Source organism: Callorhinus ursinus, unplaced genomic scaffold (assembly GCF_003265705.2).
Source record: "Callorhinus ursinus isolate GAN/ISIS: 27379988/994484 unplaced genomic scaffold, GSC_fseal_2.0 scaffold8, whole genome shotgun sequence".
In the NCBI taxonomy this organism is placed as follows: Eukaryota; Metazoa; Chordata; class Mammalia; order Carnivora; family Otariidae; genus Callorhinus; species Callorhinus ursinus.
Window position 1 is genome coordinate 42,253,330 of NW_027397070.1, and position 142,548 is coordinate 42,395,877.

The 142,548-nt window shown below is 46.2% G+C and overlaps 1 protein-coding gene, 2 long non-coding RNA genes and 1 other non-coding gene across 9 annotated transcripts in view; 1 reads left to right on the forward strand and 3 right to left on the reverse strand.

Annotated features, from left to right (window-relative positions):
* Positions 1-9,326: 9,326 nt before the first annotated feature.
* On the reverse strand, positions 9,327-15,121 carry LOC141373270 (uncharacterized). Its single transcript, XR_012379055.1, has 3 exons — positions 15,042-15,121; positions 14,332-14,404; positions 9,327-9,447 (listed from the first exon to the last, which is right to left on the reverse strand). It is a non-coding gene; the product is annotated as an uncharacterized lncRNA (long non-coding RNA).
* Positions 15,122-15,224: 103 nt separating this feature from the next.
* Positions 15,225-109,084, forward strand: SUSD6 (sushi domain containing 6). Of its 6 annotated transcripts, none has more exons than XM_073895422.1 (7): positions 46,448-46,554; positions 58,152-58,356; positions 89,028-89,145; positions 97,620-97,817; positions 98,817-98,955; positions 102,419-102,843; positions 104,999-109,084. In XM_073895422.1, the coding sequence occupies exons 3-7, from the start codon at positions 89,115-89,117 to the stop codon at positions 105,022-105,024; spliced, it is 819 nt and encodes a 272-aa protein (XP_073751523.1). In that variant the 5' UTR covers positions 46,448-46,554; positions 58,152-58,356; positions 89,028-89,114; the 3' UTR covers positions 105,025-109,084. The 6 variants fall into 6 exon arrangements, with proteins under 6 accessions (XP_025725578.1, XP_025725579.1, XP_073751523.1 ...); XM_025869796.2 differs by lacking the exon at positions 46,448-46,554 and adding an exon at positions 88,193-88,379 and having other exon boundaries at positions 58,224-58,356; XM_025869793.2 differs by lacking the exons at positions 46,448-46,554; positions 89,028-89,145 and adding an exon at positions 15,225-15,473.
* Positions 47,448-47,554, reverse strand: LOC112822793 (U6 spliceosomal RNA). The gene has a single exon (XR_003207785.1). It is a non-coding gene; the product is annotated as a U6 spliceosomal RNA (small nuclear RNA).
* A 31,149-nt stretch (positions 109,085-140,233) lies between the features above and the next one.
* Positions 140,234-142,548, reverse strand: part of LOC112822245 (uncharacterized) — an 11,904-nt gene continuing 9,589 nt past the window's right edge. Inside the window, exons 2-3 of the long non-coding RNA XR_003207652.2 lie at positions 141,139-141,242; positions 140,234-140,508 (exon numbers count right to left, since the gene is read on the reverse strand). This is a non-coding gene — a long non-coding RNA (uncharacterized lncRNA). The remainder of the gene's footprint in view (positions 140,509-141,138; positions 141,243-142,548) is intronic.

Here is a 142,548-nt window from a genome sequence, read left to right on the forward strand (position 1 = left end):
CTTGTGGGAACTCAGCTTCCTATGACAATGCCCAGAGCCATGTTGAAAGAACACAAGAGTTCCTGCTTAGGGGTCTGCTTCAGGGAAGTTCTATTTAAAGCAAAGTTGTATAAATACATTAAATTCAATTAAATAGTAAATTCACTATGGGTAAGCTTAATTTTAAAGAAAGCATAAGTTATATACTCCTGACCTGGACTAACGTGAGGTCATATATAGTTTTAAACATTTCACCACAGAAAAGTGAATGTGGGCTGCCTAGTGCTGTGACCAAACACCAGTAGGGATATTATATAATTTGCAGATAGGCTCCATATCAGCTTTATAAAATCCAAGGAATTCAGATTTCCAAAACACATCTAGCTCAAGAGTGACAAGAAAGATAAGGTATTTAAAAAGCAGTAGGGCAGAGATTGCTAATTCTTATCCAATATTCGTTCTTACCATCTTGCTTAATATAGAACTCTGATTGACTTTATTGGGACTAGAAGTGTGCCCAGCTAAAATATTCCACTTCCTAGCCTTCCTTGCAAATAGGAGTGGCCAGTAAGATGTAAGCAGTTGAGTGGGGCTTCTAAGAAGGCACCCCCTTTTCTCCTGGCTCTTCTTTTTGCTACCAGAAGGTGAATGTGATGGCTGGAGCTATGGCAGCTCTGGTGAGTGTGTTTAAGCCACAGTAGTTAGATCTCTGTTAAATGTAATACTAACTGAAGCAATGGCCCAGTAAAATGCCTGAAGACCTATAAGTGTCATAAAAGGCCGTAAGTGCTCACAAAAATTGATGTGGTGCTCATGATGAAGATGTTCTGATAATGTTAAGGACATCTGCAACAGGAAGGAGTGAGCTGGCCATCCCTCAGTTTCCTTTAGAGCTGAGTCCCTGCCATCAGAAAGAAGCACTCAGGAGTCTCATTGGTGCTCAGTTCTTCAACCAATGATGTCAGTTTCAGGGAGAAAGGGATAAGGCCTCTAGGGTGTGGGTATAAAAGCCCAGGAGGGGCTTTGGCTCCCCTGAGGGTGTGTAGAAAATGATCAGTCAGTGGTGATGGGCTTTCACCTAATCCTGTTCCTGAACCCAGTATGTCCTGAGAGAGCCAGTCCTATGAGGGTTGGGATGGGATAGGGTGTGGAGTTGCTGAGAACCTTGGCTTTGAGGAGCTCTGGTGTGGACGGGACATGTGTAGAAGGGCTAGAGTCAGAGGGCGGAGCCTGAGGTAGACTAGAGGACAGTGCGTTTGGGATGGGCGGGGAGAGGAACCTAAGAGATCTTAGGATGGTTTCACAAAGTGAACACTCAGTGCTTCTAGAAAGACTACCGAGGGCCCCACTGAAAAAGGGCAGGGGGCTGGGCCTGGGGGGGCGGGGTGTGTGTGTGGCTAGAGGACCTGTAGCAGGGCTCAGAGGTCAGAGAGGCCATGGGGATCTTAGGTCCCTGAGTTCAGTTGTTTGTGGGGTCCTGGAATTCATTGGATCATTAATTATGTGGCTTTCTCTGCCAAATTGCTACGACCTCCATCAAAACACGAATTGTTTTTGAACATCTATGTCATCACTTGTCCTCTTCCAAGGCATATTATTGAGTAACACACTAGAATCATCTGTGGAGGTGGGGAACCCAGATGGCCGTACTGCAGAAAGAATGTCTTTGTGAATACGATCACAAAATATTTAAATGCCCTGCAACTAGATGAAAAAGTGCGTTCACAGACACCCCTCTTAACTCCAAATTCCACAGTATACTGCTAGAACTGACAAGTATTTCTGCCTGAGGATTGGTATCAAAGTTGAATTTGAGGGGCACTCGGGTGGCTCGGTTGGTTGAGCACCTGCCTTCGCCTCAGGTCATGATCTCAGGGTCCTGGGATCAAGCCCCAAGTCGGGGCGGGCTCCCTGCTCGGTGGGGAATCTGCTTCTCCCTCTCCCTCTGCTGCTCCCTCTACCACCTGCTCATGCTCTCTCCCTCTCTCTTTCATATAATTAAATAAAATCTTAAAAAAAATAACAACAACAAAGTTGAATTTGAAGTGTGTAAGTCACATCTGTGGGCTCCTTGAGCCTTCGGGTGCTGGGTGGAAGGTCTGGAGCCCCAGCGAGCGGGTACAGGCCTTCCTGTCTTCTCAGTGGTGTGTCTCCTCCCTCCATCCTCAGCCCTTCCCCGCTCCAGGGACATCAAAGCCGCTCCCCAGACCATACAAAGCCCTTGCTGGAAAAGCCACATAAATGCTGCAGCTCTTTGCTGACTGGGACTGGGAGTGGTGCCAGGCCAGAGATTTCGGGAGGGAGCCCTTCCAAATGCTGGATTAAGCCTCTGGAGCAGATGTTGCCTGTGGCTCGCCAGCATTCAGAGAGCTGGGCAGGCAGCAGGCTTGGCCTGGGATTTGGCTAGCTCACAGAACTGCCAAACAAAGACCCGTATACACTGCACTGATGGGGAGGCCCAGCGAGGGTCAGCTGTCAGGGGTCCCCAGGGAGCCCGCTCAGTGCCCAAGAGACTGAAATCGCAGTGAGTCACTTCAGACGGAAAGAAAGGGCATGGAACAAGTGTTCCCGTGAACATTTCCCTGACACCTCGCCCACGTGCTACTCAATGGATATTTCTCCCTCCCCCAGCTGTACGCTCAGCCTCCCCATATTAAAAATGGGAACAACTTACGGCCTGAAATTTGCAAGGGAGTCAGGCTTTGAAAAACGGTAGGAATAACATCGGCACCAAATCCATAAACCCCATTTTTGCACCCAAAGCCCAGCTGCTAGGACAGAGCTGATCTTACTGCCGCCCACCCCCCCCTTTGGAATATAGGTGATTTGAGGGACCAGAGAGGTATGCCAGCTGGAGGACAGGTCTCTCGGCACGGGCGTGTTCCCATGCCTGAAATGCCACCGCTGCCTGCACGAGGTACCGGGTTAGCTGAGTCAGGGCAAAGAAGAGAGCAAATCCCAGGGGTTTGAAAAGACATAATGAAAGCTACCCTTTGCTGATTGTGCTGATTTGCTCAAGGGCAGGGTTGGGGCAGAGACACATTCTCCCACAGCGTTGAGAAAAGAACAGGGGATTTGGAGTCAGGCAGGCTGGGGTTTGAACCTGGCTCTGACACCGGCTGGGTGGCTCAGAGCTAGCTTCCTTGACTCCTGCCTCCCTGTTACCCAGCGCTAAGCCGGCTACTGATTCCTGCCTCACAGGGTTGTCGTGAATGTGAACGTGCGCGCTCTTTTACCAGGACCTTGTGCACACATGTAATTTATTAGAAGCCACAGCCCCAGAGTCATCCCTGACAATGGGTGTCTGGGGCCAGGATGTTCCATCAGCAGAGCAAATTCTCTTGTTGCCGTTGCTCATCTCAGCCCGACCGGCTTATTCTTGGGTGGTGACTTCAGAAGCTGGGCTGACATTCCCTGCAAGCTGCTGAGAGGCTGGAGGCTTGGATTTCACCAAAGCCTTCAAAAGGTATCTGCATTTTGAGGCCGGCTTCCTTTTGTCATGTTTTTTCCATTTGTTCTTAGCCTTTGGGAGAAGCTTTCATCTTTCTAGCTGCTCTGAAATTAATCTTTCTCTGGAAGTATTTCTTACCACCAAGGAGGATCTGGGCCTGCCCCCAAACAAATTTGCAAAGGGGGCAGGACAGAGAAGGGAGAGAACGGTAAAGGTTGGAGGAGAGCAGCCAAGAGAGGAAGTGTGGGAAGTGCAGTTACCAGTGATAGGAGCGGGTATTGCTGGAAGTTAGCGGTAGGCGCTCCCTAAGAAGCTGTGGGCACCAGCGGGTCTCCTGGGACGTGCTCTGCCCAGGCACTCCTGTCCCTGCCAGGGTGCAGAGCAGCCTGCCCGCACGGAGCCCGAGCTGTGCCGGGAAGGCCTATGTTGATTCTAAAATCAGTGCCACCCCACAGTTGCCCTGAGTCTTTGGGCTCAGCTCCCCTTTCCATTTGCCCTCCCGCTGCCTCGGAGAGGCCCCTGGATTCTCCTGGGAATTGCTCTCACTAAGCCCCATCTCTTGCACTGCCTATCGCTACCCAGTGCAGGGCAGGCTTCCCGGGTATGCCGCCTGTATCATGGAGCAAGGCCCTGTGCCCAAAAGGACCCTGCCTGGGTGTTTAATGCTTTTGCTTCTGTCTCAGTCTTGAAATTCTTTTTTTTTTTTTTTTAAAGATTTTATTTATTTATTTGAGAGAGAGAATGAGAGACAGAGAGCACGAGAGGGAGGAGGGTGAGAAGGAGAAGCAGACTCCCTGCTGAGCAGGGAGCCCGATGCGGGACTCGATCCCGGGACTCCAGGATCGTGACCTGAGCCGAAGGCAGTCGCTTAACCAACTGAGCCACCCGGGCGCCCCTCAGTCTTGAAATTCTTAATAATTTTATCTGTGAAATAGGTAAGCAGGTGTTTTGTAAGCGAAATCCTGTGGGTCCATGGAGCCTGCATGAGATAAGGTACCTGGATGACAGCACAGGGCAGGGCAACGCAGCAAAAACACAGAGCAACGGGCCTCATGACCTTGCACACGCTCCCTGTCCTGGGACTGGCTGCAGCCCCACTGGGCCCCAAGGTGGCCAGGCCAGACCCGGGCCTGGACGGGGGGCGGGGGGGCAGTGACATCAGCAGCGGCAACTGCGGGGGTGGGGGGTGGGAGGGGAGGAGCTCTGCAAGAGGGCAAGGACCCTGGGCGGGTGGCCCATTTGCATCCCCGGAACCCAACCTTGGCAGTGTCTGTGCCAAGATGAACTCTCGGATCGGAGCTCCCAGACAGGGGTTGCTGGCACCCGGGCAGTCAACTTTGTCAGTAAGTCATTACCAAATTGAAGCATATGCATAGACATTGCAATCGAGCCTATCAGGGAGTCATTAGAGTTCGTCAAGGAGTTTAGAATCTAAAACTTTGAAAACTGCTGCAAAATGGCAGAGCAAATAGTCGCAGGCCTAGAAAGAGAAGTAAGATTTAAAGGTCATCATTGCATTAACTGGAGAAGAACACTCTATTCACAGGAAACTTCAGCTAAACCAGTTATTAACAAGCAAGACGAGTTCAAAATTAATCTGTTCTTGTAATTGAAGATACAATGAAAGAACTCACAAGTAGGTGTTTTAAATTATACACAATGGCCGAAGTCACTTTCAGTTTCTTGTATGACCTCCACAAGTTACAGGAAATGCTAGTGGAAACTTTAAAAGGCCATTGTGTAAACTTACATTTAAGATCAAATTCAGACTTGCATGAAACTGATTTGTATGAAGAATTAAATCTGCTTAGAAAAGTTGTTCCACAAGAGTCGTCAGCTCTAAATGCACTGAACTTTATATTTTGAAATAATTTATCAGAAATACTTTCCAACGTTGTCACAACCCATAAAATACTCTTAACAGCTTCAGTAACAGTTACAGCAGCAGAAGATTCCTCCTCAAGATTAAAAATTATTGAAAATTATTTGTGATCTTGCATTTGCTAAGAGCAACTAACATCACTCTCCATTACAGAGATTGAAAATAAAGTTGCTAAAATTATGCATTTTGATGACCTAATAAATGAATTTACAGAAAAGCAAGCCAGAAAATTCTTGGGATTATTCTAGATCTAACATTAATAAAGTATTATTGTTTATGGCATAATGACAACCCAAATAATTTTTTTATGATTTGTGAGTTTATGTTGTTACTAACATATCCCTATTGTGTTTAAAAGTGATGAAGTATTTCTATAGGCAAAAGCTTTATATTCTAGTGCCTTTGGCAGCACTTTTGTCCTGCTCTTTGATCAAGAGCACCCATATTTTTATTTTGCACCAAGCCCCACAAGTTACATGGTCTGCTCTGCCTCAGTGTCTTTTTTTTTTTTAAGGTTTTATTTATTTATTTGACAGAGACACAGCGAGAGAGGGAACACAAGCAGGGGGAGCGGGAGAGGGAACACAAGCAGGGGGAGCAGGAGAGGGAGAAGCAGGCTCCCCGCAGAGCAAAGAGCCCAATGCGGGGCTTGATCCCAGGACCCTGGGATCATGACCTGAGCCCAAGGCAGACGCTTAATGACTGAGCCACCCAGGCGTCCCATCTGCCTCAGTGTCTTGAAGGTTCTCTATATTCCAGCAAACCCCATAAACATATAAACTCTTAGATTGTAAAAGTTCATGTAGGGGGGGCGCCTGCGTGGCTCAACTGGTTAGACGACATGCTCAGGTCATGATCCTGGAGTCCCAGGATCGAGTCCCGCATTGGGCTCCCTGCTGAGTAGGGAGTCTGCTTCTCCCTCTGACCCTCTCATGCTCTCTCTCTCTATCTCATTCTCTCTCTCTCAAATAAATAAAATCTTTTTTTAAAAAAATAGTTCATGTAGACTCTAGAGCAGTGGATCTCAACTGAGGGCATGTTCTGTCCCCCCTCCCCCCCCCAGGAGACATGTGACAATATCTGGAGGCATTTTTGGTTGTCACAATTAGGGGGCTACTACAGTCATCTAGTGGGTAGAGATCAGATCTGCTCAATATCCTACAATGTACAGGACAGTCCCCCAGGAAAAGGAATTATCTGGTCCAAAATATCAACAGTGCCACAGTTGAGAAACCATAAACTAGAATCCTCCAGGTATGGTTGTAGACTAGTAGAGTAGCGTCCCTGGTGGGTTGTTTGAAATGCAGACTCTCAGGCTCCATCCCAGACCTGCGAAATTGGAATCTGCATTTTAACAAGATCCCCAGGTGATCTGTGTGCCCATCACATTCTGAGAAGCACTGAGTTAGGCAATGTGAATGGTGTATTTCAGGCCGCCTTGAGTCATACTATATTAGGCCAGCCCCAGGGACCACCCTGTCCCCGCCACTTTCTTCATAGTTCTTGCACGTCTCCCAAAGTCCTCCAACCCCCAGGCATGTAATAGGCAAGCCCAGGTGCAAAGACTCTGTGGGCAGTGTCTGACAGCACCTCACCCTTGGCACTCGTTCTTAGATTGAACTTGTACCTCTGTCAAGCAAGTATGCAGAGAAAGCAGTCTGGTCTCAGGCCTGGGAAGTTCAAAGCTCTGGCCTGGCTCCCAGCTGCTCCCAGCTGCTCCCAGGCCCCCCTCTGCTGTGATGTGCCTCCACGTCCTTGGGACTCGAGCTCACACACGCCACGGTTTTCAGAGCACGACCTCTGAACATGCTGTGTCCTCCACGTGCCCTTTCCCGCTTGAACTGCCTCCCACTGAGCCTTCAAGGCTCACTCCTCTGCCCCTCCTGGAAGCTTTTAGTTTTCCGCAGGGTCTCCATAGCTACCAGCAGATGGATCTGTGACAGTGGCCCGAAGCTCCAGGGTCTTCAAGGGAAGGAAGTCAATGTAGGTCAGGTGAGGGCTGTGGCAAATGTAGGGCTCCTGACCACACACACAAATGCAGTCCCAGTGTTTCTAGACCTTTGGATTTTTAAAGAGAAACAGAACATCTGGGTGTTTTATGTGAAATCTGATTTTCAAACACTGGCAACTAAATAAAAAAATTAAACAAACCACAAGGCAGACCCAACCCCTCGGCAGCAGGCTAGAGCCAAAGATGGACAATCTGTTGCGGCTGGGCTGGGCAAACATTTGTCACAGTGTGCTGTTGTCTTCTGTGGACATCTTTGTCTCCTCACTCAGCCTGGTGGCAACTGGAGGTGGAGCCTGGAACAAAGCAGTCCTCAGCACAGACTTGGTGAAGGTATGAGTAAGTGAATGAGTGAGTGAGTGAGTGAATGGCATTGCATAAGCTTTGGTCCAGTAGGGTCTCAAACCATGGTTCACGATGGGTGGGGTCACACCCTGTGTGTGGGGTAGGGGTTGTTTGGACACCTGTGAGAGTGTTTTGGGTTGTTACAATGATTGACAGAACCATAGGCATTTAGTGGGTGGGCGGTCAGGGTAATAATAATCTCAAGCACTTATTTTGTGCTTTACTGTATGCTAGACTCTGTTCTAAGAACTTTAGTGAAGTGAACCCATTTAATTTTCACGACAGTCTTACAAGGTAGATACGGCCATCACCCCCATTCCACAGACACGGGTGGGGGACACTAGTCAGTCTGCAATGGACAGGACAGCTCTGCAGAGCAAGGAACCATCCTGGGCTCCACAGGCTCTTGTACGCCCCACTGGATGTCTATGCAGGAAAAACAACCTGTTCATAATGATCCAAATTATGACTATCATGTAAATTGCAAAAAGAGTGTGTTTTACTTTTCAGCATTTTACCAAGCGCTCACCATTTCAGAAGACTTACACAAGGCACTTGAGTCTCTAAAACTGCATACTTAGAGCCATCTGCATTTAGAGTTGCCAAAGTCATGGTGATTCTAGGTGCAAGCATTGTATTAATTAACTGATTTTGCTTGGTAAACTTTTTTTAAAAATATTTATTTATTTATTTTAGAGAGAAAGCACGAGCAGGGGGAGGGGCACAGGGAGAGGGAGAGAGAATCCCAAGCAGACTCTGTGCTGAGCATGGAGCCCAATGCAGGGCTCGATCCCAGGATCCTGAGATCATGATCTGAGCTGAAACCAAGAGTCAGTCACTTAACCAGCTGAGCCACCCAGGTGCCCCGCTTGGTAAACCTTTTATTGAATAACTACATACTGCAAAAAAGTGAACTAATCATAAGTATACACTCTATGAACTTTTGCAAAACAAACACACCTGTGTAACCGGTACTCAGATCAAGAAACAGAACATTCTCAGCATCCTGGGAGTCCTCTCCTGCTGCCTTCCTGCATGATTTCTCCTAAAGGTAACACCATTCTGACTTCTAAAACCCTGCACATTAATTTTGCCTATCTTTGAACTTTATATAAATGGAATCATATGGTGTGTATTTTTTTGTGTGTCTAGCTGCTTTCGATCAAAATCATATTTGTGAGATTCGTCAATGTTGTGTGTGAGTTGGAAGTTTGTTCTTTCTTGTGGCTGCATAGTATTCCACTGTATGGCTATACCACAATGTATTTATCCATTCTACTGTAGGTGGGCTTTGGGGTTGCTTCCAGCTTTTTGCTGGTGTGAATAATGGTACTGCGAACATTCGTGTTGATGTCTTTTGGTGAACGTATGTGTGCATTTAGTTTTTGCCGTTATGTGTGTAGGCAAATTATGTTATCTGTGATTTTCATTTCATGGTAGTAAGGGAGCGCTATTATAATACTTGCTATCCAAAGGAGGCATAGGTTCTGAGGTAGTAACTGAAACCCTCTGGTTTGAAGCAGGTGCTTCTGTCCATGGTCCATTTGTCTGTTCCACAAGGACAGTCCCTGTGCCCTGTGCTGAGGAGCACCAGGGCTGTGCTTTGTGGACGGAGAGAACCTTGTCATGAGGTAACAAAGCAGAAGCCTTCATACTCACTCCCACCAGTAGATGTCAGCATTCACAAGGGACTCGGGTCGTCTGGCGCCTCTTCTTCCAGGCAGGCTTCTTCTCAGGTTCCTGCCCCTTCTTTTCCCTTGGTAACTGGAGATCCAGCTCTACCTGGGGAAATTAAAAAAAAAAAAAAAAAGAAAAGAAAAGAAAGAAAGAGAGAGAAAGCAAAAACGCAAGAAAGCAAGCAAGAAAGAAATCTTCATAGTGAATCTCAGTGGAGGCAGATGGAACTGACACACTGAGGTCTGGCTGTCTTCTAGAGGTACCTCACATGCTCCCTACCCTCACTCACCCTACTGGCTTTGTTGGTGAGTGTATCTAGCCCTGGGCCACCTATGCTGGATTCTGTATTCCCACACGGTGGCTTCTGCAGACACAGGGGCTGGTAAATGTTTAACAACTTGTTCTGGGAGTGGGGTCTGATTGGTAGCTTTGCTAATTTCTGTGATGTAAAAAATTCTACCATGTCTGATTTCAAGCTATCAAGGAGGTGTTATCGAACGTGGAGTTGGGAAGAGATGTTAAGTAGCATAGTACACAGCATTCCCGTGATACGTATATAATAGATGTAAATAAACTTGGGAACATTATTAGATAAGGATACAATATAGTAAAATAATTGGGAAGTGATACATTTTGGTATTTATTACTTCAAACACAATTTATTTAATTTTACATATATAATTTAATTTTTAATAAAGCCTGTGTTTAACAGCTGGCTCACAAAAATCTTGGCAAGTTTACAGTTGGTTCTCGAAAGATAATCCAGGCAGGTTCCAGCATTGTGGGTAACGGGCTGTGGTACCCCTTTAAAAATCACATTTGTCTTTTGCAGTACAAGTTATGGTTGTATTCCCTAAGAGGTAGGTAGGCCTTTGATACTTAGTAACTATGGCCTTGGCCTTATCTTTACCTCTCTGTACCTCAGTTTCCTAATCTGTAAAATGGAGATAATAGGATTCATACCTACTTCACAGGTTCCTGCAAGGATTGCATGAAATCATGTATGTAAAGCCATTAGCATAGTGCCTGGCAGACATTCTGATATAAGTTGGTCAGAATTCACAGCCCTGCCTCTGCCTCTTCAGACAGTCTGAAGGAGGGGGTCCTTCCATTCCTCCATCCACCTGCAGTTCAGAGCTAGCAAAGCCAATCCACCATGAAGTCACCTGAGAATGAACTGCCCTGGGCAGCCTTGAGGAAGAAAGTCATCAAGGGAATGCAGTGTCAAATGACCAGGAGCCATGTGGGTGGGGTTTCTGTCTGCAAGAGCCTCAGGCCACAGGCTGCCCCCAGTGCCTTCCTTCTTCCCAGCTGGTTGACTCCCAAAGTCACTGCCCAGCCCTGGGGCAAAGGGCAGAAAGTAGAAACAGGGAAACAGGGTGACTGGAACCTGGTGAGGGGGGATCTGGACAGTTATCTGAAGACAGAGCAGGTAGACACTCTCTTTGCTACCTTGGCTTTTCCTTGAGTGTAAAACGGGAACAACACTTTCATCCAGTTTACCTGATTTTTACCAGATAAAAGTGTCAAAGATTTGTCAGTGCTTCAGAAAAGCGGGGGGGGGGGGGGGGGGGTTGGGTCACTCTCTTATACTTACTGACTGGGCAGCATTAGGTGCACACTGCCTCAGGTGTCCTTTTTCCCAGAACAGGGACTCCTAATCTGAGCAGCCCTGCTCTGACCTCTGACCTCTGCAAAGCCCCCTGACTAGAGGCCAACAGTGCCCCGGTCACTGAGCCTGGCTCTCACAGGTTCCTGACATGTCTGGGGTCATAGGCTCCTGAATATCTGAGGAAGGGTGATGGCACAGGCCTGCATATTCAGACAACCAACCAACCACCTGAGCTCAGAATCTTTCTCCCCAGGGTGGGAACTGCCCCTCAACTCTGCTGGTTCAGCCCTGCCTGGCCCACCCATCTCGGACTCTTGACTTTCTGTGGTGAAGATAGCTTGAATACGTCCAGATCCTCTGGTGTCAGGTGGGTTTACTTATTTATTGTCACAGGGCTTTGAAGACTACTGGAGGAATCTTGAATTAAAACAAGAAACCCCATGCTAACTCCCATGTGCGGTCAGATAAGCTGGTAACCTGCTCGGTGTCTCAATAGGGGGTTAATTAATGTCTCATTTTATGGGGATGTTATGCAGATAACACAAGCTGGTATGCAAGAAAGCACTTTCAGAAAGATCAAGAAATATGTAAGGACAATTTGTGTCACTATTTGCTATTTTTATTGGGGGTAGGAGGGGCCATATGATGTATTTGGAAAAGTATAACTTTTGGAACAAACAAGAATGAATTCTCATTTTGCAACATACATGCTTTGTCTTTTTTTTTTTTAAGATTTGTTTATTTCAGAGAAAGAGAGAGAGTTGGGGGGGAGGAGAGTGAGGGGCAGAGGAAGAGAAAATCTCAAGCAGACTCTGCACTGAGTGCAGAGCCTGACATGGGGCTCAATCTCACAACCCCACGATCACAGCCTGAGCTGAAACCAAGAGTCGGGTGCTCAACCAACTGCACCACCCAGGTAGTTTTTGATGTTACAAAAATCTCTGTGAGACTGTTTCCTCATGTGTAAAATGGTGATAATGATACTTAATTTGGAGGATTGTTGTCAAAATTAGTGGCTACATGTATAAAGTTGTCCTTACCAAGTACCTAGCACATAGTAGGTCTTCAATAAATAGTAGCTGCCATTCCTGCTGTTAAACATAACAATGATAGCAATACAGATACCAAGTATTAATTCCCAACCTTTTCTCTCCTTTACTTCCTGCCCTTGCAGTGATGAGGGGGGAGCTCCTACTTGGATTCCTGGAACAGGGAGAAAGAAAACCATGCCCTCTGACTCATATGAGTGACCAACTCATCTCAGTTTGCCAGAACTCTCCTAGTTTTAGCATCAGGGATCCCAAGTCCCAGGGACCCCAGCAGCCCCAAACTGGGATGACTGACTACTCACCACCAACCTGGGTCCAACTCTAAGCCATCTTCCAGTACCTAGGCTTAGAGTACTAAGATTTGTACTAGAAATCTGGGAGGACCTAGGAATACTATCAACTCAAAGAGCCAGTTTAAATCCTTTTAGAACAGGTAGGGTCTAGATAAATAAATGAAAATAAAAAAATTAGTTCTGGCCTTAAAAGTCATTATGGTAGCTGTAAGATACAAAAAATTAATTCTGAAGACCACATATTATATGATACCATTCATATGAAATGTCTGGAATGGGTAAATCTATGGAGAAAGTAGCTTATTGGTTGTGGTGGGGTAAGAGGGGTGTAGGGAGTGCCTGCTAATGGGTAGAGTTTCTTTTTGGGATCATGAAAATGTTGATTGTGATAATGGTTGCACAGCTCTGTAAATATACTAAAACCCATTGAACTATACACTATAAATATGTAATTATACATTTAAATTGTGATTGTATGGTATGTGAACTGGATCTCAACAAAGCTGTCAAATTAAAAAAACCAAACATTTAAAACAATTTTTAATTTAAAAAAATGGTTCTTCCCACATTAGAATCTCTAAGTCTAAATTATTCTTAACCCTCATTTTAAGAATTATCTTTTCAATGGCATAAAAATATGTAATCTGGGCCAGGAAATATCACCCCAATGTTGCAGAAAAGATGAGCAAGACCCATAGCAGAATGTACAGAGCCTTTTGCTCAGTTCTGTAGGAACTGAAGCAGGAATTCTGTAGGAATTCAGGCAGGCAGGGAAATGGGAGGAGAGGAGAGGCTGGGGAGCCAGCATTTACAAAGGGAGAAAAGAGACTCACCCCTGATCCTGCAATATAAAGCAGAAGGAAATATAAGCTAAACTGAGGCTTGTCCAAAATGCCACAGAAAGGAAGGAGAGCTCTGGAAGGTTTGCAAAGGTTAAGTGGGGAGGACATTCCAGGCATAGGGAACAGTGTAGGCACAAGCTCTGAGATGTGAAAGTGGGTGGCCTGTGAGAGGTACGCAGGTGGTATTTGGGGTGTGTGGAAGGATGGAGGGGACTTGGGACAGATTATGTAGAGAGCATTGGACACAGCCCTTGCTTGGGAGTTGGATTTCATTCTGTGGACACTGGGGGCGCCCAGGAGAGGATTTTTAGGAAGTGAGTTCAGATCTGCAATGAGTCTCAGAAGCCATTTTACAGTGTGAGAGGTGGTGGGTCTTGCATGAGGTCACTGAACTGGTTAGTGGCCAAACTGACTGTAGTACAAAGCCAGGGGCTCGGATGCCCGGCCTAACCTCTATTCCATTACACCAAGCTTCCTTTGTAGGTAATCTGCCCACCTTTTCTTCTCTCCATTTGTCTTCTCTAATTTTTCCCCCACGCTTTCCCTCCTACGCTTCCTGGGCCTGGGGTGTGCCTGGGGGTGTTCCTGAAGCCCACACAGGGTTGCTGAGCTCTGATGCAGACCCAGGCCAGCCTAATACTTGCTTTTCAACCCCCTGGTGATCTGGGCAGTGCAGCCCCAGCAGAGAGGGGAAATGAGCAGGACAGGAAGGATGCCCAGCAGGAAGGCATGGTAGAAGGCAGGGCAAGGACAGACATATGGAAAAGGTAGCTATAGCCACAGGTTCTGTGGGGACCAGAAGGGGAGGATTCTCTTGGGGATGGGTGCCTGTGCATGGGCCGGGGAGGGGCACTCGGCTTGTCTGGTTTGAGCTACCTCAAGGACATGCCCTGTTAATTCACAGCAATTTTCCACAGAACCAAGTAGAACTAGGTTAGGTGAGAGGTCCTGAGGGGGGTATCCTGTCCAAAGGGCATCTGGGAGGAGGGGCCTGCCTGACCTAAGCTGCAGTAGGCGGAAGTCTGTGGGTCCAAGCACAAACTCTGGCACTGATTCTCAAGTGGGAGCTCCGGGAACATTTATCGAGCACCTCTGAATAGGCACTGTACAAGGTCCTGGGGCACAAAGATAAAGTCACTATCGTCACCATCAACGGGCCACAAGCCCTGTAAACACACAAACGGAGGACTTACCTCCCAGGGCTGCAGTGAGATCACCAACAAACGATGTAGCGATACAGTGCACAAACTGTTCGCATAGTATATGCTGGAAAACAGCCCAAAGAGGCAAGGCTTAGGATGGGAAATAAAGTTAGGAGTATGGTGTGGTCCTAGCACCAACTCTGCCGATCCTTGCTCTTAACTACAGTTTTCTCAACCTGGAGATCTGTCCAGTGCTTTCGATGTGCTGAGAAATCACTTCGGCTTGCTTCTTAAAAATAGATTCTTGAGTCCGATCCTAGCTTTCCTGAATCAGAATGGCTGGAGGCGGGATCCCAAATCTGCATTTTTACACGCACCTACCCCCTGGGGCAATTTCAAGCTTGGTAATCGACGCTACACTGTTTGAGAAGTACTCCCTAATAGGGAGATGATAACCTGCATCAGCCCTAGGTCTGGTAAGCGAGTCAAGAGCTAATAAGACAACATGCGTGAAAGCGCCCTGTGAACCGGGGAGCAAACCAATTACTTGCAAATAATAGTAATCCCATAATCCAAATAACATCCAAAAATTCCACAAAATAATAATAGTAAAAGAACTGGAGAGCGCACTGCAAACGCGGCGCAGGCCGAGTCCGTACCAAGGCCGGGGCCACTCAAGCGCAGTAGGCGTGACTGTCCCTTTAAGCGGTCCCCCACGCCCCGCCCCGCCCCGCCCCGCCCCATCCCGGCTCCGGGCTCACCTCCCCCGGGGCGTGCGGCCCCCTCCGGCAGCGCGTGCGTGCTGGCAGCCGTCGACCGGCAGGGCCTCCCAGCGGGGCGGTCCCGGCGGCGCGACGCCGGCGCTTGTTGCGTGCGCGCCTGACCCCGCCCCTTGCCCGCCCCTTCCCCTCCCCCCTCCGCGCTTCTACCCCGCCCGAGCGGTACAGCTGGGCCAGTGACGCGGGAGCCGCTGCCGCCGCCGCCGCGTTCCATTCTCCTAAGCCGGCGACAACCTCGCACCCCGCCTCCCGCCGCCTCCTCCTGCAGCGCCGGCCAGCGCTAGCCAGACAAGGGCAAGCAGGGCCTCGCCTAGACCCGAGAGGGTTGCGGGCGCGCGCAGGCGGCAGAGCCGATCCCGGCGCCGCGGAAGCTTCGAGCGCCCCCCTCGCGGAGGTCGCCGCGCGGTTCCCGGGGTGAGTTGTCACCGCGGCTGGAGGGCGGCAGGGCCAGGCATTGTGTCACTGGCGCGGCCGGCCGGCTGTCAGGGGCGCGGGGCTGGCGCGCACCTCCGGGGGGGGGGACGCCGGGAAGCCCCGGCCGGCCGCCCGCCATCGGCCGCTGTGTGCGCCGGCCCCGCTGTCACCCGGCCGGCCGCGCGCGGGGCCGGGAGGGCGGCCGGGGAGGCTGAGCGGGCAGCGGCGTGGGCTGTGCGGAGGCCGGGAAGAGGACCGGACGGCCGGTCTGCGGCCGGGAGCTGGTGGCCGGGACCCGGGCGCGCCGCCTGGCCTCGCCCGGCGTATGGGGTCGCGCTCCCTGGCCGGGAGTCGGGGCTGAAACCAGACTTTGTGGGTCGCGGGAGAGAAGGTAGGCGGAGGCCCCCTTTCTTATTACTGTTATTTCCCCCTTCGGCCGACCATAGCTGCGGGTCCTGCGCGGGGCAGGGTGGCTTGGCGACGGTGGGTTTCCTCAGGAAATAAATCTTGGGAGTCTGTGTGTGGGAGCATTGGAGCTTTCTGGAGCCCCCGCGCCTCATCTGCTCTTTAATCTCAGAAACTTTACTTATTATCCGGGCTGAGACTCACCGAAACCACTTCCTGTTTATATATGTAGACTTTCTTTTTTGCTCCTGGTTTTTAGGGACTCCAAATAATAGTGTAGGTGTGACCCTCCCTCACGGTTTGCCCGGGGGGCTGCAGAAGTGGAAAGTTACCTGTAATGAGATTAGCTTGCTGTGGGGGTGGCACCGTAAGACCCAAGACGAAAAGGGCGTCAAAATCAAGTCTGGCTCATTAGGGGGAAGTTCATGTCTTGGCCAAGAGGCCTAATACTGTTGTTCCCACAGAATGTACTGTTGGTGGCAGGGAGCTCGCTGGGCTTTGTTGCTCTTGCTAACTGGGCGTGTGTGTGCTCTGCACAGAGGTGCGGTAAAACTACCCAGTTCAATTAACTGTAGGCATTTACTACCCCTTTCTCCATCTGCAGAGCTAGAAGTGTGTCTTTCCAGCCTTTGCAGTGGTTAATTCATTTCTTGCTCTTTTCATTCCTCTGGTTTAAAATATACGTATGAATGATGCGCGCGCGCGCACACACACACACACACACACACACCTTTTCTGTTTTGGGAATTCCACACCCAAATTGTCACCATCTAGTGGAGGCTAGTATAGACATGTTCTTGGCGTTGAGTTCTGAATTTTCTGGGCTTTGCATTTTTAGCTAGATGCATATTCAACCAGAAATGAAAATTTTGAGTAGGTCTACTTCCCCCTCAGTAAAGGAGGTATTTAATAAAGCAACAATAATAGCAATAATAGGAACAGTTCTTGAGGACCGTGTACCAAGCTTTGTGCCAAGAACTTAACTTTATTGATCTCATTTAATAACAGACTTTTGTGGTAGATATTATTATGATTCCTTTTTTTTTTTTTCAGTTGAAACCAAAACCAAACAAATAACTTGCCCAAGGTCACAAAAATAGCTCATGGTGGAGCCCACACTTTATCTGATAGCTTATACTGTTAGCTTCTAATTTGCTTACCATTTAGTAAAATTGAAACTGGAGTCTTTCTAGAAGTTTTTGAAGGCACTACTTCTTCAAGCTCTTTTTCAAATCTTGAGCATCCATAACTCTCCAGGGTACACACTTACGGTATGTGCACAGTATTCATTTGTTTATTCATTGTTGCATTAGTTTTCCCCAGTATTTCTGTGATACAGACTGTATGCCAGGCACTGTGCTAGGTATTGGGGATACTGCAATGAATAAGACAGAACACAGCCATGCCGTCATGGAGTTCACAGTCTTTTAAGTCAGTGTATTTTGGTTTATGTTGTTAATTTTAAGTTATGACCATTTGCTCCTTAAGGAGCTGCTGTCCAGTGAGTTAAATTAGAGGACACTACTGGTATGAGGACTGATGGATAGGACTTGTCCGCAGAGTGACTTGGATACTATAGTAGAAATGGCATATGAAACAAATCCTTACCTGTAGTTAGATGGGGACAGGTCCCTATGTGCTCAGAGTAGGGCTGTCTCCCCCTGCCAAATATTTAAACCAGGAGACCAAACCCAGGGTCAAACGGCGTAGTTCAGCTTATTTGCTGAGGCCTGCCTTCTCAAGTCCCAGAATTTAGGCAGCAAAAAGGAAAAGAAAGGTAGAATGAGGTGTTGCAGATGCGGCTGGTAGAGAAGAGACCTCAGCACTTTGGTTTCCTGGCAGGTCTCCATCCTGTGGTGACTGAACTTGTACTCTTATGTAATGGTGCATCTACTGGCAGGGGATTTCCTCCTTTGCTGTTGCTGGGGCAGCAATTTCTACAGCTACCCTCCCACTCCATACACATAAATGCACCCTCCAAAGGTAATAATTCACCTGGTTTTTTAAAAGTAAGAACTGATTTCAGGTTTATTGCTACTAAGCATTATTTCACTCCCTCCATGCTTTTCTATAGCCCAGAGAAAGACTTGCTTTATGTTTTACATCATTCCTTATGCGCTTTGCCCATATCCTTAGCGGTTGTGACAACCAGGTAACTATAGTTGACTCTTAAAGAACACAAGGTTAGGGGTCCTGACCCTGATGCAGTCAAAAATCCATGTATAACTTTGACTCCCCCAAAACTTTGCTAATAGCCTGCTGTTGACAGGAAGCCTTAGTGATAACATAAACTGCTGATTAAAACTTATTTTGTATGTTACATGTATTATATATTGTATTCTTACAATAAAGTAAGCTAGAGAAAAGAAAATGTTATTAAGAAAATCACAAGAAAGAGAAACTACGTTTACAATACTGTACTGTAAAAAATCTGCATGGAAGTGGACCTGTGCAGTTCAAACCTGTGTTGTTCAAGGGTCAACTGTACTGGTGTCTGGCTGTGGGCTCAGAGAATTACAGTATTTTTAAAAAAATTATTCACATAAGCTTCCTCATTTCTGTACTGAAACAAGTGAACTGTGGAGAAGTCTTAGAGCTGCTTGTGGGCAGAGAAGGAAGACCAGAGAGTAGATGTGCTGTTTTCCCCCTCTACTTACCCATGTACCAAGAGACAGTTCACTGAGGCAGCAGGATTACAGTGCCCACTTACAGGCCTGCAGTGCCCACTTGAAGGCCCGAATATCAGCAGGTCCAATGGTAGTGGTTGTGTAATTGCCATGTGTGAAGCATTTTACTGAGCTCCTGAATTGACATGTGATCTCCTAGTTGAAGCTGACAAGTGGGATTCATTTTCCCTCTTCCATCTTTTTGAACAGTAAGGAAGTCTTGTTTAGGGATCTTCCCTTAAGCAGTGGGGGAAAGAACAAATAGAGGAAGAAGCCCAGTGCCTAATTTTTTTAATATTTGAAAACAGACCTGAGTGTTGAGTATTAGGACAGTGGGTTAAGGGTAAACATTGGAACAAATGCATATATGATAATGGAGACACTTAATCTCAGTTTCTCCTCAAGATGGCTTCAGTCTAGGGGCCACCCATATATCCCACCATAGTGAGACTTCATTTAGTGGAATGGTTTTTTAAAAAAATTAATATTCTTAAGTTATGTTGCCACATTGCAGGAGACTTGGAAACTAGAGCAGTGAGAAATGATGCCTATAATGTGGGAGAGCTATTTTCATATCGGTGGGAATGAAGGATGCAGCTTGAGGTTTGGGGCTGGGGGTTTTGTGATGAGTATTTGAAGCTGCAGCAGCTCTGAATCTGAGACCAGTGAAGCAATTCCAGGACAGTGTGGGGGTGACTGTCCTTGAGCATCAAGATCTGTTCACTCCCACTCTGGCTGGGATTCAAGGCAACAGCCATTGTTCCCTTGGATGCTTGTAAGTTCGTGAGTGTCTTTGTGTAAAACCTTTATTTGAAAAAGTAGAGGCACTGGGGAAAGAGGTACCTCTTAAAAGGCTTAGGTTTTAGCAGCAAAACCTGTCAGGCACCTGTAGATGTTTCCTTTTTTTGTGCTCATGTGTGTCTGTGATGGTGTCCTTTTTCTTTCCCTTTTAGTCCTTTGGCCTAGAAACCAGCAGGGCTCCTCTGTTTGCTCTCTCATCTTCTGATTCTTACCTGAGTGTGGAAGTCTCCACTCTGCTGGTAGACCTCCAGTGGTACTGAGCTGGGTCACTTCGGCTGTGAAAGGCCACCTGTGCTTCTGTCAGGGCTTGGGGACACTTGAGTCTCCGTGAAGGTGCTGGTATAGTAACAGCAGAAAATGCCCCAACTGCAGTGAGACTTGGACAGTTTTCACAGGCTCCCATGTGGCCTCTGATGTATTCTCCTTCCTGGGCCCTTCTGTCTCAGAAAAGGAAAATAGCACTCTTGAAACATCTGAAGGCTGCATGCCAGGAATTTATGCAGTATTCCAGAAACAGGATATTATTGAAGCGTTTTCTCAAGCAGAAACAGATATAGTTCCCTGTTACTGTTGCCAGTGTTAGTAGATCCCTAAAATTACCTGATAGCAATGTACTCTCCCCACCCTGTACTCCCCCCTCCCACACATATGTGCAAGTGTTAGACTTTTTTTTTTTTTTTTTGTAGAGCCCCATTGCTTGATTTTGGGAAAGTTAGCCTGGGTTCTGATGACAGTAATAGGTTCTCAGGGGTTTGCAGACAGCAGAGGTGGTGACTGACAGTTCTTTATTACTCAGAAGAGGATCTTTTGTGGTGAAAAATTCAGTGACTCAGGATTCTTTTCTCCTGTAGTTGGAGATTTATACCTCAGAGAAGAGGTATAAATAGGGGCTCTTTCCCAGCCTCCCCTTTCTTACCATCCTTTCTTAAGGAGGGGGAAAGTCTCATCTTTCCAAATCCAACCTCCTATCAGCAGTGACTTGCCTTCACCTGCAGAAGTTTAAGATCAGAGCATGGAGTTGGCCTGTGTGTAGACTCCCTCTGCTAGTCTTTTGGCTAGACTAGGCTTCGGCTTCCGACAAAGCCAGTAAAGTGAAACTGGCTTCTGGGAATGGGATAGGACTGTTTATCCGATTCTTCTTTCTTTGGGCTCTTCTCAGTTGATCTCAATAAACTAAGTGGGTGGAAGTTTTAAAAAAGGGAACTTGAAAAAGAGAATAAGGTGATTTTATTTATTTTGCATTTTAAGTGGTAACCTAGGCTAACTGTCTGAGGGAAGACTGGGGGGCTACTTTTTTTTTTTTAATTGTTAACACATTGGGGACAAGATTACAGAAAGCTTGGAGAATAGAGGGGGAGAAGAAACTCATCATGATTCTACCATGCTACCACAAACATCATTTGCATCTATTCTCTGCTTGCTTACAGTTGGGAATCCCTGTACATTCAATTTTGTATTGGTTTATTTTTTTCATTTAGCATTATACCATAAATATGTTTCTGTAATGACATATAGCCTTTGTAATTATTTTTAATGGCTTTGTAATATTCCATCAACTAGATCAGCTGTAGCTAACAGCTGTCACCATATTCTAATTTTTTTAAAGATTTATTTTATTTATTTATTTGAAAGAGAGAGAAAGAGAGAGAGCACATGAGAGGGGGGAGGGTCAGAGGGAGAGGCAGACTCCCCGCTGAGTAGGGAGCCCGACGCGGGACTCGATCCCAGGCTCCAGGATCATGACCTGAGCCGAAGGCAGTTGCTTAACCAACTGAGCCACCCAGGCACCCACCATATTCTAATTTTAGAACATTTTCATCACCCCAAAAAGAAACTCCATTAGTAGCCACTCCCTGTTCCTCACAACCTCTGTAACCCATGGCCACCCCGAATCTACTTTCTTTCTCTGTAGTTCACCTATGTGGACATCTCACATAAACAGAATCATACAACATGTGGTCTTTAGAAGTTGGTTTCTTTCACTTAGCATAATGTTGTTGAGATTTATCTATATTATAGCATGTATCAGTGCTTTATTCCACTTTATTGCTAAATAATCTGTTGTATAGATATATCATATTTTGTTTATCCATTCATCAGCTAATGGACATTTGGATTGTTTTTTGTTATTAAAAATAATGTTGCTGTCAACACCCATGTATAAAGTTTTGTGTAGCCATATGTGTTTATTTCTAAGGGAGGTATTTTAAAATCTGCATCCATATTTCTACTTTGGAGTTAACATTTTGGTTATGCAGTTTGGGGAAGAACAGTGTTATGGCAAAAACTTTTGATTATGTGTTGTTGAGGATATTGCCCTGATTTAAGAAAAGATGCTACCAAGAAAAAGAAAAAATGAAAGGAAGAATTATGTGTGTAAGAATACAATAGCATTGTTTCCAAATCTTCGGTGCTGAACTTTAAAGAGTAATGGGAGTTTACAGATGCAGTAGTGCCTACATTCAGTGCACATGTACTGCTGCTTTAAAAAAAAAGATTTTTCAGCATGAAACCTCAGTTCTAAATTGCAGCATTGTGTTTTATGGAGTGAACTTTACCATGAACCCCACAGAGCCTTTCTTATCAAATGTAGTTTATGGTTCTCAGAAGCTTTTCCTTTTCTTATGAAACATTCCATGCCAGGGTTCTGTGCACCTGCTTAGAGGCTTCTTTTAGGCTGGGATGGATAGCCAACCATCAAGGTATGAGGGAGGGAGAGGGGTCCTGAGTGTGGTTTAAATGTAGGTCTGAGAAAGACTGCTCTTCAGAACAGCTTTTATAGGGCTCTTACTGGTGGACCTCAGTTGCACCTGAGGTTAAAAATGTAGATCATGCCAGACACAAAGAGGAACAGATGGTACTGCTGGGAGTGTCATTTCCTCTACGGGATCTGCTCCTGGCTGGTTTCACACCATACCAGCTATATTACTGAAATAATGCAGAGCCTCCTCTTGCCCTTGTCCTAATTGGAACTACTAGCATTTGTGATCAGTAGCTGCTCTTGATTTTCTTACTCCTAGGTCACTACCAAAAGCTCTTGAAAGTGTGTGTGTGTGTGTGTGTGCAGGCCACCTCATTTTTTTATTAGAGGATCAAGATGGTTCCACCCCAGAGAAATGTGGGGCACAAGGCACATGGCCTTTTGTCCAATAAGCCAGACAAAATCTAGAAACTTGAATTATCTTATCCTGTACCTGTATTACCTTCTCTTGTACCTGGAGCCAAGCCCAAGGATCAGTCCTTCCAGAAAGTTCCTGCCTCTGTGTGTGTGTGTGTGTGTGTGTGTGTGTGTGTGTAAATGTGTATGAATGCTGCCATAATTTCCCTGATGAAGTTTTAGAGTTTTGGAGTGTGCTCTACCCCAAGTGCTAGGGGTCTCAAAAGGCTGAGTGAGGTAAAATAAAATTCTTATCTGAAGATTCAAATTCTTGAGTATAATATACAGGTATTATCAAAACTTCTTTGCACAGCAAACCAAGTATGTGGTGAGAGAGACTCTAGGCTCATTAGATGCTAGAGTTGGAAGGATGGGACTTTGGGGATGATCTCCTTCTACCTTCTCACTTTATAGAAAGGAAGAATGGGAAATGGATGCTCAGAGCCGACTTCCCTGAGTGGTGACAGGGCCAGGAGAGAAGTCAGGGCTTCTGATCACTAGTCTAGTGCTCTTTGTGCCCCTGTATGATCAACTGCTCTCTCCTCTGGGCTTGTCTCAGAGAAGGGGCATTGGAGCCCAGAACAGTGTGTGGTTCATGTTGTTAGGAACAAATTCATGTCCTTTCTGTGACTGTGGTTTCAAATCTAATAGTGAAATTACAGAGAGGAATGAGTCTTTAAGTTCAGTTCTTCTGAGGAAGAACTGTTGTTAAAATGAGTGCTGTTGTGCTTAGGCTGGGCCTGCTTAACTATTGTATCTCTGTATTGTGAATGAATTCCTTGCAATTCATAAAACACCACCTGCTCTCGGCCAATGGGATGTGTTCCCTGAGTCATTTTCCCCTTTGGGTCCCCCCTGCCCGGGTGGGACAGTGGCAGGTACTGTTGGCATCCTAGATGTAGTAGGACTTCCTGATAATTAGGAACGGGTGGTCTGGGAGGGCTGCTGCCCCCTCTCCCCACCCCATTAGCAGTGTAAAACCCTTCATGACTGCAGTGTGAACACACATCTCTAACTGTCTCTAATCAGTCCGGAAGGAACCAGGCTTCTTGGGCTGAGGTCATATGTGCTAGCTTTCTCCACCCTGGAAAGCCGGTGAGCAGTTTTGTGCCCAGTGGGTAGTGCTTTTTCAGTTGGCCTGCTGAAGACATTTTTAGAGAATTAACAAGTGGTATGTTAGCTGGTCCACACCTTTATCAGTCTTTGATTCTTATCCACCTGCCAGGTGGAGACTGTGCCGTGGGAAGGCCATCTGCCTCCTGGTTTCAGTCCTGTGGGATTTTGCATGTTACACGGCAGGATGGCAAGAAAAACAGGCTCTGGGTTTCATAAGAGTTCATTGGGCCATCTTTTTTTCCCTTTACCTTCGAGTCATAATAATTTGTGAGCTGATGGTCTGGTTGGGCTGTGACGTCAGGCTGGTGTGAGTTAGGTAGATGGTTGGTGCAGAAGCCAAAAGGAAGTAAATCTCGTCATTTTTTTGGCAAGTATTTAGTGAATGCCTGTGGTCAGTGTTAGGTATACAGTTGTAAACAAAGAACAAAATGGACATAGTTCTTGCCTTCATGGCTTTAACGGTCCAGGGGAATACCCATGGGTTATTTAATTTGAGAGTAGTATTGGAGGAATCTGTTGTGTAAAGTAGACTTTCAGTTTGATACTCTGAAGGAGTTGCTCTGACTTTTTCAATGACATCTGTGCTCCAGTCCAGCAAGCACCCAGGAAGAGAGGTGGGCTGGAAAAATATCCTTGGAGAATCCTCCTGGCCTTCCAGGCAAGAAAGCAAATTGCCTTTCCCCACAGAGTAAGGTAGGTCTAGGAATTTGGTCTGGTGTGAGGATTCCTGTTTACAGGCTTTCTTTAACCAATCAGTTTTTATTGTGGAAATGTTTTCTGACCCTGAAATATCTTTTCTTTCTTTTTCTTTTTTTTTTTTTAATAGAGAAAAGTGGGTATGGGTTCCACAGTGAGAAATTGGGAGAAGGGAAATAGGAGCAGCAGTGTGAATTCTTTAGGGAACGTTTTCCTGTCTTCCCTAGGCCTCAATTTTAGAGGTAAATGTTGACTTGTGATCTCTCTTTTCTTGATCGCTCTGTGGCTTAATAACCGGCTGAGGCGGCAAAGAACCTAATACAGTACTGGTACACATAAGGCTCCCAATAAGCACGCAGCCACATATATTTTACTTCTAAGGGGAGCCATCTCTGTGTTGGCCCAGATTCCAGGCTGAGGTTGGGAGTCACCTGAGGTCAGTCAGTGACAGCCTTGTCCACTTCGTACTCAGCTCCTGGATTATTTGGTTGATAAGTGATTGAGGAGGGATAGAGGATTAAAGTCAAAAGGGTGAGAGGGCAAGGTGACCTTGAGGTTATGAGCTGTGGATGACAAGGAATCAAAAAGTGGTATTAGTGATGAGATTCTAAAAACAGACACTTGAAGGGGAGGCCTGGGTTGAGTGAAAAACATATAAACAGGGTGATGAAAAGCGGTGAACATTCACCAACTTCACTCTGACTGATAGCAGGAAAAGAAGACTGCCCAGAAACCATGGAGGTGGGAGGAGGTGAAGCAAGGGGAGCGTACTAGAGGTTCTTCCAAATGATTTAGCAAGGCTAGTGAAAACCAAACTGCAGGGCCCCTTAAGAATTTGGATCCAATACCAGAGTTACCCCTGTTAATTTTCAGGACCAGGTTTTTGTTTCTGGAATTCTGTCCATCTTTTAAAAGCCTCAGGAGGCATCAGTCATGCCCTAAATCCAACCTACAAGTGTGTATCTACAGTTTCGCCTTATTTACTTAATATATTTTTAGCATCCACTGTGAATCTGGTTGCAAACAAGGAAGTAGTAGTAGGATGGCTTGTTTCTGTTTGTTCTCCAGAAATGAGCTCTTTTGGGGGTGGTTCTATTACTCTGGAATTATAAAATGTAATTGTGTAGGTCATCTCCTTTGAAGGTCTATGCATGCTTTTGAAAAATCACATCTTTGAAAGAAGGGCAGCTCTCTACAAATGCCACTGCTTTTCTTGGATGTATGTGAGCAACAGCAGAATGAACAGATTTCAGAGCCTATGGTGTTAGTAAAACTTTCTGTGAATAGCAACAAGGTAGGTATTTTTCAAACAGTGCATCTGAATTCATTTATTAATTGAACGAGTATTTATTGAATGCTCTTTCCCATTTAATCATCTCCCCGCAGGGATTCTTTGCAGCACACAGCCTAACAAATGTTCTCTATTTTGGTTTGTCTTTTTCATTCATAGATTTTTAAGCCCCTTGAGGATGGAAGGGCTGGTTTTTTGTTTTTTTTTTTTTTTTTGGAAGGGCTGGTTTAAGTCTCCGCTGTGTTGGGCGCCTGGGTGGCTCAGTTGGTTAGGTGACTACCTTCGGCTCAGGTCATGATCCAGGAGTCCCTGGATCGAGTCCCGCATCGGGCTCCCCTCTCGGCGGAGAGTCTGCTTCTCCCTCTGACCCTTCCCCCTCTCATGTGCTCTCTCTCTCATTCTCTCTGTCTCAAATACATAAATAGAAAAAAAAATCTTAAAAAAAATATAAGTCTCCGCTGTGTTTACTTTGCACACTGGGCAGCCATATTAATAGCAGTACAGATTTCTTCATTTTACAAAGTGCTTTCACGTAAGATGTCCTATCATACCGTGAGGAAGATTTTAGTCCCGTTTTACGAATGGGAAAGCCAAGGCCTTTGGTAACGGGTAGACATTTAGCAGCCACTGTGCTTGTAAATAGTGACACTGAGTCAGCTCGGGGGTCGGGCTGAATCAAACATTGGTACCACATGCTGGGAAATAGGAAACCTCCTGGAATTGCAGATTTGATAAATCTTAACTTTCTCATGAAAAACAATACAACAACCCTTTCCTTTTCCCCCACCCCATCTCAGCATAGGTACTCTCAAGGTCAGTATGTTTTTATGTACAGTTGGGACAAAAATGTGGAAGTGTACAAAATTTGAAAGGCCGCTTTCATTTCCTAACTAAAGAAAAGCAGTCCTGTATTGTCTGAGGGGCTTTTATTTTTATTTTTGGAGGAGGGGAGAGGCCATAGGTTCAAAACCTTGGTATCTAGGAATCCATGCAGTTTGGGGGTTATTAGAAGGTCCAGTTGGGGGTAAGCCAGGGGGTAAGCCAGAGAAGAAGTTCTGAGTTCTTTGGGTCTTAAGGACTCAGTAATGGGGATTTTGAGCAACTCTGTAAAAACTGTTTACAAAGGGGGACTGTCTTCGCCTGAGAACTTGTGAGGGCTCCTGTAGGAACATCCTTCCTTTTTCTGCAGACAAGGGGATCTCGGGTTTCCTGTAGGCAAGCCTTGACCGCCTCTTCCCTAGTGTCCTGCCCTTGTTTTCAGAGGCAAAGATGCGTCTGTGAGGGCAGGGAGGAAGCTGGAAGTGAAGGTCCCATCTCACCCAGGACGGCTTAGATTTGGAGAAACATAAAGCAGTGCTGATGTTATTGGGGCAGGGTGTGCTTAGACAGCCCTGTTTTTCCCTGTCGTTGGGAAAGTGGGGGAGTAAGACTGGCTGTGAGCCAGGCACAGTTTCCCCCTTTCCTTTGGTGAATGAAAATGGCGATTGTTTTAAGAAGTGGGTACTGAGTGGGAGGCAAGGGGAAGATAGCAGGCCTTGGGTTCAGACCAATCCTGCTTTCACTGTCAGCTCAGCCATTTGCCAGCTCTATGCCTTGAGCTAAGTTTAACCTCTATGGCCCTCATTTTTGTCCTTTGTAAAATGGAGATGGTACTTTTTAACAGTATTTGTCTCCAGAAAGGTAGCTACCAAAATATTAATGATTACTTGCTGTGGAGGATTTGGGGGTGTTGAAGGGTAACAGGAAAATTATAATTTCTAAAACTTTCTTTTTGTGTCATTTGAATTTTTGAGTCTTGGCATATATAGCTTAAAAGTACCCCCTCATGGGATAACTATGAAAATCAGATAAAACGGGATATTTATTTTTATTTCTTTTTAGGCCATGTCTTTTTTTTTTTTTAAGATTTTATTTATTTATTTGACAGAGAGATACACAGTGAGAGAGGGAACACAAGCAGGGGGAGTGGGAGAGGGAGAAGCAGGCTTCCCACTGAGCAGGGAGCCTGATGTGGGGCTCAATCCCAGGACTCTGGGACCATGACCTGAGCCGAAGGCAGACACTTAACCATCTGAGCTACCCAGGTGCCCCAAAACTGGATCTTTAAAACCAGGTACAGTGCCTGACAACTAAAAAGTACTCAAATGGCAGTTTATTTGGGGAAGAAGTGATATTAATTAATTCATGGTCGACCCTTGCTTTTGTAGTGTTAAATTTTCAGTCTGCCTTATGTGGCTTTGGGTAAGTCTCTTTGTTAAGCCCCAGTTTCTTCAACTGAAAATGGGGGTTTATAGTAGTATCTACTACATATAGGGTTTGGAGCAGACATATCAAGCGGGTAGCCTGGTATTTGGCACGTGGTTAGTGCTTAGTAAATACTAACTTCTATCAGCTGTTATCCTCACAGCTGTGCTGGAAGTGAGGCGGAGTTAATGCCCACTTCAGAGTTACAGAGAGTGAGGCACAGAGTGGTTTGGTGACTTGTCTTGAGGCCATGTTGAATTAGCAGCAGAAAATGGCCTTCTCTGTTAACTGCCCTCCCGCTGGAGTCCACACCGACAGCCTCACAGCCCAGAGTCTGTTCACCTCTCCTTCCTTCATCCTGTAAGGCCTGCACAGGGATGGGCTAAGCCTCCCTAGGGGAAGGCCTCTCTCCATACCACTTTGGTGCTGCCTGCGACTTCCTACCTGCTCCATAAATAAGTATCTTCTGCCTGTTTGTGAGACTGAATGGTTGCGCTGAAGTTGGACTTGGTGGGAAATAGGTTTTAAGCTTTGTGCTGTGGGCTCCTGTTCTGTATATTCACATTTTGATGTGGGGGGGGAGGAGAGGGCTCTGAGTGATTTCTACCCAGAATTGTTTCCAGAAAGTGAGATCCTCATCACCAAACTTAGGGGGTCAGAGCTGATGCCACCACTTTTTCACTTTGGGTTTGTACAGTACACTTCTCACCCTTACTTCTTTGGTTTTCTCTTCATCAGACTTTACAACATTGGCCTTTCTCCCTTCTTCATAGGGGTCATGAAGTACTTACCATCTGGTAAAAAATGCAATGCAATGTCAAAAGTTACAGCCACCTAAATTTGCCTAGTGGCCTGGAAGGAGTATATGTATGTATACAGATTCTTGCACTTCATAGTTTTGTTTGTTTTTTTGTTTTGTTTTAAATATTTATTTATTTGACAGAGCGAGTGCAAGAGAGGGGACACAAGCAGGGGGAGTGGGAGAGGGAGAAGCAGGCTTCCCGCGGAGCAGGGAGCCTGATGTGGGGCTGGATCCCAGGACCCTGGGATCATGACCTGAGCTGAAGGCAGACGCTTAACGACTGAGCCACCCAGGCGCCCCACACTTCATAGTTTTGACGTTGTTTTCGTGTGTTTCAAATACACCCTTTTCCAAATTTGCATTTAGTGGTGGCTGGCAAACCTTGTATTCCATCTTTTTTGGAATATATACTTGCTGTAGTATTGCATCCACATTGTATAATTCCACATCAGGATCTGAAGGGCCCTGCTATTGAGGCAATCACTTTTAAATACTTAATACCAGTCAAGTCTGTGCACCTCTAGACGAGTCTGCTCTAGATTTCCAGCCTGCTTTCTTTTCCTTATTTGTGGCTGCCTAAAGGCCTCTAGTGAAGTACATCAAAGTGCTTCCTGTTGGCTTGGCAAAAGGAAGATCCTTGGAGGAGCTTAAAGACCTTGTGGAAAGGACCCTCTTAATCTTAGCTAATTGCAAAATGAGACTCTACAGTGGAGAAGCCACCCTGGCACCCACTTTATGAAAGCCCCTCTGAAATACAAGTTGTTCAGGCTGTTTGCCATGTTTCTGTAGTATTTATCTGGTTTTTTTTTTTTTTTTTAAAGATTTTATTTATTATTTGAGAGAACGAGAATGAGAGAGAGAGAGAGAACACATGAGAGGCGGAAAGGTCAGAGGGAGAAGCAGACTCCCTGCTGAGCAGGGAGCCCGATGTGGGACTCGATCCCGGGACTCCAGGATCATGACCTGAGCCGAAGGCAGTCGCTTAACCAACTGAGCCACCCAGGCGCCCCTTTATCTGGTTTTTGAAAGCAGACCTGCTTAAGTTAGTTCTGGTTCGTGTCTGGAAGTGAGGTGGAGCATGTGCCCACTTCAGAGTTACAGGAAGTGAGGCACAGAGGAACTGGGTGACTTGTCTTAAGACCCTGTGTTGAGTTAGCCAGGGTGATGCCTGGAAGATTTGAAGGAGATACATTTAAAGAATGAAACTCTGGGTTTATTTCAGGCCTAATCGTGAACTTGGAGGAGCAGCTTCCGAGCACCAGGGAGAGAGGAATGGCACACTGCCTTGGAGCTGTCATCTAGGATGCCACCTTTTGGGAACCATATTGTAGGCAGTCTCTGGCCTATGTGAAGTTGTGCCTGGGCCTTATCAGAAATGAACCAGATGGTGTTTCTAGTGAAACTGGCAGCTGTTCTTGCTGACAGAATTAATTAAACATTTTTACATGTAAATGTGGAATGATGGGAAGCTTTCTTTTGGGGTTTTAGTTGCATGTGAGAGTGCTGCCCTTACCTTACAGAGGCCTTTTTAAAAATCTTTTTAAATTTAAATTCAATTAATTGATATATAGTGCATTATTAGTTGCAGAAGTAGAGGTCAGTGGTTCATCAGTTGCATATAACACCCAGTGCTCATTATATCACATGCCCTCCTTAATGTCCATCACCCAGTTACCCCCTCCAACAACCCTCAGTTTGTTTCCTTTGATTAAGAGTCTCTTATGGGGGACACCTCGGTGGCTCAGTCAGTTAAGTATCTGTCTTCGGCTCAGGTCATGATCCCAGGATCCTGGGATAGAGTCCCACATTGGGCTCCTTGCTCAGTGGGGAGCCTGCTTCTCCCTCTGCCTGCCGCTCCCCCTGCTTGTGCTCGCTCACTCTCTCTCTCTGACAAATAAGTAAATAAAATCTTTTTTTTTTTTTTAAGTCTCTTATGGTTTGTCTCCTTCTCTGTTTTTGTCGTTTTATTTTTCCCTCTCTTCCCCTATGGTCCTCTGTTTTGTTTCTTAAATTCCACATATGAGTGAAATCACTTGATAATTGTCTTTCTCTGATTGACTTACTTTGCTTAGCATAATACCCTCTAGGTTCCATCCACGTCATTACAAATGGCAAGATATCATTTTTTTGATGGCTAGGTGATATTCCATTGTATGCACATGTACCATATCTTGTTTATACATTCTTCTGTCGATGGACATCTGGGCTCTTTCCATAGTTTGGCTGTTGTGGGCATTGCTGCTATAAACATTGGGGTGTAGGTGCCCTTTTGGATCACTACATTTGTATCTCCAGGAGTAGTGCAATTGGTGGGTTGTAGGGTAGCTCTATTTTCAACGGAGGCCTTTATTTATCCTTTGCTGGCCATAAGTGACCCTCAGCTCTGTGTCTTTCTGTCCCCTCTGGTTACTTTCTTCACCAAATGGGCCATTTATGGTGGGGACGTATAAGGTAACCAGTCTTATCTCTAGTGTAATTTGAAGGTTGCTGATGGGACCTTGTCCCAGAATGTACCTGCTACATGGTTAACCTTGGTGACTAAAATTTTCATCATTTGAGTCCCTTCCTTTGGGTTAAGACATTTGGATGTATGTAGCACATATAATACGTATGAACAGTGACAGTCAGAGTCACGAAACCCAGGAAAGAAAGAAGAAAAATGTGGAGAGTGGGACAAGGCAGGACGTACTGAGTGCATGCTGGGTGCCAGGTACTGTGCTAGGTGCTGTACTCTCATGGGCTTGTCTTCACTTTCTAGATCAGAAAAGCCCTAAAAAGTTAAGTACTATAAATTACTCTGTTGGAGGTAGAACCAAGGCTGGAGTGATTCCAAAGCCTGTGTTTTTCAGGGCAGCTATAACATATGTGGGTTAGAAAGTTGGGGTGAAGGATGAGGTGGTGAGGGAGACAGAGAACAAATACCTGGAGAGAGGAGGTCAGGGTCAGGTGGGAGCTGCAGTGGAGGGATGCATGGGAGTGGATGGTCCTGGGTGAAGGTCTGGGAAGGAGGGGTCGGTGAGCAAAAATAAACCGAAGTAGGAAGAAAAAAAGTATCACTGGTGGGGAGGGGGGCGCGTATACTGTTGAATGATGGCAGCTTTTCCCTCAGGGATGCTCTGTGGGGTTTGTTTAGGGTCTGGGAGACCAGATAGTCTCTGTATTTAGGCAGGTGGCAGTTGGCCCCACAGGAAGCCTTTTAATCCCTGGTGTTTATTGACTGGTCTGTACTCTACTGAAAGGCAACTCCCGTTTCATTTAGGGAAGGCAGCATTGCCTGCCTTTGAGATGCCCCATTTATGGGTCCCCATTTGGCCCAGCAGGAGGGGCTGGGTAATGCCCCGTTATATTATCCTGGTTCTCTGCTGCCTCAGAGGTTGTGCATGGACACTTCGGCCGTTTACCTCTAAGTGACCTTTGGCTGCTCCCTCTCCTGCAGATGCTTCTCAAAGATGAGTTGGAATCAGGACTGGGAAAGGTGGCCCTTTTGTCTCTGTGTTCAGGGTAGCCAGGAATTCCCTAGAATAATGATTCTAATTTGTTCCCTAGCTCCTTGTCACAAGGCTAGGATTGCTCTGTTGATAGCACGGCCAAACCCTACATTCAGTCCAATTCAACATTAATTTATTAATTCATGCTAGTATGTATGGGGGTGGAATACAAAGATGACTGACAGGTCTCCAGCTCCAAATCTAGGGGGATAATGAGTTCTTCCTTATAGCAGAAAATGCTCATACACTTTCCGTCTTGTCTGACTGTTGTGAGGACTGATTGTAGCAATAATCAATTGAGACTGCTTTGAAAAGTATAAAGCTCTAGATTCATGTAAATCTTTCTTAACATTACAAGGTAGACTCATAATAAAAGATAACGTGTATGGAGTGCATTCTACATGTCAGGCACTGTTCTAAGTGCTTTATTTGTATTAGCTTATTTAATCTTCACAGCAACTTTGAAGTAGGTTGCTTATACCCTTTTTATGGTTGTGAGATTTAATGCCAAATTGGATTAAAAAAAACCTTTCTAGATTGGCATGGCTGGTAAGTAGCAGAACCAGCCTCTGTTAAGACCCTGTGGAAATCCAGGAGGAGAGGGCATCCTTCCACAAGGGGAGGCAGCAGCCAGGACTTACCCTCAGAGACTAGAAAGGAGCAGGGAAAGGTCAGCCTGGTGCCCAAGAAATCATTAGCATTTCTACACAACTTCATTAAATTACTGAAACCGGTTCTGAACTTGGAGCCATGTTTCTCGTATAGTAATGCAGTTGAGATAAATAATTTAAGCCAAGGAGGAAGGACAAAATTGGTGAGCTCACATATGTGGATGGGCACGTAACTGACAGACTAAAAGACAGAGAGGCCAGCCCTAAATCGAGTACATCTTTATTCAATTTACAAATGAGTGCAAAGACCCAGGCACCGTGCTTTGTGTTGCACAAAGTCCTGTGTGCTTTTAAAGAACAAACATTAGGGCGCCTGGGTGGCTCAGTCGTTAAGCGTCTGCCTTCGGCTCAGGTCATGATCCCAGGATCCTGGGATCGAGTCCCACATCGGGCTCCCTGCTCAGCCAGAAGCCTGCTTCTCCCTCTCTCACTCCCTCTGGTTGTGTCCCCTCTCTCGCTGTGTCTTTCTCTGTCAAATAAATAAAATCTTTAAAAAAAAACAAACAAACATTAAACAAACAAACATTCTTCCCCTCTCAGCTTTTTTTTTTTTTAAGATTTTATTTATTTATTAGAGAGAGAGCGAGAACAGGAACACAAGCAGGGGGTGTGGGAGAGGGAGAAGCAGGCTTCCCGCTGAGCAGGGAGCCCGATGTGGGGCTCGATCCCAGACCCTGGGATCATGACCTGAGCCAAAGGCAGACACTTAACCACTGAGCCACCCCTCTCAGCCTTTTTCTGTTGAAGTTTCTATTAGGGATATCTGAATTTGAACACTAATACGCAGTGTATCCATCTTTGACCGTTATTTTCCAGAGAAATCAAGCTCATTTTTGAGGCACCTTCTGGCCAAGTTATCTCAGCAAGATTGGGAACAAACATATATGCACATCGTGGAGAGGGCAGTCTCTCCACTAGATGCAAGTCTGTAAAGAGCTCTGGGAGTTAATGTCTCTGAATTCCTGTTTCAGTCCACTCCACTCTTTAAACAGCTTTTTTAACATGCGGTGCCTGTCTCATTAGCAGTTCAGGGGAATTAGCCTTCAACATCTGATGACCTAGTTCCCAAATTTGCAGCAGCTTCAGAAGTTTCTAGAATGCCCCAAAGCAGTGTTTCTCAAAGTGTGCTTAGTTAGAATCACCTGACCCACCTTACATGTAGGGAATCAGTTCCTTTGTGGGTGGGGTCCTGTCGAATGACGTGTAAAGAACTTCCTTCTGCTCAGGTTCTGGTCCAAGTCCACCTCGAGAGGGTATAGAGCTGCAAGCGGCAGCGTGAACAGTCTTCAAGGCTTCCTGTTTTCTTTTATAATGAATGGGAATTTTGCCTCCTCTTCCATAATACATCCAGGATCATTTTAATATTTAAAATGAATTACATTAATCTAATACGGAATAAATGTGAACCTCTACCGAGATTGTGTGCTTTGGGGTGAGACTGCTTAGTTTGTAAGCTTGGTGTCATGAATTGCTAACTGTAATGACCTTGGGCAAGTTATTTAACTTCTCTGTGCCTTGTCTAAAAATGGAGATAATCATAATACCTACCTTTTAAGGTTGTTGTGAGGATTAAATCAAATATTGGATGGAAAATGCTTAGATCCATGCACAATGATTATGCAGTCAAGTGCCAGTTAATAATAATGATGCTATTATTACTGTACGGAGCGTCCATGTCATTGGGAGTCTGACCCCCCCAGTTATAGAAACTATTCCTTCAGATTGACAAAACATCCCTCTCCTCCGTGACACAGCCAGGCCACAGGCTTATAAAAAGGCCTTTTGCCATCCATAAGAAGCCTAAACAGAGCACTGGGAAAATGCTTTGCCATAACAGATATTCTCAGGTCACACCCTAGTTTTATTTTAGTTGTTTGAGGGCCTTTTGTGAAGGATGACTGTGCTCAAGCTGTCAGAATCTGTCACAGGTGGGAGGGAAGTGCTTGTTTAGAAAATGTCAGAGAAGCCACCAAGTTGCTTTAACCAACAAGTGTTCTTCATTCAATCTGCACTTTTTCCCCCTTTGTTCTTGTTTAATAGCGAAGAGGGCTAGATTGCACTTTTCCTTTGTAAAGTACACATCTCAAATTCATTTTCCCTGTTAACTTCTTTTTAAAAAACTTGGGAAATCTCAAGTTCTACTTACTTCTTGAAGAAAGTTTAGGAAGCGCAGGTACTAGCAGTCATGGAGGGAGAAAATCACCTGCGATTTCCCTTTCCCCTGTTACCATGCTCCTTCTGTCTAGGATGGTCAGGGATGGCAGAATGGCCGGCAGGGTCTTGGAGAGAAGGGCCACATTTCTGGGAGCCAAGGTGGCCCTCCTGTGGCTCAGCCTTACAGTGGGCAGCCCCACTTTGGGACAAGCACTTGGCCACACCCTTGTCCCCAAGTGTCCTCTCCCTTTCAGAGCAGTTATGTGGAAGTCCAGCTCCTTGTTTCCACTGTGCTGTGTGTTCAGGCATTTGTGGCCTGGTTTATGTTGCTTCTGCTCTCCTGATTTTGTGCTCATTTTTCATATAGCCAGGTGCTGAGGGGTCTTGGGCCTCTTTTCTCTGTAGGAACTGGTACTGGCTCTCAGGGTGGATGCTTCTCTGTCTCGTCCCTGTCTCTCACTAAATAGAGCTAGGGAGGGTCTGCCTAGGAGGAGAACTCATTGTGTAAGGAGAGCACTGCCTCAGGGCTTTTTAAACATAATGCTTCCTCCCCCCTTTCTCTTCTTCCCAGAATAAGAGCTGCCAGTAAAATTTTAGTGCAGGACTATTGAGATATATTTATCACCATTGTGATGGACAAAGGAATTGTCAACTCTTCTTATCGATCCCCCTCACCTCCTTGCAAATAGGAATTACAGGAAATCACAACTAGCTTGAAAGACCGTGGGCAGATGGGAGGGATGGAATGTGTAACCCCCATTCCCAGAAATAGGAGAATGGCTGAGCTGATTGACCTTAGCATTCGGCGGGCAGGAGGAGGGTGAAAGCCTGGCTTGAAATAATGTCACCATCTGGGAATTGAAACCCAAGTCTTCCTGCTCTCTGACTTCTTTGTCATAATGATTCCCCTCACTGATCCCCTCCTTTCTAGTCGGTAACCAGCCCCTGCCAATTCTTACCTCTGTAGGTTTTTGTCACCACTCTCCTGACCACACCTCATCATCTGTCTAACCTCTTAGGCTGCTTTAGTCTTTCTTGCCAGGTTCATCTCCCGTGAACATTGTTCTTATCTCGTGAGATTAGGTAAGAGAATGAAGCCCTGCATGTGTGGGAGGTGGTATTAACCATCCCTTTCCATGGTGGCAGTGCCCTTTGAGGGCAAGGACTAAGTATTCTGGTGCCCCTTACATAGTAGGCTTTTAATAAATTCTTGTTCAGTTGGCTTAGGTCGTGTTTCTTGCTCCAGAACGTTCATTGGCTCCTACTGCCTACTCATCAAAGCAGAATTTCTCTGCCTGTTTTTCATGGCTGCACTAAGTGGCTTTCCTATAAGTATCCAGTTGAATACTTAATACTTTGTGGAATAACTGGAGTCTGCGAGGGATAGATATAGGGAAGCCCTAAGAATTGTCCCATGCCCTGGAGAATCTCAAATGGGATTTTTTTCTTTCTGTTTTTCTCTGATTCTTGGCCTCTTCCCCTCTCTTTTCCCCACCTCCTCCTCCTCCACCCCCCAATTTATATCTTGCTTACTTCAGCCTTCCGGCCTGAGAAATTCCTTCTTTCTCCATACTTATTCAGCTTTCAGGTCTCCCTCCCTTCAGGTCAGATCTCCCTCCCTCCCTCCCTCCCTTCCTCCCTTCCTTTCTCTCTCTTTTTTTTTTTTTTAAAGATTTATTTATTTTTAGAGAGCATGCACCTGTGCAGGAGAGGCAAAAGGAGAGAAACAGGGCGCCTGGGTGGCTCAGTTGGTTAAGCGACTGCCTTCGGCTCAGGTCATGATCCTGGAGTCCCGGGATCGAGTCCCACATCGGGCTCCCTGCCCAGCGGGGAGTCTGCTTCTCCCTCTGACCCTCCCCCTCTCACGTGCTCTCTCTCTCATTCTCTCTCTCAAATAAATAAATAAAATCTTTAAAAAAAAAAAAAGAGAAACAGACTCCCTGCTGAGTCTGGAGCCCCACACGGGGCTCGGGGCTCCATCTCATGATCCTGAGCTCTTGACCTGTGCCAAAGTCTAAGAGTTGGACGCTTAACTGACTGAGCCACCCAGGCACCCCTCCCTTCCTTCCTTCCTTCCTTCCTCTTAAGGTCCTCTTTGACCGTCTTGGTTCAGACCCTTCCTGGTTTTTGTTTTCATTATTTTGTCCTTTACTTACAAGTACCTACTGCTTGTTCTTCCTTATTTTCTAATTATTCATACCTCATGATTTAGCATTTTATTGCACCCACATGGAATACTGAAATAGATACTCCTGCCTTATTGTGTGTCTTGATTGTTTGCTGTCTGGGTTTGCAGCCTCCCCAGCTACCCTGAAGTTGGGTGGGACCTTTGCCTTCTTTGCATTTTGCAAGCTATAGATAAAGGACTGACAGGAAATGATGCTGCATGGGGTAGACAGAGGTGACCCACTAGAGGTGAAAGGTGATCTGACAGTGCTTTCAGAGTATAGTTCCTAGCAGAATTCTGCAGGGTCTGGAGCAGAATAGGGACTGGAGGCCCAAAGACCATCCAGGAGAAGTTCTGGGGCTCTGGAAACCAAGACCTGGAAGGGTCAGGCTTGTCACCCAAGAGTTTGTCTCATTCTGAGATTCTTGAAATCATGGTTAACATGGAAAATGTGCTCATACTAGAAGGTTACCAGGGTTCTTGGGGAATTGTGAGGCCAGATGCCTGTGTGGTGAATCTTCCCAAAAGCAGGATGAAAGGTGCCTGGCCAATAGGAAAGCTTATAGCTAAAAAAAAAAACCAGACAATTAGGGGCAACAGTGAGCAGACCTGTTGGACTCAGGATTTGATTTATTTGTGTTAATGGCATTTGTATTGATTTCTCTGGGAAATTTGGGGGTATGAATGTATTCTGCAAATACAAGCGTTTTCTTTTTTTGCTTTGTCACTGATGGGGCTTATAGCTTATGTTGCATTTTCCCTTCTAACAATAGAATCTTACGTGAAATTAAAAGCAGTGTCTTCCTTTTCTGACTTCGGCAGAATTTTAAGCATTGCGCCTACCCTCTCCTCAATCCCCTTTTATTTCTCAGACCCATCTAGGACTGTGAAACAGGTTAGTTACTAATATGGCTGTAGGCTGGGACCAGTTTTAGCCAGCTGAATTCCCTGCAATCCAGTTTAAGTCTATGGGGCACTTCTAAACTTACTGGAATTCGAGGTAGGAAGTGTGGTTGCAAAGGCAAAGCCATTTAATTGTAGCTTATATGAAAATAAAACCAGCTTGAATTTTCTTCTCACAAACTTTCTCTGAAACACCTCTTTAGATCTTTTATTTTTGGCAAATGGGTTTCGAGGTGGCAGCCTCATTACTGTTGGATGGAGGGGTATAATAAGCCAGTGGGTGATTTCTCAGAATTCTGAGCCTTTGAAAAATGGTATTCTTTTTGGAAAGTAACAAGTGCAGAAGCCAGGCTGCCTGTTTCCGATTTATTCCTTCTTCTTATCCTGTTCTCAGCTAGTAAATACTGTGGTCTCAGTCTGCCTAAAAACAATGGCTTATATTTGCTTAAATTTCTGTAACAGTTTGGGAATGAAATTTAGCCCTTTGATGATGATAATGGCGATGATGGTGATGATGATGATAGGCACTAAGTAGCAGATACATTTAATTGTGAGCTAGTTCTTTCCAAGTCTCCTGGGAAGAAAATCACTAACTCATTATATGAAGGTCATGGTGTTGAGTAGAGGAAGAAACAGCCTTGCCTATAGAGAGATCATCTGCCCAAAGGTTATACTTGAGAGAAGTACTTTGAATGAAGTGTGTTTTCTGTTTAGATTGGGTGTGTTGTTCTTTTGAGAATGCTTTTTACAATGGTATAATGGTTCCTCTGGAACTCATAGCAGGATTCTTTTTCTACCCTCTCCTGTATTTACAGCTGCTTTTTCCCTAGGGGAGCATTCATCTGTTTTAAAAAGCAGAGAGAGAGAAAACAAGAAGTTCTGTCAGTGATGTTTGGAAATGAAGTGCATTTGTCTTTCAGGAAGGCAAGTTCTTAAGAGTTGCTGTTTGGATGAAAGAAAAGGAAGTCTGGCTACAGTGTTATCCCCCAGTGCGCACAGGCGCGCGTGCGCGCACACCCGCCCCCCACACCCACACCCCCCCTCCACCCAGAGGTTCCTTGTGGCAGATATGAAGGAATTTAGGACGCAAGGTACCCATTATGGTCCCTTTGTTGTATTAGACCAAACATTGCTGTTCAGCCCCTGAGTAAGTCTGGCACTGGTACTCAAAGCCAGGATTGTACTTGGATATGAGGTCAGAGGTGGTATCCAAGGGCATTTGGGATAGGCAAGAATTCTGATCTTGAGGATGTTTTCATCATACTGATGCTTTAAGGCCTTGGAGCAGAGGTTTGCCAGGCATCTAGATGAGGTTAGTAAATGGGCTTAACTCTAGTGCCCCTTAGCCTCTTTCCACAGTTTCCACCAGCTAGCTGGTTGTTGGCATGCATCTTTGTTTTGTTATGAGAAGAGGAGGAATTCTGCTTTGCAGTTGAGTAACTGTGCCTTCTATTCAGATTCTATAGCGGGTTACACTTGCAAAGCTAATGAGTACTTCCAGGGTGCACATACGGATCCAGAGTGGGTGGGTGGCAGGCTGGAGGCTGAGGGACCTTCATAGAGCAAGTGCTCTATGAAGTGCTCCAACAGCAAGTGCTGTTGAAGGCAGTTATGACACTAAGGGCAGCTGTGCCCTGAAGTTCCAGTGGCTTGCCCCCCTGGCTGCTGGCCCATCCCCCAAGGCGAGGCCAACGGAGGCCTTCAGCTTCTCTAAAATGACTGCTTCTCACAACTTGTTTAGTATGATCAACCAGACGAGGGGTGGGCTTCCTGGGGAAAAGGGTAGGAGAGTCTTAATTAAGCTTGCCTGCTTTGGCAGTCACTCAGACTCATCTCCTGTTTCTGTGTTGACTGAGAGTCCCCTCCAATTTTCTGAACAACCCTCATTCATTTCCAAGGGGGGGGGCCCATTTTTGTGAAACCTTCCCTCAAAAACAAACAAACAAAAACTACAACCTACCTTGATTATTGCTGTGTATGCCTTCTGCCTCTTTTCCAGCAGAGGCAGGTAGCCACTCTTGCTTTTTCATGAGTTGCTCCTGCCACGCTGGAGTTCCTGAAGGCTGATGCTGTGGAACTTCCTCATCTGGCAGAGGCCTGGACATGAGCCGAGCCTTGGGTACTCCGAATGGACAGAGCACAGTGGAGAACAGTGCTGGGGCTGGCACTAGGTCTGATGGAGCTCGGTGGTTGGATTCTGATTGGGGGATATTTGAGGGAACTCTGCTTAAGTGAAGAGGTAGGAGAACTGAGTTCTGGTTCGGCAGCCAGCAAGCCATGTCCCTGGCCAAGTCATGGCCCCTTTCTGGACCTCAGTTCCCCTCCTAAAATGGATAGATTGGACTTTACAAGATGACCCCAAGACCCCAGGTTCCTTTAGACAGTAATGTGTTAGGATCCCCACACAGACCCATGAGTCTGCTCCTGGTCAGGGTGACCAGAGGCCAAAAAGGCAGAAAAACTTGCACTTTCCAGTTCTCTTTTGCCTCCAGGCTTTTGCACATGCTGTTCCTCTCCCTGGAGTGCCCCTTCTTACAGTCAGTGTCAGTTTAGACCACTGTTTGCCCCTGTACTGGTGGGGTGCCCCTGCTCTGTGCTGTCATATCCCTCTGTGCTCAGCAGTTATCCCACTGTGTTAATGTCTGTTTCCTTGTGCTTCCTGAGGACAGAGACCCTGTGCTGTCACCACTGCACCCCCAGTTGGCCGGTGCGGTGCCTGGAATGTGGTATGTGCACGCAAATGCTGAATGATTAACTGACCCCTCCTGGGCCAACACATCTAGTGCTCTCAGGGTTCTGGGTTTTCCCCACCTTACCAAGCCCTCTTTCTGATGAGCTGTGTGTGGGTGCAGGAGAACCTTGGATAATGCTGAGAGTTGTTTTATAGGTTCATTTCAGTGTGACAAAGCATTAAGTGATGTTGCCACCCCGCCCTGGGGGTGCTCTTTCTCAGTGTTGCTTTGACCTGGGATGGATCTGGACTTTGCCCTGCTCTTCCCCATCTGCGGCCCTGAGGGAGGGGCAGGCCAGGCACGCGCAGATTGCTGTCGCTGCCAGCTGCCTGGGGCTGGGCCATCTGCTGCTGGTGACAGTGGGTAGGGTGAGGGGTGAGCAGCAACCTAATCTCCTTCACTGCGCGGACTACTCAGCAGAGTCCAGCCCCCTTTCCCCACATTTTGTCTTCTGTTCCAGTGCTCTGTTACGCTACTCTTCATTGAGGTCTTGCTTTTGTTCCAGCTGCTGCCCCCCACCACTCTGCTAGGAGAACCCTTGCTGTGTTTTTGTTTACTCTGTGTGTGTGCCTTGCCCTTTAGCCTGAGCCCCCAAGAATCTTTATGTAATGTAAGACAGCCGCAGCAAAAAGAAAAAAGCAAAAAAAGCAAAAAACAAATTTTAGAAATGAAACCTTGGACCCCTGTTGGTCTCTGTTCAGATGTAAATGATGAGACTCTTCCCATCAGAGTTTGTACCTTTGGGTTCACCACCCCATTTTCTGTCCCTCCTCCCAGGGAATCTTTGAACAGCGGGGGTGGGCTGAGTCACTTACAAAAGCTCTAATTTTGCTTGTGTTTTAAGTCTTGCCTCTTTCTGGCCTTGTGTGGACATAAGAAAGAGGCAAGGGGAAAGTAAGTAACCTGTCCCTGTCACTCTTGACTCTGGGTTTGGAGGTTTTGAGCTGTGTGTGTGTGTGTGTGTGTGTGTGTGTGTGTGTGTGTGTACGTATACATGTGCACAAGCTGCACCCGGAGGTAGGATAGGGGAATGTAGATAGAGTCTTACAGTCATCTTTACCAAGTGAAGAGGTGACAGTGCAGAGGACAGAAGGGCAGCATACCCTAAGCTGGGACTTCTCAAACTTTAACAAGCATAGGAATCACCTGCGGAATTTTATTACAATGCAGATTGTGATTCAGGAGATAGGGATGGAGGCTGAGAGTCCAGCAAGTTTGTAATAAGCTCCCAGCTGATTGCCTGTGCTGCTGTTCAATGACACATAGTTTGAATAGTAAGCCGCCCTCCTCCCCCTCCTCCTCCTCTTAACACTGATTAAAAAGATTGATCTGCGGAGGGCAGGAGGGAGGCTAGTAAAAGACTTTCATAGTTTAAACCTGAGGGCCTGGGCTGGCCTTTCAGCCAGTGTTTACAGAGCCATTTCCCATGGCCCTTGCTCGTGCCTGAGTTCCTGGCTTCTCTGGAGCTCCCCTTGGCCCAGTTTGGTTCCCACAATATAAGAACCTCTGTCCTTCAGATCGTGGGTGTGCATACTCACAGTAAGACAGTGGATCTTTCCCCTTTCTCTTTGGCTTATTGTAAATAGATAAGGCCAAACCTAGCATTTCAAATAGAACTTTTAGAACTGGAGGAACTCTTAAATTATCGTTTCCAGTCCCTCTGTTTTACTGAGGAGGAAACGGGCCCAGAAAAGTTTTGTAACATGTTCAGAATTAGCTAGTGGCAGAGCTGGAGTTAAAAGCCAGGTGTCTGAACTCCCAGCCTCCCCTGAGGGCCTCTGAGCCCGAGTTAGGGACTATGGGAGGATCAAAGTGTTGTTCTGGGGACAGGTGTTAGGACAAGAGGCTTTCTAGCCTCTTGGTGTGAGGGAATTTTACACTATATGCACAACTGAGATAGAACTACTGGGGTCTGTTACGACTCAGCATTCACTCACTTATGCCAGGGTTTTCACCTGCAGCACTGTTGACATTTGGGGGCAAATAATTCTTTGTTACGAATTCTTTGTTTTCTTTAATTCTTTGTGAAACATCATAGGATGCTTAGTGGCCTCCCTGGCCTTTACCCACTAGATGTCAGTAGCATCACCTCCCCCGAAGTTATAACAATCAAAAATACCTCTAGATGTCAGATACCATGGGAGGGGGCTAAAATTGCCCCCAGTTTAGAACCTCTAGTTCAGGCAACAAGGGTTTTTGGTTTCTTTTTGTTTGTTTGTTTGTTTTTACTGTATGTTGGTCACAGGGTTACATAGGGCATTTACAGTTTAGTGTACAGTTTAGTGGGGAGACCAGACCAGCCAATGCATGGGACAGATAAATTGCCACCTTAATGGTCCTTCCAGGATGCAGAGGTGCGGGCTGGACTCTAAAGAATGTGGTGCCAGCCCAGGGTACTTAATGAGGAGATTTTGCTGCCCTGGGCTGGATTGCATAGCTTAAGAATTGAGTAACTCTCATTCATATCTTTAGTTATTCTTACCTACTTCTGCTCAAGCAGCGCTCTTCCGTTCTGAAAAAACATTTCATCTGAATCTGTAGAGGCCAGTCAGGCACATTAACCAGCAGATATGTATACCTGAAGGCAGGGCGCCTACTCAGGCCTGGTGCTGGTAAGGCTAACTCATTCCTTAATGAGATGTACTTTTTATTTCTAACTTGATTTTCTTTTGCTCTGGGGTGAATCCTCTGATAGACCTTTCTTGTCTCTTTACCTTTGTGTTAAGCAGTATTGATATAAGTCTACATAAGAACTACAGGCTTTAATGTTCTGAATATGTAGGTATAAAACATGGTTAAGTGCCCCTCTGCGTGAACCTAAGAAAGGGTCTTTACCTCTTTTCATTCTTTATACGATACTGTACTTAGAAATGTTTTTAAGGCCACTGAGCACTTCCTCTCTCCATCTTATGCTCAACACAGGCCTCCATGAAAATGTTACTTCAGAGCACAAAAAGCATTAGTGATAGGAACTTCATCGTTCTTGTCAATTTTTCCTTAACCAGTGCCAGACTGTCGTTTTTCCCACTACTTTCAACATGATGCTCCATTGCCTCCTGGGTTGCATTGTTTCTAATAATAAACCTGCTATAATCCTATGCTCTTTTGAAGGCAGTATGTCTCTGCTTACCCCCACCTGTTGCGGCTGCTTTTAACATTTTCTCTATCACTCGTTTTCAGCATTTTGACTATGGTGTGCCTTGTGTTTTCTTTTTGTCCTTCTTGGGGTTTGATGAGCTCTTGAATCTGTGGGCTTATAGTTTTCATCAAATTGGAAGATTTTCTGCCATTATTTCTTGAAAATTTTGTGTCTACTACCCCACCCCAACACACACACACATTGTGTGTGTATGTTATATATATATATATATATATATATATATATATATATATAAGGCTGCCTGATAGTGTCCCACCACTGACTGATGTTGTGTGTGTATCATTTTGGATAGTTTTTGCTCTGTTTTCGAGTTCATGATTTTCTTCTTCTACAGTGTCTAATCTGTTAATCCTATCCTATATATTTTTCCTTAAGATATTTGTGTTTTTCCTTCTAGAAGTTCAATTTGGGTCTTTATTATCTCTTCCATTTCTTTCATCATCATGCTCATGCCTTCCCCTCTCTCTTGAACACATGGAGTGTATTTACAATAGAGATTTTAACATCCTTGTCCACTAATTCTGTCATTGGGTCAATTTTATGACTATTTCTATTGTTTCATTATTCTAGTTATGGTCATAGTTTTCTGCCTCTTTGCATTCCTGTTAATTTTTTTTTTTATTTGAACCTAGATATAGTGAGTTTTATTTTTCTGGGTGCTCGAACTTTTTGTATTCCTTTCAGTACTTTTGGGCTTTGTTCTCAGAAGCAATTCAGTTACTTGGAATTTGTTCGATCCTTTCATTTCAAGGCTTGTTTTCTTGCTTTGTTAGGGTGGGTCCAGAACAGCCTTTAGTCTAGGGCTGGGATGGTCCCACTACTAAGGCCAAATCCTTCTGAAGATTGCATCTGATGCTCTGTGTCTTAGGAGATTTTTCCACTTTGGCCAGTGGTTGAATGTCTGAAAACTATTATTTCATATGTTATACCTGGCTTTCTCGTTGTTTAAGGAGAGAGACTAAATCTGGTCCCTGTTATTCCATCATGACTGGAGATAGAAGTCCCTCAGATTGTCACCTCAGACCAGTTTTTAACCTTGGATGTCTTTTTCCTCCTGTGTTCACTTGTTGAAAAATGGATCCATTGAGACAGATTATGAGAATTCAACCAGAATCGGGTCATGTCAATTTGCCACACATTTATCGGACACCTGTGTCCGAAAAAAACAGCATGGTTCAGTACCATGCTATACATGGTACAGTCTGTAATTTTACCTGTATTTTAATGCTGCACTTTCTAGCAGAAGGCTGGGTGTGTGCTTCCAGATGTTATCCTGACATGAACAGGCACATATACACACACTTTGAGTCTCCTCCTTGCACCTCCTGACCAGGTTCCCATTTAACCTGGGCAGCTAACTGAACTAATAGGCACAATGGATGAACAAAGAGCAGGGGCCCAGCTGCCTGTGCATGAGTTAGGTCCAGATAGTGTTATGTGGGGAGGGGAGGAGCGTTAACTCTGTTTGTGCCGTGGCCCTTCCACCTTACCTAGTCTGACTCTGTGCCGGGTACTGTAGTAAACTCTTCAAAAATGTGTGAATCATGGATTCTGAAATTCTACGAAACAGATATTGTTACCCCCATGGTATATGTGACAAAACAGAGGCTCACAGCAGTTAAAACGGTACACCTGGGACTTGTAAGAAGCAAGAGGCAGAATCAGGATTTGAAGTTCCTTTTGTGTAACTTTAAAACCCACATTGAATGATCCTGTAAGTAACAGTTTCATTTCCCTCTTCTGGGATCCAGCTTACTTCCATGTTTTGTCTTCAGCATTTTGGCTATATATATAGTTTTGGCTATATAGAAAGTTTTCACTTTCTACCTCATATTGTAGTTATTTGTATATGTGTCTTATCTCCCCCAGTAGACTGTAATCCCTTGTAGGGTATATGCTTTTCTCCATTCTTGTACCTTTCATAGAGTCTAGAATATGTAGGTGCCTGATATAGGTGTTGAATGAAGTCAGTAAGTTCCTTAAGAAAGATATTTGTGAGGAATGGGTCCAGATGCCTTGTCTGGAGGGAAATACCAGATTCCCTCATTAATTTATGATGTTTCTTTCTCATCTGTTGTGTTTATCATAATCCCTCTTACCATCTTCCAGGATGTAACCTGGACTTTATGAAGTTCTTTGTTTGGTACCTCTGCCTGAACTTTGACTAATTTGAGGTAACTTTTAGAGTGTGTGTTTGGAGATTTAAGGGAGTATCTGTTGTGAATTAGATTCCTTTCTTCTCAGGTCCTGATTTAGAGCCCCACATCTGGAGAACCAAGTATGATTAGAGCTAGAACTGGAGCTAGAACTGGAGCTTGTAGGCCTTGGTGGAGGAGGGTATAGGTGGAGGCAGAGGCGTGGGACTAATCAAAAGGGGAAGGAACAATAGGCAAGTTCCTGTTTCTTGTTTTTGCTTGGGGCCTCATAGTCCAACCTTGACAACTTACAGGAAGTTTGGGTAATTTGCGAGGGAGAGGACAGGAAGAGTCATGGTTTGGTTATAGATTCAGAGGCTTCTTGGAATTTACGCAAGATGGAGGAGAACACTTGGAATCAGAAGACAGTGTCTTGTTTGGCTTAAGTGCATACCTGATTGGGGCTGCTGCTTTTAAACTTCAGGAGATGGAGGTAAAGAACAGGCTCCTAGAATCCTGAGCCTGAACCAGAACCTCAGAGGAAAATAGGTGGACATTTGAGTAGAAAGGAGGAAAATGGCAGGAAGTGGAACCATATTCATGGAGAATCTTAAGGCCTGAGAGACGCGAGGAAAGGTCACTTCTGGCCCTGCTGCTAGGTTGACTGTTTCTTTCCACTCATGAATCTTACAGATGTAGCAGTTTTGGGGTAGGGGTGATGGGATGGAGAGGGTTTTTTGTTGCTGTTGAACACTAAGGAAGCAGGTAGCTCTTTTGATATTCCTCCCCAGCTTCTCCCTAGTTTGGCCAACCACAGCATGTGGGAGTGTCAGTTCAGAGCAACTCTCCAAGCTATCTGGGCAGTTCAGGAATCTTAACTAAAATCCTTGGGTTAACTGAGTAGGCACAGCTTATATATAAGATACGAATTCCTTCTAGCCGCCCTCCAGTCTTTCTTCTCCCTTCTTTTCCAACCCCCTGCCCCCAATAGTTTTGCCTTTATTGTGTCCACTTTCTCACTTTGAATTCATATTAAGATCAATATGATCTACCCTCACCACTCAAATGAAACTGCTCTTGATTACGTCATTAATGGTCTTGTGACCAGAGCAGTCTTCATCTTACTGGACCTTCACTACCAACTCCCCCTACATCTTCCTTCACTGTCTCTCTCCCTCCCTTAACATTTATGATGCACAGGACCTGGTTTCCTCGTACTTTTTGGAGTGTCTTTCATGGGTTCTCCTTCCTTGACATGCTCCTTTAAAAAGTTACTGCTCTTCCCAGGATTCTGTCCGTGACTTTCTTCTCTTCTCACTCTAACTCTCTTAGGTGAGTCCATCTATTGTGCATGATTTCAACCATCACTTATAGGCTGCTAACTCCAAGCTCAAAGTGCTCTGCAGAATTTCATACTCATTTCTTATGCAGGGGCCATGCTAATCTTCTCTGGATTGTTCCAGTTTTAATATATGTGCTGCCAAAGTGAGCACCATACTCATTTCTATTTTGCCTGCTAGAACTTTCTATCTGAGTATCCTTGAAGTAACTACAATTCAGCATGTTCAAGAATAACCTGAACTCAGTTGATTACATTCTTCACTAAAATCTGCTTGTCCACCTGTGTTCTTTCTCTCCTTTGGTAGCTTTCACCATTTACCCTGTCACTTAGGCCAAAAACCTTGGCACCACTCTCTATTTTTTTCACTCATCCCATCCTGTTAGTTTTTGGCATCTTCTACAGCATTTGGCACATCATGGACATCAAATGAATAAATAAGAGGAAAAGTTTATTAATTTCATCTGAATTTAATTATGGTTTAGCTAGCACTTTGGTTTTGATAAAGTTGAATACCCATGGTTTCACTGTGACTTTTGGGAAGGGCATTTGCTTTTGGCCACATTCATATTATATTAAGGGGAGGCCACTTTTTTCTTTAAAACAGGAACACTTTGTAGAGGGATTAGTCATTATTAGAAATGAATGGATTAGGGGCGCCTGGGTGGCTCAGTTGGTTGGGCATCTGCCGTTGGCTCAGGTCGTGATCCCAGAGTCCTGGGATGGAGTCCTGCGTCGGGCTCCTTGCTCAGCGGGGAGCCTGCTTTTCCCTCTGCCTACTGTTCCCCCTGCTTGTGCTCGCACTCTCTCTGTCAAATAAATAAATAAAATCTTAAAAAAAAAAAAAGAATGGATTGGATTGGCCACTGTGCTATCTTTTAGGGCTGCTCTAAGGAGCTGCTGACAGTTAAAGAAGAGGTGGGTGAAGTCAGAATGTTCTGGCCCAAAGGGCCTTGTCCTTGGTGTTCGTGGGAGTAGAAGCAGTTTGTCATGGGTGAACTTGCCACATGCTGTGGGTTTAATGCAGGAATAGGGAAGACATTTCCATTGGGGAGGGTAATATGCCCCTTTTTATTCACTGATGGATTTCCTAATTGTATCCTAGTGTTTGTGACATAAATGCTGAGGAAGTGTAACTGTCACGTTTTGCCAAGTTTATTTTCCTTCCTTTCTGTCTAGCCCCTTAAATAAAAAAGGAGATGGTGACTTAAAATCATAGGATTTTAGAGCCAGAGAAGCTCTAAAGGGAGTGGTCATCTAGCTCAACCCTTACATATTCAGAAAATAATGATAGTAATAATGATAGGTGGTGATAATTCGAATACCTAGCATGTTCAATGACTCACTAAATGTCAGATGTTATGTTAAGTGCTTTGTATGCGTTTCCCAGTATAATACTTACCCATGAGATAGCTATTATTGGTGCTATTTTATAGATAAGGAAACTGAGGTCCAGAATGATTGGATAACTGCATTGGAGTTAGGTATGCTGAAGCAGCTATTGTGCAGAAAGATGAATTATCTTGCTTGCTCAAGGTCATGTTTTCCAGTTAGAGGCAGAACATGAGTAGAATCCAGATCTCCTGACCCCAAATTCAGCATATATTTTTGTTTTGAGCTGAGAATTCATTCTTTGTGGTCATTTGTGTCTCATTTCTTGCTCAATCCCTCTTAATTTTAGTGAAATTGAATGAAGTAGAGGAAAGGGTGGTTTAGAGTTGGGGTTTGGTTGAGTTTTTTAAAGTTTATTTTTAAATAGGCAGCCTTCCCAGACTGACTGGGAATGTAGCAGAAGGCCTGAGAACCAGGAAGTGACACAGACCTGTTTATACCATCCCATTTGGGGGCCTTTGGGAAGCCTCCACAGAGATGGTAAAAAGTAAATATAAGTGTATTAGCCTGTTCTCTTGGGTTTGCTATTTTTGACATGGAGGAGGTGTTTCCTGCACAGCTATGAGTATTTTGGAAACCAAAACCTAGCACCTAAACATCTTGATTGAAGGTATATAGATAGATATTTATTTCTCGTTACCAGACACAGCATTCAGTGGGGTCTGGCAGACAAAATTACCATTTTTTTTTTTTTTGTCCCTTTCTCTCTGCCATCCTTTTGGTGAATTGCTTTTCTCCATTTCTTTTTCTTTCTTTGTAATTAGCACTATGCATGCAAATCTCTCCTGAGAGCTCACTAGGTTTGGGCATGATTTTCAAGGTCCGGTTCAACCTTTCTCTTGCACCTCTCCCTAGTCCCACTCCGCAGTCTTTGTTCCTGTCTCCTCTGCATTCTCATAGCACTTCATACAAACAAACAAACAACCCTTTTATTGGACCCTCCTAACACGTTCACGGTGTTATATATATAAACATAGAATTCCTCTCACGTAGACTGTGAATTCCTTGAGAGTAAGGAATTCATGTGTGTGCCGCACTTCATCTCTGTGATCACCCAAGCCTTGCACTGAAGACAGCCAGTAAATATTTGCTGAATTGCAGGATAGTCACAGCAAACACAGAGCCCTAAGAAGTCAGATTTAGCAAATCAGCTTCTCAGACTTTATTTGCCCAGTGGGTATTGAAGCCTGCTCCACTCAGCTCTGATGAGAACCAAGCAGAGAGGTGTGATGACACATAGATATATCTCTGGGGTCTAGGAGCCAATTATAGCCCCTTCTGCCAAGCACGTGTTTTGCTACCTGGCCCTTACTTCAGGATTTATGCCCCTTTCCTCTCCTGTTTTATGTCTGCTGTGACTTTGCTTTCTTGTATTTCCTACACAAATTATGTCTTTTGGGTTTATCTCTTTTTCCCCTTCAGTGAACAAGTAAATGTCGAGCACTTTGGGGCATAGAACGAGGCAGAGTTGGTGGTCTCTGCAGGAATTTACTACCTGCAGTAAATGCAGCATATAACAGTTAAGTAACTGTGAGCAGGCCCTAGGGAGGGATATGATTGGTTGTCCCATTCATGGTCCAGGCAGTAATGCTTTGGGTTCAGAAGGGCCTTCCATGCTTGTGGGCTGAGTTGAGGAGTTTTCTCAGAAGAGATGCAACTAAACTTGACCTTGTATTTGGAAAACAGAAGATCAGGAAGCCCTTTGCAGTGGGAAAACAGGAGGAGAATAGATTTCGGCCCCTTGGATTTGATTTATCTGTGAAATGGGGGTAATGGCACCTAATGAGGTAATGAGTGTGTGTGTGTGTGTGTGTGTACACATATATGTAACAAACACGTAAGCTCTGTGCCTCATCCTTCCCTACAACACGTTCAGACTGGAAAACCTCCTAGGTCCTCCTGGACACAAGTATTGCCTTAGTGTAGTCACATATATAATTATTTAATTTGGGGGGAGGGAATGCTAAGTTCCTTTAAAAATATATCTTTAGAACGTCATGGGGGAGAACCTTGGAGGTTCACTGACTGTGTTTTGAGCCTAGTTTAGGGCATACGTTTCTAGCCCAGCTGAAACAGTGCCCTTCGGGAATCCGGTGGGTGCTCAATTACAGCCTTTTAGAGCAGGAAGGGGCCTTAGCCAACATTAATTTGAGTGCCCACTGTCCCATACGCCATCCTGTATCCTTCACGTTTATCTCATTTCCACCTCACAACAACCCAATGAAGTGTGGGTATCCAGTTTGTAGATGGGAACTGAAAATAATTTGCTCTGGACTACCTAACTAATATTATCCAAGGAGAGCAGAGATTTTGGCCCAGTCTGCTAGAATCTTTCCACGATCCCAGCCTCCCTGAGAAACCTTTAGTTGAACTGTTTCATTTTACTGATGAGGAAACAGAGGCACAGGGAGGCGGTGTGATTTGTCCTAGTTCAGCCCATCAGTCATTGGTGAAGCTGGGACTGGAGAAGAAGTGGTTTCCTGCCTTCAGGGTTGGAAATTTACGGCCTGAGCCAAGTTCCTGCTCCCAGCTACTCTGCCTTCATTCTCCTTTTTTTCTGTCCAGTCTTGAGTCTGTGTTGTTTTGTTCTTCTCTCCTCTCTTGAGGCTTTTCTTTCTGGGCTCCTACAGCTCTGCAGTGATCTGTGTGCCTGCGTGCGCGTGTGCGCGCACCCGGACAGAGGCTGGGGTTTTTTTTGTTAGAAGTTTGTTATTTTTGGAAAGCACTTTAGGAACACTGTGTATGGATGGCCTATACAAATGTGCTGATGGATTGATTAAGCTCTGAATGGGGAAGTGGAGCTTCCTGAGTTTGCTGCAGTGCAGAGGGAGATGGATGCTGAGATGGGTCTTGGGAGGTGAAGGGGGAGAGGACTGCTCATGCAGAACGAAGAGGATGGATTTAACATTTCTTCCTTCCAGTTAGAACTTTTGTCGACTTATGTTTTCAGAGGAAATATTTCTGGGCCCCTCCTATTCCCTAGAAGACATTCCAGATTCCTTAGAACTGAAAGGGCATTTGGGGATCATCCAGGCCCAGCCCCTGAGGACCAGGAAGAATAATTTACTTGCCTGAGGTCAGTCCACTGTGGGTTGGTGGAGCCGGGACTTAGAGCTGTCCTGTGCATTTAGGTCCATGCTGCAGTCCTCCTGCTGGTAGGTTTTAGAAGAGATGTTGGAGACTGTTAAAAGAGAGGCTTAGGGGTGGGGCTGGGGTAGTGTGTCTGCTGATCTGCTGTCTGAAGCCCGAGGAGTATGGTAGGGGTAAAGTGTGACAACAGGAGGATGTGGGGAGCAGTTCTGGGGAAACCAAAGATACAAAGACTATCAAAGCAATTAAAAACCAACCAACCAACCTCTAACATCTACCCTACTCCGGCTTAGGTGGCTTATGAGGAAAGCTGAGGGTTATTTTGGGATTTCTAGGAGGTGAGTTTTAACAAGAGTTTGACTTTGTGTCTTTTGGGCTTTGGAGCTGGAGATAAAAAGGAAATGGATAAGGTAACATTCTGGCTGTCAGGGATCTCCAAGTCCAGTAGAAGAGTTTTGTGCCTGTTGAAGCCCTCACATGTTAGTGGCACAAAAGAAAGGGGAAGATAGAAAGGTTAACAAGATTGGAAGGAGTCACGGGGGAGAACAAAGGAAACTGAAGACATCTAGAAGTAACTTCATTTTTTCATTTTGGAGGGAAGAGTGGGAGGCATTAAGATCTGATTGCCGTTTAGATAGCTTTTGCTGCTGTGGCCCAGCTGTTTCCGGGTGAGTAGGAGGGAAGTGGAGGAGACGTGGAAGGGAAGAAAGGGAGCAGTAAGGGAGGCCTTCCTGGCAAGGTAGCCACTTCTCTTATCACACCCTCTGGGGGACTTCGGACTTCACAGTTAGGACTTCTTATCTTTACACTCCGAAAGGTAATTAACTGGTTAAATTCTGGTCACGTTTCACAAACTGCTGTCTTCCCCCTCACATAACAGCATTGGGGTTGGTGAAGATGGATAATCAGAGGAGCAGACTTTCTTGTTCTAGACTCTCCACTACCACCATCCCCTTTCTGGACTAGGTCTGAAGCAAGAAAAGGATTTATGTTGGTTTTACCCATCCAGTTCCCTCTCTTAACTAACGGAGAGATGGGTCATGGTTTAGGAAATAATCTGTCCTGAAAATTACATGTAGACTGAGGCTGATCTCATAGAACTGTAGAGAAACCCACTTTGTACCTGGGAGCCAAGTTTGACAGAGTCAGGACTCTTGTCTCCACAGAGGAGAGAGCTCAGTAGAGTGTAACATGACCCTGCTACTCCCACAGGACCGTGACATTCTCCACAGGGGTAGGCCCCAAGGCAACCAGGCACATGGGCTGAGGAGATCTGGGCCCTGAGCTGTCTCAGGGGCAGGGTGCCCTGGCTGTTTCATGGCTGGCCTCACCTGCTGCTGCTGCTTCCCTAGGCTGTGAGCCATTTTTGAAGGTGACTCCCTTAATCTTCTCAGGCTCTTTGGTTAACCTGGAAGCATCTGTGGCAACAATAAGCAAGCAAACCATGTGGACTTTGGGCTCGTGTTACAGGTTACCCTTTACTCCAGAATCCTGTCATGTTTTCATCATCATTTTTTTTATGGGCAGTTTCTCAGATAGCCCTTGGCTCCTAGGCCAAGACTGTAGATAGAAGGACCCAAGTCTTGCCGGTTTACAGAGCTGTCCTTTGTATTTTGTCCTTTTTGAGCCTCACTAGAGAGTAGGGAGATAGTTAAAGCAAGCAACAGCCCCATTTTATAGGTAAGGTTATAGAGGCAGAGGTGAGGTAAGTGGCTTCCCCAAAATCAGAGCCATGGATCCTCATAGAGGATTATTCTGAAGGAAATGAGCGTTCATGATGTTCAGCAGAGCACAGTCATCTAGCTTTTAATGTTCTGAGTTCACAGAGGTGGGAGAGACCAGATGCTGACCTTGAGGGCTTGACATTCTAGCTCGTGGGGTCTCTTTTTACCACATACTCTTGGGGCAGCAGCACCAGTCCCAAGAAAGAATATCAGAAGGATGAATGTAGATTTTCCACGACTCCTCCTGTCCCCATATTTTAGAGGGGAAGAGATGTGTTATACGCAGAGAAGCTTGGATGTTGTGGTGAATTCTCTAGCTGACAGAGAACTTCGAGCCTTTTTTTAGATGTGGAAATGGAAGCCAGGGAGCCTTCATGACCAGCCAGTTGTTTGGTGGCAGAGAGGGGACTGACTTGCAGCCCCACTTCCTCTCGTCTTACCTCGTAAGTTTAAATGTTACATGCCTTGTGAGGGTGGATGAGTGCCAGCTTTGAACATGAGGCTTAGTTCCAGGCTCCTCTTTAATCACAATTTTTTCCCAAAATTTTTTGTGGTAAAATGAAATTGGTCATCTTAACCAGTTTTAAGTGTGCAGTTCAGTGACATTAAGTACATTCACATTGTTGTACAACCGTCACCACGATCCATCCATCTCCAGAACTCTTCATCTGGCAAAACCGAAACTCTGTTCTCATTAAGCATGAACTCCGTATTCCTTCCTCCCTCAACCTCTAACACCCAGCATCTACTTTCCGTCTGGGGAAGAAAGGTACCAAAGGGATACTAAAGTGAAATGGATTCTCCTCCTCCTCCTCCTCCTCCTCCATCTTCTCTTTCTTCTTCAAGTTTTTGTGTGTTTCTCTAGGGGTAATGAATATCTAGTTAATTTGTTCTGAAGTGTTTTTCTTTTCACTTGGTCTAAACTCACAATTCAGGAACAGATTTTATTTTATTTTTTTAATTCTGTGTTCAAAGCAGATCCCTTCTTAAAATGATGAGATGTATATAGGTGACCCTTTCTCCACAGTAGCTGGGTTCTCCCATTCTGAGCAATACCCTGGGGTTGTAGGGCTTCCCTTATCCCCGTATTACTTCTGAAGCACTAACTCTTGGCCTAGCCTTGCATGTAAACACTCCACTGGCTACCCTCTATTCATCTTTCTTCTTTGCAGAGTTCCCATCCTCATTACCCCCATCTGTTCTGCACTTGATCAGTTCTTGGGCTTCATGGTGGAATTGTTGGTCCTTTGGCCCAGGTAGCAGCTTAAGCAGTAAGGGAGGAGTCAGCAGTTGTTTCTTTAAAACAAAACAGGAGGTCATATGTGTGCATTTTCTTCCTAATACTATATTGGTTCCTCCCCACAGTATTCATGAGTTTGGCAAGCATTTGTTCTCTGTCTTTTCTGTTAAGTAATTCAGAGTCCCTGACTTTAAGGAACGTTGAGTCTGGTGAGGTGAGACAGATAAACATGTAGATGTATTAACCTGTTAGAGAGGTATAGTCATGGCAGGGTGCTCAAGACACTTTGGGAGTAAAAATCCCTTCTTAGTCCTACTGGAGGTGGGCCTGGCGTGAAGTGTCAGAAAAGAATTCCTCCAGGAGATGACCCTTTGCTGAGCCCTGAAAGTGACTGTATTCCGGGCAGGAGAAGCAATCAGGTTTATTTGAATGTCAATCAGTTTGTTGAGGGAGGAGACAGGCGTTCTGTAAGAAAACCTTGCTACATTAATTTTATCTATTTGAATAGGTAATACATGCACAAGATACAAGGCTTAAGGAGATTAAAGGGGAGCACATACAGTGAAAATTGAGTTCTTTTCCTGTTAACCACTCACTTCTCCTCCCTGAAGGCAGTCGTTAGGTACTGATTCTTGTGCATCATTCCAGAGATTTTTCCGGGCATACAGGGTGTGTGTATGTGTATCCCCTTTAAAAATACATGCGTACTCACAAATGGTTTTCTTCACGTGCTAATTTTGGAAGTCATTCCATATATGAGTACAGACTGACCTGCCTTGTTCTCTTCAAACCAGGGCATAGTATTCCATTACATGTGTGTATGACACCTCGTTTAACTTGTGTCACTTCAATCCTTGTCCAGTACAAAGCATGCAGTGACTGTCTTACTATCTCACATCTGTATCATTGCTCATGTGATTTTTGAGGACAGGTTCTAAAAGCAGAACTGATAGGTTAGAGAATGTGTGCATTTTGGAGACAGATGTATCTGAAAGAGCTCCACATTAATTATAAAATACTAAATTTAAGATCTTTACCACTTGGTGCCCCCCTGCTCCGCCTCCAAAATCCTTGCCAGAGTGATCTTCCTAAATGAATTTGGTCTTGTAACTTCTCTGTTTATAATCCTGTAAGCTCTACATAGTTTTCACTGTAAAGTTTAAATTCCTTAGCTTAGCCCATAACTCTGCTTCTGCCAAGAGTGCTGTGCTCCCATTATTCTGTTCCACTTGTTATTTGGTACCTTCTTTTTTTCCTCCTTTTTCACTAAACATATGCACTAGCAGTCAGCATCATCTCCTCTGGGTAGTCTTTCCTGATTACCTTCACTTGTGCACAGAACATGTAGGCACCATTCTGATCCAGCCTCATCCATTCACTGCAGAAATATTTGTTGTGCACGTGCTGTGATGTGGCACAACCAGGTATTATGCTCAGTGATCCACTGTTTGTTGCCTTGAGGGGATGATGACTATCTGGTAGAGCTACCTGCTGTGAATGAATCCAAAATGGCAGCACCAAAGGGCCTGTTGCTAACTGGGCATATTCTTTAACCTCTTCTGACCTTGGTTTTGGCATCTATCGAAGGAGGAGGTGAAGCCTAATGACCTCTAAGGTCTTATTAAGCTCAGGCCTTATTAATAATGACAACAGCAATAGCAGGCCGTGTTTACTGAGGACTTGCAAAGTGCCAGGCACTGCCAAGTGTTGTCTGATCCTGATCTTTACATCAAACCTATGAAGACATATGGTTATTGTTCCCATTTTACAAATGAGGAAGCTGAGGCTAAGAGAATTATTTGGTCACATGGTCATAATGGAGGAAACAGATTTGAATTTTGGCATTCTAACTCGACTGTTCTTAACTACATAAATATATACACATTCCACATATTTACACACACACAGTTTTGTGTACTATTTTGGGTCACTTATAGAATCTACCCCCAGACCTCTTCAGGAACCATCCCTTTTCTAGAGCTTTAAAGGCTCAAGTTGGAGCCTGGGTAAGAGCTGTGGACAGAAGACTACTATAGTCACAGCTCTTTGGGGGTAGTGAGTAAGGTTAGCTCTGTTCTTGAACCCCTGGCTCATGCTCATTGAAGACCTTCATAGCTGCTTTTCCTTCATACTGAGACAACTCATGTTGCTGTTTGCAGTCACTCTCTTTAGCAGGGGATGCAGGCCTGAGTCAAGCCTTCAGACACAGATGGAAGGCAGGGCTGGTTAATACCTCTGGCAGAATCGAAGGGGCACCCTTTATTAGCGTTGTCGATGGCAGGCTCCCTTATCTATTTACATAAAGCCTTATTAATGGAGAAGGAGGTGTGTGTATGGAATTTAAAAAGGGACTGTAATCTTATTTGAATACCTGTTATAAACAAGGATAAATGAAATCAAATGAGTTAACCAAAATATAATAGGCCTATATCAAAATGTATTTTCAACTTCTCTGAAGGCATGTAGAAAATAATCCCTAAAAGTCTTGACCCCGATTTTTTTTTTTTAAAGACTGGTTCCTAGTCGTCTGAAGTCATAGTCTGAACTAGGGGCGGTGGGGGGGGGGGGGGGGGGGGGGGGGCAGTTAACAATTACAGTCCGTCCTCCCCCTAGTCGGTGTCAGGTACCGTCAACAAGTGTAGCCTCTGGGGTCACAGGTGTGTCAGGTGAGCCTGGATTAATTGGTCCATTTTTGAGATTCATGGCTGTGCAGTCAGTGTCACATCCTCAGGGGCTCATCCAGCCTCTGGCAGTTGAGCAAGCCTAGCCATGGGCCCTTGGCTCCCGCTGCTGCATTCCTTCTCTAGGCGGTGTATTTCTCCCTTTAAGACACGTGTTCCCTATTTTTTTTTCCTTTGGTCGGTTGAACTCGCTCTGAGTCCAAGTGGCCAAGGCAAAGCCTGACTCAGGGGTGTAGTACTCTGTCAACAGCTGCCTCTCTCCTGCTCTCTGTTCGAGGCTTGGAGGTGGTGGGGCAGAGCCTGGGCAGCTTCTGAAAGCTCTGTGGTGCCTGACAGATCTCCAGGTGAGCCTGCGCTTGTCTCCTTGCCCTGTTGCAAGGATCTGGCTCCTGGATGTGGACGCTGATGGCAGCTTGCTGCAGGCCTCGGCATTTCCCCAGATACACGTTGAAAAGCCACTTACGTGCCTGTCCTTTCTTGGCAGCAGGAATTCATTTACTAGAATTCTTTCAACTTTGTATGTGATTATAGCTTCCTTACCAAAGTGCCTACTTGCAACAAACTTATGGCTGAAGTTTTCACTTATGTCTTTGTTTTTTTGTTGTCCTGTTTTTTTTTTTATAGGTAAATCTACCCGTGGCTGACTTTAGAATTCTTACTTCTGGCTTTTAAATTTTTTCTTTTTAAAATAACTTGGACGGATAAAAGATGTGCCATGGCAGGATAGCACCAAAGAGCACTGCAGCGTTGGCCGTGGCCTCCGCGGGACATGGAGTGTTCCTTCCACTGGTGATCCTAAGCACCCTCCTTGGAGACAGCCTTGCCTCAGGTGGGTTCGGGCCTGCCTCTGTGTGGGGGAGGGAAAAGACTTGTACCATTGTTAATCCCAAAGCCGGGATAGGGGACTCTCCCATCTAGCGGCCAGTTGCAATGAGAGCAGAGAGGGGTGGTGGGCTTTTGTGCTGTGGAATAGCGGGGGGCCAGTCCTGGGGGTGTGGCAGTAAGGGGCCTCCTGAGCCAGCTGGAGGGAGGGGTGTGTATGAACATACTGGGGATGACGTTATCGGCCCTCTCCCCACAGCTGGAGTCACCAGGTAGGATAGAGCTGTAGGGTTCAGAACATGATAGGCAGCAAGGGTGCAGGTTTGGGAATCAGACTGCCCGTGTTCTGAGTCCAGTGCTGCTGTTGCTGGCTCTGGGACCTGAGGAAATCTCATTTCTGTAAGCCTTAATTTCCCCAGCCACAGAATGAGATAATACTAGTACCTACCTGGGAGGGTGGTTCTGAAGATTGTCTAACACAATAGGTGCTTCATGATTGTTAGCTTTTTATTGTTTGTTCCTTGTCTTTTTATGTTTCTCTCAGAACAAGTAGAGTTGAGGTCTTGTGATTTAGTGAAAGCAGGACCTGGTCACTGACACTCTAAACTTCGTGATCTTGGGCAAGCCAGTTAGCCATTCCATGGCTCAGTTTCTCCATTTATCAAATGAAGGGGTTGACCTGGATACCTTTAAGGTCATATCCAGTTCCCTCCGTCTGTATTTTCATGACTCTAAGGACTTTCTGATTGAAGCTGGTGAGCTGCAAGAGCCCTAGCAGAAGCTAGAAATGCAACCGTGAGCCTTTTTGAGTTTGTATGATCCTTATTGCCTTCCACAGTGCTCTGAAGACCCTTCTAGGTTCTCTTCATGTGGTCCTCTAGACCTGGTGTTCTTTTGGACGGGGCATATTTGGGTGTGTACTGTAGGCCTCTGGGTGATGCTAGAGAACCTCTATAGAGCCTTTGTATCTGTGAGCACCAGTAGGGGTCTCAACTGATTATGATTTAAAAAAAAATTTTTTTTTTTAAGATTTTATTTATTTATTAGGGAGAGAGAGAGAAAGCACAAGCAGGGGGAGTGGGAGAGGGTGAAGCAGGCTCCTTGCTGAGCAGGGAGCCCGATGTGGGACTCGATCCCAGGACCCTGAGATCATGACCTGAGCCGAAGGCAGACGCTTAACAACTGAGCCACCCAGGCGTCCCTGATTATGATTTTTTAAAAAGATTTTATGTATGTATTTATTTGAGAGAGAGAGCATGCACGCACACAAGTGGGGACAGAGCAGAGGGACAGGGACAAGCAGACTCTGTGCTGAGTGGGGAGCCCAGTGCGGGACCCGATCCCACAACCCTGAGATCACAACCTGAGCTGAAATCAAGAGTCGGACTGAGCCACATTTACCCTTCAGCTATTATGATTGAACTCAACAGTAATGCAGCCCCTACCGGACTTCATTAGATATATAAGGTGGCAATTTTCTTTGGACAGCGTTCCCTGGAGAGGGATCTTGAAGGATGGGGGCAGTGTGGTATATTGCGGTGTATAGAGTCCCCCTAGCTCAGTGCTCTCTCTCATTCTCTGTCAACTCCCACCACCCACTTACCCAACACATACAGATAGTGGTGCAATGAACTGCTGGAAGAAATAGTTATGCACTTGTTTTTGCATTGTAGCCTTCTCCACCACCCACATACAGATTTCCTCTTCTACTGTCTCCTCTTCACCCTGTTCTGACACTTAAACCTTTCCCATAAAGCCTAAGACCTCTTTGGCTGTGAGGAGCTCCTAGCATAGCCAAGGAGGCCATTAATGATCGGGACCTCACAGTGTGGGCATTGTGGCTGTTTGAAGTTCCAAAGGAAAAGAAGGCCAGAATCCACCAACGTACAACCAGGTGAAGCAGGGCTATGTTCACAGGGCTTGGAGCCACAGCCAGAGGGGGTCTCTAGAAGTGGTAGTCACAGAGCCATAGGATGTCAAGACCCCGTCTTGTTCACCACTGTATCTCTAGAGCAGAAGTTGGCAAGCTACAGTCCCCGGACCAAATCCTCCCTGTATGGCCCGTGAGCCAAGAATGGCTTTATATTTTTAAATGATCAGAAAAAAGATCAAAATATTTCATGATACATTAAAATTGTAAGTTCACGTTTCAGTGTCCATAAATAAAGTTTTATTGGAACATAGCACTGTTCATTCATATATATTTTGTCTGTGGTTGTGTTTGTGTTAGAGTGGCAGTGTTGGGTAGTTGTGACATAGACTGTTGCCCCCAGAGCCTAAAATATTTAGACTTTAAAACATTTGGCCCTTTATACAAGAGGTTTGCCACCCTACCCCTAGCCCAGAACAAATGGTGCTCAATAAGTATGTGCATGAATGGAATGAGGATTTTAGAGGTCATGTACTTACCTAGATCCTAGGGCCAGGACCAGGACCTGGCTTAGTGCCTGCTACACTACCAAGACCGCCTTTTTCCCAGGCTCCACTAGGGAAGCTGTCCCATTGTGTGACCTGGCAGTATTAGGGCAGAACATCTGCCTTTGGTTTCTGAAGTCTTTAGCCTCTTTAGCTTCATTAAGCCATTCCACCTACTGCCACCCTCCTTTTTTATGGGCTCCACCCCTGCCTCCCCCCAATCTCCCACCCTATTTTCCAACTACCCACACCTTCCCAACTTTCCATCCAAGGTCTGAATTCAATTATCAGGGACTGATGGTTTCAGACTGGCTGGATAAAGGGATTATTATTCTCCAGTGTGGAAAAATGTATGTCTTTAGTGTGGGCTCAGAGCAGGATGGAAAAGTTGGCTCTGTAGTTTTTTTCCCCTCCCCCATCTGTACAGAATCCTCCCTCCCCTGCAACCCTCACCCCCCCCCCCCCCCGCCAAGTCTTTTCTACTCCCTCTAAAACGTGTGCTGGCACAGAGTAGGATGCAGGCAGGGGAAGGGGTGGTCCCATTACTTAGATCCAGCGCACCACGTTGCTGTGTGTGTTTCCCTCTCTGAAGTGGCTTCTTGGGGAAGGAGGCACCCACTCCTTGGCCTGAAACCTGAGCACACCTGTATGGCTGTGCCTGCCATAAGCAGCTTGCGAGACAGGCTTGCCAAGAAACCAAGACTTGCAGATACTCTGAGGTCGAGGAAAGGCAGTTCAGTTCAGGAAAAGTCCCCTTTTCCTCTTGGTGCATATATTACCTACTCCTGTAGCTGCACCTGAACACCCACTCCAGAAGCATTTTAAAAGGAGATGCTTGTAAAATACACAGCCTTTGTTACCCAGTGGGCCCTAGTAGACCTTGATTGTGCTTGTGTGTGCATGCACACTTGTGACTGGGAGAATCCCACTGGACATAGTTAAGTGGGCATCTTGTAGGGGGGCAATTCATCTGTATCGTCTCTGGTTATAAATACCACAGTCACCCTTAGTCTTGGTAATAATTGCTCAGGTGTAGAAGAAAATAATCATGTAGGAACAGGCACTAGAGAGTTCTGGTGCAGAGTTGTGCCATGATCGAGGTTTAGTTTTCCATCTTGGTTTCAAGAGGCAGTAGGTCCAGCTTCCCTCTTGGTCATTCCTTAAACAGAGATGGAGAAAATTATTGAAGGTTTTCCTTTTGGGGCGTGGCAATAAGAAGCATATCTTATCTTCACACCTGGTTCACACCATGCAGGCAGAAGATCAGAAATAAAGATAAAATCTATGTGCGGAGTACCCAGCATGCCTCTCTTCTTGGGCTAGAGAGGAATTAGGGTCCCAACTGTGTAGCAGCCTCTCCCAGATCTCACAACTCCTTCCTTTTACCTGTGATTTTTTATTTATTTATTTATTTATTTATTTATTTATTTATTTATTTATTTTAAAGATTTTATTTATTTATTTGACAGAGAGAGAGTGAGAGAAGGAACACAAGCAGGGGGAGTGGGAAAGGGAGAAGCAGGCTTCCCGCCAAGCAGGGAGCCCGGTGCGGGGCTTGATCCCAGGACCCTGAGATCATGACCTGAGCCGAAGGCAGTTGCTTAACCAACTGAGCCACCCAGGAGCCCCTTACCTGTGATTTTTTAAAAAATATTTATTTATTTGTGAAAGAGAGCATGAGCAGCAAGGAGGGTCAGAGGGAGAGGGAAAAGCAGACTCCCTGCTGAGCAGGGAGCCCAGTGTGGGGCTCCATCCCAGACCCTGGGATCATGACCTGAGCTGAAGGCAGACGCCTAACTGGCTGAACTACCTAGGCGCCTTTACCTATGATCTTAAGAAACTTGCTTTATTAAAAAAGAAAAGGAAAAGAACAAAAGAAAAGAAACATGCTTTATAACCTTAGGCAGATCACTTGACCTCTTTGTGTCTCCTTCAAAACGGAAACAAAGTCCTTAAGGATGTGAGGTTGGTGTTGTGTAGACTAATAAAAATGATTGGAGGGCACTTGGCATATAAAATGTGCGGTGTAATTCCCATATAATGACAACAGAGTTGGTGCATGACCCACTGTTGAGTCATGCTGGGCAGGAATTTTTATGCAGATGACATCTTTGCTGTCTTTAAAAAAACAAAACTAAAGATGCAAAGTCATTTTTTCTGTTGAGGATAAGGAAGTGGGACCAGGTGTCTGACTTGACCAGTTGAGGAAGGATTGGTTACTTCTGCAAACCCCTTTGCTTTCCAGAAAGGTCATGTTTGCATAGTGTGATGGTCTCAACCCGGCCACTTGCTGACTCATGTAAAAAGCTTTTGATGTTCATTCTCTCCCTTTCCTGAGGATATTTACTGAAAAAAAAAAACTCTGTATTTTATTTGTTTCTGATTTTTTTTTAAGATTTTATTTTGAGAGAGAGAGAGAGAGCACACGAGTGAGGGGGAGGAGCAGAGGGAGAGGGAGAAGCACACTTCCCGCTGAGCAAGGAGCCGGATGTGGGGCTTGATCCCAGGATCCTGGGATCATGACCCGAGCCAGAGGCAGACGTTTAATCCACTGAGCCACCTAGGTGCCCCTGTTTCTGATTTTTTTCCCCCTTAAAGTGTTTCCATGACACTGTAGGCCATGTTAAACATCACACAAGCACCTAAAGCAATTTTAAAATAGCAGGGAAAGCAGCCATCTACATTTCTATGCAGCAGAGTGAGAAAGTCTGGCAGTTAGTGTTCATCGAAGATGGAAAATGTTGAGAACATGGCTCTCAGGGGTATGATGTGGCTTTGGCCCTTGACTTTGCTGTGGCTGGGAGATGTTGGGGGTGGCCCTGGCTCACCTTGCCATCTCTGAAGGGACCTGGGGTCAGAGATACTGTACAGTGAGCTGAGAGGAGAGGACAGGCAGGAAGCTGATGCATATAGAGCATCATTTATATGTCAGGCTCACTGTGTATCATCCCATTTAAAGCTCTCAGAAAGGATGTGCACTGGGTGGTCATGTAACCATTTTACAGATGAGAAACTGAGGCGGAGAGAGGTTACATAACCTACTCAGGCAGGCACTTGTCGGTGGGGAAGCTTGCTGGGATTTGTGCCCAGCCTGTCTTAACTCTGCTGCGCATGGTCTGCTGAGAACCACACTGCCTGTGCTGAGTGGCAGGTTCTCTGAGACCCATTTCTCTGTCTCCCTATTGGAGCACTCAGGGCAACCTTCAGAGGATTCTTTTGACAGAGAAATAAAGACACCATCTGTGTTTTCTCCCCTGGATAAAGGATGAAGGAGTCATCACTGGGTTACCGTGTTTGCCTCTGTGGTAGTTTCTGTTCTCATCTACAATGGCCCTTGGTTGTTTGGTTCCCAGTTTAGGAACAAGGTTTGCCAAGGCGGTTCTATTCTTGGAAAGGAACAATAGGGACCACAGCAAATTGTTTGCTAAATGAGGATGTAGTTCCCAAAACATCCGCAGAGCATCTTCCTGTCAGTTGTAAACACTGCTGATGAGGTGATGTAATCTCTCCATGGTGTAATTACCTGTGACTATAAAAAGACTTGGGGATTGTGGGAGGAGGCTAGATGGGTCATTATAGGCCTTGCTGAACTGTGGCATCACGAAAAGACGTTGAGAAATTACCCTCCTCAGGCTAATTGTTGTACCATGTTTAGAACATTGCAAACACATGGTATTGGCCTTGCACTGTAAGTTTTGAGGAACAGAAGCCAGGAGTCCACCAAACTGAACATCTGAGTGGGTTGAATTTTGTTAAAGCCCTCAGTCAACACAGATTCCACCTTCTAAGCAAAGGTGCCCCACTACCCTGGCATAATTTGTGAGCGAGGATGTTATCCTTACCTGCCCAACTCCTTCTGCAAAAGGGATCACAGGGTGCTTTAAAACAAAAAAACAAAAACAAAACAAAAACCCAGAGTCTGCTTTCAGAGTTCTTAATTATTCTAGTAGGTTTGCAGGTTTTCTTTTCCTCACCTCTTACCCTCTGGGAGATTCCTTTCCTCTGCATCACTCAGGAGTGTGAGCCTGTGGAGAGTATGAGCAGCCCTCGCTCCCATTGTATACATAAAGCACTTGGACATGGCCTGGCATACAAAGAAATAGTTCCCAGGTTGAAAGATAAGATTGTAGCATCATTTGTTACAGCCTACACTTCTGATGCCGCAGCTGCTTAGTTCAGACAGACTCAGGGTAGGAAGGTGCTCCTTGTTTCTTCCACATATCTTGGATTCTGTTTGGTTCAATCCAATACATACTGAGTAGAGTTGGATACATACTGCATGAGTTATTCATAATTCGTAAGTTCCTAACTCTCAAATAGTGCATGTTGACATCCTACCTATGAAGACAGGGAGGAAAGGGCAGCAGCGCCCCTTCTCGATGTTGTTGCTGGGGAGGGGAGGGGGGCCAGCTAGGTAATCTCACAGTAAGCCATTCCCTTCATAGAAGCTGCCTTGTTGTTTCAGAGCCAGGGTTCCTCAAAGCTGCTGTTTGTTAGGAACTTTTGGAGTCATTTTTCAAATGCCAAGAGTCTGCTCTTTTATTTGTTTGTCCGAGGTTGGGGGTGAAGCACAAGCAGGGGGAGCAGAGGCAGAGGGAGAAGCAGCCCGCTCACTGAGCTCCTGGGACTCGATCCCAGGACCGTGAGTTCATGACCTGAGCCGAAGGCAGACGCTTAACTGACTAAGCCAGCCAGGTGTCCCGGGTCTGCTCTTTTAAAGACATTTTTCGTTTCATTAGCACCGTGATGTGGTTGATTGAAGGATTAGATTTTAAAAGATTCCTAAACACATCTGGGAGAATACGTCTAAAGTTAAAAATAAGAACTGTCTTGTCTTCTCTCCATTTGGGAGTCCTTTTGCCTTCTCCTACTTTTCTTAGCTCTATTTGATAGCATTTCTTCTTTGAAGAGCCTTTTTCTACCTAGATTCATTTGCTTCCCCTGAGATGGAGATTTTCCCTATGTTTAACTTCTGTGACTTGTTAACTCTGCCAGTAACCAAATCTTACAGTACAATTGTTTAATCATTCAGAATTCTGGGAAGTAGGGCAGGGAAGATAAACAGGTTCTCTTCAAGGTTTCTTCTTTGCAAAGCTTTTTTTTTTTCTTTTTTTCTTTTTTAAGTTCACAAAAGTATTTTAGGCATTTCAACCCGAGAGGGGAAATGTGTCTCAGGAAGTTATGACCAAGTACAAACAGGGTTATAAAATAATTCTGCTGTAGCTTTTGTTATTCTGAGTAACCAGCAACACTTTATAAAATATGAAAGGGCCTGACAGTCAGTTCTTCACATGTAGTAGACACATGTCTCCTTGGGAGAGGGCAGGACCTGTGTGTCTATTGTCACTGGCTCAAGTTCTGACAGTTGGGCCTTGTTGACTCTGGCTATGATGGGAGGCACAGGAGAATGTTGTTGAGTTCATCACCCACCAGATGAGGACTGAGTGGGTGTGAGGAACAGCCCAGCAATGTTTACTGAGCACTGGTCATGACACAGTGAGGTGTGGCACCAGATGAGAGAGAGGCGTTGGTTATTTCTGCTTCCCAGTTGATCTTACTACTTTGGAGGCCAGATTGCAAAGGACTCAGTTGTGTCTTGAGCCAGTGCAGCCCTACTGAACCTCCTGATGACCATGCATGGTTGCTCAGAATTGCTGATTAATGGCCTATGAAGTTAGCTGGTGACTTCAGTAGGCCATGTGGCTCTCTGCTTCATACCCTTCCCTCCACAGTAGACCCCTTCAGTCCCTGATCTCTGAGGTCCTGTCCATGTCTCTCCATCTCAGTGCTTGGCATGTGTTTGCATATAAGCTCCTTGAAGACAAGGACAAAGTTGCTCCTTTGCTATAATCAGGCCAGTGATCATCCCAGGTGGACCCAACAAGCACATCCTGGGAAAGGTACTCTATGGGGTGAGGGGCCCCTTCCAGCAGGATTGTGCAGAATCATGGCTTGTCCTGCAGGTGAGGACATGGTAGTCAGGTGCACGACTCTGTGAGATGCAGCACCTTGTGGGCCTCTGCACTGATTTATGGTTCCCCATAAGATTCCACCCCCTGCTTTCTGGGGAGAACTGAAGAACCATGTGAACGGATCTTTATGCCTTAGGGGATGCAGGTGCTGAGGCTCTTCTGAGGAGAAAGGAGTGGGACTGGGAAGGCTGCCTAGAAGAGTTCATTGCAGTATGCTAACTTTCAGCCTGGGTAAAGAACTTTGAACCCAGTGTGGGTGTGGATCCCCTTAGGTGATGGGAGGCAGGAAAGATCACGAGGAGGAATGCATGCTGGCTCTGAAACGTATCCTGACACTGGGGAGGGGCTGGAGAGGGAAAGCTTGAATGGGTTTGGCTCCCCTTTTCCCACCCATAATTCCCTCTACTCATCCCTCAAGTCAAGGCTAAGGGGACTCCTTTTTCCCCTTTCCCTGAACATTAGCACCTTCAAAGCCTATTCTCATTGTTCTTCCAGTGGCTAGATTCCTGTGGCCGGAATTCTGCCTCTTCCCCTTCCTCCCAAACCTCTCTTCATCCTTCAAAATCCAATTCAAAGTCACCTCCTCTAGGAGACACCACTAATCACCTTACTACTAGAATTAATAGGGTCTGGGGGAAGGAGAGTAGGCTTTGTGTATATTTCTTGTGTGGAATTAGTAGGAGCTCCTAGTCCTTTCTCTTGAGGATGTCAGAGATTTTCCTATGAACAGGATTCCAGTTCTGGGTTCTGGGAACCTTGACTGTCTTTGATTGGAAGGAATTGGACAGCTTGTTAAAACTTCTGGGAACTGAAGGGGTTGCCTGGGTGGCTAAGTCGGTGAAGCGTCTGCCTTTGGCTCAGGTCATGATGCCAGGATCCTGGGATTGAGCCCTGAGTTGGGCTCCCTGCTCAGTGGGGAGTCTGCTTCTGCCTCTGTACGTCCGCCCCCCCACTCCCCAGCTTGTGCTTTCTCTCTGGCGCTCTCTTCTCTCTCAAATAAATAAATAAAATCTTAAACAAACAAACAAAAAAACTCGGAATTACAGCTTTGGGAAGCCTGAACCCTTTGTTCTGCAGATCATGATACACACACCCTATAGACTTGCTCCAAGACCTAATGACTCTGGATTGCCAGGGTTGCTGTGGTACATACTGGGTCTGGTATTTTCGTAAGCAGCATTGCGTCATTTAGCAAGCACATGTTGATGTAAGGTGGGCAGGGAGGACAGCAGGAGATCTATAACACCATGGAGGGCTTTTTGGGGCCAGGCACTGGACTGGATGATGGGGGACGTTCTCACTGGTCCTTGGGTCCTTGTGGTACGCCAGTGGGAGAGCGCAGCTGCAGCCAGGGGCAGTGCAGTGTGCTGGGAGGAGCGCAGAGCTAGGGGTTGGGCACGCTGATGTACTCACAGTGCCTTGCCGACGCTCCTGCTGCGTGCCAGGGCTGTGCCTGCCGCAGTCCGGCGTGGTGCAGGCTGTGGTCAGGGCAGTCACTGCGCTACGGGAATGCACGGAAGAAGGGTTCCTGACTCGGATTGGGAGGGCCCCAGTAGCCTTTTCTGAGGGAGGGAAGTCTATACCCAGAGCTGGAGGTAAATAGGATCCTGTGAGTAGGGGAGATGAGATGGCATAGTAGGGTTAAGAATGCAGGCTTTGGGGCCAGACAGGCTGGTTTGAACCCTAGCTCTGCCACTAACATATAGATCACTTTGAGCAAGTTTCTCAAAGTTGATGTCCTTTGGTTTTCCTGTGTGTGAGATTGGGATGATAACACAGTGCCCGTATAGGGGCACGGTGTTCTCATCATTGTTGTTATGTGGCACCTCACCAGTGGCAGGGACAGACAGCATGGTGGGGGCAAGTGTAGGGAGGACAGGGAGAGAGTCAAGTATGGTGTCTGCTCTGCTTCCTGGACTCTTCCTTTGGACCCTGCTCGGCCACTTCTGTTGAAACCCAGGAAGTCCAGCCGATATACTCTGTCCCCTAAACTGGTGTGTCTCTCGCTGTGCTGGATAAAGGGTTGGTCTCTATCCTGGTGGAGTAGGACTGGAAGCTGAGGTTTCAAAACAGAAATAAAGTCCAGCCTTAGTCTGAGAGCTCAGAGATTGGGCTGAACATCACCAGCAGCACAGTTTGGGGGAAGCATGTGGGAGACGAGACACTGCTGATGGAGCCAGTGCTTCTCCTGCTGAGTTGTCCCACTTGTTGCAGTTGAGGAGGAAGAGGAGAGGGAGTAGGAGGGGGGGAAACAAGGTCTGAGCCAGAGTGTCTTAAGGATCAAAGGGTGAAAAGAGAAAACAAACACCAGCTAATGGATTCAGGGTTGAATGGGTCTAAACAGGGACATAAAGAGGGCTGGGGGAGGGTGTTGGTTTTGGTACAAGTTGTAGGAAAGGTTGGGGCTGAGAAGATTGGTAGTTGTGCCCCTGTTTGCCTGTGGGAACCGGAAGTGACCGGCTAAGTGAGGCCCCTTCCAGCATGCTGGAGGGGTGGGGGTCACTCAGGACAGACCTCTCGTGCTCTGCCTGTGCCCAGCCAGCCCATGGGAGGCGTGTCTGACAGGGACTCCTCAGCCAGTCTGCCTCACAGCACAGGGTCCCACGGGAGTCTGGCTCACGTCGGAACCCCACGGGAGGCTCCTAATTGATTAGGACGGGAGACGAGAGGAGCAGCTGGCTTCTGGGGTGTGCGGACACATTCCAGGAGTCTTCAGCTTGGATCGGAGCTGGGGTAATTGGATATGTCAGGGTGCGGACCGTCTGTGATTTGGTGTGTTTGGGGGTGTAGAGAACTCTTGTGACTGCCAGCAGAGATACGTCTCGGGCTTCTTTAGAGTGGCTCTCAGCAGAGGAACTCACTCTCCACGCTCTTGCTCTCTGTTCTTTGTGGTTAGGCAGTTCAGAGGTTTCGAGGTCCCTCTCCCTGGCATTTAGAAATTCTGTTAGCGGTAATGGCAGACCCTGGCCATTGTGAATAATAGGATTAGATGAGGTAATATATGTAAAAGTGCTGGGTAAACAATAAAAGTCTATTCTAATGGAAGGGATTATTATAAGGCTCCTTTTTTTAGTTGGCATCTCTTTTCTGAATTGCTCAAAGTACTTGGTTAACACTAACTGGTTAATCCTTCACTTATCCCTGGGTGGGAGGCTGGCATTTAGTGGCCCCCTTTGTATACAAGATCAAACTAAAGTTTCCAACAGAGCCCCAAATCTTTGCTTTGAAGCCCAAATCTATGGAGTCTAAATCTAAAGCTTGGGTCTCAGAATGTGATGATGGCTCATTTCTGGGAATAAAAGAAGGTGGAAGGAGAAAGGGAAACATTTAAAAAAATTTTTGTTGTTGTTTTTCTTCACAGACAACCAGTCCAGTCAGACAAGTTTGCCATAGTCAGTATTTTTGAGAGATGTGGAAGTCTGACATCCATTTTTCTCTAAGAACCACAGAGTCCCTGTTGAGAATAAGGCCCTGGGATAAGCCAGAGAAGCAGAAGGCTAATCGGTGAGGGTTTGGAACAAGGAAAGCAGAGAGGGGGCTGGCAGGGTTCTTAGTTCTGTTTTGTTTAGGCTGTGGTTGGCAGTACCTGAAGTGCCAGAGTCTGACACACACCACTGGAACCTCACTTGCTGCTCCATCGTGTCCCAGGGAATGTCGAGGGACACATAGCAGGTGCTTGTTGTAGGTCTCAGGGTGAAACCCCATGGAGGGGCTTCAGAAACTTCCCTGAGTGTCTGGCCCAGGCCAGTTTTACTGCAGAAACAAGTACCTGCAGCCTGCATTTGGCGGGACGGCATCTGGGCAGATCACCCCCAGGTCAGTGCTGCGGTCAGGGAGAGGCCTAGGCCCACTGAGCCACCTTTCTCCCTTCTGAAAGGTCTCACTAGTCGGGAGCTGGTGAAAAGAGGTTCTGTTTTACAGTTCACAGTGCAGGGTTACCTTTCTCCCCATGCCCATGCTTTCCTGCCTCTGGTCAAGCCTTAAAGGACAGTTGATGTACTTTCTTGCGTAAGGTCTTGAATGTTGGAAGCAAGAGAAGAATATGCTGAGTTGGGAAGCTTCTCCTTCTTCCAGTGGCAGCTACTGGGCTCCTAGGCTTGAGATTCTAGAGGTCATTCAGGTGTGTCAGTTAAGAGTCACATACTTGTGAGAAAAGCAACAGGTTGAACCTTACAGGTTATATGCTCCATTGGGTCTCAAATTTGAGCATGCATTAGAATCCCCTGGAGGGCCCAGATTGCTGGGCTTGCATCCAGAATTTCTGATTCAGCAGGCCCAAGAATTTGCATTTCTGCTAAGTTTTTGCATGCTGCTGCTGGTGATCTGGGGACCATATTTTGGAAACCACCAGTTTACACTTGGGGTGGACAAGCCCATCTGATCCTTTTCAGAGCAATTTTTGGTAAGAGGGATAGAGAGGTCTTGAACCTACTGTGGGGAGAAGTGGTTCAGAAACAGGATGTTGCAGGCAGGTCCACGTAATTTGGAAACTGGGAAAAAGTTAAATAAGGGAGGAAGCTCATAGTTCTGTCTCTGACCTTCTGTGGGCTGGTTCTGGTCCTTGCCCACTATCCTGCAGAGAGAGCACGGGAGGGGGTGCAGGGTAGACCTGGCGAGCCTCTTGGCTAGGTCACCCTGGGCACCCTCCCCCCACCCACTTCTTATTCTGCCCTCTTAGGCAGCAGTGAGCTCTGGAAGTCTGCATTTAGGAAGCCTTTCCACAGCTCGAGGTCTGGGGTCCGAAGAGCAGAGCCCTGAGTCGGGGATCCCAGGCATCAGCACCAGCACTGCTTCTACAGAGCAGTAACTGGAGGCCCCTTATTTTGCTCAGTGGTGATGTGAGAGTTGGACTAGCTTTCCAGGGTCCTTTGAGCTCTGATATCTGGGATTCTCTAATGCCTCTTCTGACAGCTCCCCCTCCCATGGTCAGGAACTTTTGCTTACTTGTTATCTGTTTTTTATGTTTTACCTGTGTGAAAACTTCTGTTGATAAGCAGTACTGATCAGAATCCCATCCAGAGACTGCCTTGCCGAAAGTGAAACCAGAGAAAAGTTTGGGAATTGGAGTAACTTTTCTTTCTAGAGAGTCTCTGGCCTGTGCCGTTATGCTGCTTCCATACAGCCTGTGTCCAGAGAGGAATGACTTAGCATTCTTGGCGGGTCCCAGTCCCTTTACTGCACATCGTCACACTTGACTGCAAGGTTTCACAGGCTTTCTGTTCCGGTCTCGTTTCCAGCGTGCTCCGAATTGTTGCTCTGTGTCCTCCACTGTCAGGCCTGGTGCTCGTGGTAGGCCTGGGTAAATATTTGCTGGGTGGACGGCATAGAGGCGTGTATCCCTGTACCTCTTTTCCTTTCCTTCAGTTTCTCCCTTCCTTCTTCCAGCTTGGCATAATTGTCCTCCTTTGCCCTCCCCCCTTTCCTTCCTCTGTACTCCTTTTACCTCACCTGCAAGCTGGCAGAGCTAGCCTGCCCTGTTTGTGTATTGAGTGTGGTGGGGGTTGGGTGTGCCGGAGGGGTGCCGGAGGAGATCACAAAAGTCCCTTCAAGCCATCTGTGTGAGGGGCACCTCCCGAGCTCCCCTGTCTTTTCCTTTTCCCTGTTCTCTTTGCCCATTTTTCTGGGGTAGCTAAAAGTTACAGAATGTTTTCTCCATCTTAGGGGGAATTTGCTCTTCTTCAGATTGAGTTTGACCCCATTTTCCGCCTTTATTTCCTGCTGTTTGTATTGGCAGGCTAAAGGACTCCTGGCTTGGAAAGAATTAGCTCGTCTGCCTCAGAACTATTGTCTGACCCGGTCTCTCCAGCCTGTCTGCAGGGGCAAACAGAAGATTTCCCAGCCTTGGCTAATTGTCACTTAGCCCCTCTGATCCTGCCTGGGTAGCTTTCAGGAAGCTCAACTGAACAGCCCAAGGTTTTCATTGAAACAGGGAAAGATTGAGACTGATTTAATTCATTTTAAGTAAAATCATCAGCCTTTTGACGATTCCATTAATTTCCTCCCTTCTGAAAACCCTCGTTAGTGGTAATTGGAAATCTTGACTCTGTTTCTCATTTCCCCCGACTGCCCTGCTTTAATCTGAGGCAGCTGGATACCGCACTCTGCTTTTTCATTTGCTGGAGGAGTGGTTTGAAGACGATTTTAATGACAGCCTTTGACAGTACTTCCAGAAGCCGAGACTGTGGCTCACAACCACTTGGGGGCCTCAGTCTTGCTCACCTGCTCCTATGATACTTTACTTAGTTCTTGGTGTACAGATAGGATGGAGTCCCCGTGGCCTGTCATCCCAGGCAGTAGATGCAAACTTTTCATCACTCAGCCTTGTAGACCTCCTTTGGTGTGCCAGTTCTGGTTACTGAGAGTTTCCCTGGCACCTCCTCCCTGCCCTGGTGGAGGTGCAGAGGCCTGAGTAGGTGAGGTTGCTTGCAGACCTTGGGAACTGTGGTCTCTGAGGCTTTAGTTCTTTGTATTTTTATGGTTGCAATCCCTATTTCTGTGCTTTTCCTTTGTGGGCTGTAAAGAGGAATAAATCACTTCTTGAGATCAGAGAAATAAAGGGTGGCAGTAGTTGTAAGAGCTTACCACTGTTGGCAGGTGACAACGTGTAAAGCACTTTGTCGTATATTATGTCATGTTGGTGTCTTCACAATAACAAACTGCTCATAGCCAGTCAAGGATAAAGCTGGGATCTGAACCCAGGTCCTCCCATTGTAAATCAGATACTTTTTGTACTGGTTTTGTGTGCGTGTGTGTGTTTTAGTACTGACTTCCCCATGCCATTGTCTTTAGCATTACTTCAGCCGCTTAAGTTTTAAGAAGCTATTATATATACACTGGGCCCTCTGCCAGGAACTGAGGCCCTCACATCTAATTGAGGGGAAAGGTGTAAGACAATACATTCAGGTACTGAGTGCTATTAAAAAGAAGAGAATTCATGCTGACATTGTCTAGGAAGGTTCCTAGAAGAGCTGGGGCTTCCACTGGGCCTGGTGGGAAGGGAGAGCTGGGAAGGGCAGTTTGGTTGGTATTTGGCTGCCTGAGACTCTGGGGTAGAGAGAACATGGTGAGGTTTTGGTCCCTTTATCAGACTTAGGAAACCAACATCCACTGGGGTGATGCTTTTCCAATGTTACTGTACTTTTAAAATCTGATTTGCGTACCCTGTGCCCACAAAAAATCATGTGGTTGTTCTGGGGTGCAGCCCTCCAGTCTGCATTCTTTTAAGAATTTTTCCACAAGACAAGTCTTCTAGCCCTTGATTTCCCCTCCCTGAGGAGAGGAAACCAAGGGTACATATTTGTTTCATTATTTCTTTTCTAGAGGCAGAAGCTGTTTAACCAGTTGCCCCCATAGTTCTGTTGCAGGTGGGAAGGGTGGCCCACACTTTGAGAAACACTGTACCCTAAGGGCATGCTCATGCCTTCCGTGTTGTAGGAAGGGGACCTGGGTTTGGACGTCATAGAGGTCCCACTCTTAGGATAAAGTAAGGAAGAATGTGAGGAGTGGAGGTTAAATGATGTAATTTGACTCTAAACAGCAGCTGAGGCAGTCTGGCTTCTCCCTTGACTTGAAGGCAGGGAATGGGGCCATTGAGGCTGAGTAGCTTGAAAATGAAGTCCATGTTCAGGGTTACTGCATGTTCCTCTGACTGTTGAAAAAAGCATTTTTGCAGGTGCTATTTGGAAACGTAGCTTTCAGATGAGTGTGTTGGGATTGGGGGTGGCGGTCAGGGGTCAGCGGGTGGAAACAGGTCTGGGATTTGGGGTCCTGTACGTTAAGAGCCCAGGAAAAGGTAATCCCAGGTCTTCCGTAGGATATAGCAGTCTTGGTGAATCCTGGGATTTCTGTCTGTATTTTGGGACCAAATGGGACCTAAGGTGGTTAGGAAGATTAGAAAAATTACCAAGTTAGCAAAATACCCTGTTAAGAAATGATATATATATGCCTTAGTTTGGGGATGTTGTAAAATACCTACAGTATAGTGAAAAGTATTGACACTTATATGTGCAGTAGGTTCCAGGTAGTAGCCACTTTAAATCTATTATCCCATTTTCATTTGTTTCAGTGAAAATTTTGAAACGTTAAAAACATTAAAAAAATACGGAGACCAGTATCATATGTGGGGACTTAATGCCCAGATGTATTATTTTGCCATATTTGCTTTAGAAGTGTCCAAAATTCATATGTATCCTTCCAACCATGTTTGTATGTTTTTACATACTTACATGTGTATTTACATGTGTTTTGTATATTACATATACAGGTTTTGCATATTTATACTTGGATTCCTAAGCAATATAGAATATTGTTTTGTATGTTTTTAATTTCCCATAGGCTCCCCACCCCGTTCACTCAGCATTGTTTTTGAGATTTAGCCATGTTGATACGTTGGTTTTACCTGCAGCATGCCGTTGTATTGTGTTAATATACCAAAATATTTGTAACCATCCTCATATTGATGGATATATAGGTGACTTCAGTTTTTCACCGTTAGGAACACTACTGCAAGGAGCATTCTTATACATGTGTCATAAGCATGTACATAAGATTTCTTTAGCATACATATATCTAGCAGCAGGGCTGCTGGATTAATAGAGGTGCACAACTTCAGCTTTCTACATATTACCACATGGCTCTCCAAAGTAGTTGTATCCATTTACACCACTACTGATGTATAAGAACATTCTTAGTTCTCCATGTGCTTTGCAATACCTGGTATTGTTAGATATAATTTTTGCCAATTGATGGACATAAAATGAAATCCCCATGTGGCTTGGATTTTGTATTTCCTTGATTATCTTGTCCCAATTTGTAGATTTTTTTTTTTTTTTTTAAGATTTTATTAACGTGGGGTTCAAACTTACACCACCAAGATCAAGAGTCACATGCTGTATTGACTGAGCCAGCCAGGCCCCTCACTTTCTCTATAGCAGTGGTTCTTGAGGGTCCTTAAGATCCTTTCAGGAGGTTGACAAGGTTGAAACTGTTTTTGTAGTAATACTAAGATGCTGTTTGCCATTTTTGTACTCATTCTTTCATAGGTGTGGGGTAGAGTTTCTGGAGGCTACACGACATGTGTTAACATGATTCCTGCGATGCTTTTTGCTGTTATTTTTTAAATGAATTTATGGGGGCGCCTGGGTGGCTCAGTCATTAAGCATCTGTCTTTGGCTCGGGTCGTGATCCCAGGGTCCTGAGATCAAGGACCTGCTCGGCGGGAAGCCTGCTTTTCCCTCTCCCCCACTTGTGTTCCCTCTCTCACTGTATCTCTCTCTGTCAAATAAATAGATAAGATCTTTTAAAAAAATTAATTTATGAATGCGCAATACAATTTTTTTCATTTCATTTTCAACTGTGATATATATTGATAGATGTAGCACATAGACAAATCTTTGGGGAGGTCTTCAATTTTTAATAGTGTAAAGGGGCTTATAAGCAAAGAGTTTGAGAACCATTGCTGCTTTACAATGTCAACTTTATTAATAATTTTTTCCCTTCTGGAATGTGGTGGGGTTTTTTAAAACTTATTTAAGAAATTGTTTCCAATTTTCATAAAGACGGGCTCTTATATATTCTTCTAGAAGTTTTGGAATGTATTTTTGTGAGTGGCATCTGCCATTTCCCAGCCACTAGGAATAGTTTTTAAATTTCACACTCTCTTGAGAAGCATTTACATAGGTTGAATAGAACATTTTCCACGTAGATCCTCACAATGGAATTTTTTTGAGATTTTTTTTTTTTCTGGGGGGGAATGGGGGAAGGATTGGCAGGGATTTAGGCACCTTCTTCAGATCCCTTTCATTCAAGAGAGTCTCCTAGCATTTTGCAGATCATTGAGATGGTGTACCCTCTTCATTTTGGATCCTTGTGTTCATTAGTTCATTGTAGCTTGCTGCCCAGAGGACCAGAACTTACCAGTGACAGGGATTCTAGAAGCATACCTCCTTTCAAAAGCCCCCGCTTTCCACTGGAGACACGTGAGTTTGTGTTAGCATAGAAGCACCAGAGCTCTTCATCCTGCTTGTGTCTGTGCTGGGTGGGTGGGCCGGCAGCTGGTGCGTTAGCTGTAGTCTGGGCTGTAAATGATGGCCCCTTACAGCAGAAAACACTGCTAACATCCAGGGCCTCATCGTCTCTCTCCAGATTCCTACTGGTTTCTCTGTCTCCAGTGCCTTCCCCACCTCCCTCCTCACCAGTCTGTCTTCTACCCTGCTGCCAGAGTAACTCTCAAAATTTCAGACTTAGAACCAGCCTTCTCTTCTTAAAACAAAAGAAGTCAAACCCTCGAAGGGCTCACTCGAAGACGTACATTAAGGTTCATACTCCTTAGCAACATAATTCTCATCTGTGCTTTCAGCTTTCTCTCTAGCCACTTCCCTGTCCTGTGCTCTGTCCTGCACTTTGTCATTCCCATAATACACCATAGAATGTGCCCGAGGTGCCTTGCGCTGTTCCCTCCATCTCAAGTGTTGCTCTCCATTTGTGTGTTGGAGGAGAGCCTGTTTGACTCTCAGACCACACAAAACTCACAAGTATGAATTCTGAGAGGCTGCTTTTGTTTTCATCTTCGTCTCCCCACTGACTCAGTCTTTCCAATAAAATGAAGACTTGAGGTTAATTTCTGTTAAGTCTTTGTTTCACTTGTGGCTTTGTTAAGGCACAGCTGCTATGTCTCCATCCCTTCCCCATAAGTTCCTTCCCCATAAATTCTATTTTGAAGATTGACCCCTGTCATTTTGCAGTCCAGTTGTTTAGTAGCTGCAAGAGAAGGGGATTTCTTTTGTGTTAAGTAGCCACCGCAGACTTCCTAATAAATCATCCAGCACATCCTGCCTACATGAAGAGGATGCACTGAACAGAGGATGGAAACACCTAGTCCTTCACTTTTCCTACCACCAGTTCAGCCATTGCTTTTTTTTCTTTTGAAGATTTTATTTATTTACTTCACAGAGATAGAGCCAGAGAGCACATGAGGCGGGTGGGGGGTGGAGGTGCAGAATGGCAAAGGGAGAGGGAGAAGCAGACTCCCTGCCAAGCAGGGAGCTTGATCCCAAAACCCTGGGATCATGACCTGAGCTGAAGGCAGTCGCTTAACCAGCTGAGCCACCCAGGCGCCCCAGCCGTTGCTTTTTTGAAATATAATAAATTGACATTTATTTTAAATTGACTGGTATACTTAAAAAGTGGTACATGAATTGCATGTACGTGTTAATGCTGCTGGCAGAAGGGCTATGCTCAGAGATGATGCTGGGTGGTGCTATTTTTCCCATTTAGCCACAGCCAGCCTCCTACCTCCCCCTTGGACAGCCTAAAAAATAAAATTTCATGAACCCTGGAAATCTGTTAGAGATGCAAATTAGGGAGATTAACTTTTTATTTTCTGAAAGAGCTTTATGGCAGGAGTCCACAAGGTACCGAGAAAAGGGGTTCCTTCTGCTTTGAAAGACTGCCGGCCTGAGTGGCCTTGCTAGGAGAGGGTTGGGGGTATGAGGTGGGGGGGGGCTGAGACTGGGAAGGCCCTGCAGGGGGAGCTCAAGGCAGAGGCTGGCAGGTGGCAGGAACCTTCTTCATGTTACTGTATCTGAAAGAAGTTGACTTTCTTTGGCAATTTGTTTATAGTTTATAGCCCTTTTGTTAGTTCTAGAGAGTGGTCACTAGATTAAGTGGGGAAATTAAGATAGCACAAGGGGAAGAGTTATTGTTCCTTGGGTTATGTTGCTGATAAGGGCAAAGCTAGGATTTGCTCTGTTGCACACTGCCTTCTAATTTATGCAGACAGGCTAGGTGGATATGAAATCTCAAGTTCAGGAGAAGGGGCTTATACCACAGGAGTGAGGTGTGAATGCTCACCAATGCTGTGTTGCTAGCTATGGAAACACTAGGTCTTCATATGGACATGGACCTAAGAAGTTTCCGTTGTGGGTAATGCTTTTCTTTCTTCTTACTTGAGGAGCAGTCATGTTTGAGGAGTAGTAGTTACAAAAGTGAAATATGAAGAGTACCTTAGATAAGCCTTGCAGATCAAACAAAATGATAGGGATGGTCTCCTTCTACCCTAGTTTGTCCATGCCCCCTTGCCCGAAACCCAGGCACTCTGCAATATGTAAGAAACAATCCTTATATAAACAAACCAAATGTATGAAATACAAAATCACCACCCCCCACCCCCATCCAAAGTAGTTATTGCCAAAAGATTTTGCCAACCACCAAAGGTGTCACTGTCACGTTGTTTTCAAATAGCAGGTGTTTCTGGTGGATCTAAAATATGGTTGCATTCACACCCAGCACTGTAGGATCACATTTGGTGTTGAAGGCACGTGAGGGAAAGAGGAGGTAGGGGAGCTCCCGGTGGCACCTCAGGCCGTATCAAGCGAATAATTAGCTTGAGCCTCCAGCTCTGAACACTGTGCTGAGTCCTACCTCTGCCCATTAGGATCTGCCTCCTTTTTCTCCCTGCAGTTTCTCCTGTTCGCTGTGCAACAGGCTCCTTTGCCAAGCATGAAGAGCCTAGATGTCAAATCCTTTCTGTCCTGGCAAGAATGCTGTTCTGTTTGTTTTCCAAGAAGCCTTTTTGCACTTGGGGAATTTTTTCTTTTCCCTTATGGGAAGTTGCTTCATCATTTCCCAAAAATATATCGTACCTCTTGTTTAAACAGGGTGCCCTTGAAGAGCTTTGGAGCCTGAAGGGGGTGGGCATGTTGTGAAATCCTTTGTTCGAAGCTTTGATGCAAGCTGGAATACTGGCTGTTTGCAGGCAGAAGTCTCAGTTTGCCAGGACTGGGTCCAGGAGTGGGGTGTGGGCAGGAGAGACTCTCAGGGAAGCAAGAGCTGGGGTCTCTTAAAGCAATTAATCAATCCATGTTGTAAGAGGTCTCAGCCATTCCAGATACAGGCTCCATCAGGTGTTTTTTCAGTGCCTTAAATATGCCCAGGCAGGTAAAGGCAGATTCTCTGCCCTTTTGAGATGCTCACGGTACCTTGGAGGGGCAGTACCAACTCAGAGATGGTATGTAACTGTGTGCTAGGTTGTGTGGCCATGGATGTTTTAGCTCAGAGGAAGGAAATTCCTGTAGAAGGGAGCATTAAGATCATCCATGCACAGCAGGTTGGGTTTGAATGGATGGAGGGAAAGTGGATAGTGAGGAGAGGGGAAGTTGAGAAGAGCCAGAGGGCTGATCTGAGGCCATGGTCATGGGTGAGTAAGGCCAGTGCAGGTACCCTAGTGGGACTCGGCATTGGAGAAATGGGACGGGTCCCTTTGTGGAGAGCCTTGCATATCCAGCAGAAACATTTATACATAAAGAAAGAAATTGGCAGGCTTTCGAAGATTCTAAGAAGAAAGCATTGGAAAAATATGAGTTTTTGGTTTTTTTGGGGGGGGGGACGATTAGCCTACTAGAGTAAATTGGAGTGTGCCTCCCGGTGGGCAGTAGGAGGGATTCCCAACTCTATTCATACTTCTTGGAATGAAGTCATGCTGTTAGGTACTGGGGGGGAGGAATGGCCTGGTAGAAGGCTTCTTCTGGCTCTCATGAGCATGGTCCCAGGGGCCTATGCCGATGGCCCTCTGCACCTCCCCCAGCAGGGCACAGCAACTCAGGCCATAAGGTTGTTGCTGGCTGAGTAAGTAGGACCAGCTGTTGAGTGCCACCCTGAGTAAAGCTTTGACCAACCAGGCCCTGCTCAGTGTAGAAGCAGTGTCCCCTGATGGGCCCCATGGGACCAGGCATAATGTGCAGCAGGTTCCAAGCCTCCAGCATCATTGTAGAATGTGATTTACCAGGGATTACTGCTCAGGTCCAGTTGACGCCAGTCACCTCATGCCTAATCAGCAGTAAAAGTGCTATTTCCAAAACCCTTGCCAGTGTTGAATACTGTTATCATCCCCTGTGCCTGTACCCCCTTAACAATTTTAAATAAGGAATTTGGGTAACTTTGGATTATAAGTAAAATCAAAGAAGACCAGTCAAAATGTGCTCTTCTTAATAGAGTATCTATCTAGTAGTTGCTCTTAATAAAAAAGGAACTTGGGAAAATAAATTTTTGTTGAGAGATTGTAGCAGTTGAGGACAAATAAGCATAAACATGTTATGCTTATCGCCAAGATCTATTAATTTCCAGTGGGAGGGAAAAGTGAATGGTTGCCAAGGGAGGTACTGCCCAGTTCTCTTAAGTCAGGCAATGAATGACAGTTTCCATACCAGCTGCTGGGCCTGGGCTGGGCCTGCCCCTCCCAGCCAACCCACCTCAAGCTCCCTGGCACAGACCCACCGCATGGCCAGTGTAGACATTGTGTTTGCAGCCCTGGGCAGCAAGCAGTTCCTCTTTGAGGATCACCCCAGCCTGTTGCCAGGCTGGGGTTCCACTGCCAGCCTTGGTTCTCTCTGCCTAGGGGTTTGGGCCTTTGGCCCAGAACAGATACTGGGGGGAACACTTGGCTGGAGCCTTGAGTCTTCAGCTGCCACCTCATATTACTGTCTTTAAAGACCAGTGCTTTCTTCCTGTTTTCCCCAGATACTCTGCTCTGGATTGCTGGTAGATAAACTGCTAAAACCATTCTGAGTAATCACTTCATTATAGATGGGGGAGAGGGTGCTCCCTAAACCAGGGCTTGACTTTTAGGGGCCCTGCCCCACATTTGTGGAGAGTCTAGTGGTCCTTATGTTTGTTTTTCTCTGTCTCTCTGAGAGGTGAGGCAGGATGGAAAGATTGAGGGAGACGGGTAGGGGGGAGAAGGCAGCAGGCCCAGAGTTCAGAATCAATTGCTCTGCAACCTTTGTGCAGTTTGGGGGGTGTATGGTTTCATTTGATTCTGCAGAAGGGCTGCAAATACACGTGGGCTAGCACCAGAGGACAATACCCACTGGCATGGAGATTGTGAGGCACACTGATTCCATTTCCCATAGGCCAAGTTGCTCCCAGTTGGGGAAGGAACCATTGTTCTACTAACTTACTCCACTGCAGGGTCTGGCAGGAGACATCTGCCAAGATTCTACCGACTCCTTGATTGCACGTGTGACAAGCCTTTTCTATCAACAAGGCATAGAGGCTGGGGAAACCAAGGATGAGCTATCATCCTGAGGAACAGGCTTGTGGCAGGTGCTGCCTAGTGTGACTTCCCTTGGTGCGGTGCAGGCTGCAGCCCTGGCTTCTGTGTAGAATGCAGGTGGGGGGGGGCGGGGGGCTGCTGGGCCCAGAGATCCTTGATCCTAGACACATTCTGAATTTGTATCTAGGCCTACCTCAGAATTTATTGTCTCTGAGTTCACCGAAACGATTGTGGGCCTCTGGGGCCAGGGGAACAAGGAGGCAAGGAATCCAAATTTGATACCTTGTGAGGTGGTTCTGAAGCAACACAGAGCCGCCAGCTTTTAAACATTTGTCTTCGGCACAACATGTACTCTGGTATGTTGTAAACTGACACCCCAGTTGCCTTTGTGTGATGAATTTGGACTTTTGTGCAGCAGTTGGGGAAGAAACTGTGGAGCGGCCTCGAGGTGTGGCTGCCTGCCTGCCCGCAGCACGCTCTGAGCATCGCGCTGACTCCCTCTGCACGGCCACATATGCGGGAGCGGGGCCTTGAGTGTTTGGGACCTTCCTTTCGCAAGGAGGAGTTGAAAATGGAAAGAAGACATTGCTAATGGTAGTTTCAAGAAGGGTGGTTCTTCTAAAGTTGATAGAATTGAGGAAAAGATTTCGAAAATTCAGTGAGCATGCCGGAAGCAGGAAATCCTTCGTGTCAGGTGAATACTTGCTGACGACAGCCCTGCTCAGTTGCGAAGACGAATAAACAATTAAAGAATAAAGTATCAAATTGACGAACTATATTGTCCAAGATCGTATCTAAAAGGCAGAGTATAATTAGGCATCTTACAATCCTGTCTGGCTTTGAGAACATGACTTCCTTATAATACACGTAAACCTATTATTTGACTTTGGGGGCCTTTTCAGGGAAATGGGGGGACTACCTATAACCAGTTTCTGGAATAACTAAGAGTTATGCAAAAATAAAACCCTCTCTTTAAGTGCACAAGGCCCTTCCAGAACTGTGAGAGTCTGTCCTTGGGAATCCATTCTATTGACCTACTTCTCTGATGTATTAATGCCTTTATCCCTTGCACTGTATTCATTTATATGCTAATTTCTACCATCTCTTTTCCATTTAGATACATTATGATTTTAAGCTGTCAGGTAGGCTTCTGTTTTAAAATACTGGGCTTCTCAAACATTGCTAGCCTTCTCTAACTGGTAAAGCCCCAAGTTCAGGGAGGTAAGAAGAAAACCACCACCAAAAGTAAACCAGCTAGCTCCTAGGCTGTGACCTTTTTCGTATTCTCCAGTTGCAGCCTCCGTCTTTGCATGTGGAGTTGTACGTATGTGCTTGAAGCAACTAAGTTTTTAAGAAAAAATAACCGACACCCCACACCAGGGTACTATAATAGAAGGAGAAAAATCTCTTTAATTATAGCAGTGTTGCAGGCTTCTCCCATGGCTGGCTGGCCACGGCATGGAGTTGGTAGGCATACAGTGTCTTTCATACTTGCCATTACAACATGTTAATTAAGAGAATTCAGCTGTGGCACCAGCTGGGGATGTCTGGCTCTGTGGAAGATTGCAATTAGATGCTTTATTTTCTATTTTCTTTCTCCCCTTTCAACTTTGGTGGAATGCCTTTGAGTAGGGGCTTTTAGTCTCAGCAGCATAAATACTTTAATGTGCCTAATTATGTAATCGTACACTTACACTCCTCTGTGTACACACACATGGTTTTATGGATTTTTATCGCCTTTTCTCATACATGAAACACCCTGCCTGCTTTTTTGGTTGGTATGGTGGAGCCAGATTCCTTCGTGCATTTCAGGCAGAAAGAAGAGGAGGGTCAGAGGCAGTTGTGATTTTCCTCTGCTTTTAATTTACCCCTCTGCCCCCTCATTGACCCATTGACCCTTTTATGGGGAAGTCCTTTCTCTCTCAAATAATTAGCATCTCAATAGTTTCCTAGCAAAGTCAAGGTAATTTAAATAAAATTGAACTTTATAATATTGTGTCTTTCCGTTAATTTGCAAGTGCTGTCTTCCAAAGTGTGTAGTGTTATTTTTCCCAGTCCTCTGTTCCAGGCAGGCGTAGGGCATTAGCCTGGACATGAGAGTGCATGCATACAGGCACAATGGAACCCATTGATTTCTAGCATGCAGCCGGTGCAGAGAGGTCCTGTAACCCCAGCTGTTAGAACCAGAACCTGGGAGCAGCTGCCTTCTGAGACCCAGTCCTCTGTGGATAGGCCATCTGCTGCCATGCGAGTGAATGCTGGGAAAGAAATTGACCAAAGGACATCTTGTGTTCCTTTTCTCTGCTCCAATCCCTCCATTTCTTTCCTGGCACCCCCCTCCCCCCGGCAAATTTAGGAAGCATGATGAATCTGTACCAGAAAACTCACATGGTTGTCCTCTCTGTCCTTCCCTGTCCCCAGTCCACCACACCAGTGTACCCTGCTCCATTGAAAAATAGTTTCCACAGCAGGCAGGTACATTTATATGGCTGGCTGCTTCCGCTGGATTAGTTCTAGAGAACAGGCTTCTGTTTTATTTTTAGCAACATGACTTCGCATTTTAGAATGGGAAGGGTCCTTAAAATCTCATTTTATGGAAAAGGAACCCAGTATTTTTCATTCCTTAGCCTTGTATTCAGGGTCTTCCCTGTCCTGGTGCCAGCCTGATTTTCTAAATGTCCAGCTGTCTCCTGTTAAACATGGAATCTCTTGCCGCTTCCCACACACAGCTCTGCTTCTCTCCCTGTGCCGGTGCTGTCATCTCCCTGCTCTCCCTTTATCCCATGGTCACGGTCCTGCTTCCTGTAAAGGTCAGAGTTCTGATACCATTTGTTCCATCCTTCCTGATCTCTTCCTCATTAGAATCTAAGTCCTTCTTCAGAACTTCCTGTCGTATGCCATGTTGATTTCTAATGTGTGTCCATTATGGTTACTTACTAGACAGTAAGCTCCCAGAGAGTAGGGCCTGTACTTTTTTCATCTATACATTTCTTCCACCCTCCTTCTCCCCTTGCCTGCCACAGTGCTTTGGGACATAGTAAAAACTTGTGGAAAGAATGACTGGGTAAATGTAATCCTGACGTGAACTCTAGGAGATAAGCAGAGTAAATATTACTATTACTATCACCTGGTTGGGGCTCCTTATCTATGTCCTCAAAGAGTCTAAAGTCTTCAGGAACAGAACCATATATTACTTACTCTTGAATTTCTAGCACCAACCTGGCACATTGGTAGGTATGTGTTTAATAGATATTTGTTAAATTACTGAAGTATAATTCCTATTAGGAAAGTGAAACCCAGGGAGATTAAGAATCAACACTTGTAAATGTTTTTCACTCTCTTCTGGGTGAAAGTTATTAAACCCGTGTTTTTTTTTTTTTTGGAAGACAAAAAGTTAAAGGGTATTTTCTCTTCCACCTGTGTGACATCTGGACATAGTTAACTACTGACACATAGAATGGGTGAGGCTGCAATAGGCAATATCTTCTGACCAGGAATCTTGGACTGGTCAGTTAGAAATGACTTGGCAGACAGAGTCAAGGGTCCAAAGGCCAGGAGAGGCCAGTGACAGGAGCAGAAGCCTCAGCATGATTAATAAGAGCACAGTTGAGATTCTGCTGCTGACTCTGACCTGGCCCAGACTTCACTAGTCTGTTTTGAGGCCGCTCTGTTTAAGTGATCAAGGAGTCTCAACACTATGCTAGAGCCAGGCTGGTAAATACACAGGCTAAATCAAAGGGGAGGCAAGTCCTAGTCTTGTGGAAAAGCACCTTGAGAGCCATGTGCCCTGCTTTTGACCTCGCAGTGGATTTTAGTGGATTCCCGTTGTTTTTAAAGTTTCTTCAAAGAGGCTTAAATACGGCCTCAGAGAAAAGCAATTGGGAAGGATTCACCTCCTGTGCCTGGGAGGAGGAAGGGAGTACCCCTGTGGCAGGCAACCTCTCCATTGACCACAGTGGCCCCATCTGGTCCAAAACTTTAGAAAGACCCAAATGTCGAAAAGTGGAGAACAAAAAAACGTTGGGAGATCTCGTTCAACTCCTCATTATCCTTATCAACTGATGGTAGCACAGGGTGGTAAGTTCCCTTTCTAGGAGGTACAAAGGAAATCAGCAAGGCTTGATAAGCTGCTTTTCCTGTGGTGGCCGTGTGAGATAGAGTGGTTTAAGATCCAGTGTTTCAAGAAGAGAATCCCATCCCCCACAATAGAGGAGAAAGAATATCCAGATCGTAACTGCGGATTCCCATCTACCTATATGCCCATTGTCACCATGTGCCAAGGTTGTAAGAGCTTTATTACCCCCACTCTCCCTAAATAACAATAACAACAACAAAACAAACTTTTTTTTTTTTTAAGATTTTATTTATTTATTTGACAGAGAGAGACATAGTGAGAGCAGGAACACAAGTAGGGGGAGTGGGAGAGGGAGAAGCTGGCTTCCCGCAGAGCAGGGAGCCCGATGTGGGACTCGATCCCAGGACCCTGGGATCATGACCTGAGCCGAAGGCAGACACTTAACGACTGAGCCACCCAGGCGCCCCAAAACAAACTTTTTCCTTTTATATTTCCTGTCCCTGTCTTATAGTAGAGTCAGACCCGACTTGAGCCCCCACAGAATGTACAGGGCTTACTTCATTGTGTGCCTTTGTTAACCTTAAAAATAAAAGTCCGTTATTTTACCAGCAAAAATGGGTTTACTCAGGAATAACAGAATTGCAATTTGGGACATGCAAATTATGGCAAAACCATAGACAAGTCCAACAAACAAAATAGAGGAACTTTATTTTATGGAGGAGGAAGTTGGGAGGGGTTGTTTTGAACAAAAGTCCATTGGAGAAAACCAAGAGTTCACAGTGATGACGATTTCTCATTGACCGAGTTGCAGGGGTAATCAGTTTCTTGTAGGAGATGCAATATGCATATTTCCCTTTTGGGGCCTGTAATTGATGATTTTTTACATTGAGATGTTCTGCTAGGGGTCTTTGACTGATAGTTCTTCTGGTAATGGACACTGAGTGGTAGGGCTATCCATTCCATCCTCCCCTTCTAGCATCTTGAGTCTACTTTAGTGAGATTTCCCTTAGTTTTCACACCTCAGACTCACAGTTAGTTACACCTTATATGTCACGAGGAAACCCAGTCACATCTTTCTTCAGAAAGACCATTCAAACTTTACCCCTCAATTACTGGTGAGTGTTTTTCAGGGAACTATGGTGTTTTGTTGGTGGATTAGTTCATCACCTGCTCTCTGTCACCATCTGTAGTTAGAGTTTATACCGATTATTTCCTTTCATTCTTTTGAAGTTGGGTAGGGTCTCAGTGAGTAGCAGTGTCCTTTGAGCACCTGAGAGAAGCAGACTGCTGCCTGACTCACTGTTTTGTGGCACATGGCAGAGGCTGATTATTTGGGGCTTTGGCAGAGATGCCCCAGTGACCCTGTGTGTTCCAGGAGCTGGCCGAAAGTCAGCCCACTGTCTAATTCTAATCCACCTCCTCGTTCTGTGTTTAGTGACAACCTTCCCTTCACACATCCTTCTAGGAAGATTTGCATTCTTAGCAGAAGAATGCCTTCTCCTCTTGCAGCTTTGGTAACTGCAGTCCCTAAATAGCTTGCTTATTGCATTTAGAGATGAGTGAAGGAAACTGTCTTGCCTGTTTCCCCACTACTCCAGAAAAATGTGGGCCCACTTGAGATATGAGCTGAGTCCTCTGGGCACAGGTACACTCCCCTGTTCACATTCTTCTCCAGAATGGAGTCACTGCAACTTTTGTCAGTCATACCCCACCCCCAGGTTATACCTTTGTAGGTCTTGGGATAAATTTTTCTGCTCGCATCTGTAATCAAGGAGTTTCTCTGTAAGAGGGAGAAGGGCAAACCAGAGTTTGAATCCAGACTCGTAATGCTTAGTAGCCAGGTAACCTCAGACCATTACTAAATTTTTCAAAGCTTCAGTTTCTTCATCTGAGCAAACTGAGTATTCTACCACCTTCCTGGTAGTACAGGAGAATGAAATAGGACGGCAGCTTTAAAGTGCCCAGGGTGGTATCTGGTGATACATGTATATTCATTCTCTTCCTCTCTTCTACCTCTACCCTGTTGGACAACAGAAATCATTAAGTTGTGTGTGTTTTTTTTAAGATTTTATTTATTTATTTAACAGAGAGAGGCACAGCGAGAGAGGGAACACAAGCAGGGGGAGTGGGAGAGGGAGAAGCAGGCTCCCAGCTGAGAAGGGAGCCCGATGCGGGGCTCGATCCCAGGACCCCAGGACCATGACCCGAGCCGAAGGCAGGCGCTTAATGACTGAGCCACCCAGGCGCCCTCAGAAATCATTGTTTGTCTTAAATTTAAATTTGTGTTTCTTGAAGGCTTACTGTGTGTGCTTGGCACTGTCCTTGGCATTAGGAGTTACCAGTAGTGTTGGAAATGAAGCCACAACTCTGATCTTTGTGCCTGAGTCCAGCCCTGCTTCAGACTCCAAGCCAGACTGCTAATTATCGCCTGCTTATCAGTGACCCTTCTGGAGTTGGACAGTGTCCTAGGCAGCAGACGGGGGCCCTCCTCCAGAGCACTAGCCTGCATCCTCTCAGGGGTGGGGAACTCTGAGGGGGGAGAACAAACACAGGTGTAGCTCAGTGAGATGATAGGGTGAAGGAGGTGAGACCCGGAAGTAGCCGTTGCTGAAAAAAAAAAAAAAGAAAACATCATCTGCGTTCCCTTAACCCTTCCATCACTACCACTGTCAAGGGGTGAATAGAAACATTGTTCATGCACATGGGGTGGCCTGGCTCCCTAGCTTTGCTGTCCTCCCGCTGTCATGGGGGCTGTGCTCTGCAGGTCACTGCACTGGGTGACACCCGGGCCTGGAGGGAATAGGAAGAAGGCCAGTGGTCCTCCTGGCCGCCCTTCTTTTAGCAGTCATGATAGTAGGAGGGGGAGAGGTGGGGGTACCGCCACAGCTGGCAGCCTGTTCCCCTGGGTCCCTGAGCTGCAAGAACAGGAGGATGTAAGAGGGGAACAGGCCATACGGAGGCCATTTGTCAGGCAAGAGAGCAGCCCAGGCTGCTCTGCTGAGAAGGCAAATAGGGAAAGGGGCTGGTGTTACTGAGCTGGAGCAAGGGGGAAGCAAAGAAAGACACCTCCCACCCCAACGAAGTGCCCACCCTGCTCTGTTCTCTGCCTGTCCTGTCTCCAGATAGCCAGACAGTCCTACGACAACCTTTTTTCTTATCTTTGCCAGAGCCTTTGCCCTAACCCATTCCAAAAACCAGAGGTCAAGGCCTAGTTTGCTATGTGAAAACGAATGTAAAGTTTATCAGTTCCTGATATGTGCCAGACATCATGCGAGTATCTTTTAGGTAAGCAGTTTTGTCATTCTTCTAAAACACTACTTGTGGGTGGGCATGACTGTCAAGGAGTAAGGCTCGAAACAGTTCAGGCAGTTGACAAGGTTGCAGATCGGGCCCCTGGGTCAAACCTAAATTCATCTGGCTGACATCCAAGACCATGATCTGACCTGTCCTGGCCCTGATCCTGTCAGGTCAGGAGTACATTTCCATGGTATATACCAGATTCAGAGAACATGAGATGTACCTTGCAGAGGTATTCTCTCTGCTGTTACCTGCTCTTGCCTCATGTCAAATCAGAAACCATATGGCCCTTTGCATTTAAAAAACATGACAGTACCTTGAAATGTGGGCAGAATTTTGCAAGTCAGAGTGGTTTTCTACTAAGCATCTACTGTCCGCCAGATTCAATGCCAAGATCTGGGGATAAAAAGAATGAGCAGAACACATACTTGCCCTGGGGCCTGGGTGGGTGGGTGGGGTTAGTGGGGAGGTGGGGAAAGGACTTACCTGTGAGGAAGTGATTGTTGCAGAACCAACAATATGGTGATAGTTTATAGAGAAGAATGAAGACATTCTGAGAACAAAGGAGGAATAATAAAGCTACTGTTTATTGAACACTTAATGTGTCACAGACCCAGTACCAGGTGCTTTACCTGTGGACTTATGATTAATCTGCACAACCACCCTGTAGGTAGACACCTGTACTTTAGGATCCCTATTTTACAAGCAAGGGAACTGAGGAATCGGAAGATGTGCCCAAGCCCACACGGGGGGTAACCGTTGGCAGTGTGACTCCCCTGCTCTCATTCTAGACCCATGCTGGTGAGCGTTACCTTGTGCTGCTTTGTTTTCCCTGGCAGTGCTCTTTGGAATGGTTTTTCTGGAGCGGGTGACCTTGGGACTGAATGTCCAACGATGGGTGGGGTTCCAGCTGACACATGTGCTTTCAGGTCAGGGGTCCCGGCAGAGGAGAGAAATAGCACTTCTTCTTTCAGAACAACTGAGGGCTTTGCTGGCTGCTTCCAGGTGCTAGGAGTTTCAGATCTGCAGCAAGGTGCAGTGAAGATGTTCCTCCTCATTGGCTCTGAAGCCATGGCTTGCATTTCCCCTTTCCTGCGAGGTGGAGGGAGGGAAGGAGGGACCCAGACCCAAGATAAGACTGACAGGCTCTGAAGCCAGTCCCACTTTTGAGTTACCCATCTGTCTCCTGTCTCCTAGTGCAGGGCTTCCCCTAGACCTCTCTCAGGGAAAATGGGGGTGGGGGCCTGGGAGGAGCAGTATGGCAGCCTAAACCATAGGTGGTGGGTTCCCCCTTCTTTCTCCACCCCAGCCCCAGGGCCACACCCTGGGAAAGGCTTGAGCTGTGGCAGTCACCCTCCCCCAACGCATGGGAAGTTCTCATGAGAAAAGGGATCCCAGCTGGACAATGGCTTCCTGTCTGAGTGCTGGGAAGGTCTGTCTTAGAGGAGAGGAAGGTTGCAAATGGCGTGAGAAATTGTCTCTTCCCTCTCGCTGCCTCCCGTTTGAGACTTTTGACTCTTTGAGTGGGGGGTCAGGAAGGCCGAAAGCCAGGGAGAGCCAGGGACAGAAGCAGCTCTTGGGTATCCCTGAGTAAGTGAACTCCTCTTGCTGTTTACCTGTTCCCACTACACAGCTGAGGCAGGAATCTGCCCAGAGGGATGCAGGAGTTTCTGCACAGACAGCCTGCTTCTCCTCAAGTGCCTCACACCTTGTCCTCTATTTAAAACCACCATGGCTGTAGAACTTTGATGAAGGAACTGTGAGTAGGTGGTGAGGCCAGCCACTCAACCAACTTAAGACAAATTTGCAAATGTGAGAAGAAACCTCAGAGGTCACCTGGTTCGTGTCAGACAGACACTGTCCACAGGCAGTACCCAGACTGTCACTGGGCTCCCTTTCCAGGATGTGGGTAGGGGAGGAGAAAGTGGGCTCAGAGACCCTCTGTTACTGCCTGGTGTCATGGAGAGGGAAGTCAGCCTTCCTGGGTTCAAATCCTAACTCTGCCCCTTTCCTGCTTGGTGCCCATGAGGAAGTTTCTTAACTTCTCTTCACTCAATTTGTGCATCTGTATAATGTTGTAGTAATACGTTTCTTACAGGGTCTTTGTGAAACTTAAATGAGTTACACATGTCAAGTGCTTGGACTGGTGCTTGGCATTTAGTAGTTGGTCAATAAATGTTAATACTGAGATTTTTAAAGGCGGCCTCAGAAGAAATCTTTTGTCTGTAGTCAGATGTGATCGCTACCCCCCCCCAACTCCTGCCTCTTTACATTTGTCTGGAATGTCCACTCCCAACTTTCTTGGGAGGTTTTCATGAGAGAATCACCTCCTATTTGAGCTAGCCTTTTCACGCTATAGTATGACTTGTCCTTTCACATACAGAGTAGCTAGATGTTCCAAAAGCTCCAGGCCTAGTGTATCAGGGGATGAGCCACAGAATGGAGCCTAGGAGCCAGAGTGCCTATTGACTCCAGCATCGTCATTTACAAATGTGTGATTTGTGGCAAATTTCTCAACTCAGCTGAGCCTCATTGTTCTTAGGAGAAAATATAGTACCTGCATCATGTTAAGAGAGAGCTCACAAGAGTGCCTGGCACATGTAATATGCTGTCTATTTGCAGTAATTACTACTTTCCTTGTTTTATGTAAAAAAAAAAAAAAAACCCCAAACCAAAACACCAAACTGTAGATTTAAATACCCTTTTTGTCTGTTTTTACCTTGCTTTTTCTCTGGCTCTGCTCCTAACCCTTGAGGGCTAGAAGTGGAATCGGATCTTCACATATCAAGAAGGAATTTTGAGGGGTGCCTGGGTGGCTCAGTTGGTTAAGTAGCTGCCTTCGGCTCAGGGTCCTGGGATCGAGCCCCACATCAGGCTCCCTGCTCAGCGAAGAGCCTGCTTCTCCCTCTCCCTCTGCCTGCCACTCTGCCTACTTGTGCTTTCTCTCTCTGTCAAATAAATAAATAAAATCTTTAAAAAAAAAAAAAAGGAATTTTGAAAGCATGGCAACTGTGCCTTTTAAAGCAACCTGCAGGGCTCCTCAGTGCCCAGGGCTACCTTTGTCCACATCTGCTGCTTTTCCTTGTATCTCTTGCCCTGGGCTGTGGCTCTGAACCCTCTCCGCTGCTTTCCGATCCCCAGAGGCCTCCTCTGGCACTCAGACACGGACTCTTCCCCACATTCTGTGCTGTCCAGGACAGTGGCTCCAAGCCCCATATGGCTACTGAGAGCTTGAAGTGTGGCTCGTCTGACTTGAGATGTGCTGTAAGTGTAGACTTACTAATGAAAAAAAAAATCAAATATCTCATTAATAAATTTGTGTATCGATTACATGTTGAGATGTAATCAGTAATGTATTTTACATATAGTAGCTTAAATAGATTATTAAAATTAATTTTATGTGTTTCCTTTTACTTTTTCAGTGTGGCTACTAGAAAATTTAAAATTACCTGTGTGGCTACATTATATTTCTCTTGGACAGTGCTGTGCTAGATATGTGATGTCCATCTGTTCCTTCCCCCCTCCTTATTTTTTTGATTCTTTTTCTCTTCTTTGCCCCGGGGTCTCACCTTCCACCAGTTGCCACCAGTGCTCAGATGAATAAGAGGTCTCGGACAAGGACAGCCCAGGCTAATAGAAAAGCTAACCTTTTACCACCTCCTTCTTTGAGTTACATTAGAGTTGCATGCATGTGAGTCTGTCCTCTCTAAATTGTTAAGCTTTTGGTGGGCCCGGTCCTGTCACATGGACATTTATGGCCCTCCTAGGGTGGCTGGTGGGGAGAGGCGAGCTCGAATCCTTCGATGGAATTACAACCAAATAGGGACGTTTCCAGTACTGCCTCCAGTGGTGTCCCTGGTGATTGCACCTGCTGGGTTTGTGTGCTGGGTTTGGGGGAGCCTTTTTCTTCTCTCCTGGCCCCTGAATTCCCAGGAATGCTTTTCTCTGGCCATCCTTTCTTTGGATGCCTTGATTAAACACCACTTCTCTGTGCTCAGTTGTGTTCTAAATGTTACTCCTCTGATTTAGTCTAAAGCATTATTTCAAACCTGGGAGTGAACACCGACAGTTTCTTAAGCCTTCAGTCCCTGTTTGGAAGTATGGTTTTCTTGATAACCAACTCAACCAGAAACCTCTTTTGTTGAGTCTTTTTCAGACGCACCAGGTAGGGGCACCTGGGTGGCTCAGTCGTTAAGCGTCTGCCTTCGGCTCAGGTCATGGTCCCGGGGTCCTGGGATCGAGCCCCGCATCGGGCTCCCTGCTCCGTGGGAAGCCTGCTTCTCCCTCTCCCCCTGCTTGTGTTCCCTCTCTCGCTGTATCTCTCTCTGTCAAATAAATAAATAAAAATCTTTAAAAAAAATGCACCAGGTATTTAAACATCTCTTTCCCCTCCTCAGGCTGGCCTTAGAACTCCCTACTCCCCACACCTGATTCTGCAGGGGCTCAAGTGCTTCTTCAGTTTTTTAAACTGAACAGTTTGATCCTGGGCCCCTTCCTGGAGCTCCCTTTGATTTGCTTGTTACGGAATCGTACAAGTTTGTTTTGTTTATTGCCTCTTTCTCCTGAAAGGCTGGTCCCCAAAACAGCAAAAGCAAAACCCATTTAGAAGGGCCGATCAAGGGTTCTTCTTTTCTACTGAGGGTTTTAGGCTGCAGTGACTTGGAGGTGGAAGGATCAGCCAGCTTATTTTGCATCTTCTACCCCCATCTGTCCGCTCCCAGCTGGTTGGATGGCCTTTCGCTGAATGACTACTGTGCACCAGTCACTCTGCGGCCCCTGAAGAACTGCCTCGCTGCGTCCTGCGTGCAGTGGAGACCTAAGGGGCTGTAGGAGATCATGGAAAGCAGAGAAGGAAGCTAAGGAGAATTAATTGATTTTTTTCCTATAAAATTTCTATCTTCTGGCTTTCTCCCTCTTTTTTTAAAATTATGCAGGTTTGCCAAATCAGATGAGTTCATTGTCTTCTTGAGGTTGAGAACAGAGCTCAAAACTCTCAGACCTAGGGTTGTCAGAGAGAGAGCCCAATGCACAGATTAAGTGAGCCTCCTGCCCAGAAGGGTGGCTTCCAGAAGCCTCTGGATGATTATTTGCTCTTCCTGATGTTCTTCCCTTTCTTGTTAACCCAGGCGTCACTGAGAGGGTCCTCTCAAACACCTGCTCTTTGCCATGACTCTCCCACTCTGCTGTTTGGGCAACAGAGCCATATTTTTGTGTGTGTGTGTGTTCCTGGTGTCTTAAAATGACCTTGCCTCCACCCACCCACCCCCCTTTTTGTTTTTATTTCTACAGCCTCCTTACTTCCTTGGACCCGGGGCAGCCTCTTTGCAACGCTGAGCCCGATGTATTTAGCTTGTCCCCTTTGCCTGACCGTCCTAGGTAACATAACATAACATAACCTGTGTGCACTTATCTCACCAGGCTGGCATTGCTGTGCTGCTGACATACTCTAGGGCTCCCTCCAACCTGTCCATCTTTGATCAGATTCAGCTCCTCTTGTAATTCTGCCCTTCTCGAGACCCCTCAAAAGCTCCCCTTGTCCTTTGAACATAGTACAAACATCTTCTGTGGCAGTCAAGGCCCTCAGCAAGATGGTTTCATTGCTCGGCACTTTTTTCTGAATTTTCCTTACTGTATTATGCAACCCAGCTAGCTGGGGCTGCTTGATCTTTTCTAGGCTTTACTTGTGCTTTCCTATCTCTGCATTTGCTTAAACCTTCTTCTGATGAGATAAAGCCCCCACTTGAAATGCCACCCCCTCATGAACCTTGCCTGGTCTCTCCCACACAAGATGTGGTCTCCTGCTTTGTGCTCCCTGTCTTGTAGCACTAATCACGTTCTTTGAGGTGTATTAGAATATCTATGTGTGGAGTATCTTTGGAAGAATATGAAAGAAATGGGTGCAGTGCCTTTGAAGAGAGGAATTGAGTGACTCAGGAACAGGAGAGGGTTTACTTTTCACTGTACACCCTTCTTTTTGAGTTTTATATCATGTGTATATATATCCTATGTTTTTTTTTTTTCAGTAAAAGTATTATTTACATAACAAAGATCCACTCTAGAAAACATTGGGGAGTACGTTTATAACCTCAGAGGGTACGTTTATAACTCCAGAGAAATGTCCTTAAGACACAAAGCCCAGAAGCCATAAAGAAAACAACTTTTAAAACATATGTGTATACTTGTCATAGCCGTCTTTAGCTCCAAGTACCTGAAGTGCTTATCTTTATCCTTTTTCAGAGCAGAGCACAATGACTCCTACATAATAATCAATAAATATTAGTTGAATTGAAATGAAATGAAATTGCAAGTCACTTCTTTGTAGACCTCAGTCTTTTTCACTGATCAAATGAATGCTGGGTGATCTCCAGGGTTCCTCTCATAGATTCCATGCAGATGTGTGCTTTCTGGGCAGGGATACCAGCAAAGCGGGAGTGGCTTTAGAATCTGCAGCTCTTCCTCTGAGACCATCTTTCCCAGCACACTGGACCTGTGAGTGGGTCCTGCCTGCTTTCTGGAGCTGCCCTGGAGTACTCAGCGTTAATTATGCCTCGGAAATGCCCCAATTAGACACAGTCCTAGGAGAGCTGGGGGATCTGTGGCAGTCTTGTTGCCCTGAACAAAAGAAGGAAAGTGTAAAGAGTAAAGCCGTTTGTAGAGGTTTCTTTGGAAATCCAGCTGGCCAGCTCTTTGAACTAGTTGGCCCAAGTTGCAGGAGGCACCAGAAAGGAGTGCGGTGGGTCTGTCCCCTCCTGTTCAAGACTTTGGGTGAGGTGGGTGGCGTGGGAAGAATCTGGAGAAGGCATATCCCTATAGGGGACTGGGGGGCTTATTTGGGCTCATCTGTTAGTCTCAGAGAAGTTGCCCAGACCTCCCCTGTGGATCCCTGGGGCACCCACCCTGGCATTGTCTTCTAATAAATCTTTGCAATTGAGTCTTTTCTCCCCACCTCAGCAATAAGCAGCTTGTAGGCAGGGAGCCGTCATCTCTTTTTTTGACATGACCCCCCCCCCGCCACCTGGCTGGCTGGCAGCTTGCTTACTAGCAGTTTGCAGGTTGAAGGGAAGTGGTATTTGGTGAGAGACTGTAAGGGTATCTGTATGCGAGGGAGTGGTGGGCAGGCCCGTGAATGGGAGAGGGCACAATCAGACTCCAGGTCTTTTAGAAGAAGTGGAACAACAAAAAAAAAACCCCAACAGTTCTTATTTTCATACTGATGTTCTTGTGATAGGATAGGGGCAGGGTATCTGTCAGCAAAATCAGATGTCCTTTGGAGACTTTTATCTTTCTTGTATTAGGATGGCTTTTGGAAAGTTGAAGTTCGTGGTACCTGGCCATCCTGCCAGCGTGTCTTCTCCCCGAGCCCAGCCTTCCAAACAGCAGTTCCTTTCGTGCCCCTGCTGTGCCCCGCCTCTCACGGTCCATCAATGGTCCATCCTGCAGTGTCTGTCCGGGATTGGAAGGGCGGGCCGTGGCGTCGGAGTCCCCCTTCTCCTCGGGCTGCTCAGACCTTGCTGCTCGTCTGATTTATTACTACTACTTATCTATACCAGGGTTCCCATCACAGTTGGGCTCCGTTTGCCATCCCCCTGACTGACCTGTTTGAAAGGGAGGTAACCTTGACATTCACACTTCTTAAAGGCCCGCTCAGCTCATGGGGTAGAAGCAGTGTCTGTGGGTGGAAAGGGCACAAGTCTTAGAATCAGAAGAGTCCACCAGGGAGGTCTGCCCTTTATGCCGCCTTACGCTTGGCTACAAGTCATTGAACTTCTGTGGGCCAGTGTCCTCATCGACAAAGGGCAGTCATGATACCTATCTCCTGGAGCTGTCAGCGTAAATAAGATAGGAGGTGAAGGTGCTTTTAAAGCTGAACAGTCCTACCTGAAAAATGCAGGCTTTCCTATGGGATAGAGACAAGCGCTGGCAATGACCACTCCACTCAGGAGGTAGGGGCTGGAGAGGGGGCCTGCGAATCCATCAGAAATCCCCTGCCAGGCCATGAAGGCACATTTTCATCACACAGTGGAGTCCTTGCTGGTATTGATGTTGGAAACAGGGCTGATGTGTCTCCTGCCCAGGCTGACAGTATTTTTACCACCTTTCACTCTGATTCATTGTGTGTCTCAGTAGGTTTTATCAAAACCGTATTATGTGCTAGATCTCTGTGAGTTCACGACTTTGTCAGAGTCTGTCACTCCCTTATGAATTCAGTCCTCTCAAGGCACGTGCTGAGGAGAGGGGCAGTGTTGCAAGCAGCCAGATTTTCCGTGTGGCTAGCGTGCTTCCCTCTGTCATTGGCAACCTGAATTTCCAGAGTTTGGCCAACAGCCTTTCCAAGGGAATGGCTCTTGCTTCCTCCTGTGTTACCTGTTGAGGCCTGCAGAACCATCCTGCTCAGCGTCACGGACAGGATTCCCACTGGAAAACCCCAGCACTGTAGCACCATTAACTGTCTGTCTTTGCAGTGTGCTCCCTGCCCCCGGAGCCAGAGAATGGTGGCTACATCTGCCACCCCCGGCCTTGCAGAGACCCCCTGAACGCGGGCAGCGTCATTGAGTACCTGTGTGCCGAAGGCTACATGTTGAAGGGCGATTACAAGTACCTGACCTGTAAGAATGGAGAGTGGAAGCCAGCCATGGAGATCAGCTGTCGTCTCAACGAGGGTCAGTCTGACAGATGGGAAAGCGGGAGCTGCTGGGGTTCTGTTTCCTTTCAACTGACGGGCAGTGGTGCCCACTTCCTCCAGAGCACCTGTGCCGTGGGGCAGTATAGTTCCTTTGATGCCCTGCGGCCTCCCTTCCTTTGGGATTTCAGGTCTTTGTGCAAGACATCTGGGGTTGCTGGTGCGTGTCCCACTGCAATTCAGCTGAGCCACCAAGGGGCTCGGTAGCTTTACTGAGGCATCTGTTCTGCTATGTAAAGTCCCTTTGATGCTCAGCATCTCCTGTTTGCCCAGCCAAGTGCTGGTGACCTTTGACCGTGTTCTCCTAACACCTTCTGGAGTGTCTCTTTTATATTATTTTTCTTTGAATGGAAATGGACTATTTTGTTATAGAGCTCTACAGTCCAGCTGGACAGAAGACCTTGCCCTCACCCCCTCCTGCCCCCTCCTGTTGTGCATGACAGGAAAATCCAACTGCCTGCAGGAAAGCGTGTGTCATACAGCCGTCTTTGTGCTTCACACTCGGGCTCCAAGACCATGACAACCCAGGGAAGGCTGGGGACCGGCCTGAGATTTACAACTGAAGCTATAGGATCTTAGAACAGGGGGTTATTACAGCTTGGTTCTTACCAGTTTCCCTGCCACATGGGGGAAACATGGGCAGGACCTCGGATGGTGGAATGCCGCGGCCAGGGAAGTGGCCGATGTCCACCAGCCCGCTACTGAGGGCAACGTCAGAAGGGGTTCGTACAGGTCAGATCTCTAGGGGTCGGTGAGGTTAGGAATGAGATGGCCCTCACAGGGCTGAAGTGAATTTTAGATTTGGGAACAGGATAGGGAAATGGCTCCTTTCCTTGTATGTAAACACTGCTCCACACATCGACTTCCAGGTGGCCCCGGCCGTGGCACTGGGCAAGGAAGCTTGGACGAGATCAGCCGTGGGGCTCACGTGTTCCAGGTCCGGGTATGACACACTTCTGACAATGGTTTATTTCTGTAGACAAAGATGCCCGCACGTCCCTCGGGGTCCCCACGCTGTCCATAGTGGCTTCCACTGCCAGCTCCGTGGCTCTCATTCTCCTCCTTGTAGTGCTCTTTGTGCTGCTGCAGCCGAAGCTGAAGTCGTTCCATCACAGCAGGTGAGCCCGTTGGGGGGGGCGGGGGGGCACTGGGGGGTCTGGCCTCTGACGGCACAGGTGTTGCTGGTGAGCCCGGCAGCCTCTTCTGTGTGTGCCCAGGGGAAGCGGGGTGGGGGGGGGGCGCTCCTGTGTGTTCACTCCTGGATGTGCCTGGCCCTGTGCTTATCACTTTGCACACAGTAGCTTAATCCTCACAGGAGCATTGCAGATAAGGAAGCTGAGGTTCAGAAAGGTTAAGTCAAGGTCATCCCTCTAGAGGATGACCGCCTGGAGATTTAAACCTAAATATGTCCAGCCCCTGAGCCATGTCATTTGCCCTACATTGGTGGTTCTCTAAGTGTGGTTCCAACAGCGTCAGCATCACCTGGGGACTTGTTAGGAATGAGAATTTTCAGGCCCTACCCCAGACCAACTGAATGAGAAACTCTGGGGCTGGGGCCTAGTGACTTAGTTTCTGAAGTCCTCCAGGGGATTCTGATGCAGGCTCACGTTTGTGAGCCTCTGCCCTCTCCCTCTGGTTCCCAGGCCTGCTGCACATAGAGGCGTCTGCTGGGAGTTAACCACACATACCAGCACCTGGGCCTCCATGCCCAGATATTCTGATTAATTTGGTTTGGAGTGGAAGCCTGGCATTAGTGTTTCTTAAAAAACTTCCCCGATGCGGCTAGGATCGGCAGCCACTGCTCTATACTGCACTAGAAACAGAAGAAGTAGGGGTTTTGCCTGCCTTTGTCACTTTCCTTTTTGCAGTTGAATGCGTTAGCCACAAGTCATCCCAGACTGGGTAGATGAGGTGGGGGGGTCGGGGAGCAGATGGTTGGGGGCTGGCCCCGCGTGTATCCCTTAGGAGGGACTCCGCTCCAGGTCTGTCCCGCCTCTGTGGTTGCTTGGCTTGGCCCGGCGGCCCCTCTTTCTCCTGAGAATGGTTTGTGTGCACTCACAGCCCTTCATCAGTCACCGTTGCCATCCACAGGCGTGGAGGAACAAACAAAACTGTGTTAAATAAAATGCTTCCTGGTCTGGAATTTACAGACAAGGCCCAGGCTAAGTTGAATCCTGACGTACTAGGTGTGATTTTTCTGTCTCCTTTTTATTTTTTGTTTGGGGGAGCAGGTTGCAGCTATTTTTTTGAAGGTCGTTAAACAATTAGTAGAATAAAGAGGATCTGGAGGGGACTGTTTACTTACGCTGTTTCCACATAAAGTCAAACTGATCTAGTCATTTCATCCAAATTAGGGAGTATTTTTCTCTTGTAGTTATCTGGTAAGTGTGTTAAAAGTAATGGGCTGATTTTTCCTGATTTGAGTGGAAGAACGATTTGGTTTTTAATATGGACTCTGTTTAAATTTTCTTCTGTGTGCACATACTACGTTTTAAACAAACAAACAAAAAGCGTTTTGAGTAACAAGTTAAACACATACCAGAATGCACACTGCTTTCTATGCTCCCTTGCTGTCAGTTTCCCTTCCTTCCAGAAACCTCCATGCATTTCTTTTTTTTGAAAGATTTTATTTATTTATTCATGAGAGAGAGAGAGAGGCAGAGGCAGAGGGAGAAGCAGGCCTCCCACAGAGCAGGGAGCGCGATACGGGACTCGATCTCAGGACCCTGGGATCATGACCTGAGCTGAAAGCAGACACTTAACCATCTGAGCCACCCAGGCGCCCTCTCCATGCATTTCTGAGTACCACTTCTGTCATCCTCATTGTCTGTGCTATTTGAATTGGGCGACACAGATTTTATCTGCAGGTACAGATGAGGAACTTGAGAGCTAATAACAGCAGTCCAGTCCTCGACCTTCTGTGTCTCTGACGTGAGGCACTGAGGACACACAGCACAGATGACACAGTGTTCCAGGCAAACAGTGACTTGGGATCTTTATCCCAAGGAAACAATTCAGTCCAGATTGTGGGACATTCTAGGAGATGACCAGCCTGGACTCTACAAAAAATGTCAGTGTCGTGAAGGAAACTCTATAGTGGACTGTCCTAGGGGAAAGGAGATAAAATAGGACTAACTGCAATGCATGATCCATAATTGGATCCTCAAGGAAAACAGACCTCTTTTGGGGTAGTTGGGAAAATTTGTATTACAGTCTTACACCATTGTTCAATTTCAGGGATGTAATGATGTTGCAGTTGTATAGGAGAGGAGGTTCTTGGGAGGACTGTGCCAAATAATGTTTTTTGTAGCAAAAAGATAACTTACTTTCAAAATGATTCAGGAAAAAAAGTGTGTGTGTGTATGTGTGTGTATCAAAAAGTGATCTCAAAAGTGCTTGCATGAATAAATCTCACACACATAAAGTTGAATAAAAGAAGCCAGATACATGTACACACATACATACATTCATTGTATATCCCATTCGTATCAAAATAAAAAATATGCAAAACTCAACTGTGGTGTTGAAGGGTTCATGTTTAGGCAGTAAAACTATTGAAATAGAAAGCAAAGGAATGATTTTCTTTCTTTCCATTTTTTTTTTTTAAGATTTTATTTATTTGACAGAGAGAGCGAGAGAGGGAACACAAGCAGGGGGAGTGGCAGAGGGAGAAGCAGGCTTCCCGCCGAGCAGGGAGCCCGATGCGGGGCTCGATCCCAGGACCCTGAGCTGAAGGCAGACGCCTAACGTCTGAGCCCCCCAGGTGCCCCAGGAATGATGTTCATGAAAGTTGGGATAGTGGTTACTTTGGCTGTGAGGGAGTAGGAGATCATAGCGACAGGAACAAGGGTGTCAGGGGTGCCGGCAGCATTCTCTGTCTTGACCTCAGTAGGTGTTACACTGCAGTTACCTTTGGGATAAAACAAGCTGTACATTTTTCTATTTTTGTGTGTTGTTTTTGTTATAATTTACATATAATTTTTTAAGTTAAGAAAAAGCTGAGTCAAAAGAACAAAATTCCTTAGATTTCAACTCCAGTGTCTCATTTCAAGACCACAGTGCTGCTTCTCCCTCCTTTTTTTTTAAAAACCGCTTTATGGAGATTTAATTCACATACCATAGAGTGTATCCACTAAAAGTATTCGGACAGTATATTCACAGATATGTGCAAGCATTATGCTCTTACTTCCTACCTGTGCTTACTTCCTACCTGAATGATGGCATTATTTTTAGGTCTCTAGGTTCCTAGTTTTTGCGCAGGATGAGAGAGGGCCTGGGTGCCTGTGTACCCAGAGGGTAAGAACAGAGTCTCTGGAGGCAGACGGAACTGGATTCACATCCCAGCTTCCTCCCTGACCAGCTGTGTGACTGGGCAGGTTACTTGACTTCTCTGAGCCTCATCTGCACTTTTGGTGAATCTGTACCCGAAAGGGCTCAGGTGAGGGTTCAGTGGGATAAAGCGCTTAGTGTTGTGCCCAGCACATTGTAAGTGCTCAAAAATGGTCGGTATTGTTGGTGTTGTGGTATTTATTTGTGTGTGTATTTTAATTCTTCCTCTGTCTTTTCCTCCTTTGGCTGCAGGCGCGACCAGGGGATATCTGGCGACCAGGTGTCTATCATGGTGGACGGAGTCCAGGTTGCGCTCCCGTCCTATGAGGAAGCTGTGTATGGCAGTTCTGGTCACTGTGTGCCACCTGCTGACCCCAGGGTGCAGATCGTGCTGTCAGAAGGGTCTGGGCCCAGTGGGAGGAATGGGCCAAGGGAGCAGCAGTTGCAGGACCAGGGGGCTTGTTCCTCTGCAGGTGGGGAGGAGGCCCCAGGCCAGTCTGGACTATGTGAAGCCTGGGGCCCTCAGAGCTCAGAGACAGTGATGGTGCATCAGGCAACCACCTCTTCCTGGGTGGCCGGCTCAGGGAACAGCCAAGTGGCATACAAAGAAGCCCCAGATTCGGAGAACAGTGACATACAAAGCCTTTTATCCCTCACATCGGAGGACTACACAGATGGTAGGTGGTCTGCACTGAGCATGAATTATGAGCCGCTACTTGGCGGCCTTGCGGGGAGTGAGGAAGGACTATGAGCCTCTCTAATAATTGGGTATTGGGGGGCAAAGGAAGATAATACCTGGGGGATTAGCCTACAAAGTAAGGTCTCACCCTGAGCTCCTGGGGGGTGCTTCGGGCTCTGTATAGGAGACTTTTGACTGTTGTCTGTGAATCTTGATAGTTTGGAGTTTCCAAAACTATTTGTGGCCACAGAGCTGTGCTAAATCAAAGGGAGGACAGCTGGTTGGAGGCGGGAGCGGGGTCTGTTCTCCTGTTATAATTTTTATGTTCCTGAAAGGATAGGAGTGACAAGGAGGTATGAGGTCACATTACAGAGAAAACGAGCTGGTCTCTCTTCCAGGGCATTTAGCAGTTTCATTTGAAACAGGGGTGTGGCACTCCTGTGTAGTCGGTTCTCTTGCATTATCTCGATTAAACCTCACAGTGATCCTGAGAAGTAGGTGTTATTACCATTCCTACTTTACAGATGAGGAAACTGAGGCCAGAACGTATGTCACTTGCCCATTTGTAAGTGGCTGAGCTGGGATTTGAAGCCAGATGGATCTGGCTCTGAAGCCTGTTTATAACCCACAGTGCCATGCTGCCTCGCAGGTGACTTCGGGTTCTCTGTGGCAGGACAGCTGTAGAAGGAAATTGCCACTTCCTGACCTGTCTGCCTTTTCTGGAGCCTGGAGAGTTGAATATCGGGATTGACCCAGTCACTTTAAACAGTATCTTTACATGAAACCCCAGTGTGGTTCAGGATGCAGCCTAAACCTAGCTGTTTCCCTTTGGACAGGGAGGCTTCTGCACTAACCAGGCTCCTTGGAAAGCCAGCGAGGAATCAGTGTGTGCCCTGGGAGTCCTGGACCCCGTTAATGTCTGAGGCTTAGAGTATCTAAAAGCAAAGAAGTTGGAAATTCTTGAATGCAGATCACATTTAGGAGTTTCCTGAAATCAACAGCATGCCTTCTTTTGGTGGGATAGAGAGCTAGGAAGGGGTCGCTACACAGTTGACCCAGGTCTGAAGGTGGAAGCCAGTGACCCCGTGGATAGCCAGCTCTATGTATTAAGTGTCTGCACTTACTGACACCTGTCCCAAGTGCACTGCTCGGCCCTTACCTTTCCTCGGGAGCCTTGACGGCGCCTGCTCTTCTCCCTTCTTCTCCTTGCTACCTTGCTTTGTTCTGTTTATTGAACAAGCATTTTTGAGAACCCATCTTGTGCCTGGTGCTAGTTAGGTTTCTGGGGGGATAGAAAGTAATTTGAAACCTGCTGTCTGCCTGCATGGATGGTCAGTCATTTGGGAAGATCAGGCCTATATTTGAGAAATAATGGAACCAGAAGTTGTAGGGTCCATGTCAGAGTGAGGGGCACAGAAAAGATACAGTTTCTCCAGCTCGTTGCAGACTGACTGAGCCGTCTGCACCTGATGGCCTGGTAGGAAGTCAGGACCTCGAGGCAACCAGGTGGACATAAAAGGAGATCAAGACCCAGAGAGGGGAAGTGAGTTACTCAGTATCACACAGCTGGTGGATGGCCGTAAGGTGGAGGTGGGACCTAAGCAGGGCTCCGCAGCCTTATAACGTGAGATTAAGGCTAGAAAGAGAAGCAACTAGACCAGCGGAGTCAAGGCAGAGAGGAGGTCCAAGGTAGTGGAACCAGAGGGGATTCGAATACTAGACTGAACATTCAGATTTTATCACAAACGTAGAGGGAGAGATGAACAAGGAAGGCCTGAAGAAAGGGCTGAGGGGTTTAGACTCGTTAGAAGGGTATGAGTGAGGCTTTTTTTTTTTAATTAATTTATTGATTTTAGAAAGAGAACGTGAGTGGGGGGAGGGGCAGAGGAAGAGGGAGAGAGGGGGGAAGAAGCAGACTCCTCGTTGCGCGTGGAGTCCCATGTGGGGCTCGATCTCATGACCCTGAGATCATGACCTGAGCCAAAATCAAGAGTCGGACGCTTAGCCGAGTGAGCCACTCAGGCGCCCCTGAGTGAGGCATTTTATTTCTTCAGACCAGGGCCTGCATGGGGACCCTGAAGTGGGGTCAGCTGTGCTGCAGAGAGAGCTCCAGCAGGGTAACCACTGTGCTTTCCTGTCTTCTCTTCCTGCAGATATCCCACTGTTGAAAGAAGCATGAGCGCTGTCACGGGCCTCTCCTCTCTGCGACGGTCCTCTCTGTCCTTCTGCCCTCTCCTGGGGTTTTGAGCGCCCTGTACTCCAGCCACCCTACCCGGATACCTGAGCTGCCACCTGTGTATCTGTGTATCTCTGTATGTCCAAGGGCCTCCAGGCCTGCCTTGCTGGAAGCTCGAGGAAGAGTCTCGCCATCTGCCTGCTGGACAGCTGGAGGAACTGGCCTTTTGCCTAGCCTGGCCTTCCCATCTGTGTCGGGGACATATTTGAATGCGCTGGACTGAACTCTTCCTTTCCCAGGGCCCTCTGGGTCCCCCCCAGCCAGCTCTCTGGCGGCAGACCCCACCAGCCTGTGCGGGCCTGAGAGCCGCTGTGTTTACTTGTGCCTTCCCCCCAGCCCCTCCAGTTCCCCTGTCAGGTGGGCTTGTGGCTGTCCTACAAGCCTTAGTGGCTGCCCCGCGGCCTCTGCCACACAGGGGGCTGGGGCTGGGGCTGGCCTCTTACCTCGGAGGGCTGGCACTGCTGCCCTTAGCAGGGGCAGATCCAAGGGTGGCTCTAATTAGGGCAAGAATGTGGGTCCCTGGGCCTGCCCTTAGTTGACACCGGTGGCACATTTCTTTGGCTGAAGTTGGAGGATGTGGGGAAAACCATGCCAAAGCTATGCCAGCACCCAGCTGTCTGGCTCCGAGGTGCTGGCTCCTGGCCCTGTTGAGTTCCCAAGAAGCATGGAGAAGATCCTGAGGGAGGGAAGGAAGGTGGCTGATAATGGTTGTCTTCCTGATATGCGAGTCCTCACTTCCTACGTCCAGCATTGGCCTTCCTGGCCGTAGTTCTCTCTGTGTCACTGGAGTGTAAGGGGAAGTGGCCTGCTGCCTCCTGGGCTGAATCCTTGGCAACCTCCGCTTCCTTGCTGCCCACAGGGCCCGAGGTGAATCATCGCTGGGACAGGAGGGTTGCTGAGGTGCTGCGGAATGCCTGTGTGGCCACCGGCATTCAGGGCAGGTTGCCCTGTTCTGGGTTCGTGGTGACGCAGGGGAGCCTGAGAGGCACAGACCGAGTCCCCAGGCAGCTGCAGGCGGCTCCAGCCCCGGTCTTGAGGGTCCTCGTCACCACAGTCACGTGCCTTAGTAACTGCGCCCAGAAGCATGCTGCTGCTCGCCGCACCGCTGCTTTCCCTCCTTGTGTTCCCCGGCCCCCCTCCCACATGTCACAGCGGACACAGGGCTCCCTGCTCCCCCCGGCACCTGGGCGAGGGGCTGACAGCCCCCGACACCCCGCCTCGCTGGTCTGCAGTGGGTGAAAGCTCGCCAAGCAGCCTGGCCCCGGAAGCCCTGCCGTCGAAGGGGGTGGGCTCCATGCTCCCCGATGCTTCTGGGGGGGCTCTCGCTCTGCCACCTGTGGGTGCTGGCCAAGGCTGGCCAGGGCTCAGCCAGGCTACTGCCATCCTCAAAAGATGTGGCGTTGAGGAATGCTTATTTCTGTTTTGTTTTTGAAGCACTGGGCCTGGGAGACTTGTCACTGACCCTGCCGGCACCTCTGCTCCTGCCCAGGCTGCTCTGTTTGGGGTGGTGAGAACAATAAAGAACCCAGTTTATTTTCAGTACCTGACCTAACAGGGTAACTCCAGGCGTGGGCGGCTGCTAAGATTAGGGGAATGGCCTCCTCTCGGCCTCCTGCGTCACTCTCTCACGCACTTTACCGCCCGCTCCTTCCCAGCCTCCTGGCACCACTGTAGGCTTCCTTCGCTCAGGGTAAGGGCAGTGCCTGCTGGGCCTGTGGGCAACCCCCTTCCTCCCTCCAGGAGCCGGCTGGTTCCATATGGAGCGGGGTGACAGAGATGCTGGAACACAAGCCTCCGAGAGACCTGCAGATGACTGGGGAGCCTGGCCTTGGCCTCCGAAGAGGCCATTTCTGGAGACGTGCCTCCAGCAGTCGCTAGCACTGGGCCCATCTGGAGGGTGGGGTCCCTATGGACCCGAGTTGCCTCTTCACGCACGGAGGGGTGCCCTTGTCTTCCTCCAGAAAAGAAAGCAGGGACAAATGGTGGAGGGATCCAAAGTCTCACTGTTGGGCTTGCAGCCTAGAATATTTTTTAAAATGGAAAATCTTACCCCTTTTTATACCATTACTCTGGGTTTTCCCCCCTAAGAGACTGCACTATTTGTTTTGGGTTTGTTCAGCCACATAGGTGACCGGCTTAGCCCTTGGGGGAAAAAAAAAAAAAAAAAAGAAAAGCCTTTCTTCTGAAGCCTTCTTCCACCTCGCCCACCGTTAACACCATCCTGGGGATCACAAGCCCAGACTTGCCTACCTGGTTAGGAAAGAAAGTCTGGATAAGTGGGAACCTAGTGCGCACACACTCCCTTACCCCCTCTCTCCCCCCTCTGCGTCATTGGCTTTGCTGAGGCCCCCCCTCCCATGCCCCTGTCCCGGGAGCCCCCTGGGCCTCCCATTCACCTCGGACTTATCTGGAGCAGTTTCTTAGCCATCAGCCAGGTGCTGCTGTTTCTAGGGCTTCTGGGCTTTGTCCCTTTTAAGGGATTAGGGACTCCACAGCTGCCTTGCGGTGGAGCCCGGTGGGGAAGACAAGGGCCGGGAGACAAGGGCCGTGGCAGGGAGCAGGTCGTTAGGCGGGAGGCTGCCAAAGGAGCCTAGAGCCGGTGGGAGAAACGCCCAGGGCCTGGCTTTCCAGGGCTCACCTCTAGGGGAGTCCAGCAGAGGGCTTGTCCAGGAGAATGGCCTGAACCAAAGGACTAAAAAGTGTCTTTTTGCACACATGAGCTGACTCAGTGCAGGTTTTATATCCTGGTGACTTGCAGTCACATGCCAGCGACTTTCAAGGGCCAGTATGTGGTGAAAATCGCTTAAGATTTCTGTCCCTTTCAATGCCTTAGTTTAGCAGATAGGCTCTCTGTTTTGCTATTTCTGAATTTTGTGTGCTGTGTTCCTGTTTCACTGGTGTGAACTGTGAAATGGGCTGAATCCTAGCCACTTTGCAAGTTCTTTTGGCTTTACATGGCATTTCAATGTGCATTCTACTAACACTCCATTTGCAAACAGAACTTAAGCTCATGTTGTCTTCCCCATTCATCCCTTCCTCCTACTCCCCCCCCCCCCCCCCCAACTTTCAAGTTCTTTGGAGAAGCCTGATGGCAAGACAGACAAAGGTAGACTTTTCCTGCTTCTTTAGTGATGGCACAGGGATCCACAGGCACTCGGCCTCTCCCCTCCTGGTTCTGCCTGAGCTCTCAAACCACCTGCTTGCCACAGAGCAATGTCTCTTTCGTTCGCAGGGAACACCGTCACATAGAAAATGGGATATGCTGCAAACACTTCTACATCCTTGCCTTTCTTTCCTCCTTAAAGAGAATAAAGGACCCAGAAGGGAAGTGGTACACAGGCTTTATAGTGCAATTCCGGATGTGCTTGCTGAGGACAGTGATGCTGGGGGCTTCTCTCGGGGGGTGCTGCTTGGGGCCCTGGCTCTCAGTAGAGGGCCAGTCGCTCCCGGTGCTCGGGGAGGGGCTGCAAGAGATTATGCTTGGCAGAAGCATGGACCGAGTGGTAGAGTAGCTGGTTTCCTGGACAGGGAAAGGCAGCAGGCTCAGCTTTGCTGGGAAGCAGCTCCTCTTAATCTCCAGTTGAAAACCTAATAGAATTTTGAATGAAAACCCCCAGGTTGAGCCCTCCGTCGGGCAGCAGAGCTAACTGGAGGGCATGTAGGGGCCAAGCACTCAGATTGCCAAGCAGGAGGAGAGATGGACTTGGGTTGCATGGCAGCCCACCACACCCTGCCCTGGCTTCTTATCACACCACTATGGAATCCTTTGCAGAATGGTACTCCTATATAATGGTTTCAAACGACACATGCATCATTGACTCTGTGCAGGATGTCACTCAATCAGTTTGGGTTTGCTTTATTTTATATATATATTTTTTGGTATCCTGTACATTGCAGTGGGTGTGAAGATAGTATTTTAATATTTGTACAAAGTTTAATTTAATTTTAATTGTTCTATGTATATAACTGCATTTCTAAATAATTAAAAAAAGGTTCTTATGAAGGCGGTTGTGAGAGAGGTGATCCTTCCAGAAAGTTTTTGCAGAAACCCGAGATCGAAAAGAGTGCATGTGGTGGGAGCTCATGATGGGATGAAGCGCCAGCTCTAGGGTGGGGTGCCTAGCAGGAGCGGACGGGACAGGGAGTGTGCCATTCGGGGAAGAGAAAGCACAGGCCTTGGTGGAAATAGATTCATGTCTCCTCAGAGGTCCTCAGTATGGCAGCCACTGTGCTGCACTGGGACTGTGTGGAATCTCCCCCGTGCCAGGAAGGCGGATGGTTCCAACAGCATGCCTCGATGATCCGGGAAGCTATGCCGGGGGTCGGTCAGCAAACATCCTTTAGATGGATGGCAAGTAAGCTGGGATGCAGAGGGCCCGCACAGCCAGGCTAAGGGGCGGGACGCCACACATGTGCCGAAAGCAGGTGCAGTGGGGGAGGAAGAGGAGTGGGTGTCAGGGCTGAGGAGGGGGCAGCAGCAGAGGCTGGGTGGCCCTGGCCCTCTGGGCCCTCCGAGTGAGGAGTGGGGAGGTTTGACTTCATCTTCTGCGTGGCTGGAAGTGCTTTGAGCAACAGTGACTTGGTGAGCTCCCCTTTTCTGGGGCGAAGCTCTCCCCATCTCTTAAGAGGGATGTTCAGGGCAATAAAACACTACCGGAGAGCACGTAGGAAATTGTCGGTCTCAGGAGGAAGGCAGTGTGAGCAGCTAGCAACCCCCTCTCTGAGCTGGGGAGACGGAAGGCACGGTTTGCGGGGGGAAATGAGGGAGTTCTCGGACCAGAGGGCAGAGCACACAGAGGTGGAGACGCCATCCCCACGTAGGAGAGGCCCACCGTATCTGAGCAGCTGCAGCAGGTGGTAAGGGTGCGAGAAGAAGGAAGATGGCGAACTTGGGGTAAAAAATCGGGCCACTCTTGAAGTTGCTCTGGGGATAATTAATGGCCAGGGTGTGTTTCTCTAGTACTTCGGGTCAAGTGGGGAAATGTTTTAGGAGCATCCGCGCCAAGTCTCCACCTTAGTAACTAAGCCCCAGTCCTCAGGTCGAGTCTGCACAAACATCACTGCCCTTCGCTGCAAGGAGGCGAGGGGACGAGCGTTTCGCCAACTTCTCAAAGTTGCGGTGAGAGTAGCGGCTACGTGCAAGCGCTCACCCCGTACCGGGCAGAGTTCTGCGCGCTCTTGAGTGTGTGAACCCACGGAGCCACATCGCGGGCTGTACAAGGCACGTGCATCCAGCGCGCATATACTGAAACTGAAGCACAAAGAAGTGGATTAACTTGCCTGAGGCGGGGCCGAGACTGAACTCAAACCCAGGCAGTTCTGCGGAAGTGATCTTCTCCGTGTCCCGTTCCCAGCCCAGCAGCCAGACTCGGCCTGCCTCCCAAGGCCCTCACCGCCCTCTCTCTGCCTTTCAATCTCTGTTCCAACCAGTGAGCTTCAAGCGGAGGGAAAAGCAAGGTCATGGCAGGGAAATGACACCCGTTCACTGGGGGACACACGATAGACACGTATCCCAAAGACTGAGGAGTGACCGGCACGGGGTGGGGGAGGAGGCATTTCAGCTACGCAGACCGTGATCGGAAAAAAGTTCACAAAGCAGCAGGAGTTGCTCCGCCACAAGAAAAAAAAAATACGTAAAAAGGAGAAACTGCTTCCTTCTGTGATAGGTGCATCTTTGTTGCTGGAGAATGGACAGAAGTGTGTCCCATCAGGTAAGAAATGCTGGGGAAGGCAGCCTTGTCCACGTGGGGTCACCCATGGGGTTGTTACCTTTCTCTTGGAGACAGATGGGGGCGGTGCGAAGGAACAATGCTGGGCGGGGAGGGCTAGCTTTGAAGTGCTTTTGCCTCAGGTGGGGACAGGTGGATGGGAGGAGAGAAAAGGAATGTAGGAGAAGGTTGTTCCAAATCATGCACTCATTCCCACAGCCCACCAGCGTGGGGAATTACCATTTTTTTTTAAATATGCCAGTTGGAAGAAAATGGTATTGTTTTGATTCACACTTGTGTCATTATTCCTGAAGCTGAGTTTTGGAAGTATGGTTTGTCTACCCTTTATAACAAAAAGACATATTGAAAATTGTGCAAGTTGGGTGTTCAAGATGTCCATGTTTGAGATGAAAAGTCAAAACTGTAATTTCTCCTGTATAATTAAATAATGCATGATAGATGGATACATAGATACATAGCTAGTTCACTCCTGTCAGCTCCCTGGTGGTAGAGGAACATCTCAGGGACCGTCCCATCGCATGCCAAGAGGTGAACAGCTATTGGGCATTTCCCATTTCCCATGATACTCCAGTGCCCCCAGCAAAGAAAATTTCACAACCTAGGCATGTCCTGAGCAGCCCATCTGGGGCAGCTTGAACTATTCCTGAGCCTGGGGTAGTAGATGACTCTCAACCTGGCAGGGCACTGCGGAGGGTTTGGCAAGGATGGACTTCCCCACACACAGCTTCCCTGGAGGAGCAAGTAACCCACCTTCAGCAAAGGCAGCCTGTTTGCAGGTTAAGCCTGTGGGCCAGGGTTGAACGTCTGGGGTGATTTGGGGTGTGTGAAGGAAGGACTATGACTCAACACAAACACCACGCATGAGGGCTGCTGTGACTTCTGGGGTGGTCCTGAAGCCCTTGAAGATTCCAAAGACATAGGGACTTTTGGTGCCTTAGCCTGTCTATGGGATGGAAGGCCATCCCCACTCCTGCTCCAAGCATTTATTTGTTCATTCATTCAAAAAACTTTTTTTTTTTTTTTAAAGATCTAAATCTACTTTATACAAAGCCTGGTGTTGGATTCCAGGGGCCCAATAGTGAATAAGACTCAGTCTTTGTCCTCAAATAGTTTGCAGACTAATAAGGAGAAACAGCTACCTAAAACATAAGGCAGTACTTAAGGAGTATCTAACCGTCCACCAGTACAGTGCCTGGGTAGTGAAGAGGGAGGAAGAGTTCATGTCTTAGGGGGTTACTGAAGATTCCCCAGGGAAGGTGCCATTTATTTGACATCATGAAGAATGGATCTTGTTGCAGTACTGTAGGTAAGGAAGTAAGTGATCAAGGAGCTGTGGCATGGGAAGTGTGAAGAGGACTTTTTAGGCCATAGAGACCCTGTAGTAGAAAAGTACCAGCTTATACAATTATGACTCACCCAAAATTGCCGTTTTGGCAGGTTAATAAAAAAGGTCAGATATGGGCAATTTCAACCTAATACATAGTTGTTTTAAGATCTGTCAAAATAAATAACTTTCTTCTTCCTTGACTAAACTTTAATTATTTTAATCACAAGAAAGAAATTTCAGCACACCCATAGACAAGTGCCTAGAGACTTCCTGTCCCAGAGTCTGTTCCGCGCACAAACAGAACACCGAGCAGAGGGGACATTCTGGTCACAGTCCACCAGCAATGGGCCCCTGCCAGCAGGGGGTGTCTTCAGAAATCACGGGAGCGATTCAAATCTCCAGCACATGGGCCAGTTCACTTGCTCTTTGGGGTGGACGATAGAAGGGAGACCCACTGCCTGCAAACAGGTTTCTGCCAGCAACAGCCAGGTAGCAATTCCAAAGTTAAGAAGTGTTTTTAGTTTTGGGTTTTTTTTTTTGTTTTTTTTTTTTACCCTTTTGAATTGCTTCCTTTAAGACAGAGATTGAAGAACAGTAGTTGCATCCAACTACAACACTCCTTTCTTGCCAAGTGCCTCTATTCGTCCTTAGAAACATTCAAAAATGATCAAGCTATCTTATAATAAAAGTAATACATGTTAAAACATCAGAGACAAAATTTTCCACCTATGATACTGGCAGAAGAAAAGGTTTAAAAATATCAAGTGGGAGTGTAAAGTGTACATTCTCTTTGCAAGGCAATTTGGCAACAACAATCCAGTTACAGTGCAGTTCCTGGCCCTTCTCTTCCTGAACAAGTCTCTTCTAAAGCCATTCGGTCACAACATCCGAAAGGGAAACAAAACAGCAACCTTTCAGGGGCAGACTGGAATTGTAGGTATTTGTGTGCACTCCTGGTTTTCTATCTACTTAAACAGATGCAGAAATAAATACAGACGTAGTACGTGCTCACATGTACACATACGCACAGATACTCCCTAGCTCTCTCCAGAGGGCTTGGCAGCACTGGCCCCTCAAGAGCCATGAGCACACCTAGAGTTCAGATCTTGGCTTTTAAATACAATTTTCCACTAAAAGGAACCACGAGTCTTTGGAGAAATGGCTGAATCCAAAGCCGAGGCAGGAAGATCATGTGGTGGGCCTGAAAGCAAGAAAGTGTTCAAAGAGTGATGAGTATATGCCCCAAAGACTCCCACTTGGAGGCGCCTGGTGGCTCAGTCGTTAAGCGTCTGCCTTCGGCTCAGGTCATAATCCCAGGGTCCTGCAATGGAGCCCTGCATTGCGTTCCCTGCTCAGCGGGAAGCCTGCTTCTCCCTCTCCCACTCCCCCTGCTTGTGTTCCCTCTCACTATGTCTTTCTCTGTCAAATAAATAAATAAAATCTTAAAAAAAGAAAAAAAGACTCCACTTGAAGTTTCTTCTACTGACTAAATCAGGAGCAACGTGAGCATCAAAGTAAATAGTGATGATAATGGATTCTAATCCATCGAATAAAACAGGAGACCATGAGTCCATATAGATAAACAGAAGCCTGATAGACATTACTTTAATCAAACAGGACAAATCAAAATCATGCACCACCTAATGGGATGCAAGGAGAGAAACCAGCGTCATTTTCATGATGTTCCCACGGAAATGCAACCTAAATCCAAACATGAAAAAAATGAGACAATCCAAATTGAGTGATACAAAAGAACTGGCCTGTAATCTTTAAAATGTCAGGGTCATGAAAGTCAAGGTAAGACTGAGGAATTGTTCCAGAATGAAGGACACAAAAGAGACTTGAATAAAAAGAAATGTAAGACATGACTTTAAACTGAACAAACGATATTATTGGAACTATTGGCAAAACTTAAATGGGGTGTAAAGATACCACATCCATGTTAATTTCTAGATTTGTTGCTTCTATTGTGGTTATGTAGGAGATAGTCCTTGTTTGTAGGAAATACATGCTAAAGTCTTTGGAGGGGATTGGACAATGTACTCCCAAATGGTTCAAGAAACAAAATTGATGATTGTTTCTAAATAAAATTATTTACTTTTAAAAATATTGCAATATACCATTTGACCTAGAAATTCTGATCTCAGAAATGTTTTCTACAGATATCCTTGTTCATATGTCAAATATCTTATGTGTACAGGCTAGTCACTGCAAGTGTCTAATAAAGCCCGAATTTAAAAAGAACCTAAATAATCACCAATATGGGGTTAAACACATATGATACATGCAAGCACAAAACAGATACAGAAAAGAGAATAAAATAGCTCTGGACCAATCTAATCTACACAATACCTTGTTGTATGGAAAAAGCCAAGTGCAGAACAAGTGTATGAATACTATCTTTGTGTACACAAAAGAGATACAAAGAAATGTGTCTAAGTGCATGTTTTTCTATGTACAGAGGATCCTTCCTGATCCAGGCAGCATTAGGTGCCTCTGGGAAGGGAGAGTCACTCGGAGGAAGGGTCATCTTTTACACTTTTTTTTTTTTTTTAAAGATTTTATTTATTTATTTGACAGAGAGAGAGAACAAGTAGGCAGAGAGGCAGGCAGAGGGAGAGGGAGAAGCAGGCTCCCCACGGAGCAGGGAGCCCGATGCGGGGCTCGATTCCAGGACCCTGGGATCATGACCTGAGCCGAAGGCAGCCGCTTAACCAGCTGAGCCACCCAGGCGCCCCTACACCTTTTGTAATTTTGAGAATTTTGAAGCAAGTGAATGTATTGCCTGTTTAAAACATTGTTTCTAAAAATGCAAAATGTGTGTTATCTGGGATCAGAAGGAATATTCACAAGAAAATTTGCGAATTTATCTGATCTTTGCTCTTGTTCCAAACTAGCAATCTGCCTTCCGGAAAGGAACACAGAGCTCCTCATAGGGCCATGTTTAAGAACTATAAGTAGTATGCATTGCCTGTTATTTCCATCTTCCTTCCCTGAGAAAACAAAAATGATTTCTTGGGATCTTTGGTGTTATGCATCGGATTGTCTTCCCCCGAAAATTCGTATGTGGAAATCCTATTTGGAGGTAGTGTTTTAAAAGAGGTAATTAAGTTAAAATGAGGTCATTAGGGCAGGTCCTAATCCCAAATGATTGGTGTCCTTATAAGAATAGGGAATTGGGACACATACATCCGGAGGGAAGATGATGTAAAGACATAGGGAGAACACAGCATCCACAAGGCCAGGAGACAGGCCTGGGACATGTCCTTCCCTCACGGCCCTCAGATGGAACAGTCCCTGCTGCCCTCTTGATCTGGGACTTCTGGCCTCCACAACTGTGAAGAAATACATTTCTGTTGTTTAAGCCACCTGGGCAGCAGCCCTAGCAACCTAGTACATCCAGTCTCAAAATGGGGGTCTGACCAAGGCTCTCACCGACAACAGTGACCTATCCAGGCAAAGAGGGAGTCAGGGAGGGAGGCGGCGAGGGAGGTATGTCAGTCTGCGCCCAGGTGGAGCAAGACTTTTTGTTTTAAGATTTTATTTATTTGTTTGACAGAGAGAGCACACAAGCAGGGGGAGCGGCAGAGAGACGGAGAAGCAGGCTCCCACAGAGCAGGGGGTGGGACACGGGGCTCGATCCCAGGACCCCGGGATCATGACCTGTGCCCAAGGCAGACGCTTCACCAACTGAGTCCGCCAGGAGCTGGACTTTGAATGCCGTATTAGGGATGTGGACGTGGTTCCACAGGCAAGTGAAAGCTTTGTAAGGATTTGAAGACTGAATGATGTGCTCTGAACATAATACATTAGAAAAGAATTTGGGGGACAGTGAGTTGGAGTGAGAGCCAAGCTGCAGACCACTGCAGGCGTCCTGGTGAGAGAGGAGGAAGGGCAGGCCTTGGATGGTTAGAGTACAGGCGGGCTTGAGTCTGTCTGGAAGAAATGGGAGGAGTGCTCCCCTGTTTGGGGCGATCATTCAGGTCAAGAGGTCTGACCTCTCAGGGCGCCTGGGTGGCTCAGTTGGTTGAGCGACTGCCTTCGGCTCAGGTCATGATCCTGGAGTCCCGGGATCGAGTCCCGCATCGGGCTCCCTGCTCAGCAGGGAGTCTGCTTCTCCCTCTGACCCTCCCCCCTCTCATGTGCTCTCTCTCAAAAAAAAAAAAAAAAAAAGGTCTGAGCTCTGTGGTTGACTGTATGAAGAGAAACAGACAAAAGGGTCAAAAAGACTGTACATCTCCACGGCAAGGAGAAGAAAAGCGGGCAATAGAGAGATGAAGGAAAGCTTTGATTGGAAAGAGGATGTCAGGGGCCAGTGCAGAAGTCAAGGAGTGTGGGACTGAGGAGCCAGGACCCAGGGAAGTGTTCCTCACCCTTGTTTGGGGGGCTGGGGGGGGGAACAGAGCCAGGGAATTGCTTCTGGGGCAGAAATAGAAGTAGCTGGCCCCCATAGCAAGTTGTAGAGGGAGTTGAAGGAGCAAAGAACAGCCTGCCTGTGAGGGCAAAACCAGGTAAGCAGTGACCCAGCTCCTCCTAGTTCTCTCCATAGCAACCTGAACACTAAGGCTGCCAAGGCAAATCGGGATCGGCGGGGCAGTGTGCAGAGAGAGGATCTGGTTTCTTGGGGACACGGCCTCCGTGGCTCTACTGGATCAGGATGCTGGCTGGCTTGGTTCTTATATTCCTGGGATGGAGAGTCACAGTATTTCCAGAGACACAAGCACTCACCCACCCATGGGCCTGCTCTGACACATCAGTGATTAATAAGGGTGGGTTGAGCACCTACTATGTGCCAAATTCTGTGCTGGGCACTAGGAATACAGAGGGGCACAGATCCACATGGCTCCTGACTGTGAGAACTGGTCTGGTCAGCCGGATCGGAAGAGCTTCCTTGAGGAAGCCATGAGATGCAAAAATGCACAGGGCTTAGCTAGGCAAGGAGGGTTCCACGTAAAAGGTCCAACACACCAGGGACTCTGAAGTAGGCAGGGCTGGGAGCCAGAAGGAGAGTGGGGTGAGACCATGCTACAGGGCCAGGCAAGTCTCCTTGGCCATGATCAAGACCTTGTCCATCACCTAAGAGCACTGAAGCCATGGAAGGAGTTTCGCAGGGAACTGAAATAATCTGGTGTGTCTCCAAAAGGTTCTTCTTACTCTGTTGCAAATGGACAGAGGAAGCTAAGGGCGGGTGCAGAGAGATGAGTCAGCACTGAGCCTCAAGAATCCCCTGGTCACACAATAGGAGCTTACTAAAATGTAGATTCGGATCCAGTAGGCCTGGGGTGGGACCTGAAACCCTGTGTCTCTAACACGTTCCCAGATGGTGTCCATGCTGCAGGTCCACAGGAGAAATCTCAGACGTCCTTTGGAGGCAGACTCTTCAGTACTTGGCAATGGATAGGACAGAGGGGGCAGGGGGAGAGGAAAATATCAAAACTGGCTCTCAGATTCTGGGTTCTCTGAGATGGGAAGACTGCAGAAGGAGCTGATGGGCCTGAGGGACGTTAGCCACTGGAGAGGTCAAGTTGGGGGGTGAAAACAGAGTTCCGGGAGCTGGAGTGGACTGACACCCTGTCTTCCCTCCCACAGCCACCGGTCTGCTGAGATAGCTGTCCTCACACTCAGGACACCCAGGCCGGCCTGCCCCAAATCACGATTAGGGAGTCCTGTGCTCGCGGCCTTCCCAGGCAGGGCCTGCACTTGGCTCCCAGCCCTGGGCACCACCAGCCTCGCCCTCAACAGGCCACTCAAACTCAGAGGCCGGGAAGGGGGAGGGGCGAGCTGGGGTTGGCAGGACAGTTTGCAGGAGAGAGGATCCAATTTCCTCTGTGACAGAACAAAAGCCACTTTCTCTGGAAAGAACTTAAAGGTGTTGGACGTGTGATCCCCGCCTCGGATTTGCAGAGTCCCTTTAGCAGCCCCCCGGGGCGCAGCGAGCGGGGACGGCTCAGTCCGCTGGCGCCATCTAGTGTGCATGAGGAGGTGATGCTCTGCTTGTCAGAGAGGGGCGGCTTAGGCAGGCGGCAGGCGTGCGGTGGGGCAGGCGGGCGGGGGGAGAAGGACTGGAAGGGGAAGGTGCAGCCTGCAGCTGAGTCTGGGGTCGCTGCGGCCTCCTAGGGCAGCGGAGGGGGCAGGCAACTCAGAGGAGTTTCTGATCAAGGAGTCTTGGGCTCTGTATTGTCTCCTAGGGCTGTCGGAAAAGGTTGTCATAACTGGGAGGCTTAAAGCAACAGAAATTTATTCTCTCAGTTTTGGAGGCTAGAAGTTCAGAATCAAGGTGTCAGCAGGACCATTCTTCCTCTGAAGGCTGCAGAGGGGGAATCTTTCCTTGCCTCCCCTTGCTTCCAGTGCTACCAGCAGTCCTTGCTCTCTGATGGTTTATAGATCTCTCCAGTCCGTGTCCACCTTCATGGTCTTCCCTGTGTGCCTGTGTCCAAATTTCCGTCTACTTATGAGGACACCAATATTCGGATTAAAACCTACCCAATCCAGCATGACCTCATCATAACCTGATTACGTCTGCAAAGACCCTATTTCCAAATAAGGTCACCCTCACAAGGACTGAGGGTTCCAACTAGAGAGGATCATCTGGGGGACACATGTCAGTCCAGAAGCGACTCCTCTCATCCAACAGCTGTTCCCGCAGCATCTGCAAAGTGCCCGCCTGTGCTGGGGGCTGGGCTGCTGAGGCCGACTAGCAGACCTGTTCCTCCTCCCTTGAGGTTTTCACAGGTGGTTCTCTAAGTCTCCTCACTGATCTGCCACCCCCTGGCTCACCCGTGACTCCTCAGCACCCAGAGTCAGCATCTCCTTGATGTAGGAGAGGAGGACGAAGGGCAAGAAAGGTATGAAAGGCTGCAGGGATGAGGAGGAGGGGGTGACACAGGGGAAAGGGGTGCAGAGCAGAGGGCTAGAGCTTTGCCGAGCACGTGACATTGGAGCTGTGTCTTGAAGCAAGAGGAATTTGCCAGGCAAGAAAGAGATAAACAAGGGTGAGGGGCCTTCTAGGCAGAGCTGAAAGTGTGCGCCATGGCCTCGAGGGGTGACAGGGGCTATGATGTTGGGGGGCACGGGGGAGGCTGGTGTGGTTGGAAACAAGGGTCTGTGGATGGGGGGTTGCTGCCAAAGGGCATGGCCTGGAAGACAGAGGCTCTATGGGGAAGGGTTTTGAGGACCACCCTCCTGGCTTTAAATACTATCCTGTTGGGGCGCCTGGGTGGCTCAGTCGTTAAGCGTCTGCCTTTGGCTCGGGTCATGATCCCAGGGTCCTGGGATCGAGTCCCACAGGGGGCTCCTTGCTCAGCGGAGAGCCTGCTTCTCCCTCTGCCGCTCCCTGCCACTCTGCCTACTTGTGATTCCTCGCTCTCTCTGTGTGTCAGATAAATAAATAAAATCTTAAAAAAAAAAAAATACTATCCTGTAGGCGGAGAGGCACCTCGGGGTTTTTTGTTTGTTTGTTTATTTGTTTGTTTGTATCTTCGTGCATCACAACATTTTTTAATAGAACATGAGAACATAAATTACCAAAAAACAAACCCAGCCATCATCCGTTAACCATAAATTGAAGTACTATGCAGCTAAAAAAAAAAAAAGGAAATATTATGCAGCTGTTACAAATGAGGGACTACAAACTTATATAGGGGTAACTATATGCTAAATTTTTTCAAAGTAATTTACTCATGTGACCACATTGTAAGAAAACACATACAACTGTACATGCATATATCCTCAAGCAAGTGGGTACAAACGTTGAGAAATAACTAGATTGAGTACATGGTTTAATGATTATGTAATTTTATGTTCTGTGAATATTTTGTATGCTAGAAGCAGGCATTAATGTTTTTATTTTATTTTTGGGTTTTTTTAAGTTTATTTTTTTTAGGATTTTATCTTAGGGTGGGGGAGAGGCAGGGAGAGAAGGGAAGAGACTCTTAGGCAGACTCCCTGCGGAGCCCAGAGCCCCACACGGGGCTCGATCTCATGACCCTGAGATCATGACCTGAGCCAAAACCAAGAGTCAGATGCTTAACCAACTGTGCCACTCAGGCAACCCTTTTTTAAGTTTATTTTTATTTGTTTGTTTGTTTATTTATTTAATATCTATACCCAATGTGGGGCTTGAACTCAGGACCCTGAGATTAAGAGTCACATGCTCCACCAACTGAGCCAGCCAGGTGCCCCCCCCACTTGGAGGTTTTAAAGTCTGCTCTAGGTGTCATAATTACCAGAGACTGTGCAGCAGGCCAAGAGGCATGACAAAGGGGTCCAGAGGGTCTCCTAGATAAAAATTGAAATATAGAGTTGCCCCCACTTTCTGGCAGCACTTAGTCCAGACAAAAACCACGTTGCCTTGAAACTTACCCAAAATACTTCACACAAGCCCCTTGTAGCATTTTACTGAGGTGTGGCGCAAGTACCAAGAAACCTGATCTGTGTTAGTTTAGGTGGGCCCCTTATAGTCTGGCTGTGGGCATCACCATAGTTAAGGAAGTGTCTTTTAATCCCTAGTTTGCTGAGTGTTGTTAAAAATGAATGAATGTTTAATTGTATCAAATCCTTCTGCATCTAGTAAGATGGTAACGCGTTTTTCTTTAATTTGTTAATGTAATGCATTGTACTGAATATTGATAGAATTTATTGCTATTAAACTATCCTTGTAGGGGCACCTGGGCAGCTCAGTTGATTAAGTGTCTGACCCTTGATTTCAGTTCAGGTCATGAACTCAGGGTGGTGGGACTGGGTCCCACATCGGGCTCCATGCTCAGCTCGAAGTCGGCTTGGGATTTTGTCTCTGCCGCTCGCTTTGCCCCTCCCCTGCTCATGCTCTCTCTTGCTCTAAATAAATAAATAAAATCTAAAAAAAGAAAAGAAAACCTATCCTATATCCTTGCTAAACCCTACTTGATTATGATAAGAACATGAGAGTGCGTGCGTTTTAAAATAGTTTTTTAAAAAAATTATGCATCTATGCTCATTAGTGAAAATGGTCTATAATTTTTCTTGTCCTTGTTTGCTGTCAGAGCTATCCTAACTCCATAAAATGAAATAGCTAGCTTGCCTTTTTAGAAGTTTCTGAAACAGTTTGTAGGATATAGAGTTTATTGGTTTCTTAACAGTTGGATAAAACTGACATATAAAAACCATATGTGCCTGGTGTCTTTTGATGGGAGAGACTTTTGGTTACCGGTTTAATTTCCTGAGTGATTATTGATTTAGTTAGGTTTTCTGTTTTATTAATTTTTGGTGGTTTTTTTCTGTGAAGTTACCCATTTTAATATTTTTTCAAATTTGTGTAAAGTGTTTTGATATTTAAAATTTTATTATTTGTAATCATGTCCCCTTTTATATTTCTCAATTCCTAAAAATTGTTTACTTGTGTGACTTTCTCTTTTATCTTGATCAATATCACCAGAAATTTATCTATTTCCTTAGTTTTGTTTATTTTAGATTTATTAACATATTAATTTATATACAATAAAATGCACCCCTTTTAGTTTTTACTTTTGACACTCATACAATCATGTAACCACCACCACAATCAAGAAATGTTCCATCTCCCCACGAAATTTCTCTGTTTTCCTTTGTAGCCAACCCCTCCCCTGCCATAGCTCCTAGTAACCATTGATCTGCTTTGTGTCTTTACAGTTTTGCTTTTTACAGAATGTCGTAAAAATAGAACCATACATAGCTTTTTGAGACTGGCTTCTGTTACTTCAGCATAATACATCTGACTTTATCCACTTTATTACATGTATCAGTAAGTCCTTCCTTTTTATTGCCAAAAAGTATCCCATCACATGGCTGTACCAGTTTGTTTATTCATTCACCAGCTGAAGGATCTTTGGTTGTTTCCATTACTGACTAATGACATCAAACATCTTTTCATGGGCTCCCTTGCCATCCATTTGTCTTCTCTGGGAAAATGTCTGTTCAAATCTTTTCCCCCTTTAAAAATTTTGGTTATTTTGTTTGTTTTCTTTATATATATATATACACACACATATATATATGAAGAAATATATATTTATATTTTAATTTAATTTATATATTTCTATATTAATCTAGAAATTATAAATTATTAATTTAATAATTAAATCATATAAATTATTAATTTATTAAATAATTTAATTTATATATTAATATACTAAAAATATATATTTTTAAAGTAGGCTCCACATCCAGCATGGAGCCCAATGCGAGGCTTGAACTCACCACGCTGAGATCACCTGAGCTGCTATCAAGAGTTGAACACTAGGGCACCTGGGTGGCTCAGGTGGTTAAGCCTCGGACTCTTGATTTCTTTTTTTTCCCCCCTGAAGATTTTATTTATTTATTTATTTATTTTTAAAAGATTTTATTTATTTATTCGACAGATGGACAGCACAAGCAGGCAGAGTGGCAGGCAGAGGGAGAGGGAGAAGCAGGCTCTCCGCCGAGCAGGGAGCCGGACGTGGGGCTCGATCCCAGGACCCTGGGATCATGACCTTGAGCTGAAAGCAGACGCTTAACGACTGAGCCACCCAGGTGCCCCGGACTCTTGATTTCTGCTCAGGTCATGATCTTGGGCCTCACATGGGGCTCCACGCTCAGCATAGTCTGCTTGGGATCCTCTCCCTCTCCCTCTGCCCCTCTCCCTGCTTGCACAAGCACTCTCTCTCTCTCAAATAAATAAATAAATCTTTAAAAATAAATAAATAAAGTTAATAACTTAAAAAACTAGTTTTGGGGTTTGTCAATCTTTCCCTTTCTATGGTTTTATTGTTGCTTTCCATTTCATTAATTTATTATCTAATTTTTTAATTTCCTTCTTAATTTGGGCTTACTCTGTATTTGGTTTTGCTTTCATGAGTTGAACACACTTATTTGTTTCCATTTGTTTTTCAATAAATCTACTTAAGGCTACATATTTCCTCTAAATGCCACTGTAGTTACATCTCACAAGATTTGATTAGTAGTACAGTTGACCCTTGAACCATGCAGGGGTTAGAGGTATTGAACCCCACCCCATGCACATATAACCTTTGCCCCCCAAAAACTTAACTAGTATACCCTACTGTTGACCAGAAGCCTTACTGATAACATAAACAGTTGATAAACACACATTTTGTATGTTCTGTGTATTACATACTGTATTCTCACAATAATTTAAGCTAGAGAAAAAAATGTTATTAAGAAAATCACAAAAGGGGCACCTGGGTGGCTCAGTTGGTTAAGTGACTGCCTTCGGCTCGGGTCATGATCTCAGGGTCCTGGGATCGAGCCCCGCATCGGGCTCCCTGCTCAGCGGGAAGCCTGCCTCTCCGTCTCCCACTCCCCCTGCTTGTGTTCCCTCTCTCGCTGTGTCTCTCTCTGTCAAATAAATAAATAAAATCTTAAAAAAAGAAAAAAAGACTCCACTTGAAGTTTCTTCTACTGACTAAATCAAGGCAATCATGTGGTGGGCCTGAAAGCAAGAAAGTGTTCAAAGAGTGATGAGTATATGCCCAAAAGACTCCCACTTGGAGGCGCCTGGTGGCTCAGTCGTTAAGCGTCTGCCTTCAGCTCAGGTCATGATCCCAGGGTCCTGGGATCGAGCCCCGCATCGGGTTCCCTGCTCAGCAGGAAGCCTGCTTCTCCCTCTCCCACTCCCCCTGCTTGTGTTCCCTCTCTCGCTGTGTCTCTCTTTGTCAAATAAATAAATAAAATCTTAAAAAAGAAAGGAAGGAAGAAAGAAAATCACAAGAGAGGGCGCCTGGGTAGCTCAGTCGGTTAAGCAACTGCCTTCAGCTCAGGTCATGATCCTGGAGTCCCGGGATCGAGTCCCATGTCAGGCTCCCTGATCAGCAGGAGTCTGCTTCTCCCTCTGACCCTCTTCCCTCTCCTGCTCTCTGTCTCTCATTCTCTCTCTCTCAAATAAATAAATAAAATCTTAAAAAAAGAAAAGAAAATCATAAGAGAAAAATACATTTACAGAATTGTACTGTATTTATTAAAAAAACCACACCCATGTATAATTGGACTCAACGAAGTTCAAACCCATGTTGTTCAAAGGTCAGCTGTACTTCCATTGCTCGGTTCTAAATAAGTGTGATTTCACCTTTAACCATGAGCTATTTGGGAATAAATTGTTAAGTTCTCAAATGTGGATTAAAAATACTTTTCAAAAAAATCGTTGCTTTTTAATTGCATTTAGTAGAGACAGTGATTAGTATAACAGACTATTTGAAATACACTGAGATTTTCTTTGTGATCTTATAACTGGTCAATATTTGTGATGCTCCTTTCACATGTGAAGTAATGTATGCTCTCTATTTTTTTTGTGCAAGTTTCTATATTCAAGCAAAAATACTTTGAATGGTGCCCAGCACGTAAGTTCTTAGTAACTCTGAGCTAATAGTATTACTATCTTCTATTTTCCCATTTTTTTTCTGCATGATCTATCCATTTATGATAGAGGCTGTTAGAATCTCCCACCAGGCCTAGGCATTTGTCTATTTCTTCTTGTCATTATGGTCCTTCTTGCTTTCCACAACTTGAGGCCATTTTATCAATTGTCTATGACTGTGTAACAAATTACCGCCCCCTCAAACTTCATGGCTTAAAACAACACTAGACTTGTATAATCTCACAGCTTCTGAGTCTGAGATTCAGAAATGGCTTAACTTGGTGGTTCTGGTTTGGGGTCTCTCTGTGGGTCCACTGTTCTCTGAAGGTGTGCCCAGGGCTGGAGGACTGGTTCCAAGCTCACTCACATGGTTGGCAGCTCGGTGCAGGCTCTCGCCCTGCCGACCCCTCCTGGGCTGCTGGAGTGTCCACATGGCATGGCAGCTGGCTTTGCCCAGAGCAAGTGATTCAAGAGTGTGTGAGGCAGAAGCTGTGATGTCTTTTATGATGTAGCTTTGGACGCCACATTCCATTACTTCACCACATGCTAGTCATTAGAAGTGAGTTGCTAAGCTCAGCCCATATTCAAGGCGGGGGAGTTAGGCTCCATCTTTTGAAGGAGAGGGGGTTAAAGAATCTGTGTGCATATTTAAAAAAGTGACTTGGTTATGTTATTCAATCTACCAAGATTTATGCTGTCCTCTTTTGTTAATGGCATATTCCTTTATTATGCACTGTTCCTCTTCATCTTTTATTAATTTTTTAAATACCATATGGTTTATTTGCCTATGTTATGTTGCTAAGTCAGTCTTTCATCCCTTTATTTTCAATTTCTTTTTTTGGTTTTGTTGTAGGTCTCTCTCATAAGTAGCATTTTATTGGATTTTTAGGACTTTGATCTGATACATCTTTTAATATCTGAGTTTATTATGTTTATATTTCTTATAATTATTAATACATTTGGATTTATTTCCACTATCTCATTTTGTATTATCTTTTTGCTGTTCTTCCCTTTTACTTTGTCCTCTTTTTGTCCGGATTGAAAATGTTACCAATTTTCTATAATCTCTGTTTTTTTCTTGTCTAGTCGGGAAGCCATGAGATGGTATTTCCATTCTTTTAGAGGTCACCACATTTTTCTTTAAAAAATTGAAGTTATTATTTCCACTTTCCCAAATATTTCATAGACCTTTGCCTGTCTTGAGATTTTTAAAAACTCTACTTCTATTATACATTTCTAATTCTATTGCTTTGTCATCAAAGAATACAGTCCAAATGGTAAGGATCCTTTTGGATTTGTAGCTTTATGGCTTTACAATGTTGTTTTAAATGTTGCATCTCTTAAAAAGAATGTGTATTTATTTTCTCCAGGTACAGGGGGTTATGGATAGCTAATAGCTCATTAATTACGCTGCCTGACCATAGAGGAGTGTGGTGATACTTCAGATTACAATTGGTGACCTACTAATATTGCTCTGAATTTCTGTCATCTGTTGCTTGCCCCATGTCAAGACGCTCCCCTGCGCTATCACAGACACATAGCATATTTATTTTTCAGTGCATTTATTTAATTTTAATGCCAAGCTCTGTTCTCACTTGTTCCAGGTTGGGATAGTCTGTTGCTCAGGCATACAGTCCTTCCTTCCTTTTTCTTCCTTCCTTCCTTCCTTCCTTCCTTCCTTCCTTCCTTCCTTCCTTTCTCCTTTTTTAAAGATTCCATTTATTTATTTGACAGAGACACAGCGAGAGAGGGAACACAAGCAGAGGGAGTGGGAGAGGGAGAAGCAGGCCTCCCGCCGAGCAGGGAGCCCAATATGGGGCTCGATCCCAGGACCCTGGGATCATGACCTGAGAGGAAGGCTGACGCTTAAGGACTGAGCCACCCAGGCGCCCCATATAGTCCTCTTTCAATTACAGTAAAAATGCTGGTCAAGGTTGGACATGGGTTGGGGCTTATAAATGGGTGGTCAGGAACTGATAATGGATTTGGTAATGAGGAACAAGAACATTTGAAGAGAGCTTTCTGACGTCTGTGATCTAGGTCCGCTGTGGAGAGACTGCGTGCCAGGCAACTTGTCCACTGGGTGGCGCACTAAGCATATACTTCGGAGCTCACTCATACCCGTCCAACTAGGGCAAGAAAAAGATGCCAGCAAGAAATGTAAGGGATGGGGGATTTTTCAGTGAAAATGAGAGGTCTATATCCAACAGTGTGTGCGCGCGCGCGTGTGTGTGTGTACCAGAACGAGGAACTTACAATAACAGAATGTGTGACTTTTTTTTTTTTTTAGCAGAGATAATCAATTCAGAGGATAAAACAAACGGTTTGGTCCATTGGTTCATGTGTTTGGTCATTTATTCATTCATCTGGAAACTTTTCTTCAAGCGTTTTTTTTTTTGTAAAAAAAAAAAAACAAAAACCCAAACCTCTACCCAAACATTGATGTAATTAAAGAGTACTTAATCTATTACTTCCTTCTGTAATGTAATATTTGTGTTTTATTTTGAGTTTAGCAGAGATGATTTTATATTCCTGCTGCTGAGAAATGTCATGCATTGCTTTAGTTGTTGAAACAAAAAAATACCGAGTCGTTATGTCTGTGTTATCACGCCCACCACCCTTGCATTGTTGCTCATTTGGTATGCTTCTCATTTGTCCCATGCAGCCGCTTCGAACCATAATTACAAAGATTTTATTGCCATGTTGAAAATGATTATAATATGGCAGGCAACAAAAAGAAGGCATAAAAATAGAAGATTTTCTGTCGTTAGAGCCATGGAGAGATACGTGCGTATATGGTTGTGGGCTGCAAGTGGATGATGGAGAAATAAACGTGATATTCTTAGGGGACTGGAGTTGTGCGTGGTTTTTCTCTGTTACAAATCATACGCTGTTGCTATAAGAACCTGATAAGGAATAAAAAAGTGAAGCCAAAAAATATATATGTTTTGATATAAGAAGTTTTTTTAAAAATTTAACCTCAATTAATTAACATATGATGTATGATTTGTTTCAAGGGTACAGGTCTGTGGTTCATCAGACTTATGTAACACCCAGTGCTGACGACATCACGTGCCCTCCTTAACGTCCATCACCCAGTTACTCCATCCCCCCTCCCCCCTCGCCCCTCCCCTCCAGCAACCCCCCGTTTGTTTCCTATGATTAAGAGCCTCTTATGGCTGATACACAAAGTTTAATACAAGAAAAACTTCACCATTTGGGTTTCTTTTCTGGCCATTTTTATTATTTTTCATTCCTTGATTCTTGAAGAAAATAATCTTGTTGTAGAGAGAAGGCTGCTGTGAAAAACCGACCTGCTCTGACGGTCAAATGTCCTGGGTCGGCCACTGGGGCTGCCTGGGTTCCTCTGCCAACCGAGGCTAATAAGAACAGGGCTGTTTGAGGGTTAAGTTAATGATTTGCATTAATTAGCTGAAATAACCACGTTACATGTATTTAAACTTCAGTGCATTAAATTAAGAAAGCCTGGCAAAGCAGAGGGGTGCATCTCCCATTTGAAAGCGTGAGCCAGAGACTTTGCTCTGAACGGCGCCCCATCGCTGAAGCCACCTGCAGGAGTGTGGAAACAGGGACGGCTTTGTGGCCCGTGCCAGGGCTGGGTGGTGGGGGCGGCAGCTCCTGGCCTCCCTCTGTTGCCCTCCCTGTAGCTGTTACAGCAAAGGTGCGGGCTTTTCTGCCACCTGGGGCCTGGAAACAACGGGAGAACTAACTGTCCATTCAGCTTGGAAGTCAAAGCTGGAAAGGAAGCAGAAAGTTGAAGGCTTCAGAGGAGGGATGGCTCAGGGTAGCCTCTCCCTTCTGGACAGAGACGGGTCTGGGCAGGCAAGAGCTCTGCAGGTGTTGGCCGGGGCCTTGGGGTTTCCTACCTGCGTTGGTTTCATTGGCCATGGTGCCCTCTCTCTCAGCCAGGTCCAGTGGGCTTCTCCTGAGGGGAGGCCCGTGTGGGGTTCTGCTCCCAGGACTTCTTGTCCCTGCCAGTACCACCTTCTCGGAGAGCCCTCCAGGCCTCTGCACATGACCCAAATATGCCTGTCTTCCTCACCCTGAAGATGGAGAAAGCCCATTTTACAGATGAGGAAACTGAGGAGGGCTTTATTACCCTCAGGGTGGGAGAATACCCTCAACCAGCAGGGCTTCCTTTCTGTGGCACAAATAGCTTCTTGTTCTGGAAAATGCAAACAACACAGGCCTTACTGAATCATTGAGTGGGAGCCTTGGTTTGAAGAGGAAGGACTGATTGTATCAGTGGTTAGACTGTGAGCTCCCTAAGGAGGAGGACTGGCAGGGTCATCTCTGTCCCCCGGGGTTCAACACAATGACTATCTTGTCATCCTTGGGAATTAAGAGGGAACAGTAACCACCATTATGTCAGAAATTGTATGGGAGCCCGTCTGTGCATTCCTGTGAAGTGGTGCTCTCACTATTCCCTTCATACAGATGGGCAACTGGGGTCTAGAGAGGTCAGATAATTCGTCTAAGGTTAGTGAGGGGCTGAGGCCGGAACTGCATCTTTCACAGGTATCCGGACTGGTTCTGGAACATGTGGTCCCTTACCTTGACAAATACTATCTTAAGGGAGGGTGCAGTGGGAACCTGGGAGTTTCCTTTCTAATAAGTCAAGAAGATGGACTGGAGCCTGGTTTGACCACAGTTGGGTCCAGTGGTCCCAACCCTTTGGCAAGGCAGGTGGCCTGGGGTCAGGAGCTGAAGTTCCTCTTCCTAGCTCTTACTAGCTAGCGTGTCACTTTGGGTCAGTCACTCACCTTCTCTGGCCCTGAGTTTCTTTATCTGTGAAATGAGAGAATTAGGCTAGTTCAGCCATTCTTGAGGCTTATTTATTTATTTACTTTCTTATTAAGATTTTATTTATTTATCTGAGAGAGAGAGAGAATGAGTGGGGAGAGGGTAGAGGGACAAGCAGACTCCCCACCAAGTGGGGGAGTCTGATGTGGGGCTCGGTCCCAGGACCCTGAGATCGTGACCTGAGCTGAAAGCAGATGCTTAACTGCCTGAGCCACCCAGGCGCCCAAGATTTTATTTTTAAGTAATCGCTACACCCAATGCAGGGCTCGAATTCACAACCCCAAAATCAAGAGTCACACACTCTACCCACTAAGCCAGCCAGGCACCCCTCCAGATGCTTTTAAACAAGTCCCCAAATACAAATTTTTAGGTGAAACCCGCTGGTTAATAATTGCTAGGAGGAATAACTTTGGTCTTAGACCAAATATTAGGAATTTATTATTTTGGTTTTTAAATACTGCACAAGCAAAATAGAAGAGAGAGAAACAAAAACAAAAAAACACACAAAAAAGCCTGTAAAGCCAGAAATTATAGTTCTCTGGGTAAACGATCAATCCTTGTTTTCGTTGTTGTTGCCGTTTGTCTGTTTGCTTGTTTTCACCTTTGCCGGCCTGTCCTACAGCAAATCAATGTAGCCAAGCTACACATCCAGAAAGGTCTGCACACAGAAGAGATTGCATGTTTGCTTAATTCGCTACCCAGCCCCTCTTCAGCCCAAGCACCTTTCACTCACATCTCCGGGCTACTGTGCAACCACAAGTTCACGGGCGGGGGTGGGGAGCAAAGTCTGCCCAAGGCAAGTGTAAGTGGAACGTGCTCCCACTGGGGAGCAAGGAGCATCTGGAGGCACCCAGAGCCAGCCTCCAACAGGGGCAGAGGGAGCTTCTCCCACAGGGCCCAGGTGCTAACGAAGGGCCAGGGCACCCAAAGCCTGAGCAAGAGGCAGGAGGAAGCCAGCCACACGGTTCTCCAGGAAAGGGACTAGGTGGCTGCACAGAACAGTGGGCTCCCCCTCTGCCTCACCTCTCACCCCCAGCAGCCCTCTCTGCCCCTGGGCCTATCACCCTACAGTAGCTTTTCTAAAGTGAGGACCACCTGCCCTAAATCTCCTTATTGGCATCTTTCCAAGCAGACCACTCACCTCAAATGAACTTGAGTATTTGTTCATCTCCCCAGCCCCGGGATGCGCTCTCAACGCAAGTCAGACGGTAAGAGCACATGAGAGGCTGTTTTGACACATTACTATGGGGAATTTCAAACAGGCACAAAATTAGAGGTTAGTCTGACAAACCTCCAGGTACTGATTGCTGCGCTTCAACAGTTACCAGTATTCTATCAATTTTGTATAATTTGTATAAAAATGCATATAATTTTTTACAATAAGGGGTTGAAACTATATCTCCTGATGGGAAAAGATAGTCCTGGTTTACAGAAAAAGACATTTTCTAAAGAATTAGTAGTCAGTGCGGCACGTTCCCAATCATGTGGAAATGCATCTTCAGACGTTTGGAACTGCAGATTAACCACAAGATAAATTTGTCCAGCTGACTATCGCTGAGCCCTTGGTGGTATGGGTGGCCTGTCCTGGTGGCTTATTTTAAGAAAGATCTTGTTCCGTTTAGAGGGACAGGGTGAGGCGGGCTCCTGCCCTGTTTGGAGAGATACCCAGCTGTCGCCAGTTTCAAAACATTTTGCAACCCGCTGTTCACCTGCTAGGTGTGGTGTTTCTGGTTTTGAAGAAAACATCACAAGGAGAAAAAAAAACCACCAGGTCTTCAGAAACACATCAAATTCATAAATGATAAGCACTCGCTTAAAATCATGATATCAAAGTCTATTCGAGTAAGATGTTTATGGCATATTCTTGCTAAGTGAAAAAAAAAAAGGAAGTTATAACCCTGCCAAAGGGTGATCCTAATTTTGATTTGACAAAGGGAGAAAGCCAGAAAGAACACCCAAATGTTGGGGGCGTATGTGGGGGTCTGCTTGTGGAGATATTTGAATTCTTCTCGTTTCTCTGCAGTTTTTTTTCCCCCTGAGGCGAGGCATACAGAAAAGCAGTTTGTTTAAAGTAAATTAAAACACTCAAAATGAATACAACTTTATATTCTGAATCCCAGTATCACCGCCTTTGAAAGCAAGAAATGCAACTGGGTCTTACGCTGGGAGAAAGGTCACAGAGCTGGAAGAACCAGTCTGACAAAGATGCTGCAAACTACTGTTTCCTCAGGTGTAAAGGAGAGAGGAGGTGGGGGTACCGGGGTGGGTGTTGCACAGAGGAAATAGAAGAGCCCGCAGAACCGGGGGCATCTTCGACATTTCGTGTGCATGTGCGAGCGCACACATAAGTGACATTCTCTAGGGCAGCAGGGCTGAAATGTGTGGTTGGCTCCTGATAACATAAGGTTCCCTTCCCCAGGGAGCGCTGAGGCAAACTGTACGGGAAAAACAAAACGAAGTCCAGAAGTGACACCCTGGAAAGCAGTGCTTGCTGATGAAAAAAGAGCCTCTGGCTGTGGACAGTTTTAGAACATGGGGAGGCCTGCCCCAGGAGCCTCTGTGCTGTTTCTTTAATGAGCAATCCAGCGTGGGCTAAGATTTCCATGAAAAACTGTCGTCCACCTTTAAATTGGTGGCAGCCCGTGCAGCAAAAGGAAAGGAATGGTTTAACAGAAAATCTGAAAGAATAATACTAAGGCTAACATTAATCCTGTCACTAATCCTAAAACTAATAAGAGCAGTTGCCATTTCTCAGGCCCTTACTATGCACAGGCATTTTGTGTAGATGATCTCATTTAACTCTTGTTACAACCAGGAACCATAAAAATTGATTGTGAGGGGCGCCTGGGTGGGTCAGTCGGTGAAGTGTCTGCCTTTGGCTCAGGTCATGATCCCCGGGTCCTGGGATCGAGTCCCACATCGGGCTCCCTGCTCAGTAGGGAGCCTGCTTCTCCTTCTGCCCCTACCCCCACTCATGCTCTCTCTCTCTCAAATAGTCTTTAAAAAAATTGTGATATTATTTAACACCAACGGCATAGGGCTGAGAAATCTTATTCTCTAGAATCATAAGCTATGAGACACTTTGCTACTTGAAATTTTTTCCGTAAAAGGTCCTGAAGGTTCTGAGCAATGCAGAGCTTTGATAGAGCTAGGTGCAGAGCTTCTGATAGAGGGTTTCTGGATGCGACATTCCACAGTTAGCTTAATTTTATAGTGAGGAAACAAAGTCCTGAATACACTCCCCAGCCTGGATGGTCATCAGACTTAAAGTTCTAACAGAGCCTAAGCCAGTGTTTCTAAGGGGCTGTGGCCAAGGTCATACAACCCCTCTTATTTTGAATCATTATTGCTTTCTTACCAGTAACACCCTCGTTCCTCCTGCCTCAGACAAAGATTTCTGAAAAACCCAACCACCAAACTGTCCTTACTTCATGATGATACTCAATCCAGAGCTACTCCGGCTTACTCCCTTGTTCGTTCCCTGAATCATTCAGCAAAAGCCCCAACCCTTATGAAAACCTCTGCCTACTGTCTTTGGTTGAGATGCCCGTGGCTTGCCATGGTCTGTGTGCTTCCTTAGCATCCACTCTTTTCACGTATAGAGATGGTCCAGTGGACTTTGTTTATTGGGTCCAGCTCTATGAAGTAGGGGCATTATTATCCCCATATTTAAGGATGAAACCCGAGGTCAAGGAATGTGTCCAAATCACATGACTTTTAAATGGCAGAACCTGGTTCTGAAGCCAGGCTGCCTAAAAATGGCAGCCACCATTACTAAGCCTTTCCAGGGACAAAGCAAATGCTCGAGGCCGCTATGTCTGTGACATGGGGCAGGGCCTAGAGCTATCCCTCTTGTTGAGGTCAATACCTCAAGAGAAGAAGTACATTCAGCAGCTCTATCAGTCATTGCTTCCAGAGTATGGGAGAATTTGGCCAACAGACAGGTTTCCACAAAGGTGACTGGGGAAGGATTGGCCAGGATGAGTTAGAAGAGTGATCCAAAAACTGAAGTGTAAACAAGAGTCACCTGCAGCAGTTGTTAAAGCGCAGATTTCCAAACACCTCCCTTTGATTAAATAAACTTCTCAGACACATTAGCTACAAACATGTCAAAGTTTCTTTTCAAACTTGCTGCAAAGGTGAAGGCTTTCCAAACAAAAACAAAAACAAAAACAAAAAACAAATTCAAAGACTTATTTCTTGGCAGGGACATTTTAAAAGGGAATCGTGAGAGTGTTTCAATCTCTGCTGTTCAACCTGATTGAGCACTGGCCATGGGTTGGTCTGGTAGAGGGGCTGAAAGGGTAAAATACACACCAGATTTTGAAGACTTAACATGGTAAAAATGTAAAATATCACATTAATATTTTTTATACTGATTGCATATTGAAATGATAATAGTTTGGATTTCCTGAGTTAAATAAAATGTTATGAAAATTAATTTCACCTCTTTTATCTTACCTTTTTTTTTAAAATTTTACTTTTTAAAGGACGTGGCCACTAGCATTATATTTCTATCGGATGTGTGGGTTTAGATAGTCATTGTTGGACTGCCGACAAAAAGAGGGAGGAAGAGTGTCAGGTTAAAGACTATCAGAACCTCCTAGCGCTGGTTAAAGCCCTGTAGGCTTCTCCCGAGCCTGTTGTAGGCTGGGTGAATTTCCCAGAAAAGGTTCTTAAGCCAGTTAAAATCTGTCCGAAATTACTCCAGTGTTTTCTCAGGAATGTGGTTTTTCTGGGAAGGAACAGCTATTCATACCAGACTGCACCATTCCATACCAGCTTGGGTTGGGGACAGTTTCTTTCTCAGAGACCATGATTCCACAGGTCTGAGGAGGATCCAGAAATCACATTGTCAACCAGTACTTTCGATGAGTCTGATTTCAGAGCTGCTGACCCTGAAGGTTTTATATAGGCGTGGCAACCCCACAAGAAGGAAGGGGAAATGGTCTTTGAGAACAGCCGTCTGCTTCCCAGAATGTCAGGGAACAGGATTGAGCGTGTGGCCAGACCTCCAGTCTCTCCCCTGAGGTGAGGTAACTCCCACTACACTTACCCTTTTGAATCTACCTCCTTGTGTTCACGTGTTGAGTCCCGTGGCTCAAGGGACTCAGTCACCTTGCCTTTAAAAGAACTGAAAAATGATGGACTTTTCCCCACATTTTTAAGTTGGCAGCTAAAACTTTTCATCATCGATTGCCATAGTTATAAAGGATGTGATTTCTAGCACATTTTCAGTAGCAACCTTCCAAAATGAAGCTATTACCTCACTCTTAAACAAATCCATTGCGATCTGCATACCATTGCAATCTGATACCTATTCTGGTCATTTTATTTTATTTTCTTTTATTTTTAAGATGTTTAAAAAATTTTTGACAGAAAGAGAGGGAACACAAGCAGGGGGAGTGGGAGCGGGAGGGGCAGGCTTCTCGCTGAGCAGGGAGCCTGATGTGGCACTTGATGTGGGGGCTTGATCCCAGGATCCTGGAATCATGACCTGAGCTGAAGACAGATGCTTAACCACTGAGCCATCCAGGCGCCCCCCTATTCTGGTCATTTTAAAACAAGGAAACCAGTTCTGCTCCTCCCCCTCCTCCTCCTTCTTTTTAAAGATTTATTTATTTATTTATTTGAGAGAGAGAGAGAGAGAGAGAGAGAGAGAGAGTGCACGTGCGCACGCGCCCATACTGGGATGGAGGGAAGGGCAGAGGAAAGAGTCTTACACCGACTCTAAGCTGAGCACTGAGCCGAATGCCGGGCTTGATCTTATGACCCTGAGATCACGACCTGAGCCTAAACCAAATGTACCAGCCAGGTGCTGCCAGTTCTTCTTCGAAGACAGAAATTTGTATCATTCCTTTTCTTTTTAAGACCCTTTCCATTCCACCACCCCTGCAGATTTTTACCCTAGTATGTTTTTATACCTGAAAGTATTTTTAAGCATTTTGTTATTTCTATGCATCAAAATTAGGTATATAAATGGAAATTTTCAGGGCGCCTGGGTGGCTCAGTCGGTTAAGTGTCCACCTTTGGCTCAGGTCATGATCTCAGGCTCCTGGGATCGAGTCCCACATCAGGGTCCCTGCTCAGCAGGGAGTCTGCTTCTCCCTCTGTCTGCTCATGCTCTCTCTCTCTCTGCCTCTCTCAAATAAATAAATAAAATCTTTAAATGGAAATTTCAAAATGTTCAATTGCCTGTGATCAAAACAACATAAACATAGAGGCTGCTTTTAGGCAACAGGCTTGAGGGATAGAAACTTGAGCAAGGCCAAAGGGCCCATAGTGACCAAGGAGCTGATGCATACAGGTTCATTAAGCCATACCAGTGGGCTACTTCTAACCAAGCACAATTCCTGAGATTACAAAAAAAAAAAAAAAAAAAAAGGAAACTTCCATCCATCCCCGTATGCCCTCACTGTGTCCTGTAACTATAGCCCCTCACCACCACCTCATGGCAGAGTATCTCTTTTGCTGTCCTGTCTCTGGCTCCCTTGCAGTGTATTCAATAAACTTCTATTTCTTTTGTTCTGCCTTGGGGGAATTCTTTCACCTCCTACACCCCACAATAAATATATTACAATTTCTGATAGTTATTCCATTTTGAAAGTAATTTGACTGGAAAGACGTCTCTGAATGAGGTGGATCAGGCTATTTTTCCCCCCATATAACCTTGAATGAATAATATTCATTGCAAGAAGGAGGCATTTATATATGTAAGTGCTAAGAAATATTGTTTATATGAACAAGTAGATGGGAATGGATGGAGTTTTGTTAATGTCACTCAATTTGTAAAATTCCTTGTGAGTTATAGGTCAAAAATGATTTTATGACTGATTAAAATTATACTTTTTTTAGATTTATTTATTTTATTTGAGAGAGAGAGAGAACATGAGTGGAGAGGGGCAAAAGGAGAGAGAGAGGATCCCAAGCAGACTCCTTGTTGAGCACAGAGCCCGATGCGGGGCTCGATCTCATGCCCTGAGATCACGACCTGAGCCAAAACCAAGAGTCAGACACTTAACGGATTGTGCTACCCAGGTGCCCCAAAATTACACTTAATAAGGTGTTGGCTGGCAACTTGGTTATAACCTCCTCCAATTTAGTTAAAAGCAAAAGATTGGAAAGGAGGGTTGTTAGGGACCAAATGTCTGTATCCTCCCCCCCCTTCATATGTAGAGATCCTAATCCCCAATGAGATGGTGTTTGGAGGTGGGGCCTTTGGAGATGATCAGGTAATGGGATTAGTGCTCTTATAAAGGACACCCAGAGAGCACCCTCACTCCTTCATCCATGTGGGGATACAGCAAGAAGATGGCTGGCTCATCTATGAACCAGAAAGTGGGCTCTCATCTCATCCAGGAATCTCCTGGAGCCTTGATCTTAGATTTAGTCCCAGAACTGTCAGAAATAAATGTTATTGTTTATAAGCCACCCAGTTTACAGTATTCTGTTACAGCATCTCAGACTGGCTAAGACAAGTATCTAGCATTACAGGTGGGTCCCTTAACATGGAATTTAATGCCCAGATATCCCTTGGAATGTCTTGGTGTGTCCCCGGGGGTTCGCGTACCCTGGGTGGCCCTGGGCAGGCAAGCTAGATGGAGCAGCTGCTGCAGCTTCAAACACCAAGTAAAGATAACCTTGACCACCCACTGGGAGGTGAAAGCCGCTGCCTCTCACGGTGTGGCTCCTGACGCATCACCCTCAGGGCTGCCTGCGCCTGGCCTCACCTTCCCTCTCTTGTGACAGAGTGTTTTCTGAAACTCCTCTCTCTTTCTCTTTTTTAAGCAGGCTCCACACCCGGCATGAAGCCCAATGTGGGGCTTGAACTCACGACCCTGAGATCAAGACATGAGCTGAAATCAAGAGTCCGGACGCTGAACCGACTGAGCCACCCAGGTGCCCCTGAAACATCTCTGGTCCTTACGTTGTCCTTGCATGCTTACCCAGTATTTATTTTTCATCACGGCAGTGTCACTTAGAGCCTTTGAGATAACCGGCTTGGGTCCCCATGCTCGCTTTGCTGTGTGACCCCTGGAAGTGACTTCCTCTGGGTCTCCATCTCAGTCACCTCTAATGAAAACTCGGTTTGTTTTCAGGTTTAAGTGATTGAATGCACACACGGACTGGGCAGCCATGTCAGGAACAGTAAGCACTCAATACATGTAAGCTGTTAGTATTATTATTGGCATTGCCCTAAATTTGGCCTCTTTCAAACCTTCCTGGGATAGGCAATACTCGTAAAATGCTTTGAGACTCAAAAGAGAAATCACTGCGCAGAATCTCAAGCCCTGCTGTTAGCATCATATTAGTGTGCTCCTCGTTAGCCCCATTTTCTTGGAGGAGGTTGGGTTGAGGAGGCAGTGTGCTGCGCGAGGGCTGTGGGGAGCACAGCACGGCCCCTGAGTCAGAGCTCCATTCTGCTCTCAGCCTCTGTTTTCCAGGGCTCCACTCTGCCCACCTCGCCATTCCATACTGAAATTGGCCTTGGCCAATTTCTTTCTCTTTCAATGGAAAGAGCAAATGGGCTTTGAGTTTAGACAGACTTGGGTTTGAATCCCGCACTGTCATAGTTATGGACCTTGGAAAATAGACCTCTAAAAAGAATGTATTTCCTCTTCCATAAAATGGGATTAGCAATACCCATATTTGGTGTTGAGAGGGTCAAATGAGCTAAGTCTACAAAACCCCTTGCACGGGACTTGGCACAGAGGAGGCCTCCGACTATTCTTGAATGTTACAAGGTACAGTAGGTAATTATTAGCGTAACTTCCTACATCAGACCTAGTGAGAAAAATAAGTATGACTCAGGCCAATAAGGTGGTTTCACACATCTTTGCCAAAGCAGAGCCTATACAGGAAGACAGATAAGCCTGTTCAGCCTGCCCAGTAGAAGGGGGTTGGGTGGTTGTAAGTTGGACCTAAGGCAGACTGGGCCATTTTGAAGTTGAGCGGCTCATTTGTTCAACATTTAGGCAGCCAGCCTAGTTGATGATGACCCTGTTACACTTCATCCTCGTCTATGAGGTAGGCTCCCTATGTTTATACCATGTGACCTGATCTCCTCTGATGGAACGAAAAGAGACACCTTGCCTAAACCGGACTAATCAGATTTTCCGTCCAGGGAACTTGGATCGGGACTAAGAGATTTCACTTTCATTCTGGGATCTGCTTTGGAGGGAGAAGATATAAAAACTGGGGGACGTGGTGTGGCCAACTTCTGCCATATGGACCAAGAGGCAGGGCAAGCCAGTCTGCAGGGAGCAAGCAAGTGAAATTAGAGAGAGAGAGAGAGGAGAGGGAGAGGAAGACTATATTTCTATATTCTTGACAGTTCCCACTTCCTGTTTCCAGACTCCTTCTCAGGCCTGGATCCATTCTTGCCCTTGGATTTCCTTAGACATTTCTGAGTGCTTGCTTAATGATAAATACATCTTGTGTTCCTTGCACTGGATGATGTGTGTGAAGCTATTTTGCGCTGAAGTTACAGAAGCCAGCTGAAGTAAAAAGAAGAAATTAGTGGAAGGTCCCAGGGCTCTCATGAGGTTGAGGAGGTTTGAACAACTCAGTTTCAGGAGGAGGCAGCATTAGGGCCATTCTGAGTACTTTGGCCACAGACTGGGAAGCAGACTTCCTTCTGGCATGTGTGCCATTAAGATGCCTCCATGTTGTGTCTCTCAGTTCCAAACTCAAAATTCCTGAGGTAAAGAGAATCTCATTGACCCATGATGAGCAATTACTCATGGCTGTGGGGTAGCTCCAGGCAGCGGAGGGTCTAACCAGGAGGGCAGGACATACCGCTCCTCAAGAACAAGGAGTGGGCATTGGTCAGCCAGCCCGGGGGTGTTGCGTATGGGCTGGTTTATGTGGCTGCCTATAGGGCAAGGGGAATTGTCTTCTTGCTGAGAAGGAAACAAGATTTATAAAATAAGGTTTCTGACATCAAGAAGTTTATAGTCTGCTCACAAATAATCCTACTCCAAGGCAGCTGTGGCAATTGCTAGAGGAGATGTAAAGCATGAACACTACAGGAATTTAAAGAAAGGCAAGTTGCCTTGCAGGTGTGGGTACTACAGCCCAGATTCTAGGCAAGGTCAAGGTTGACAAATGACTTATTGAACAAAACACTAAAAATGCACTCGACATGCCTTATAATCATAACCAGAAGGAACATCTATTTAAAATCAAATGTTAAATGCAATAGAGTATGAATGTGTTTTTTGGTGCACTAATCCGGAGTGTGTGAGCCACGTTGTCATACAAATAGGCACCAAGTGAAGCGTAGATACACATGATTGTGTCCTGCCCAAAAGTAAGGTAAGTTACTCATATTCCTGGAACCCTTGGTCCTGCCCAGATTGTAAGCCTCTGGTCAGCCAATCTCCCCCCAACTCTTGTCCCCATAGTGTTTGTGCTTGGGATCTCCTGGACCCTTCCTCCACTAGTCACTGGAAGCCTCCTTCCAAGGCAAATACAGTTTTAAAATATTTATTTTTATTGATATATAACTGACATTCAACATTATATGAGTTTCAGGTGTGTAATGTAATGATTCAATATTTGTATATATTGCTAAATGATCACAATTCATCTGCTCACCGCACATAGAATTTTTTTCCTTGTGATGAAAACTTTTAAAATCTGCTCTCCTAGCAACTTTCAAATATGCAATAACTGTGTTTTTAACTGTAGTCACCATGCAGTACATGACATCTGCAGAATTGACTTATTTTATGGCAAATACATTCTTTTTCTTTAAAGATTTTATTTATTTATTTGAGAGAGAGAGAGAGAGAGAGAGAGAGAGACAGTGGGGGGAGGATCAGAGGGAGAGGAACAAGCAGACTCCCTGCTGCTGAGCAGGGAGCCTGACGAAGCCATCCCAGGACCCTGGGATCATGACCTGAGCCAAAGGCAGACGCTTAACCGACTGAGTCACCCAGGTGCCCCATGGCGAATACATTCTTAATCTGTCCTCAGAATACTCTCTCCCCATCTTGGCCTCTAACAAAAACCTGGGTGACTTCATCTATTTTCACTGTCTAGCTGCCACATCTCTCGGGATCTCTTTCAACTGTATCTTCAAAACTGTTCTGGAGGTGCCTGACTGGCTCAGTCAGAAGGGCTTGCAACTCTTGATCTCGAGGCCATGAGTTCGAGCTCCACGTTGAGTGTAGAGATAACTAAACAAAATAATAAAATAAACTTAAAAAAAAAAAAAAAACCCCAAACACCAAAACCTGCTCTGGCCTGCACTGTCTCCCACGCTTCAGACCCTATGCACCCGCTGCCTGCTGGCATCTCCTCCTAGACATTCCAGGACGTGGCTGTCCCACGTACTTTCAACTCAGAGAACCTGAGGGAATTCATGGGCACTACCCCCTCATCCTGTGTTCTCTGTGCACTCATACTAGGGCCTGGAGGTGAAATTTGATTCTTGCTTCCCCCTTACCCACCCTGCCACATCTATTACCAACGTGTTATAATTTACCTTCTCAGCATTTCTCTAATTTGTCCCCTGCCTTTACCATTGCCCTAGCAATCCCATGATTGACTGAATTAATGCACAATTGTCATTGCTTTGCCATCTCTCTTAGTGACCTATTGCTGTGTGGCAAATTACCCCACAACTTAACAGTTGGAAACAAGTATGTATTGTGTCCCACGGTTTCTGAGGGTTAGGAATCTGGGAGTGGCTTAGCTGGGTGGTTCTGGCTCAGCATCACTTAGGGGGCTGCAATCCTGCTGTCGGTGAGGGCTGTGGTTATCTCAAGACTCAATGGGGCTGGAGAATCTGCTTCAAGCCTGCTCACGTCGTTGTTGGCTGGTCTCCCTTCCTTGCCGGCTGTTGGCTGGAGGCTTCAGTCAGCCTCTCCTTAGGTTACCTGAGTGTCACCGCCCTGCAGCTGGCTTTTCTCTGAGGTAATGGTGTGTTTGTGTGTGTGACAGAGAGAGAGAGAGAGAGAGAGAGAGGGAGAGAGATATTACTTAATATGGAATCCACAGTCTTTTTAAACCTAATTTCCAACGTTTTCACTTCTGCTGTATTCTACTGGTCGCATAGACCAAACCTCGTGTACATGTAGGGAGAGTGTGAAAACTAAAATGTGAGGATCCTTGGGGGTCATCTTGGGAGTTGGCTACCACAACATCAATTTATCCCTTTCTTTGATAAAAACATCCCTTGATTGTCACTTGGGAAACCACCCCTACCCCACTATTAAGTTATGGTATAAATGGGGCTGCTCCTTTTCCATTTCTGATATGTGTCCCCATTTGCAGAATGGGTCTTGATTAGCTAAGGCCCATATCAATATATTTTGCTATGAATTGAATGTTTGTGTCCCTCTAAGATTCATATGTTGAAACCCTAATTTCCAATGTGACGGTATTTGGAAGGTAATTAGGGTTAGATTAGGTCATGAGGATGGGGCCTTCATGATGAGATTAACACCTTTATAGAAAGAGGAGAAGAAATGTGATTTCTCTCTTTTCATATTTGCCCCAAGGAAGGCCATATGAGGACACAACCAGGAAGAGGGCCCTTTCAAGAATCTGACCATACTGGCACCTTGGTCCTGGACTTCCAGCTTCCAGAAGTGTGAGAAGCAAATGTTTATTGTTTAAGCCCCCCAGTCTATGGTATTCTGTTATAGCAGTCTGAATAGACTAAGACACAGTTTTTCTGGCCATAGCGATAGTTCTTGAATGAGCAGATAACCTGGTTGAAAGCCAATGAGACATTAGGAAATATTTGCTAGAGCTTCTAAGAAGGATCAAAGAAGCTTCATTGGAAGCTCCTGGAAGTGATGTTCTCTCTTCCTCTGGATTTGGTGGCATGAGGTTCTGAGGCTAGGGGTGCTAACATCTTGCTAACACAAGCTGAGCCGGCCTGGGAATGAAGCTGACTCTCTGGGGAAGTAGAGCCAAATATGGATACTGGAGATGCTCCTTGAGCTCTAGATCAAGCCAAGCCTACAGCTGGGCCTGTCTGTAAATTTCTCAGTTATATATATACTTTTTAAAGATTTATTTATTTATTTTGAGAGAGAGAGAGTACGTGAGAGCGGGGAAGGTTAGAGGGAGAAGCAGGGCCCTTGCCGAGCAGGGAGCCCAATGCGGGACTCGATCCCAGGACTCCAGGATCATGACCTGAGCCGAAGGCAGTTGCTTAACCAACTGAGCCACCCAGGCGCCCTAAATTTCTCAGTTATATTAACCAA

Excerpts from the sequence above, each read along its gene's own strand:
- SUSD6 (XM_025869793.2), top strand. The coding sequence starts at position 58,236 with ATGTGCCATGGCAGGATAGCACCAAAGAGCACTGCAGCGTTGGCCGTG. Across the intron at positions 98,956-102,418 it reads AAGTCGTTCCATCACAGCAG|GCGCGACCAGGGGATATCTG; the intron begins GTGAGCCCGTTG and ends CTTTGGCTGCAG. Across the intron at positions 102,844-104,998 it reads ATCGGAGGACTACACAGATG|ATATCCCACTGTTGAAAGAA; the intron begins GTAGGTGGTCTG and ends CTCTTCCTGCAG.